Raw genomic sequence first — 136,967 nt, forward strand, 5'->3', positions numbered from 1 at the left:
CCATTAGGTTTTATGATCATGTGATCAAAGAAAACAGTTATGGATTATTGATTAGCGCTAAATATAAAGTGCAATGTTGATGACATACCCACATTGTGATAGATCATGAAATCAGTGCTTATGGTCATCATGTTTGCTAATCAAAATCCCATATTTTCTTCATTTGATAGCAAATGGATATATGTTTTAATATTAAGTTGGACAGAATTGTTAAAGGGCAATATATTGATATAGTTATGCAATGTTACCATTTTACTGCATTCCAATAGTTTACAAATTAATTGCTACCTGTACAATTGTTGATATTGGCAGTTTGGAGACCTTTAGCAGAATTTAATGGTAATAGAGTAATGAAAACAATAAAAATACGATCTTTAGATATACTCTTACAGCGTGAAGTTAAGGTCTGTAGCGTGCTTCCAGAATACCACAAAATATCAAGTTAAACTTTATTCTCAGTATTGGTTCGTATCGGTTTCGTTGCATCTGAAACCTTACAATGTCCGAACCCCAAATTTGGTCCATGGAAAGCTCATTTGCTTCTTTAGATAAAGAGAAATTCCAAAGGTTAAGTCGGCGTATCGTACACCTTTCGGCAGTGGACATATTTTAGCATTTGCTCTGGCGGAAAATAGGCGCTATGCTTTTACATCTCTCCGACGTGAGTATTGATTTTGGATTTAATGATGCCATAGTGGAAGCTTGGCCCTTCTTAGGAACGCGCAAGCCAGTGGGGACAGAGTAACTAGGAAGTTTGGATGCAAGATAACAAACCAGCGTTCCATTGCTGCCGCAAGTGACTTAGAACCAATGCTGCGACAGACACTCGCCGTGAGATGGTGGCGTGTAGTTGTGTCAGTGGCAGATACCTATACCGGGAACAACGGATGGAAGATATGCACCGACTTGGCAGACGGGAGCTGGGAAATATAGTTTCCCGTTGCAGTAGTAACCTGAGATCCCAATGACCCCAGTTCTATGTTTACCCGTGACTTGCTCCTGATGATAATGCAGAAGAAACTGGTGTCGACGTGTGCATGCTCATTGCTGTGCTGCATGTGTGGCATGAACTAACCATGGCGTGTATTGGATGCGTACTGCACAGGTGGGGAAATTAACATCTTGTGGTGATATATTGTGCAAGTGGTAATTATTGCACATTCTATCAAATTCACAAAGAACTCTCTGGAAAATATTTAGCAAAGCTGAAGCGATTATCGGATTACCCCTTCAGTACCTGGAGTGAATACCGCCAGTTCTTGTTGGAGGATATATGCAAACAGTTGACACACTCTTCTGGACATTTTGATTCTATAGATAAACAGCAATTAGCCAAGGCTCTAAGCACAGCATAGTATGGTAAGTATGATTGGTGTAACATTCATCCATGCAAAGACTGAATTATTGTTGAGTTAACTGATTGCATCCAGGATTCTATTAGACACCCAGGGTGAATGGAACTGTTCAGAGATCGATTTTTGTTCTCGCATCTAGTCTCAAATATATTGATTCAATCTGCAACTTTTGTCCAGTCAATGGATAATGTATCCATGTGCTTTGGTCCCCTGGTCGTATCGGCTATTGGAATATTTGTTTTGGCGAATGAACACCTAATTATTGTCAGTCATGCTCCTTTCGTTACCACCATGACATTGTATATCTCGTTAGTCCTTATCAATCATTTGTTTTGGCCTCGTCGTTGATGTGCGAATGGATCGTAGGCCGACTCACACCGAAGGCCATACACCCAAATGCTTAGACCCCCCTGCTCTGGATATGACGTTAATCAGACATGAAGATATTCACCTATGTTGCCTGGATGTATTAGAATGCATCGCTTGTCAGGTTTTCATCATGTTATATGGGCCGAATAGCGGGCACCAATAGACCTTTAAATTTGATTTGTATCTTAAAGGTTTGTATTAAAAGAGGTGATGTCTATAACAAATGGAACATTAGCTGATATTTTAAATTAATCACTCTTTTTAGTAATTCACTGATATTTTCAGCCATATACCTAGGTATCTATATATTTCATAATGACAAGGGGCGATGGGGTAGCCTAGTGGTTAAGGCGTTCGCTCGACACGCCGAAGACGGGGCCTTGATTCCACCATGGGCTCAATGTCCCTCGTCGTGATATTGCTGCAATACTGCTAAAAGCGGCGTAAAACTAAACTCACTCACTCATAATGACAAGGTTTCCACGTGTACTATACGAAGTTGAAATCAATAGGGTTCGCCTCGACATCAACAGTATGTACGTTAACAAGGTATAGGGTATAAGGTAATGTGTACGTTAACAAGATATAGGGTATAAGGTCATGTGTACGTTAACAAGATATAGGGTATAAGGAGTGAGTGAGTGAGTTAATACTTAACGTCACATCGGCAATATTTCCGCCATATCGTAACGAGAACATTTGATTAGGGTATAAGGTAATGTGTACGTTAACAAGGTATAGGGTATAAGGTAATGTGTACGTTAATTATATAGGTCATATGTACGTTAACAAGGTATATGGTAGAAGGTTATAAGGTAATAAGTAGGTTAACAAGGTATATGGTAGAAGGTTACGGTAATATGTACTTTAACAAGGTATATTGTAGAGGGTATAAGGTAATGTGTACGTTAACAAGATATAGGGTATAAGGTCATGTGTACGTTAACAAGGTATAGGGTATAAGGTAAAATGTCTACGTTAACAAGATATAGGGTATAAGGTTATAGGTTATATATACGTTAACAATGTATATGGTAGAATGTTATAAGGTAATAAGTACGTTAACAAGGTATATGGTAGACGGTAATAAGGTCATATGTACGTTAACAAGGTATATGGTAGACGGTAATAAGGTCATATGTACGTTAACAAGGTATATGGTAGAAGGTTATAAGGTCATATATACTTTAACAAGGTATATGGTATATGGTCATATGCACGTTAATAAGATATATAGAAGAAGGTTAAAAGGTAATATGTATGTTGGCAAGATATATGGTACAAGTTAATATGCACGTTAACAAGGTACATTGTATATGGTATTAGTTTATAAGGTAATATGCACGTTAACAAGGTACATTGTATATGGTATTAGTTTATAAGGTAATATGCACGTTAACAAGGTACATTGTATATGGTATTAGTTTATAAAGTAATATGCACGTTAACAAGGTACATTGTATATGGTATTAGTTTATAAAGTAATATGCACGTTAACAAGGTACATTGTATATGGTATTAGTTTATAAGGTAATATGCACGTTAACAAGGTACATTGTATATGGTATTAGTTTATAAGGTAATATGCACGTTAACAAGGTACATTGTATATGGTATTAGTTTATAAGGTCATGTGTCCCTTGGCATGAATGTCATATGTACACCGAATTAGCTCTTACTGTCCACAAAGCTATCGTTCAGATATATGCATACTGACTGTTGCAAGTAAATCTTTGGTTAGAAATACAGTGGCTGCTGACAGTGATATGCTAGCACGAGCTCAGGCAAAGCCGCAACCTTGCAAATAAATCAGGTAACTAGTGCGTCACGAAAATAAACGAAAGCCGATCCATAGTTTGAAAATACGTGGTGAAATAAATGCCAGAAGCCTTAACATCTGTCTAAAACGATATCTCATTAATCGGCACCGGGAAAGTTGAATAACCTGATATAGTATATGTAATAGTATTAACTATTCAACTGAACAACACTGTACTTTTCTCCAGATTGAAATGTTATCCAAGCTCCTTTAAATGAATGACGAGAAATGCCAAGTAAAGCATAATCACGTAAGATAGGTCAACAGATGTTTTAATGACTGCAAGAACTGTTTCAAGAGCTTATGATCTTTTTCTAATGATTAAGCAATGTGATATAGACATTAGGCATCAGTAAGTATTGTGTTACACAACTGGACATTTTCACCACGCGAGTAAGCAGTATTTTCCCAATCATCATGCCTGATATTATCTGACAAGGCTGTCAGGAATGAGACTCCGCTATCCACATTTGGCAGCTGTCATAGCTATTCGATCAACTTGTTTGAACAAACCGTGCCCCAACTTGACACGTTACTTAGGGGAAAACATCGTTTATGAAGACCATTGCTAAATTATAATTGCCCTCGTTTCATATTTCATATTCCAATACGTACGACGTTGCCTGATAACGATGTTAGTACCTACACCGAAATGTCGCACTCATTGCAAAAACGTAGTTGACTATCCATAGAACTTGCTTTTCCTTTGACTGTATCGCGGACAAAATATATAGTTCCATGAGTGTGTGCATGTTCATGTACTTCTACAGTAAAAGATATGATTATTTGTCCTTGTAACCAAACTAAAACCTATGAGTGAGTGAGCGAGTGAGTAAAAATTTAAAGTCACATCGGCAATATTTCACCCATATCGTGACTAAAACAAGTTTGTAACTTCATCATAAATACATGTAAATCACTAAAAGCCTGTCAACGAAGGACAATAAAACCAACTAGAATATCACAGACACAAAAAATAAAACTAGTATCTATCTCTAAAACTTGATTTCAAATTTGGACAGTACAATATAGAAAACGGGCTATAAATCGTCATCAACCGAAGGTAGATCACCATATTTGGGACCAGTGGGACTTACAATGCCTTTGCTACCTGCATGGACCTCAGCTGGATTTATACCATCCCTTCAGCCGCTGGCGATTGTAGGAAAGTGAAGCCATAGTTTAAATCACACAAATGCTACATTTAAAAATTCTGGTAGGTTGAAATGTACTTTGAAGGGTTGGGGACTTACTTATCCTCGCAGGACGACAATAATGTTACAGTACTTTAACCCCCTTTGAGGATACAGCCACTAACAATCTCAGTTGATAGTCTCAAATATCAATAATAAAACATTGATCTATTTACAAAACATATTTCAAAACTTATGCAACAATTCTATTACTAAAACCTATATCTTCATCAGCTATCTGAATTAAGAAAAGAACAATCAGAAGTTAGTAACAGTAACAGTCACAGTCACAGCGACAGTGACAGTAACAGCAACAGCAACAGCAACAGCGACAGCACAGTGACAGTGACAGTGGCAGTGACAGTAAGCGAATAACAGTGACAGTAACAGTAACAGTGGCAGTGACAGTAACAGTAACAGCAACAGTGACAGTGACAGTGACAGTGACAGTGACAGTTAGTGACAGTGACATGACAGTGACAGTGACAGTAGTAACAGTGACGAGTGACAGTAACAGTGACAGTAACAGTGACAGTAACAGTGACAGTGACAGTGACAGTGACAGTGACAGTGACAGCAACAGTGACAGTGACAGTGACAGTGACAGTGACAGTGACAGTGACAGTGACAGTGACAGTGACAGCAACAGTGACAGTGACAGTGACAGTGACAGTGACAGTGACAGTGACAGTAACAGTGACAGTGACAGTGACAGTAACAGTAACAGTGACAGTGACAGTGACAGTGACAGTGACAGTAACAGTGACAGTGACAGTGACAGTAACAGTGACAGTGACAGTGACAGTAACAGTAACAGTGACAGTGACAGTAACAGTAACAGTGACAGTGACAGTAACAGTAACAGTGACAGTGACAGTGACAGTGACAGTGACAGTGACAGTGACAGTGACAGTGACAGTAACAGTGACAGTAACAGTGACAGTGACAGTAACAGTGACAGTGAGTGACAGTAACAGTGACAGTGACAGTGACAGTAACAGTGACAGTAACAGTGACAGTGACAGTGACAGTAACAGCGACAGTGACAGTGACAGTGACAGTGACAGTGACAGTGACAGTGACAGTGACAGTAACAGTGACAGTGACAGTGACAGTGACAGTGACAGTGACAGTGACAGTGACAGTGACAGTAACAGTACAGTGACAGTGACAGTAACAGTAACAGTGACAGTGACAGTAACAGTAACAGTGACAGTGACAGTAACAGTGACAGTGACAGTAACAGCAACAGTGACAGTGACAGTAACAGTGACAGTGACAGTGACAGTGACAGTAACAGTGACAGTGACAGCAACAGTGACAGTGACAGTGACAGTGACAGTGACAGTAACAGTAACAGTGACAGTGACAGTGACAGCAACAGTGACAGTGACAGTAACGGCGACAGTAACAGTGACAGTGACAGTGACAGTAACAGTGACAGTGACAGTAAACAGTGACAGTGACAGTGACAGTGACAGTGACAGTAACAGTGAACAGTGACAGTGACAGTGACAAGTAACAGTAACAGTGACAGTGAACAGACAGTGACAGTAACAGTGACACAGTGACGGTAACAGTGACAGTGACAGTGACAGTAACAGTGACAGTAACAGTGACAGTGACAGTAACAGTGACAGTGACAATAATAAGTGAACAGTGACAGTGACAGCGACAAAGTGACAGTGACAGTGACAGTGACAGTGACAGTGACGGTGACGAGTAACAGCAACAGTGACAGTGACGGTGACAGTGACAGTGACAGTAACAGTGACAGTGACAGTGACAGTGACAGTAACAGTGACAGTGACAGTAACAGTGAACAGTGACAGTAACAATAACAGTGACAGTAACAGTGACAGTGACAGTGACAGTGAACAGTGACAGTAACAGTGAACAGTGACAGTGACAGTGACAGTGAACGGTGACAGTAACAGTAACAGTGACAGTAACAGTAGACAGTGACAGTGACAGTGACAGTGACGGTGACACGGTGACAGTAACAGTGACAGTGACGGTGACAGTGACAGTGACAGTGACAGTGACAGTAACAGTGACAGTGACGGTGACGGTGACAGTGACAGTAACAGTAATAATGAGCAGTAACAATGACGACGACGGTAACAGTAACAGTGACGGTAACAGTGACGGTGACGGTGACAGTGACGGTAACAGTGACAGTAACGGTAACGGTGACAGTAACAGTAACAGTGACGGTGACAGTGACGGTAACAGTAATAGTGACGGTGACGGTAACAATGACGGTGACGGTAACAATGGACAGTGACGGTGACAGTAACAGTGACGGTGACGGTAACAATAGACGGTGACAGTGACATCGGTACCAGACAGTGACATTGACAGTAATAATAACGGTGACGGTAACAATAACAGTGACGGTAACAGTGAACGGTGACGGTAACGGTGACAGTGACGGTGACGGTGACGGTTAACAGTAACAATGACGGTGACGGTAACAACGTGACAGTGACAGTAACAGTAACAGTGACAGTAACGGTGACGGTAACAGTAACGGTGACGGTGACAGTAACAGTAACAGTAACAGTGACAGTGAAACGGTGACAGTGACGGTAACGACGGTAACAGTGACGGTGACGGTAACAGTAACGGTGACAGGTGACAGTAACAGTGGCGGTGACAGTAACAATAGTGGGTGACGGTAACAATAACGGTGACAGTGACGGTGACGGTAACAGTAACAGTGAACAGTAACAGTGACAGTGACAGTAACAATGAACAGTGACGAAGTGACAGTAACCTGTGACGGTAACACATAATGACGGTGACAGTGACGGTGACGGTGACGGTAACAAGTGACGAGTGACAGTAACAGTGGTGACAGTGACAGTAACAGTAACAGTAACAGTGACAGTAACAGTAATTGACAGTGGCAGTGACAGTGACAATGTAACAAACAGTAACAGTGACGGTGACAGTGACGGCATAACAGTGACAGTGACAGTGACAGTAACAGTGACGGTAACAGTAACAATAACAGTGACAACAGTGAACAGTGACAGTGACGGTGACAGTAACAATAACAGTGACGGTGATAGTGACGGTGACAGTAACAGGTGACAGTAACGAGTGACGGTAATAGTGACGGTGACGGTAACAGTGACAGTTACAGTGACGGTGACGGTGACGGTAACAGTACGGTGACGGTAACGGTGACAGTAACAATGGCGGTGACAACACTGACAGTAACAGTGACAGTGACGGTGACAATGAACGGTGACAGTAACAATACCCTGACGGAACACTACTAGACGGTGACGGTAAGGTAACGGTAACAACAGTGACAGTAATAATGTAACAATGACGGTGACGTAACAGTGACGGTGACGGTAACAAAGAGACGGTGAACGGTAACAGTAACAGTGACGGTGACGGTAATAATGACGGTGACGGTAACAGTGACGGTGACGGTGACGACAGTGAACAGTGACAGTGACAGTAACAGACAGTGACGGTGACGTGACAGTAACAGCGACAGTGACGGTGACAGTAACAATAGACGGTGACGGTGACAATGAGCAAGTGACGGAACAGTAACAGTGACGGTGACAGTAACAGTGACAGTAACGGTGACAAAGTGACAGTGACAGTAACAGTGACAGTGACAGTGACAGTGACAGTAACAGTGACAGTGACAGTAACAGTGAACAGTAACAGTAACAGCAACAGTGACAGTAACAGTGACAGTGACAGTAACAGTGACAGTGACAGTGACAGTGACAGTGACAGTGACAGTAACAGTGACAGTGACAGTAACAGTGACAGTGACAGTGACAGTGACAGTGACAGTGACAGTGACAGTGACAGTAACAGTAACAGCAACAGTGACAGTGACAGTGACAGTGACAGTAACAGTGACAGTGACAGTAACAGTAACAGTGACAGTGACAGTAACAGTGACAGAGACAGTGACAGTGACAGTGACAGTAACAGTGACAGTGACAGTGACAGTGACAGTGACAATGACAGTAACAGTGACAGTGACAGTGACAGTAACAGTGACAGTAACAGTAACAGTGACAGTGACAGTGACAATGACAGTAACAGTGACAGTGACAGTAACAGTAACAATAACAGTGACAGTAACAGTGACAGTGACAGTGACAGTGACAGTAACAGTGACAGTGACAGTGACAGTAACAGTGACAGTAACAGTAACAGTGACAGTGACAGTAACAGTAACAGTGACAGTGACAGTAACAGTAACAGTAGTGACAGTACGAGTGACAGTAACAGTGACAGTGACAGTGACAGTAACAGTAACAGTAACAGTAACAGTGAACAGTGACAGTGACAGTGACAGTGACAGTGACGATAACAATAATGACAGTGACAGTGACAGTAACAGTGACAGTGACAGTAACAGTGACAGTAACAGTGACAGTGACAGTGACAGTAACAGTGACAGTAACAGTAACAGTAACAGTAACAGTGACAGTGACAGTAACAGTGACAGTAACAGTGACAGTGACAGTAACAGTAACAGTAACAGTGACAGTGACAGTGACAGTAACAGTGACAGTGACAGTGACAGTGACAGTAACAGTGACAGTAACAGTGACAGTGACAGTGACAGTAACAGTGACAGTGACAGTAACAGTGACAGTGACAGTGACAGTAACAGTGACAGTGACAGTACAGTGACAGTGACAGTGACAGTGACAGTGACAGTAACAGTGACAGTGACAGTGACAGTGACAGTGACAGTGACAGTGACAGTAACAGTAACAGTGACAGTAACAGTGACAGTGACAGTGACAGTAACAGTAACAGTAACAGTGACAGTGAACAGTGACAGTAACAGTGACAGTGACAGTAACAGTGACAGTGACAGTGACAGTGACAGTGACAGTAACAGTGACAGTGACAGTAACAGTGACAGTGACAGTGACAGTAACAGTGACAGTGACAGTGACAGTAACAGTGACAGTAACAGTTACAGTCACAGTGCATCTTAATAGATTTCACGGCATCTTCCGACGTCAAAATGGCCGACGACACGATCAATATCATGGGGATTTCCGAAATTATCAATGAGCCTCCGGGGATGAGGTGTTAGTCATCATTGATCTACTGGCCAATCATTCAGAGGTGATTATATAGATGTGTAGGACAGATGCTGAAGTAGATACATTGATTGCTAAAGACTGCTGGTGACTGTCACTTCCAGTTATTGCATTGTTCGAGTCTTGAGTATAACTGTGCACGTCATCTGTTCACATTTCTCAAGTTGGACCGCAGCGAGAACATTCGTTAACAGGCATTCCAGACGAACAATCTGGTTTTTTTCAATGTATACAAAAAGAATGAAGTTTCTAAATAATCAGAAACATCAATTCTGTGTTTTCATGCTTGGAATTTCCCAGGGGTTTCCCCAAACCAATAGTAGCAGTCTGTGAGTTTTGACTTCATTTCACGTCTCGTGAAAAACGTTTGAACGTCAATATGTGTCCTTAATTCGGTTATGAACGCCCGTTTCGCGATCATGTGACTAGCTACACGTACAAACCAACGTAGATTGGGTAAACGTAGCATTAAACATTATCAATATAGAAACAAAACTGAACTTAAGAAAAGGTTGTTTGAATTGAAACATTAGAAAGTGCACCAAGTACAATTGTATATTCGGCACCAACTTTCATTCTTATTGATAATTGACAAGTAAGGACATGCACATACAAAACACATACAAAAAAACCTTTTCCATATACCTAATGTGCTCGCGTGCATTTTTATTCGGTCGAAATTTAAAATTCTAAATCTCAGGTGTTGCCTTTATGTAGGTAAGTGGAAACGCATGCACTGATTTTGTCTACGGTGGTGCATACTTGATGTGCAGGAGTATATCTTGGAAGTACTTTCTAATTGTGTAGGTGATATATGGTGAGTTGAATAAAGTTAATTGTAGCCATGGAATTCTGAATGTGCCGGTAAGAAGATTCTTTATGTGTCGATGAATCCTTTTAGTCCCTGTAAGTGAATCAATAACGTGTGTAAACGAATTGATGTGGCCGTGTAGATGACACATGGCTGCGTAATAAGACACATGGGACACGTTTATGTGAATACAAATTACCTGTGTAGGAGATGTTACGTGCTGAGTGCAAAGTTGAAACTGAACCGAATCGGTCCGTTGAAGAATTCGGTGTGAAACCAACAAATAACAAAAGTAAAGTGATATGATTAACAATTTTATTCCAGAATAAGATAACAGTGAAAACATTAAATGCACTCCGGAAAACTTTGTGCCTGTGGAAGTGAAGGTATATCCTTGGTTGGAGTGAATACTCACATGAATACAGTACACTTGAAGACACAATGTGTAGGAAAATAGTTTATAGCTGGGTGAATACACCTTTCCTGTATGAATGTGTGTTATTGTGGAAATGAATGACGTGTATTTCAAAGCATATGCACAAAAAGGGGCCAGAAGAGAGGTGTAACCATTTGAATGCATTCCTGTGCGTTGTCGTTAGTTGAACTCACAAACTGAAAAGTGGAATTGCAATTAACGCATTTCGTCCAAGCCAGCTCGCATAAAATATCGGACCGTTTCAGCAAACTATTTGGTGTTAAGCGAGGTACCAAACGATGCCAAATATACAATCAGCATGTTATGTGAGCAACAGATCTGCAAAACCCATGCATCAGTACTTCCAGCTTTTGACTTGGCTCTAAAACCTGAAGACCTGTCCATACTTGTTTTATAAATGATTCCAAAGCTACATAAATTATTAACAGGCATATACTGTTGTGTCCGGCAAATACACCGTCATTTTTACCATGTACTAAGACACAAATCATACCCAATCACTCATTCACTGATTCACTTACATCTCCACCCACCCACCAACACACACTCACTCACTCAATCACTTTAGATGACAAACCTCTCCTCGTCAAAACTGCAAATATTACGTTTCGGAAATCTTAACACTGTCATGAATGTTCACGTTTAGTCCAACACTTACCGTACACCGACGTAAGACACAGTGCCACATTGAACTATACACATATGTAGGGTCTCAGAATGTATCGTACTCTTTTGATATGTGATAATCAAGAACTTCGATTCTCCTGTTTCAACACTACATATCCTTCGTTAGCTGGCTATTTGGGACACTAAGTGCACTCCAATCTTCTGATTGGAGGGTGAGTTATACTTCAGCACCAGCGTCTCCTAGCAACGGCCTATTATAGCTTTTGAAGAAAAAGTACGTACATACGAGCAGTAAGATATGATTAGTGGGCATAGCAGGTGAGACTTCTTTTGCCACGTGCTTAGTTTGACAGATTGTTTACCATCCTCGTAAAGTGGTTTTACGTGCATTGTGCATCATAATGAATTACAATGGTTCAGATTCCAAAAGCATCAACTAGACCATCCCTCGGGATATTACAGAGGAGAAGAAATAACACAACATGGTTTTTGCATTGATGGAGAGTTCGGAATAACTTTCGGAGTACCGTTGTCACGATACCGTTCTTCTATAGGGTGAGAGGGGGATCGTTTTGCTGTCTACGTTAAGCCGCCGACAAACATTCTTGAATGTGTGTTTTTGGATAGGCCGATAGTCGTCACAAATTTGTTATCAGACTGCAAATTTCTTGATAAGATGGGTTTCTATACAGATTGCTGTGCCCATATGGCAGTTTCCGCCTGTATGCATTATGTTGTGATCCGCGGAACCTTGTTATTCCGTAGTAACACGGATAAAGTGTTTGCTAGGAAAGCGGAATGTTGATGGTTCCTGACCGCGTCATAAAACATTATGTATGTGAGACGTTACTTGATGGTACCCTGCCTCGAGTTTGGCGTTATCGGGATACAACAAGAACTTGTATGCTTAGAGTCAGTGTACTTTGTCATGATCAAAGTGAAATATCCATGATAAACGTCATGTCGGTAGCATTATACAACCGGCTCGCCTGTTACATGCCCACACCCTGTTACATGCCCACAGCCACACAGGTGCATGTCGCTTTATAAAGGCCATATTATTGAACGCAAGTAAAAACACATTTTCCACCTCAAATCGTGGTTCAGATCTTTTACAGCTAGTCAAATGCGTCATTACAAAGAATATCCAGTCTTGACTCAACTCAAAAACAGCGTGCAGGGCCAAAACTGTATGAATGGAATACCTGAAATCATCGACACCAGGTGTTCGCGAAAAAGGTAAGCCCGGGGCATGTCCTGCCCTTCCGGTAGCACCCTCCTTCCAGACAATTTGCATAAGAAACATGGTATTTACAGTCCGATGCCGCACAACAGTACACAGATACAACGGCCTTCGGGTAATTGCTTTCATGAACGTTTCCATATAGAGTCTGTACCCATATTTGTTTCTCCAGTTACTGTTAATTCACTTGATTTTCATCCAAATAAACAGCGAAGAACTGTTCATGTACACGAGTGCATGAAACAACTTTATAATATTGAAATGCCATTGATAAGTCAACTTTACATCACTGTTATGGTTATATGAATAGTGAGTTAAAATGTAAAGTCACATCGGCAGTATTTCAGCCATATCGTGTCTAAGAAAGTTGTACAATTTATAAATGAATAAAAAAAAGTTAGCTAATATACTTACCTGTCTGCAAAGGACAGAAAAACAGCTAGATTATCAAAGAAATACATTTAAAACTAGTAATCAAATCTAAAATATTTCAACTATAAATGACAATACAATATAAAAACAGGCTATAGTTTGCCAACAACTGAAGCTAGATCACCATACTAGGGACCATGGGGACTTGCAGTACATTTGCTTCCTGCATGGACACAAGCTGGATTTACACCATTCCTTCACCCGTTAGACAATCTATCCATAAATTATAATAACATATATTCTACAGTTAAAGACAGTGGTATGTATAAAATTGACTTTGAAAGTTTTGGGACTTACGTACCCTCTCAAGAGGGCTTATATGAAGAGAGTAAAATGCAGTCGAACTTTAACAATATACACAAATAAAACAAATACCTTCACGAATATAAACGTAAATGTATCTGTGCTGAATTTGTACACCGGGAAGAGAAATGTCTGCGATCATCTGCATAAACACAACGCAACCATTTCCCAAATTGTTAGAATTCTGATACTGTATGATCCCGATTGTGCCATGAGCCTGTTTATGTACTCACACTGAGACTGGTGTGTTCATCTTGACCATCGGTGGCTTCGTCACAAACACATGCACAGGCAAGTTTAGCATCATTTCGAGCAAACACGAGAACATAGTACACATTAATTCCTAGCGACATTAGTTTTGTGAGTCCTCTTCCACAGGTTTTCGATAACATATCTCGAAGTGTCACTGAGTCCTTGTACTTTGATAAAACAACATTAATTTAAACAAGCGACGAATTAAATATCCGGAAACAGACTTTAGCCGCAGTTTTGTTGCCATTTGATGTCCGGATGGAAACTGGCAGATCTAATCGATAGCCATGTAAGTTTTTTCTCTAACCTTTTCTTTATTACACTCAGTGAGTTACATAATTAAAGTACATTCAAAATAAGATACAGTGTCAGTCGGAACAGAGAAAATCCAAGCTGATGAATCGGCTCTTATATCAAGATAAACACTGACATTGGTAGTAACAGCTGACCAAACATATAGAGACGGCAATAGAGGTGAACGCTAATATATGGGCAAAATAGTTAAGGCATGTTTTGTAGTACATTCCATTTTCTGTTGAATAGACTGATTCTATCATTTTTAATAGCAATGTATTTTTCTACTGTGAAGACATCTTTTAGGGTAACTTTAAAAGAATTAATGCATGGTTTAACCCTTTGATGTTCATTACAAATATATGTCGTTTGGCCAGAATGATCACATGAGTTAATAAACTATCAACACAAGTAGAAAAAAGAATGTCAGTAATTTCAATATGTTTTCCGACTATTTTATTAACATAGCTGTTAAAATCGTCCCAGAAGGATTTGACATATGGACATTTTATGGACATTTTATGTACACATGGTCGATATTTTCGCCTTCTGTCCCACAGAAAGCACACAAATATCGGAATCAACCACTTTCATTTTTGATAGTTCTTGTTTGGTATAAATTATTCTATGCAAGAATTTGTAGTGAAATTCTAATAGTTTTCTATCACTTATGGCTTTTCTATATCTTGAAAAAATACATTTCCAGTCAATAGATGTATCAACTTCTCTTTCCCATTTATTACAAACGTTCGGGAAGCTGGTAGCTGAGATGAGTTTATCATAGAGAAGTCTAGATCCTTTACGGGGATTATTAATATCGTTCCAAGTGCATACAGTTTTAATGTGAACAAAATTTATTGCAGTCTTGTTCTCCATACATTTGGGATGTTAAGTAATAAACGATTGTATTCAAGTATGGTACCCTTTATATTGAATGATGCTTTTGGGTTTATGAATGGAATTAATCCGTTTTCATCACAGAGATCTTTTACATACACTATACCTTTGTTAAACCAGTTTTTTATAATAAAGTTAGAGTCACGAAAGTGGTGGTTTAACCACAGCAGTTGCATTAAAATGTCGTTGATATCCTCAGTATTAATAGAATGGATCTTTACATATTTACTCCACGCCTTTAGAACATCATTCCAGAAGGGGTTTTTAATTTTCAAGTAAAACGGGATATTTGCACCGAAATGGAAGATATAGTCTAATCTAAAACCGGAGAGGTCATATTGTTTCTGTTTAGAGATGTATCTTTTTAGACATGAAATTTTAAGTGATTCAATGAATGTTTTAATATCAATCATTCTTAGACCTCCATCTTCATATTTCCGCATAAGATTGATTCGTTTTATTTTGTCCTTTTTTGTCGTTCCATATAAACTTGAAAATGAGAGTGTTCAATTCTGCGATAAAATCGGGTGGTGGGTTTGGAAGGGAGGTAAAAATATGAACTATGGTTGATAAGGCCAACGTTTTAATTACGGTAATTTTGCCAATCAAAGTCAAATTACCTTTACGCCATTTTGAAAGAATTTTTTGATGTTGTCTAGTCTTTTACTTGTGTTGATGACCCACAGGTTTTGCAAAGAAGCGTTCAGTGTTATTCCCAATACGTCGAAGTTTCCTACATGCCAGTCTAGATTAAGGTCGAGGGTTAGTTTTATCTTACTTCCAGCGATTGATCCAAGCCATACTGCCTTAGTTTTATCAACGTTTATTTTCAGTCCAGACATTATAAAAGCTTGATAGAGTATCTATTGCTTCCTTAAAGGAGAATACGAACGAAAACAAAACTTTTGATATATTGTAAAGGATATTCTAAAAGTCACATTCCGTGATTAAAATTGAACAAAAAGTTTGTAAACTAGCAATAAAAAACAAAAAAAACGTAGTCGTATTTCCGCCTATTACGGAAACACCCGACAGTTAATGAGCAGAGGGGGACATGACGTCATAAGTGCCTGTTACTGATGGCTTCCTCTTTGATTTTACCTCACAACTTAAGAGTGTCCGTGGATTCTGAAGCAGTAAAAGATGTTCCTGATGTCATTTCTGAATGGATGTTAGACCGTATCAATACGATCCGATTTTACATCTTGCAAGACAATCTTCCACTGAAGATGAAGAAGAAGAATCAAGCGAAACGGAGGCACCGCTTGAGGTCAAAATAAATTTAAAAATAGACCATATCATTTAACAAGATTACTATTTGTCAGCAAAATGTCATACAGTTCCAGCCAGCAAACTCTCCCCTATACATATATGACCAGTCACTAAGAATTATTTAAAAAGAAATGTGATTACATTTCATTTTGTGTCAAATGGCTGACTGTAGGGTGTCTGGGATTTAAAAACAAAATAATTATGCTTCAGACGAGGGAAAATAAAAATTATCTGCTTCAAATATTACACTGGAATTATTTTGTTGAAAAAAATTAGGATCCTTGTTCTCATTAATAACGTTTCAAGTCTCGATACAAGATCCCAGCCTGGTCGAGCAGAGATAATATTCGCGACGTAGATAAGTTATTCTCCGAAAACTGGTCAATTATAAAATACTAGTCAGGACAACGTATGTTTCCCCATTGTTTGGTTATGGAAAAAGTTATGGTACTCGGTAATAGCCTTAAAATGACATCCTGTCAGCCAATGAGAATACAGAACAATTTTCACGGCACACACTACTGACAAATAGCGAGTCTGATGCCGACGTGCGTAATTGGACAAAATGGAAAACAATGAAAGCCACAAGTACTTCATGATTTGCCGTTGTATTCGGCAATGTTTCGAGTTGACTGCATCATTTAGGTTTCCAAACCGAAAAGAACGTTATAGCGAAACATTTTCAAGCTCATGTGAAATCTCTTATTGATTTTGATAATATATATCTCATGTGTACCAGTCGAACTGCCCCAGCTACAAAATGCCCCAGCAAATTTGGTCATTCATTCTAATTTGTTCAAATTTATTTATAATGATTGAATATATGCCGTAAATGCATAGTTTTTGACAACTTATTATGATATTATGTTCTTCATATAAAGGTTATTAGGAAGTAATATTTCTGATAAATGTTTCATCAGTAAACTCATAACTATATATATACTTATATATGAAGAACATAATATCAAAGTTGACAAAACTATGCATTTATGGACTATATTTATTCATTTAAAATAAATTGGGGCATTTTGACTACCACAATTTGACCAAATTTGCTGGGTCATTTTGTAGCGGGGGCAATTCGACTGGCAATTGGACTTGATTTAATTTATGTTAAAAATACCACTGACAGTAAGTTGTTACAGGGTATGATGGAGTATAATTAATGAATCTCGTGGTTACTTTTTCCTTCTTCAGCCTAGCTTGGGGATGTCAATACCCCATGCGTGCATGTCTCTTTCATATGCGTCCGACTCGGAATGATCGGCGCATTTCTCCTACCGAAATCTGTCATTTCACTTGGAAAACGGAAGGAATGGTGGTTCTTTCCCATGTTCGATGATGCCGTGCATCCCCAGGCAACGCAATACACCATCGTACCATTTAAAAAAACGACAGAAACAACACGATTTGTACTACTGTAGCGATTGGTCTTTGGCAATATGGCGGACTCAAGGCACATTTTACGTCACGAGCGGAAAGGTCACGTGGGTTCCAGCGAAATATGCATAATGGCCGAAGCTGAGATTTACAGAAACTGTTTTCGCGATTAAAACATAATTATACATAAGTTTTAATTGAAAATTTTCTGATGACTTTATCTTTCACCCATCAAATTATTGCAGTTCACTCGTATTCTCCTTTAAGAGAGGTCTCTGATCCATCTAAAAATAATTCTGTATCATCTGCATATTGACCTATAATGTATTCGATATCATTTAAGGTGACACCTTTTATTTCGACATTATTACGAATCATAACCCCTAGTATTTCTGCAACGAACAAAAACAAATACGGTGAAATTGGGTCTCCTTGTCTGCAACCTCTTTCATTTTGGAACAAAGTAGATAAATGTCCCTTTTGTACAATACAAGAAGTTGCATTTGACATGAGGATACTTACCCATTTCTGTAATTTGTTCCCAAAGCCAAATTTATTCAGGACCATCATAATAAACACTTTGGAAACCGTGTCAAATGCTTTTTCAAAATCAATCAGTATTAATAAAGCTTTTATATTTAATCTCTTAGTTTCAAACATAATATCGTAGAGAAGTCTTATGTTATCTGATATGCATCGTCCTGGAATAAAACCCGTTTGATTTTCATTGATGAGTATATTTAATGTCTTCTTTAGCCTATTTGTGATACAAGTGCTAACGATTTGTATAGAACGTTTAAGAGAGAAATAGGTCGCCAGTTCTTAAGGAATCTTCGGTCTTTGTTAAATTTAGGGATACAAGTGATCACTCCTCTATTCATTGTTGTACTAAGAAAATTGTTATTCCCTAATTGAATATTTCCTTAATATAAAGGAGAACCCATGTTTTGATATCTTTCCAAAAAAACTTGAAAAATTCTAAAGGAAAACCGTCTAGGCCCGGACTCTTATTATTTTTCATTGACTTTATGGCAACAGCAATTTCATTTATGGTTATGTCTGCATCTAATTCCTCGGAGAAATCTTTATCTAAACATGGTGTAACAAGATGGAAAAATACCCTTTTGCTTTTTGGGTTTACTTCACATGCCGCTTTATAAAGATTTTCGTAGAATAATTTCGGTTCTTTAATTCTTTAATGCTTCTCCATCAGTTATTTCTATGCCATGATCGTTTACGACCGTGTTAATGAGTTTATTAGCATAGTTTCTATTTTCTAAGAGGCAGAAGTAATTTGTCGGTTTCTCGCCTTCTTCGTACCATTGGATTCTATTTCGTACTTGGGTTCCTCTTATTTCTTCTTCTTTTAATTTTTCGAGTTCAATTTTGGTCTCGGATAGTTAAGCAAAGGTCAGTTCTCTGGCATTTTGAAAATCGTTTCTTATTTCGTCTTCTAAAATGGCAATACTCTCTTCTAAACGCTTAATATTTTTTGTCTGTCTTTCTTCAGGAACGAAGCAAACGATATAGATTTTCCTCTGACTTTCATTAAAAATGTTTCTAAAAACAGTTGATCACTGATTGTGAGATTAATATTTTTTCATCATTGATATCTCTTATCTCCGCGGCTGTGTATTTAGTGTCTGCGTATTCAAGTTTCGTTTTCTCCTATAAGTCTGACTCTACTTCAATGTAATCTTCGTTTCTTAATAAAGAGGTATTCAATTTCCAATATCCACGGCCCATTTCTTTGTTTTTACATGTAGACAACGAAAGGGTAATAGCGGAATGGTCTGATTCATAGCCCGGTTGGATAGTGGCTTTTGAAGTAATGTTAAATAAGTTTTCTGTAATTAAGAAAAAGTCCAGTCTAGCCTGTTGTCGTGGATTTCTTTTCAACCAAGTGTATTCTTTAAATCTGGGTTTAGTTCTCTCCAAGCATCCATAAGATTCAATTCTTCAATTTTGTCTAATACTATGTTAGGGGCTTGAGGGTTGTTAGTGTGCTTATAATTTTCAAGGTCTATTGATGGATCAAGTACAAGATTCCAGTCGCTGCATATTGCAGCGGACTGACTGACTGAGTTTGCTTTTACGCCGCTTTTAGCAATATTCCAGCAATATCACGACGGGGGACACCAGATTGGGCTTCACTCATTGTACCCATGTGGGGATTCGAACCCGGGTCTTCGGCGTGACGAGCCAACGCTTTAACCACTAGGCTACCCCGCCGCCCACTAATACTGACACCAACATAGACGCCAGTGTAGCAATATAATGAAGTCACGTGTTAGGGACGTGCACACTGTCTGTCCACGCGTTGATATGCTATCTCTGCTAAGGAAGGTGCGTGCGTACACGTGCTCTCGCGTCAACGATAGAGGTTACAGGGTACAGCTACTTTTATATATTGGTTAATGTTAACTCGTCTGGAGTCAACTACAGCAATGAAATGATGTGAAGTAGTTCAACAACATTTTGCCTTTTCGGAGGTTAATAACGAATATTTTGATAGGAATAAGACAGCACAGAGTTGGATAATAAAAAATGCTGGGACGACTTATGTGATGGATCGTCCAGGTTATAGCATCAATCGAGATGTAAACAAATGTTCAATGTACAGGCACATCGGTTTATTGATTGTCAAATCTGACCCATGGAGATCCCGGTTTCTTTGGACCCCGTGTCTCCAGTAGAACCTCCGTAGCAACCACCCTGACCCGTGTCCGGATTCCAGAGTTCTGTCTGAGAGAAGCAGCTTTTCTACTCAAGATAGCTCGTTTCTATTTCAAGAAAGGGGGTAGGTCAGTCTGGATGTTGATACCTGGTTGTCTGAGTAGTTTTCTGGCGTCAAAGACAGCTTCACGATCGGGCATATAAGTAAACGTTGCAATGATACTGCGTGGAGCGTCTGGTTTGTGCTTCTTCTGATACTCTGATACTGGGAGTCTGTGAACTACCTTGAAAAATATGTCGTCTGCTCTTTGCTCAGAAAAGTTTAGTTTGGTGAACAAAAACTCACGCAGAATCTTCACTGTGTTCTCCTGGGGAGCTTCCGGAATTCCGTAAAAGAGCAAATTAGGGCGTCGGTCATGTATATCCTTCAGAATGTACTGTCGCTCAAGTTGAACTCGTTGTTCCTTTTCGGAGGCCAGTTCATCCTGTAGATTTTAAATGATAGAATCTTGGTTACTTTTTTCGAACTCAATTGCACTCACTTTTGTCTTCAAGTCCTTTAGATCATTTTTCACAGAGTCTATTGAGTCTTGCAGTTCACATTTAGTGGGTTTGATGAGATCTGCTAGCCTCTTCTCTGATGCAAGGACGATGTCCTCGAGTCCAGAAATTGTTCGAGTGACACGCGTCTCCGCCATTGCTCGTCAGTAGGATGTAGACACTTCGTCAAAAGTATAAATTCCAACTTGATGATGGTGCAATACTTCAGAAAAAGCAACTTTAAGCACTCGGGATTCGTAGGTATGTTGCTTTATCACAGTTGAATCATCACATTAGTAGATGTTGAGGGATTCATCCACGGGTAAGCGAGAGCCAGGAAAACACGTCTACCCGTAAGCCATGCGCAACCGGAAGTCGATAGCCATGTAAATTGGTCCAAATCAGGTAGATGAAAGGTCGCATCATATAGCGTGTAATATGTATCTTCATATGGCACATATTACATTTAGTATCAGGCAGGTTAAAGATCATACAATAAAGGCTAAAATACGATAGGTCAGGCTGGCATTTGATTCTGAAATGACGACTCATGTATGTTGTTGAAATTTGATGGATCTGTATCCGAAGTATATCTGGACCTAAAACTGGTTAAAGACACAAGAAACGATCCACAGTAATACTGCTGTACCAACCCATACACATTGTATGGATCCACGGTCGATCATTATGTTTACCACACCCAGGGGGAGTGATGTTTTATTTTATTTACACTGAACACATGTGAGGCACATGTGGAACTGAATGCATATTGTACACGAAAAATTGATGACATCCTTGGAAACAGATAGACTTAGTATTTGAAAACATATACATATAAACGAGGCAAGATTGGAAAGAATTAATTTGGTCTGGATCCACTTGCACAAAGCGACGTTAGTTCTACGATGATCGTAAGCTTATGTTAAAGTATGAGAGTTACGACCGTTACGACCGTCGTGGACAGTGCTAAGTCTATCGCCTTGTCACGCCGACCCGGGTTCGAATCCCCATTGAGTGACCCTGGTGTCCCCGCCGTGATATTGCTGGAATATTGCACGCGGCGTACCAAAACATATCTTCCTGTAACGTATCAACACATATCTTCATGTAACGTAGCGTGCAAATAGGCAAGTATGTGCATTGGATGGGACTTGACAATGAACGTAAATTCGAGTTCATGATATCAGAGCGCACTAGCTCCAAGCTGGAGAAGTGAAACAGGTAGTAGGCACTTAATCTACGATCATGACAGTGTAATTATCAGCAACATGGCATCACATAGCGCCTTACATTTACATGCTACACAGACCTTTTCACATATGATCATTGGTATGAGTACATGGATAGCTTACCATACTTGCATCGAAACAAAGAAAAAGCTTGTACATGCATGTGCCAATTTCCATGTTTATTGCCTCTTCCAGTATTAGCTGTCCATCTTCAATAACTGATAGTGATGTTACTTTCTTGGCGCAATTTATGTTTTATTGACATTGCGTACGTTTACACGCTGAACTGTTAGCCCAACGGCAGGCAGTTGGAATTGTCAGTCTCCAGAGGTCTCCGGCCGGAGTGTTGTCACGGGTAATACAAAACAATAACAGTATGGTCAGGTTGTACATTAGTTGGATGGTAACGATGCGGGATTCTGATTGAATCGGGTGGCCACATGTTGTCTTGGAATAACTGTACCAATTGGATATGGGATAGATTGCTTTTGTGAGATGGATGCCATTGTTTCTTTTGTATTCAACCAAGGACGTTAATGTGCATAATATCCCGTCACTGCTGGTGTCGCTGCCCGATATCTTGCAAAATGTGATACTAACCTATGTTAACTATTAGCAAGGTAGACAACCTGTGCTTTGCATAAAGGGATATAAATAAAACGAAAATATAGCATAACACATGCATCGCCTTCTAGTGTTTGAGCTTTCTTGCTTTTCATGTCACCTAAAAATAATCTTTCCTAAAGAAAACCACTCTCCACTTCCCGATCAAAGGAGTGCCAGTGGTACATGTCCTTTGAGGCCTCAAATAAGAACTGACATTGAGCTGTTTGGAGAAATAGAACATAAAGCGGAAAAAACGACTTCATATTTTGCCGTGTTTACCCCCATGTATTACATGGACACCTTAAGCGACGAGGCAGCAACATTTAACACATGGCAACAGATGCTGGAAAAAGTCGTTGTCGGGTTTAATTAGTTGATCGATACTCTGAACCTGCTCTCGGGAACTTCGCAATGATTTGACAAATAGCTGTCTAATTTTCAGGACGCCATGTTTTACGATAGCTTTCGCTTAAATGCAGTGTTACCAGAAATAGCCTGAAAATATTGATCTTTTATTCTTTCAGAACCCAGAACCCATATCATTATCAGAAGAACAGATATCTGGTAAGTGTTGTAGTTTGAAGGTACATTTATGTTCTTTTTCATTACATTTAAATGTTTGGCTTCCTTTTAAAACCGAGATGACATCGAAAATATTCACCCGATAATGATTTGTCTTCACGATAAGCATCGCCTTAAGCAGTGATGTTAGGACCTTGGCAATGACGTAAATGCCATAGCTGCTGTCACATTACCCAGCTAATGTCATAATAGAATGTGTCGCTCTTGCAAGTTTCTTATTTAATTTTAAATTCCAGTTACATGACCATTGGTGGAAACTACATATGCCAGTTCAGCTACATACAGAATTATTATATATTTATCTGTGATGTATGGCTGATGTTTCGTTTTAGATCACTGTAGATATAGCCTTTCTGTTTATTCGATTAGCTTACACAGACACGCTCGTGCTCACCCCGTGCTGGAGAGTCCTTGTTTTCTCTCCTTCATGACTCGCGCCAGGCTAGCTAATCACGCGTTCACATTTCTTCACAAATGTTCAATTGACATCTGATTCTGCGTCGACTTTAACTAGTTACCGTCAAACACCGTTGTGTTGAGGTGACACCAACCAATGTAAATACTCTGCTTTATCAAAGATTCGACTGGACCGACAAATGATGAAGTAAAGGGAACACGCAATGACAAACCTTTTGCTTCGAGACAACCGTATGTTCGACGCATCAAAATTCGACACAAGTCTGGGTATATCTGTTTGATAATTGGATGCATTTACTCGACTGCACCCATTACAGCTTACAGAGAACCTTCTTATTGCATAAGACCAATACAAGCCAAGTACGTATGTGTGTGTGTTTGTTTGTGTGTGTTCGTGAGTGTTCGTGAGTGTTCGTGTGTGTGCGTAGGTATGTATAGGTATGATATTTTCACACAAATACATTAATCCGACATATTTCTCTGCAACCCCAAGTGTCGGATTAACGAGAGTTGACTGTATGTGTGTATGTTGGTAGGAAATATGTATGTATGTATGTATGTATGTATGTATGTATGTATGTGTGTATGTGTGTGTGTGTGTGTGTGTGTGTGTATGTATGTGTGTGTGTATGTGTGTGTGTGTGTGTGTGTAGGTAGTATGTATGTGTGTGTGTACGAAGGCTGATTGATAAGTTCAGAGCCCCATATAGAAGAAATTATTAATTCTAGCGAAATGTTTCGTTGTGGACATTGCATGAAGTCAAAGTATAGCCACATGAGTCAAATGCCAAGTACTACTGCTTGTCAGTAAGTATTTCCGAACGGAGTACATTCCATTATCACACTAACTATGAATCGAAGTACCAGCTCGCATGGTTTCAAACTACCGACATTTGATAAAAACAAAGGCCCAACATATCTCGTGTACAAAGAACAATCAAAGCTGTGGAAGCATTTGACATTTACACAACCCTAGAAGGTAAAATTTGTCCCATCAGTGTGAAGGGTTACTGCTTCCCTGTGCCGGGATACCATGATCGTGGTGTCCGTATTCGATAAAAGCCCCGGCAATAGACGGAACATATTATGCTGGCCTTTTGAGTCAAATTGCGAGATGGAATTAAGAGTATGAGACTTGGAAGACTGGCAAGCACCAGCAATTTGCCATGCCGTGTCTTTGAAATCTTTCATCTCTGAACATGTTCTTCCATAAGACTCAGGACGGAAGCCATTTCTACTCGAATAATGACGCCATAACAGCTGTTGAGGACGTTGTGGAAAGCGAAGAGAACAAAACTGGGGAAAATCCCTCATTGATATTGAAAAAGTGTATCGGTTTGGAAGGAGATTATTTTGAAAAAAATACAAAAAAGTCGTTTTTCTATGTGAGGATTCCAATTTATCAATAAACCATCGTATGTGTGATAACCATGTAAATTGTAATTCTTCAGAGTGGATTTATGCCTTAAATACACGAGGATTCCGTTTTCATATTGGACATAGTACCTCATACGCATCGTGAGAGTCGACATGCATGGGGTGATGAGGTTTGATGATCAGCGGTACACTAAAAGCCAAGATCTAAGTGAAATACAAATGCGAATATATTCCCGAAATACTTCTTCACAAATATGTGAAGCTCGTGTATTGTATTCCTATCTAGAATTTCAGTCATTGCAATCCGTCCTATCAGACCACCCAATTGTCTTAAACGTACGTATATATATATGCATATATTCATATTTATAATGTTGATAAATCGTGATTGCGTTTCTAAATGTGTTACGTTCCATGTTCCCGAAATACTTCTTCACAAATATCTGAAGCTCATGCATTGTATTCCCATTCAGAATTTCAGTCATTGCAATCCGTCCTATCAGACCACCCAATTGTTTTAAACGTATGTATATATATGTGTGTAGATGCACATTTAAAATGTTGATAAATGGTGATTGCGTTTCTAAATATGTTACGTTCCATGTTTCACTTAAGAAATCAGTGGTAAAGTGTTTAACCCAATTACTTCCCCCTGCATTGAGACGCAGGAACCACATCTAAAATATGCAAGCCAGCAGTTATTTATCTTAAAAAATGCTTTAAAAGTCAACCGTTTCTTTCTTAGGACTACAACAGGACTTTCCAAAGGCAACTGCACTGGCGCCTAAACTACATAATATATCTTGGAATACATGCGTGTCAAGGGTTGAGGGTTGTTGGATAAGAAGACGCATTCAGTGTAAGCCTATCCCTGGCATAGAGGGTCAAGCAATGATTGGACATTATTGACACATGCGGTCAGTCCCCTAATACTCAGTGTTCTGACGGCTAATGGTGGTTTCACCGTCCCTCCCACGTTAAACTGTGACTGACATGTCGGATATGACTGAAATAGTGTTCAAAATGGTCTTTAACTCACCATCGGAATGCATAATTGAATATAACCAAGAAATGAATGTGTAAACGAGTAAGCACTGAGTTTCTTGTTCTGCTTTTAGGTTTATTCTACCCATCACAACGTGAACACGACTCTTGGCTCCAAACATTGTGCAATTGTGGAGAATTGACCCCAGGGTCTTCAAATGGACATTTCAACTCTTTAACCACTATTGTATCTCGACCTGTTAACTGATCCATGCTGACCTGAATTTCTTTGGTGTTGTCTTATCTTTCGTTATGAATGAGTGGCTATGAATTCTATTCAAAGAAAAGCAATTGTATTTTGCTCTTCCCTTAAACAAATTATCAGCCGATGAGACCTTCAACTTTTTCCTCCCCCTTTTAGTAAATATAAATGAACCACGCATGCATTTGGCTATCGACGAAGAATCATGCACAGAAAGAGTTAAACACAACAGGTATTCATGTGCTATTCTTGTCCATTGCTGATTAAATGGAATCCGTTGAGTGTCATATCTGTGGAATGCATACCGAGCTATCCCGGAAGGCGCCTTTTTCTTTATTACAAATTAGATTTGGTTTGCGTTTATGTATTTGACATTTATTTCTTAACCTGATCGTTTCGAAACGAGTCCTGTGGAGGCAATGTTTATTTGGAGGATGTGTATTCAAAGGATTTTCTCTATGTACTAGAGGCGGTGGGGTAGCCTAGTGGTTGAAGCGTTCGCTCGTCACGCCGAAGATCCGGGTTCGATTCCCCACATGGGCACAATATGTGAAGCCCATTTCTGGTGTCCCCGCCGTGATATTGCTGGAATATTGCTAAAAGCTGCGTTAAACCATACTCACTCACTCTATGTACTAATGTGAGGCATTTGTAACGTACACAACTTGTTAATAAAATATCGAAGGAATCTGGCATTCGATTTCACATAGAATGGAAAGTGAACAGACAAAGAGTTGCAATTGTTGAAATGTGTTATATATAATTTTTATAACACTGACTGTACTGAATTGCATTTCAATTGAAACTCGTATTCACCCACTGTTTAAGCGACTGTTCAATGATAACACATGACCTATGTTTCTGTTAATGTTTAACATTCCAGGACGGACAAATATCATATGATTATGTTACAAGGCTGCCGTTATGGATATATTCGGACTTTTCTAATCGATTTGATATCCAACCTCATGATGTAGAAATGATGGGGAAATATCAGCTACGCAGAAGTCATAAGTTATGTATGACAATGCATTGCATTTCCTACAAATCATGCTTATAAGTTTATGTTATGTTTTAATATTAGTGATGAAGACAGTGTTCAGACCCACAGAAGGAGACGCATTGGTTAGTGTCTGGGTCAGGTTGACATCAGGTAACATGAGGAGCTGTCGCAGTGGATCAGATTGCCAATTACAGTTCGCCACTACATTAATGATCACAAAGGAGCTGGCAGTTATTGTTTTTAGGGATTAGGTTTCTATTCTGGGTCCAAGGGACTGCCAGTTCAGAGAAAATGATTGAGTGAGAAATTAATTAAACTCGAAGCCTTTCACTTGCTGATACGCGTTCACATTTCTTCACAAAGGTTCAATTGATATCTAATTTTGCGCGGACTTTAACTAGTGAACGCTAGCATCGTTGACCCGAAGCTGCAGCAACCTACGTAAATACTTCGAGTTATCTAAAATTCGACTTGACAGCAAAATGACGCCCGAATAAAGAATACTAAATGACAAAGCTTTTCATGTATGTATGCATTTATGCATGCTATACAATGCAATGCACTCAGACATGTTGCAGCTACGGCGGCTTGTAGTTAATCGCGGCTGTACCAGACTGTCGGGCAACGTCGACACGACATCAGCCACGCCACCGTGCCTGGCCACCCATCCATTAAATCGTCCCATTCACGGGCTGCTAATATCAAATCCTATCCTGAAATCTATACGATCGAAATGATAGTAATGATGTCACCGAGCAGGTCCAAAATGTTCAAACTCATCTAACGAGAATCAAGTCAATGGAGATATCCTATTCGCATTTCTAGCTATTTTTTCAAAGCGCGTCGTGTCTTTGAATGGTTAGTAATATTTATGACTTTGAGATGCGTCCAAATTTATCAATACATTGCCATGATCATATTTTTAAAATGTAGATAAAATCTATATGAATAAAAAATGCTTTACAGCACATGTAATAAGATAACTACCATAATGACACTGCTCCCATAACTCTACATTCAAAGGACAAATACCTTGCTGTCAGTACTTCACTGCACACGTATATACTTGCTACATGTTATACATTACCTTACAGCTAACCTATTCTGTGAAATAGACTTTAAAAAAGACAAGCTATATCATAGATACCTACAAGCTTAAGATGATATATGGAATGTATTGAAAATGCATTTATGTCCCTCAACGTACATAAACATTCATACATCCTTACATGTTTGTGTTTATTTTCATTGAATCCATACATATACTGTTGTCATGCGAGGTGAAAGTACGCAGATAATGTCTCTACGGAACATTTGATCATTACTGTGATGCCCGTGTATAAACGTGCTCTGTAATTACAGAAACTGTATTTTGTAGGTCCAACCAAGTCTAATCATTTAACCGGATTAAACCTTTTCCCTCCTTTTTGTGAAACATGACGAATATATGATATTGTTTGATTTGGATAAATTTAATTAAACTTCTTATGTTGAGTACCACTGACAATAGTCCCTTTTAAATCTGAATACGCCTTAGATTATGTTTGGTGCTGGTACATGTTTTCGAGGTATGATGTAACCTAGATGACCTTCATCTCGGTGAACCTGCAGCTCCTAATATGATAAAGGAATATTGAGAGATGTATCGAAATGGCTCCAGTCAGTCTGTTAAAGCCTAATCGATTCTGATGCTGGTTGTCTAACAGAAGGGCAGACGTATGAGGACCGTGTCCCAAATGTCTTTGTACAGAGATATATAATTGCTTTTGCGCCTTTGAGTGCGGAAGCCAATCAAAAGTGCTACATTAGATTATTCCCGATTTGAGATTGTCTGGCCGTCTTTTTCAACCATTGGCACTTTTTCGATGAAGAACACACACTGGAATCGAATATGATTCTTTTTGCAGCTACGTTTGTTTGTGTGTGTGGGAATAAATGCCCATTACTATATTGGTAAACGTACAACGTTTTAAAAAAGCAGCCATCATGTAAATTCCCTTTGAATGTTTCAGAAAGTAGAACATGTTGTAGGTCTGGACGTTCTTGCACGATGCTACCCGTGAAGATCCGGGTAGGAATTGATCTTTGGAAACCCATGCTTGTCGTAAGAGGCGACAAACGGGATCGGGGGTCAGGCTCGCTGACTTGGTTGTCACATGTCATCGTATCCCAATTGCGTAGATTGATGCTCATGCTGTTGATCACTGGATTGTCTGGTCCAGACTTGATTATTTACATACCGCCGCAGTATAGCATTGCTGAGTGCGGCGTAAAACTAAACTCACCCACTCACTTGCACGATGCAATGTTAGCGCTAGATCTGTGTTTAAGTGTGATAGATAGGGGCGGTGGGGTAGCCTAGTGGTTAAAGCGTTGGCTCGTCACGCCGAAGACCCGGATTCGAATCCCCACATGGGTAAATGAGTGAAGCCCAGTTCTGGTGTCCCCGCCGTTGATATTGCTGGAATATTGCTAAAGCGGCGTAAAACCAAACTCAGTCAGTCAGTTAAATATGATAGTTACAATAGTAGTTCGTTTTCAACAGGGAAGGCCAGGTGTACTTATTTAATGAGAGATTCGGAGCAGGATGAGGATATTCCTTAGATAATAATCCCCAGCTAGGATATATATTTATATATGTGTCTTACATCATAAGAAATAGTGAAGTGCAGTATATATGTTCCCGTATTCTAATCTAAAAGGAGAAATGCATAATTATCCATGCATTCACGTATTCATTGTAGCGTTCATCTTATCGACGACGATATGAGCATCTTGTCGACTGAGCAATAATCCATCATTCAACTTGAGTATACTACCAAAAAAAGAAACGCATAGGACAGAAATCGTTGCGAAAATGTTGTATTTTCAAACGTGTATAACTCGTCCACAAATGGCCTTTAGTACATGAGTTTTTACACCAGTTTAGAAAAAGGTAATGTCTATACAACCAAGTGGATACTTTTAGATAACGGAGACGTTGAGCGCGATGGTTACGACGTAGCACGGGTCCCGACGTCGGGTCTCCTGGCTCTCAGACCAATCTCTTTAAACCTGTTCCGTACAGTTTGACCGGATATCCTCCGAATTCCAGGCACCCTGGCTGCTGTGCTCTCACCCGTGGCAGTACGATCACGCAAATGTAGTACCCGGATGTACCGATCTTGGGCTGCAGTAGTGACTCGAGGTCTGCCTGTACGGGGATGGTCATTTGTTATACCTGTTTGGTTGTAAAGAGCTGCAAGCCGTGATATCGTGCGACTAACATTTAGACGCCTGACAACAGAAGATTGGTAATCTCCAGCGTGAATTCTTTCAATGGCGATGTTCCGTGTCGCAGCGTCAAGACGTGGCGCAGTAATTTGACCTTGAAACTCCTTAAAAACGAATGCCAATTTCCGAAAGTAATCTGGATTTTTATAGCCAGACAGTGCATGCTCTTTGCTGTACAATTTAAACTGGAAGGTGATTTCTGATGCGTTGAGGCGATGCCTTTTTAATCCTTGTAAGAAATCTCATCAAAATAAACATTTTCAGGTAAAGTCGATTTTTTTACTTGTGCAATTGTGTAAAATCATGTTATCAACACTTTTGTTACATATTTTGACGATTGTTTGAACACAATAGGTAATTAAGAGATTTAAAAATACAAATTGCCTATGCGTTTCTTTTGGGGATAGTATATTTATCACACAAACCTATGGCATGAAAACGTGTATGTAAAACCCAGTGACATAAGTAAACAAACTGACAAACGGAAATTGTGTATATTGTGTATCTAGACTTTATACTATATATACTATACTCTCCCCAAAGAAACGCATATAGGAATTTCAACTGTATTTTTATGTTTATTTTGAAACATCTTGTAGGCTTTATGAGTCAATGAAATATAGCGAAATTGCACACTGGGAATGCAGACTTATTCGTCTTTGGCATCAACTCGAGGAAAGTCAGTTTGAGTGTCACATGGAGATGTGTGGTGGCGCTGAAGTCAATACCTCGTGTGACCACCGTGGGCATCGAGAACTGCACGGCATCGCCTCGGCATCGAATGAATAAGTCTCAGAATCTCGTGTTGCCCAATCGCAGCCCAATCTGCCTGTAGTGCCTGTGCGAGTTGCTGAAGTGTCTGGGGCTGAGGGTTACGGCGTCGCACCCGTCTGTCCAGGGCATCCCACAGATGTTCGATCGGGTTTAAGTCCGGTGATCTTGAGGGCCAGGGGAGCACATTGATGTTGTGGTTCTGGAGGAAGTCTCTAGTGTGACGTGCTGTGTGGGGCCTGGCATTGTCCTGTTGAAACAACTCCCTCTGGCGATCAATGATTGGAAGGAGGTGTGGACGTAGAATTTCGTCACAGTACCGTTGAGCTGTCAGGTTGCCCTGGATCATCACCAAATCACTTCTCCTACGGCAGGTGATCGTTCCCCACATCATAACACTTCCCCGGCCGAATCTGTCCACCTTGGGAACGCAAGCGTCGGCGAAACGTTCACGTCGACGTCTGTACACCCGCATTCTTCCATCGCGTCGTTCCAATAGAAATCGTGATTCATCACTGAACCAGATTCTACGCCAATTCGGTAGGTTCCAGGCCTGAACGTTGGTGCACCACTGAACTCGATGTTGAAGATATTGTTGTCGAAGCACAGGGCCAAAATAAGGTCTTCTCGCACGTAAACCAGCCTCTCTCAACCTGTTCCTGCCGGTCTGTGCAGAAAGCCTCCTCAATCCGGGTATTTGTCGAGCGGTACTGGTCGCCGTAGCTGTTCGATGACACGGGTGATGTACCCGGATGTAGCGATCCTGCGCCGCAGTGGTCGCTCGAGGTCGCCCACTACGAGGGGCATCTGCTACTGCATTCTGCCGGCGATATCTCTCCCAGAGCCGTGAAATGGTGCTTTGGTGAACATTCATGCGTCGGGCAACTGCACGTTGAGACTGGCCAGCTTCAAGCAAACCAATGGCGATATGACGGTTGGCTTCACTTAGACGTGGCATTTTGCGTTTGTCAACAATATTCCAAATGCAGTGAATAATCGACAGACAGCGATCAACCTTTTATACCCATCATTGAGACTATCTGATCCCCAACTTTCACATGCATTGCATGTGAATTGTGTATTCTGTGACACTACACGCCGAAATTGAAAAGCATGCTGTTAAATACGGGTATTTTACGGATGGTGCGTTTTGTTGTGATGTTTCAAAACATAAACACCATAGGACTCATAAACAGAGCAAAACCTTTTGTAAAATGAATCACGTTTTAATTCATTGCTACATGAAATTGCTATTTCCATGATGCGTTTCTGTTTTGGGAGAGTATATATATAACGTCAGTGCCAACGAATACCAAGTCTTGACTCTTAACAGACTCTCTTTGATGTTAGGGGAAAATAACTATGAAAATTATATGAATGCATCACTAAAAACAGTGATGACACCAGGTGTTCGCGAACGGTAAACATGCCTTGCTCTAATGATAGCAAACGAGGGATTCACTGACTACTTGGATCATTCTGATGTTGTTAGTGATACAATGTTAGTGGTCTATAGGGATACCAGATGGTTACATATTGATGGTGCTGATGTTGTTAGTGATACAGTGTTAATGGTATTGTCTATAGGGATACCAAGTGGTTACATATTGATGGTGCTTATGTTGAAGGTGACTGGTACATATACCTCTGTAAATAACATGATCAAATTCTTTTCGAACTAGACTAATTCGGCATACTCATTAGGTCTGCCGAATATTTGCAAACATACGTTTATCAAAAATCCCCGAGAGAAAGTCAAACCATCCATTGTCATAATAATGCATTCAGGCATATTTGTTGTGGATTTCATAAATATATGCATGCACACACGCATTCGAGTAAATACACACAAATGTGAAACACGTATGTTGTCTTTTCTTTTTGAAATAGAAAACACCGACTTCTTCTGATAATCGGTAGTTTGCCTTACCAACAAAGCCAAAAATTCCACCAGCGGGGTTGATGAGCAATACAAAGAACCAACGAGTTGATATACTTGACACAGCATGATGGCAAGTCCATAAACACTACGGATCTATTTGAACAAAATGATTCCTTAGGATTGCAACGAACATTGCTAACTTCTGGATGAAGGGTTCTGTATTCAAACATTTTGCAAACTTGACCATGTTTGCCGAATCCTAACAGTATGTGTCAATTCATTCATTATATAACCCTTATTGGTAAGCGATTTGCAACGGAACATGTAGTAAGAGTTGTCACCTCGTTTACGTGTACCACCTAATGTACAAAGACAGCTTTCAAGAGGTATCCAAGTACCTTCCCTTCCATCCATTTATACTGACAATTCATAGTTACAAGAGCTGAAGAAAAGTGAAGTTTGGGAAATATTCGAGGCAGTAATAATTAATTTGTCAAATGAATAGGGAATCTATTAATCTTTTAAAATACTTTTGTAATTTCTTTTTGAAGATTTCACGACACTATCTCTCCATTGCTGGAGATACGGAAGATATCGGAAATTCTCTGTCACGTACCGGGACAGTCCATTGTGATGAATCCTCTGTTGTATCTGTCCTGAAACATATGGTCCATGATTCAGTTATTCATGCATCTCATGTAGTGATAGATGATAGAAGCGATTCAGAATCTCCTGATCTTTCATTCGAGGACTCTTTGTTGATGTTTCAGGCATATGGATGGATATTCTTTAGGTTTGAATTCTTTACAAGTCCATACATTGTTCCATACATTGCAGTTGTGTACGTACCCACAGATATGTTGTACTATCGGCGTCGAGGTAATGGTGGCCGAAATATATGCGAGGGTCAGAAAATTGTGACTTTTATCAGCAACAAAAGCATATCATAGGTACATTTCCGAAAAAGGTAAGAAAGGAAGTTCAGCAAATTCTTAAACACAAACTACATCTATGTGATCGACTTTATATCATAATATAAAGTTATAAAATATATAAAAATCACAAAATAAAGTTTAAAAGCAAGAAGAAATACAATGTCCGAAATCCCTTTGATGTTTGTGATGTGGATGTTTGGAACAAATATAGAATATTGGTGGATGTTTATTGCTATTTGACTTGATTACATCTGTTGTTATTGGAGAAAGATATATAAAACTGGCGATTTCTTCAGATTTGCAAATGCAGCATTAAGAAACTATTTAGATCTAGTTTTCCTCTCATATATCAAATGCCAATATCTCTGTCTATTTGCAATCTTTGAATTGTCAATGATGAGGGAATTAACACCTGAATAAACCTCCAGCATTTTACATTTCACTGACTTCAAGTGTCTACATCCTGTTTACATTGACAATGATCACATGATTACAATAGATATTAAATGTCATTAGATCGTATATCCAGTATGTTTTGGGTTAATATCTCGAATCTAAAATGTCAAATCCACTCAGACAAATCAATAATGCTATTCTTTTTCCTCCAGTGATATCTTCATTGCACAATGTCATAATATTATAACTAATAAGTTTACTTGTTGTTTTTGTAAAGAGTTGTGCATACATTTCCTTACACATGGGTGACTTTTAAGCAATCATTATCGGCATAATTTGTAAATATTTTAGAACACAACATGTAAATATATCTAACTAATAGTGTTTCAGTTGCCTTGATGTCATGAGAAATATTATGTGAATGTAACAATATATTAATGAGCACTTTTTAGATCAAAGTTGCAACATCCCGACTAAATAATAGTCTCAATACGACGTCTTGAAGTCTGTTTTAACAAAACTAGCAGGATACTGAAAGGGTTAAAAGGTAACCAGACACCATAGACATGTCACTAATACAAGGAGAACTACACATGTGAAATACAGTTAGTCTGTGAACGTAGGAAACACAATGTCATGGTCATTAGAAGTTGTTTCATGTATGCTTGTATATATGTGTTCAAGTTTCTACCATATTTTTTCAGGGCCCCAATATCAAAACATTGTCAATAATAGATCAATCAATGATGCTAAAATGTGTTACCCAGTTTATAAAAGGAACACGGCGACATAATGTGAGTTTTCATTATGTCAGTGATGTGATTTTACTTACTGAATGTTATTTTCTGGCGTAGAATTCCCTGGCCATACATAGGTTTTCGTGACGTTTTTCTAAACGCCTTCCTTTGTGTCAGTTCATGGTATAGCTGCTGACAGAAGATATGGTGTTTTTCTAAACGAAAAATCACTTATGTGCTTATCTATGTTAATTAGCAGAAATAAATCATTGGGGTTTTGCATTGAAACATGCATCTACGAATAGTTTTAACGTGGCTCTAAGTGCACATGGCCATACCGGACCGGCTGCAACACGTTGGAGCGCTGCTTATGTCATTTCAAAAGCGTTATAACAATAGGAAATTATACAACCAACGTTGATACTGATGGAGATGCTTTTTATGGCGACTTTTGATTTCGCAATTCTGAAAAGAATTTAGTTCTTTTAGTTCCCATGTATGATATGTACATGTATGTGATTTCAATTAAGGTGGATGAGGAATATGAGAAAATATGTTATTGTGTCCCTTGTTTGTAAGCACCTTCAGCTGTCAGATCTACTGTCATCGCATCATATTCCGGCTACTACACATTTACATTGCGTAATCCCACATGACGTATTTGATAACCTTTATTAACCTGTCTAGCTCCAATTTTACATACATACGTCATGCGTGTGTTTGGCCTACTTTGATAAAGAGGCAGAAATTACGAACGTTTTACGTTGTATGACATTATATGTATCTTTGTAGAGCATTGCTTATTTAGTTTATTTAGTTGTCGAATTATTGATCCTACATGCATGTTGGGTAAACCTTTATGAAACATCACATCATATAATCATGGCAAAATGGACATACCGCCCAAGGCCTCAGTAATGAGTTTCGTTACTACTAAATACCTTTTCATAACGTCAAATTATTGGCTTCATTTCCAAGATGGGGCTACTTGCCACTGATTACTGGAATGAAGCATGTCATCAGATATCTCCTGTATGTCATTCAAACATATTAAAAACCTGTCTGTACCCAGTTTTGTCTGTGCTTTGTCACCAAATGACACATAGGTGCATGAAAAGCGTTTATTTAGAATATCATTTTAAAAGCATAAAACGGTTCAAAACGAAATATTCTGTCAATGTGTAATTGCAAAGTTTGGTTCTTGTTCAAATCTAATGCTAGTAAAGACATTATAAAAATATGATGAGCAAGAAATGCATAAAAAATTTTGTAATATGCTTATAATTATTTATATATTGTGATGCGGAAGTCACCTACACTCATACAGTATAAACCTGATAAGTAAAATTTCAAGGGACTCGCCAAAATTGTTTACTTATCAGGTATTTTACTTATCCAAACTTATCAAAACCCGGAAATGACAACCATATGCATGTACAATGTACATGTATATGTATTCAGCAGAACAACAGACAACATTTGTAAGTAATATGACATGTTTTATTCCCTAACATTTCATTGCGTTAAGTAATACATTTATAATACAAAGTAATAAAAATCAAACATAATGAAACAAAATATTTTAGCCTAACAGTCTAACTTTTTACTCCACAAAAGATGTCATGAGGGATTGTCTCTTTGTGAAACATTTCTTCATTTCCTTCTCTGTAACGTAGTTGGCCACCATGTTGTATCCTGTCATTACACTGTCTATGTGATGTGGTTTTAGGTCTTCTGTAATAGGTTGCACTCTTTGGCGATTTGTCATCATATACTGGCATAATTGACAATCCTCATCGAATGGACATTGACACTGAGATACATATCACTGACAGGAAGGGTGAGACATTCAGTTTCATCTTACCTACTTTAAATCAGGAAATATACATAAGTGGAATACATAAGAAAAGCAAGATTTATGGATGTCAACTTCTTTATTGTGAATAACACGACGTTTTGGAGTATATGCTTGCTCCTCCATCACCTGATGAAGGAGCAAGCATATATTCCGAAACGTTACAATAAAGAAGTTGACATCCATAGATCTTGCTTTTCTTATCTACTTTAATTTCATTGGTCAATGACGCTTAACAAGTTTCTGTGTCACCCTTCCCAGGAGGGTGACAACTGGGAAAATATTACCCGCTGCCATGGTAACCGCCAAACTCTCCGCCGAGAAGCTGTATCGCTAACAATCGTATGACGTTTTAATATGAAGCATGCAGTGCATGGAGTTCGAAAACCGTTCGATTAGCTGTTTTCGAGTTCACTATGTACACCTTATTTTACCGACTTTCACTGTTTTATTTATACTATTTTATACATTGAATCGTTTGGACACTCAACATAAACATAATTAACCATTTTTATCGCAGTTTTAAGCTTGTCAGAATATGTTTCACTGATTTCACAAATCCAGTCGAGAAACAGACGCCATTTTGTTTACATGTCATAAAGTCGGTAGCGATCTTTAAAATAAAATTAAATGATATTTTGTACATTTAACATGGCGGTAAGATAAATACGTTGTATGCTTCTCCCTCGGGTAATAGGGTCTGAAGTAGGCTTTTTTGTAGCAGTGTCATCCCTCGCCTCCCGGCTCGGGTGACGCTGCTACAAAGAGGCGTACATCAGACCGTATTACCCTCGAGAGAACAAATAAACTTATGGTGTAAGCCGTGGATAGAATAGAATAGAATAGAATAGAATAGAATAGAATAGAATAGAATAGAATAGAATAGAATAGAATAGAATAGAATAGAATAGAATAGAATAGAATAGAATAGAATAATACTTTAATGCCTTTTCAGGAATTTGTGTTACATCAGCAGAGCTACTGACACATTAGAGAGATACCAAACACATTTACATAAATTCTTTGGTTTAGGTATCTTCACATTTGTTTAAGAGAGATATGGTACTTGGAATAAAGGATGTACGGGCTCTCTTAGTTTTCACAATTGGAACTTTGTAGCGGCGGCCTGAAGGGAGGAGGTTGTATTCCGAATTTAAGTAGTGAGTACGGTCAAATATGATTTTGACAGCTTGATTCACGATTTGCCGCTCATATATTGATGATAAACATTCAAATTTGACTCCAGCGATTTTACTTGCAGTGTTAACAATTTTGTCTTTTTTAGATTTGAGATGAACTGAGAGAGACCCGTACCAACAATGGAAGGAAAATGTTAAGATACTCTGAATAAATGCTGCATAAAAAGATGACATCACAGATGGGTTAACATTAAAAGATCTCAGTTTACGCATGAGATGAAGACGTTGTTGACACTTTTTGTATAGGGCTTCAGTGTTAGAGTTCCAGTTCAGCTTAGAGTCAATGAAGGTTCCCAGATACTTATACTCCGACACTGTGTCAACACATTCACCGTTGATTATCACTGGAAGCATTTCTGTGGGTTTACTCCGAGAGTCAGTTATCAGTTCCAGTGGTTTTCTGCACACAAATCGTAAAATGATTAATGTCCTCTTTACACAGTTCTTCAGAATCAGTGTCGTTCAGTTTGCCGACAATTGCTGCATCATCTGCGAACTTTACAGTTGAACAGGTTGAATTCGAGCTTGCACAATCATTAGTGTAGAGGGTGAAAAGAACAGGAGATATTACACAGCCTTGTGGTGCACCAGTGTTGGTGGTCCGTTTACTCGATACAGCCCTGTTAACTTTCACGTACTGCTGTCTGTCCACAAGAAAGTTTTCGATCCACTTGATGAGGTATGAGTTAACGCCCATGTCTAACAGTTTCTGTATCATGATATGTGGCTGGATAGTGTTGAACGCAGATGAAAAGTCAACGAAGAGGATCCTGATGTATGACTTAGGTGTACATAAGATAAGATAAGAGGTTGTGAAAACGTATCGACTACTAACAGTTCATAAGTTTATTTTTCTGTTGTTTAACGCCGCACTCAGCAATATCCGAGCCATATGGCGGCGGTATGTAAATAATCGAGTCTGGACCAGACAATCCAGTGATCAACAACATGTGCATCGATCTACACAATTGGGATAGGATTACTCGTGTCAAAAAGTCAGCGACCCTGACCACATCCACGCGATCCCGTTAGTCGCCTCTCACGACAAGCATGGGTTGCTAAAGACCAATTCTAACCAGGATCTTCACGGGTTTCATACGAAATATGTTGATACGTATCATTATGTAGGTGAAGGAAAGACTAATTAACATTTAAAAGCGTTTCATGAAACTTTCATAGTAGGATCACACTGTAGGTTTGAATATGTACATTCAATGCACTAATCAACAAGGTATCTTGATTAGCGTTCTGAATTAAGGGGATAAAACTATTAAAAGTATGATGTGTAGGAGTGGGATATCTCCATTAAAACGTCCGCTTTTACAGGCAGTCACACTCATGTCGCTATATTAGCGCAATAATCAAAGCAATGTTTATCTCCATTTCACCTCAGTTTAATATATACTATTCACACTTTGCTAAGGATCAAATCATGGATTCAACAGAAAACTATGATGTGGGAACAAATTCGGTTTAAATATCTACAATAGTAAGCTTATTGTAAGCATGGATCCTAGTTTTCAGTATGTCACTGCACCTTGTGGATCCCATACCTGCTATTGACAGGTGTTGTTAATTTCTCAATGACCCGTTCCATGATTTGCAAAATGGTTGATTGGTGCATGAAAACCACTTTTATAGTTACTCATGTATCAAGTGCTTAAGGTTAGATTAAAGTGACTGTTTGCCTAAAGAGGGGTTACCATATTATTATTTACCCAGTTTTAAATGTATACAATTTCAAATTATAAATCTACGTTTAAATAAAGTTGTGAATATTTTGTGATCCTTAACAAAGTGTGAGTAGGTTCATGTGCATAGTTTCAAACCTAAAGGTCTGCTTCATGTGCAGTGATCTTGAGTAGTATAGTTCTAAATGATTCATGCGGATGATTTTTACCAGTTTTGATAGCCATAAGAGGGATATAATGCTAACAAATCGTAACCAAGTAAATCGCCAATAAATAGGGTGATCACCGGATCCTGACACATCCACTGGAAGCAACTCCGGCACTGAGCGAACCGTGCACCCTGTATCCTTTCAATGAGTCACACCGGTATGATACTTAGTTTGATGTACCCAAACAGAAGTATTTACAGGTGGTAATAATAAACGGCTGTACCATGTAAGGAAGGATACAATCAGGTGATGGTTCAAACCTGGAGATTACCTGGGACTGGGATTACCTTTCGCAGAAATTATATTATCATTCTTGTAAACGAGTGATCGATTTTAACACTTACCAAACCCGCATTGGAATTATTGCATGTATTCATGGCTATCGTTCACAGAAGAGATACATGAAACACTTATGATAACCAAGAATCCTAATATTATTATCGTTAATGCTTTGCCACATTCACGTTTAGCTGCTTAATATCAGTACCGTTTAATACCCCCGTGAAGTTGTATAAATATCAGGAAAACGCTAAACTTTTCCCAGCTTCAGATGGGATGCCATTAATATGATAACTATTGACAATTTAACCCGGCATATTAGAATAATGAACGTTGCACGTTAGTTCAATGTCTAATTAGGTCATGGCAACGTCACAAACAATAAAAAATGATAGGACATGGGGCCGGAAGCGGCACTAAATATGGTTTCTTTATTGACACGGAACTGAACATTGGACCAGACATAAACTGACAGAGGAAGGTAGGGTAGTCCAGTGGGTAAATCGTTCGCTCATCACACCGATCGTCCGGGTTCGATTCCCCACATGGTAACAATGTGTGAAGCCCATTTCTGGTGTCCCCAGCCATGATATTGCCAGAATATTGCTAAATTCGGTGGTAACTTTAACTCAGTTACTCACTCATGTTGGAGCAAGACGTAGAACTAAAACGTCTTGATAAAACAACAAAATAGTGACGTTGTTATCGATGAAACGTTTCATATCTTCACGTAAAGGAGTATGTTTAATACAGCAGTCGTCATAACGAAGCCTCCCTGGGTGTCTGTGTTATGTCAGCATTAACAGCTCGGCATCCTCATCGTCAATGCAGGATTAAACGTCATCCAGTTTTGATTGATGAAACGTGCCAACCCTATTTTATACTGCGCGGCCTTAATTCCAGCTGAACGATGGTCAACCCACGTTATACATACGTCCTCCAAATACACCGTCCTGCAATAATTAATTGCAAAACGCATATACCATAATGATATATCTGTATATTTCGAGATAAGAAATATGATAATATTACTCCCTTTTAAGAACCTTGACGTGTGTCGTAGATCCATGTATGGTATAACCAGTGTTTAACCTTATACAGATATAAACCTGAGATAGAAGTGGAGTTGTGTCTTTTATTGTACACGCCAATGAAACGCTAAATTTATTGCGCTGCTGGGAAGGAATTGTGTCGTTCCTGCTCCGTTTCAGCGCTTGGAGATTACGGCTGATGAGGTTGACCTTTATCCAAGGAAACATTGGATGAATTTAACGTATTAGCGTCAGACTATGCGAACAGTTTTAGTCCTTTTATAAGGATATAATGTCAAGATTTTATTTGACAAATGGTCATGCAATTCCACGAATAGAGTCCCGAGTTAATCCGAACATAAATCGAATTTCAGCGTCTTATCTCTATCACTTGTTTCACATATTTGCAAAGACAGCTGTTTATGGAGTTGTGTCGTGGTTGGCCAAATGCTAAGAAACCAAGAGAGGGATTTTAAGAAGAGCTTTTTTTTATAAATGTATAAAAAGGCTGAAATGTGAATACAAGTATGAACAAATTGGCATGTGTCTAGTTACTAACAGCGTCACGACATGACATCTTTTAGCTCCCATGGTATACGTAGTATACCAGTATTCACTGACAAATAACAATTTCTTCATATATATCTAATCAATTCCGTTTCTACGAATTCCGCATATATACAGCCGCGATGGATGTGTTCTTAAAGTCAAATCAAATGACAGGGTCATGGAGAGTCATCAATCTAGAGCTGTCGTTTCGTGAGATGTTACTTCAATTCATGTCTCTAAAATTATTTTTGAACATCAGTCTTCATTGATGACTTTCGTACGGACGTCAACCAATCGGATTTTCAGCTAACGAGAAAGAATGGGTTCTTTTTAAAGAGTAATGTGAAATTGATATTTTCCGATTTCGTTATGAAAGCACAGACAGTAAATCAGATTATCTGACGTTATATTGCAGTCTCGCGGGCGCACTGTGGCTGATTGAGCGGAGAATTTAATCACTCCTCTTCAGTTATACGTCCTTCGCCAGGAAAGGACAATCGTTAGACTACCATTGAAATTCAATTAATCACACACTGACAATAAGTTTGCACTGAATAAAAACATACTTGTCAGAAAGCCGTTTAACGAGGACGGGACAATAGAAACTGTAAATACTTTAACTGCTGTTGGGTGTTGAGTGAATGTGGTTTTACGTCGCCTCTAGCAATGTTCCAGCAATATGACTGCTGGGGACACCAGAAATGTGCTTCAGTCAATGAACCCATGCTGGGACTCGAACGCGTTACAGACCAGGCTACATCACCACCCTTTACAGACATAACCTCTTTTATAGGTTGTTTCCCCCCACCTAACCTAAAAGTGAAGGAGGCCACAGAAACCGGCTCATTAAGATACATCCTTAAAGATTCCGAGTGACAAAAGTTGGGTAGATATCCTAACGACACACATTGATATCGGAGGTACTGTCGACTTGTACCATCTTGCCGATTTTAAGATAAGTAATTACCATTGTATGTATCTGATGCCACCCGTGGAGATGGATACGGAAGAGTGTCTAAAATACAACAGTAGAGACATGTTTTGGTATGTTCTTCACACACACTCGACTTTTGAAATCATAATGTTATAACACTACCTCATAAAGTGTTTTTTTCTGTACTTGATCACGAAACATTGATTTGTATGTCAACAAGATAATTCAATTTGTAAGTCATTTGTAAATTGTTCTGTTGTTTTTTAAAATAATAATTGTGCAACATATACCTGTCCACAATACACAGTAACTTTATTATTGATATCGTTCAGCTGGATGGAATAGTTCTAAACAATTAATATCGTCACTAATTGATAGCAACTGATAGACTCGTCTCATAGACTCTTTTTATCTGCGATTTCTTATGACTGTGGAAAAGTTTCCAACGACGTTTTGCATTGAAACACCAACTCTCTTCAAGACTAGCTAATGTGAATGAAAGCTCCTGAGAGTCGTCTTTGTGTTTTGACACTACCAGAAACAATGTCATTGACGCAATGGTGATGCCTGATTCTTTTCAGAATTTAAAGAGGCGTTTTCTCTGTTTGACAAAGACGGGGATGGCACTATATCCCACAAGGAGCTCGGTGTTGTCATGCGGTCACTGGGCCAGAACCCCACAGAAGAGGAGCTGCAGGAGATGATCAATGAGGTGGATGCTGATGGTAGGAATTTCAATCAGTTCAATTTCTATTTAATGTGGCACCTGTTCAGTTGTCTAAGGTGCCACAGCACCTTGTGCAGAGTTGCATCAAATAAGCATGTCAGAAATTTGTCTTATTAATATGGCACATACTCAGCTCTCCTTGTTGCAACAGAGTTGCATCAAATAAACATGTCAGACTTCTATCCATCTCATTAATGAAGCATCTGCTAAGTTGTCTGAAGGTGCCACGATGCATTGTGCATTGTTGCGTCAAATTAATATGCCCAAATCAATCTGTCTAATAACGTAGCATCTGCTCAATTGTCTTTGGTGCCACAATACATTTTACAGAGTAAAATAAGCACGTCAGAAATCTTTCGTAGGTTCGAGTCCGAGGTGTGTTCTGATTACGTTTCTTAGCTCATCAGCACTATTACCCTTCCCGTATAGGTTTCACTAATTTAGGCTGTCCCCTGACATATCAAGCTGACCCTGCGCTGTGATATGACTAAAGCACACTCCAGTTAAGGTCGACACATTAAAATTGGTATCGACATATTTGTAGCTCGTATCATGGGTGAATCTGAAAAATTGTCTGTGTGCATTTTAGTGCAACTGATAACAATGTGCTTGAGTAAACAATGACTTGTTAAAATGCCGACCCGTTCAAGCTGACAAATGAATCACCTTCGAAGACTCTACGTACATCATAGAAAGTAATTATTATCTTTATCAATAATACAGCAATTTAAGGTGGAGGAATATTTGTGATTTTGTTTTCGTTGTTGGTGGTGTAAATTAATTTTCAACATCAGTCACAGACATGGGTCCACAAGCCTCTGCAAAGTTATGGATGCTGGTGTGCCTGGATCTCTCAAATGTTCATCACAGCAGAAATGACAATATCATTTGCATAATGTCAGACAGTTCCTTCTTTAAGGGTGAAAATACGAGAAAATCTGACGGTACCAAATCTGGTGAATACAGAGGTTGTTCATAAACACATGCTCATGCTGAAGTCGGATATAGTTTATTTGTACAATCGACTCTTTTAGAACTGATTTATCATGGATATCGGAAGGTTTTGTCACTTTTACTTCATTGAGTTCATTGGTAGCAATGGCGATAAGATACTTGTGCACAGGTTGTCTGTCCTTGTTGAACGCTACATCTATTGAGATATTGGCACAAATCTGACCTTTCGAGAGGTAGTGGACCTGTGACATTCCTTTGGAAAGGAAACAAATCTCACCTTAGCAACTGCTGGGAGACACTTTGAGGAGACATAAGATGTTTCTATTACTTTGACTGCAGTTCCATTGTTTCTGGCTAAAGGGCGAAACCAAGAATCAAGGAATGAGAGATCAAGCGCCTGGAGGTTTTGGAACCGAGTGTGCTGGAATCTTTGTCATTGTTCATTCAACCGAATATCCCCATCTCTTTCATGAGAGATGCCTATTGTATTGGTTATATGGCCATCGACGTTGTATATGAGTTGTATATCAGCCATCAGCATCAGCCAGCAGCACATTACGTACGGTATCAACATTGTCTTTTGCGGTGGTGTTTGAAGGTCTTTGATCAACATCGAGGGTCACTCTTCCCCTCTTGAATCCCGCTGCAGAAGTCTTTACAGTGGCAAAGGAAGGCACATAACCCTATAGTAGACACCAAGCCCACATGGATGGCTATTGTTGTCAGCCCCTCCAGTTTGATGATAGCTTGGTAGCCAGTTTTCTTCCATTTTCATCAACAGAGAATACCAGTCACTTTCATGTCTGCAGAAATAAGCTGTCTACTTGTGGTTTGGGTCCAATGCAATTTGTGAGCATGGAAAGTATTTTAGTTCTTTATACATGTGCAATCCTCCGTAGTTCGACCCAGAACGTTTCAAACAGTCCTCGTATATATTTGGTTCAGTATATTTCCAAGCCCTCCTTATTGTCTTGAAATATCTCAGTTACAACATATAACCTGGGACTTAATAGTATTACCATAATACGTGTCCACAAAATATACATTTACAGGGGAGATGGTGAATAATGCGGTATATTTTAAGAGGATTGCTGAAAGCTTCTCAGACTGGTTGAGTGAGTTTTCATTTAATTAATGCACTACAGACGTACCCAGTTTGTGTCCTACGGCATCTTATAGTTTGGCATGAAATGCATGTAGACCCGGTTTTTTGTAAATATCTCTTCATCCAACGATCCAATCGATCTCAAACTGTGCAAGTGGATGTTTTGTCAGACAACCTAATCACATTGTAAATCACCGATTTTATGCATTTGTATTAAAGAATCTGTCTATGTAACTGTCAACAAAATAAACAGCAGAATGCAGAATGCTTGCAGAGGGAGGGAGCCAATGACCTGTAACAGCGGCAGTGTTGGGTCATAAAGGTCAATGCACGTGCAGTTCATGATAGTTACCTGTGCACTGCACAGTGATAGACCGTTTGGATCATTCACATTGACTACTTCTAGCTGTCATCATGAAAGCTTATTCAGATGATGCTTAACGTTTAATTAGAAATGTGTTGAATTTTTTTTTTAAAAAGAGAGCAAACGCAGCAAACCGCGCCGATTTATAAGGTGTCGGATTACATGAAACGTACAACTTTTGCTTTTGGCATGAAAAAGAACATCGTGCTAAAAATTGTGAAAAATAAACCAACAACCAATAAACAAAACCTTGTACAAAAAGGTAGGCATCCAAAGTTAGATTCTTTTGACATCAGGGTCATCAGAGATGTCATTCGCTGGCTATTTGCAAAATTTAAAGATGTTAACCTACAGAATAATTCTCACTAATGGGTTTTGTGGTTAATGTTGAACAACTCAGAGAAACAAACTCCGTATGATGGTTAACAGTGGTCACCCACCTTACCCTATTCACGACCTGTGACACCTCTTCATACCTGTCACGTGCATAGCTGACCTACATTGACGAACGTTGACCTTTATGACCCAACACTGCCGCTGTTACAGGTCATTGGCTCCCTCCCTCTGCAAGCATTCTGCCTTCTGCTGTTTATTTTGTTGACAGTTACATAGACAGATTCTTTAATACAAATGCATAAAATCGGTGATTTACAATGTGATTAGGTTGTCTGACAAAACATCCACTTGCACAGTTTGAGATCGATTGGGTCATTGGATGAAGAGATATTTACAAAAAAACGGGTCCACATGCATTTTAATTTCATGCCAAACTATAGGTGCTGGCGATCTAGTAGTAATCGAGTAGTAATATTTTAAGGTTAGATGATAGTCATAAATTATATATCTGTGATACTCTGGTTTATTTACTCTCCTTTAATGACAGGTGTTATATATTAGAATATGTACTAATGTTACAGTCACAATATGGCTGAAATATTGCCAACGTGACTTGAAAGTTTAATTCCCTCACTCCTTCACGTTGTTTAAGTCTCCAAATGGCGATACGAGTGAGACTCGTTCCTCTGTCAGCGCCCTCTCAGGTTGACATTGGCTTGACGTCATTTCGAGGTCGCCGATCTGACTATTTGTAAGGGCAACACCATCTGGCAGCTGGGCAGATGAGCTGCTTTTAGAATATTCCTGATCGCTTGACTCGTGATTCGTACTCCATTAGCCTAATGAAAGTTGCAGCAATTTGTTACGCCGTTGAGCTCGATTTTGCAGAGCCGGTTTTCGGATTAATCGATTATATACGTTTGTCTTTGACTAAATGTCGACCTTCCTTGAAAGCGTCAAAATCAGAAATGACACATACCTCAAGTACGTGTGTTGTGCTACTGCGTGCGGCACGTAGAAACTATCTGTTTATGTATTGGCGTTACGTATTCCGGACATAAACGTTCTCGCATCGGATTTTTGTCGTCAACAGATGTAATTCTAATACCTTGTATTATTAATGTCTATATTTCGTGATGTCCCATCTTTTTTTAATAGTATATGTTATTGGACTTGGATAGATCCATCATAGCTTATTCCCATTTCCTAAATCATAAATGTAGTTAGGAAAAAACACCCTTCCCGAGTGCACTGAATATGTGGGTGTCTTTGCTTTGATATTTGATTCAGATTAAAACTGTAGTCCATTAAATTGCATTCGTAAGCATTTTCCATGTGGAATATCAGATGCTGCTCTAAACTAATATTGGATGTTCTTTTTGTAAGTTTGACGTCATAAATAATGTCTTTTCCATTGGCAATCAGTTGAAACATGTTCAGTTAAATGTCATCGTCGTAAGTTGATCCGAATTATGTGCATAATAAACACTTTGTCAAATCTGCTGTCATTCCGTTAGAATTGTGTCACATTTGCCCGTGTAATCGGATGGGAAATCGCATGAAACCAAAACGTATCCTCTTCCCATCACATTTCCACAGGTAATGGCACCATCGACTTTGAGGAATTTCTCCAAATGATGGCGAAGAAGATGAAGGAGACAGATAATGATGAGGAGTTACGGGAGGCGTTCCGTGTGTTCGATCGAGATGGAAATGGTTTCATCAGCGCTGCTGAGTTGCGGCACGTCATGACAAATCTGGGAGAAAAGTTAACCGATGAAGAAGTTGATGAAATGATTAAAGAGGCTGACGTTGACGGCGATGGAATTATCAGCTTCGACGGTAACTGCATCCATTGTTATCATCTTCGACCCATACATAGTTCCATATTCACTGTTTGGTAATTCATGTCATTATTGACCAAAAGCGTGATCGTTATTTTCCACTCCCGCTGAGAGTGCCAAAGCGTTGTATTTACTGATCGGTATCAAATTGTTAATTATATAATGGTGTGGTATTTGTCTGAATTGCACATTGTGATCTATTTCCATGAAGTCATGATAAAAGCATTGCATTTGCAATGAAGATTTTAAATGCCCTGCAGGCCGGGTTGTCATTCATGTGCACCGGAAAAAGAGACAATTGAATAACAGATTTAGTAGCGAAAGAAGAGAATAACGTAATCGATGCAAGCTACCTAAACGAAGACGGCCCCCATGAACTAATGATTAATATTTAACACACAACTTTTATAAACCCATTTTACACTGATTTAAAATCGTTTTCTGGAATATCCCAGCAATTCCAATCAGCATGTAACTATTCGAGTCTGGGCCAGTGGGCCAGGCAAATATGTGGTTGACAACGCAAGCAACAATCAAATCAGTCGGGGCACGGTGACATATTACCAGTCAGGTCACATGTATAGACCACCCAATTCTCGATTTGGTTGCCACTTGTACAACGTATGTATGAAAACTCGAATACGTCGTATTTGCAGACATGTTTCTTAATGGTTTATTTAAGGTGCTTTGGGAATTATATGTTTCACCTGTCAAAATAAAGTTATGCATTTCTTGATAGTCAAACGTGACAGCATAGTAAAAGGCATAAACATGTATTTTTTTTGTAATTGGATTTTTAAAAAAACAACAGTTACAGAAATTGTTATTATACAACCCGAGCTGTATATAAAAGTTACGTAAAGACCAGGACCTTTCCACAATGATTCACGAGAGTTGTTAAAATCTGAATGTCTGCATTTCGTATGGCTTGGGAAAGGGTTTTGTTGCTCCTTTTTATTTAGGAACAGTATTGGTGTGAATACAACCACCAAGTGGATAGCAGTGTGCGAAATGGCCACTGGCCAGCTATCTCGCATGGCTAGTAAAAATCCAGTCGGAACAGTAAATCTCCACAGTCACTGGCCCGACTTTCTAGTGAATTTTTGATGGGGTCATTTTGTAAATCACTCTCTCCGACTTGATAAGTTATAATACATTTTTAAATCATTCAAAATTATGTCATGATGAAAATGGTCATCATATTATCAGTTTAATGATGTAACCCGTGTCCATATTCACATTTCGGGCTAGTGAATCATTCTGTGGGCTAGTTACTTTCAGGCATAGCTATCCCGAATGGCATGCAAAATTTGGAAACTATTTCGCACACTGGTGGATAGGCCATTTGTCTGGAGAGAGCGTTGGTATTAACCCTGGGGATTGCAAAGGTAAGTATATGCGGTGTGGATCTCGCCTTTTGAATATTGGTGTTTTAATGAAGTAACACCCAGTGAAAGTAATATCTTATTATTTCTGTATTACTTTGTTTGGGTTTAGTTGTCTAACGCCGCACTCAGCAATAGTCCAGCTATATGGCGGCGGTCTGTAAGTAAGTAATCGAGTCTGAACCAGATAATCAAGTGATCAACAGCATGGGAATCGATTTACACAATGGGGATACGATGACTTGTGTCAGTCATGACAAGTCAGCTTGCGTGACCAACCAATCCCGTTAGACGCCTTTTACAACAAGCATGGTTCTCTGAAGACCAGTTCTAACCTGGATCTTCACGGGTGTGTATTACGATATGGCAACGTCGAGTCAATAATGAATTCCACTTTGTGTGTATTTGTGACGGGTGCCCTGATGGATAAGAATCAGTATACTAAATCTTGAGCACCTGGTGTCATAACTAATGCCTATGGTATATCTGTTTACAGTCACATTAACGACCCAATGTACCTCGTGGAAGATATCTCCTCAAAATATGCCACAGCGCATGCGCAAATTGCCCCATAGCAACTCCCGATGTCCTCAGGTTAAAACAAGCACATATGAAAACCATCGTCAGTGGATGAGCGATTTGTGTTCTGAGCTACTGAAGTACGTCATTGACAGTGAGAGTGTCGACTTGGAGTATGTGAAAAACTCGCCGACACGGACTCCGGAACGCTGTCACAGAGCGTGTGTTGAAGCCGTACCTCATCATGCCAATAGTATCATGGAGAGGCCAATCCTTATTGGTGATTAGGTGGAATTGGGTGATTAGGTCGAGGAGTGCTTAGGTGAAATCAGAGCGTACTTTAGAAAGTGCCTGTCAGTTGTACGGAGTAGATAATTTCCTGCGACACTGTCTTCATCTCGTTCGTTGTTAGCACTGTGAAGATACTCTATCAATGGACAGAAAGTAAAACATTTTATTCCGAAGGTGTGTTCATTCAATAAAAAAAGCAGAAAATTCAGGAGAAAAAGAAAGGTTAAAACGATTCAAACATGTATTTGGTTTATTGTTCCTTCCAGGCGACATGTGCTCAGATTGTCTGACACTTACCTGATGTTGTCACGGACTCTAGTATAGCAATTTGAATCGAACCGTATATGATTGGGGCCCAATGTTGCAGCAATGGAAAATGTATCACTTTTCTCAAGCCCAATGCGTCTGAGATTATGTCTCATGTTAATATAATGGTGACATTCCAATACACAATGCTGAACTGTTTCAGGCGTGATATCACTACATCGGACACATAGAGGCGATGCTTCCCTATTAACACTTATGCAGACATTTACTGCACAGTCTTCTTAAAATAATTGCATCTCGACAAAAGTGTAACATACTGAGCTGTTGTCGAAAACGTCTTCTGTCTACACAGTGGCATATTTTCCTACCCTCCTGAACGTACACAGATGATGCATACTTGACGCCAGAGGGCTAATGATGATATGTATGATGACGACGACCACGTGCTCTCGTTATTGGCTGAGAGCTCTCTCACCGCAGCCATTAACACAATAAGAACCTTGATGTAATCTTACGGTAGATCCTAATTGCATTTGGTCATGGCATATACAGGGCTTAGGTTGTGTGATGCCTTACGCGTCAAGCAAATAACGCTGTAGAGATATCTAATTTTTCATTTACCATATACTAAAATGACACATTGTTACACATACGCACATTCAGTGGCCGATGCACAACCTTCATGCTTTCATTTTGATTTGAACCTAATAATATTTATAGAAAATACATATGTATCAGTCTGAGGGTTGCCATGGCCTAGAGAGATGAATGTTATTATATAATACTCTGAAAGTAAGTCAATGATGTTGTCACGTCAGCCTTATGGTATTATTTCCAGAAATGACAGTGGTTGATTGTGTTAAAAGCGACCAGGTACTTGGGTGAGGGTGAAGGGATTCTGATATTCATGAGATACGGCAACTTGGAAACTAATCATCTCAGGAATAATTAATAATATAGCAATATATAGGTATCATATGTCTTTTCAAGAGATGATACTTCAAAAACAACCGTCAGACTGTTAACATGAAAATCAAAGTGCTCAAAACAAACTTCTGTAAGCCTCGGCAAAGATTCATCAACTGCATTTCAGTACCTCTGGAATAGTCCGAAAAATCACGATTATTTATTAGTTGGTTTTAGTCAATATTTCGTATCGACAAACGATAAGGCAATTCTTTAATACGATCTTGTTTGCCACTTCAGAGCACGGGCAGCTCTCAGAAACTCACGTATTCTCCTTTACACAAATCAACTGTGGTATTATCGTTCAGTTTTATCTTTGGTCGATTCACTGATGGGAACAGGCGACTGATGAATGTCCCTTAATGAAAAGGCACATTACGGCGTTAGAAACTCGGCAGTTAAACCACTGATGAGAGTCATCAATATATTGTGTATTTGACACCCTGAGACATTGAAATCACGGTAAAGGAGCACGTAATTCAAGAATTAAAATTCTTCATGAAAATAAATTAAACTGTGACTGGAAATAAATATGACTGGAGTTTAAATTTTTTTTTTACTTCAACTCATGACAGTAATAGAATACTTTAAAATGATTGTTAGCGGGATGGAACTTCAAACATCCTCCAAGGGATAATGATCAGTATCTGTAGTTGCTCCATGTTCGGATCATTAATGTATTTGGCTATGTCAATACTCCCAAAGAATAGTGCTGATAGGTGAGGTAACGTGACGTGTTTAAGAATATTGCACTCACATAGCGATGTTCACATCGCTACGAAAACGCGCGTTTGTGTTTGTGTGCATGTGTGTGTGTGTGCGTGTGTGGTGTTATAGTGCTAGCGTCCTCAGATAACATGAATACCTCACTGAGACACAGTACATTAAATCTGAGCTGACGTTTTATCTCCTTAACGCCAAACACAAGACAGGGTATAAACAATTAGCATCTTTAAACATGCATTGGTTTGTACCGGGGATCGAAACTCCGGACTTCCGCTCTCCGGGCAGACCACTAGTGTTCATAGTTCACACGTACGGGAAGATGGCCTTTGTGTTGATATGAGATATTTCAGTATGGTTTTGCAATGAAGTATTTGTAGCTATTTACTGAGTGAGTTGACAATATCTCTGGTAATGGAACCTTTCGAGACCTTCATGAATTAAGGTCTTGCTGGTTGGAGATTTACATTCCCGAATTGAATATTCAATACGAGATGAATGTTTTGTGGACACTCGATGGTTACATTATGTTTTGTAGTTGCCTCCAATATTCCAGCTATATGGATATTCCCCAAGGCCGTTGGTTATTATTCAATCATGTCAGGCCATAGCATTCTGTGGAGCCTGGGAATTTTACTCTATGAGCGTGGTTACATTTCAGAACGTTTGAGGTACAACCGACCATGCTCATTCGACGATTTGCCATTTGCTTAGAGGGTGTTTGATCAAGGTTTCAATATTCAAGGTTTAGCAAAATCTTTCAACAGATGTCATCGTCGTTGCGATGTTCCCGTGTATCATTCAAAGACCCAGTCTCTGGCGTTTGCATGTCTTTATGAGGGGTGCCCTATGTTGGGTTTGATAGGCTCAACTTTTAGTGAACACCTTGTGACATCTTAGGGGATAGTTGTTGACACGGGAATGGATGTTGACGCTTTTGAGTTTTATGACGACAATAGTAAGGTCCAAATTAAGTGTAGTTGATCCACAAGTAATATTTATACTAGTCATCCCAGAGCAGAGCAAACGCGTCGTTTTAGTTCCATTGTCATATGAAAAGAAAAAAGAGACTTACTTTTGAGGTATTCATGTATTATTTATTTTCCAGATTTCATGACCTTCGCCAACCAGCTATTGTTTTCATATGGGCCGTTTTGATGTCGGAAACAAGGTTTTAAAAATAGCCCCAAGTTCCTGTCCGGACTGAGACTGTACCCAGCTCCTCGATGACGAATTACAGTGTGCATCTCCAAGAGACTCAGGGGCTAAGAGTACAGTAGAGTCATACGACCCATATGCAAAAAAAAATGATTATGCCCGGGACTGTGTGAGGACTGGCACTTTGATGCCATGGGTATCAGTTACTTTGGGATATGTGCCAGCCACTTGTTCTCCTGCGGAAGTTCCTGCAGGCCACCATCGTCGCCTGCAGCAGTGCTCCCATTCCATGTTGTACTCACTACCACCTGGAGTCTTTGCTTTGGTGCACACAGTAGGTTGTAGTTGCATATCGTCTCACCATGAAGTTGGTGTGCGCCATGTATGTGTGGTAAAAATGTAAGTGACGCCAGAATATCGGTGTAGACATAGCCGTGTGAACTATTCATGGCTTTGCCTTCAAGCCAGATTCACGTATGAACGAATTCGTGCATGTAATTAAAACGATGTTCTATTTTTAAAAAGACAAGATACCCGTGCCCTTAGTCCACTATATGTGTATATTTTAAGATGTAAGTAAAGTTTTCAAATCGGTAAGTTTGTCAAATATTTTATCAGGAGCATGCTATTTGAGTACGAACAAGCCTTTGACCAAAGTAATTATGCTCTGAAGACAGATCGGTAACTTGAAAGTTAAACTAATAGTTATTGTTCAAGGTTATCACAATGAGTCTAAGCAAGCTCTTTTGACCCGAGTATCTAAGACATGTTCTTGTAAATACAGTACAGATCTGTAAGTTTACATTTTAACTAAAGATTAATTTTTCAAGGTTTTCCCGAGAAGCGGAAGCTAAACTTTGACCAGGGTAATTATGACATGTTGTAAAATAATCACAGACGTATGTTGACAATCCACCTTGGATGTGGTGGTAGTATTGGTTCGCAGAAGGTCACATTGGTCGAAAGAAGTGACGGGTATGGGTCGGATGATCAGGTTCTGTGACTCGGATGACAGTGTGTCACCCTACCCTGGTTGTGCTAATTGTTGCTAATTTTTGCCCGATCCAGACAAACATATTTAATGTTTTACACACAGTGACATAGCTTAAGATAGTATTCCACAACAAACACTAGTTTTACGAACTTTCGAAATCATTTACAACCAGTTTCTTACCATTAAACTCCTCTATATACTAGTATTTGATCATCTAAAAATATTCGATATTTTTTCCGAGACTGAAACAGTGGACAGTTTATTGTCGAGCAAATAGCGTTAGGAGCACAAACTCATATGTCGATATTTAGGCACAAGTGTCGTAAACATAGTATGATATGGGCACGAATAAAGTATTCTGTTTATTACCGAGTTCGTCAATTTGAGGAAAATAAACCCAAATCTACTTTCAAACATAGGCTGGCTACCCGCCGTCGCCGCATGTAGAACACAAGAACACAGAAGAAACGTGATGTCATAGCATTGTTCATGACGTCACGTCACCATGATAAAGTAATATTCAGTGCAGTCCATGTTGAAAAAACACAACTGTCACAAAGGAATGGAATTCTTTGTTTGTAACCCGTTTAGATTATTGAAACATATTTTTTGTTGGATTGTTATTGTCAAACGAATTTATATTCATTAGGTGGTCAGTCATGTAATGTGTATTGAGCTTCACGAACGCAGTTCTCAATATTCCAAAATGATAACTCTATAATTCAATAACATATATTCACATGTTATACCTATCACATTAGTCGGGGATACGGGTGGGACAATCGGCTAATCGTGCCCTCAGCTTTCGCAAAACTGGTAGATGTTTAAGACTCCTTCCGTTGGGGCTTCCCCCCCACAAGCTGACAAACCGCAATATGACTTCATAATGCAGTAGATATGACTCACTCCATAATGCAGTAGATGTGACTCACTCCATAATGCAGTAGATATGACTCACTCCATAATGCAGTAGATATGACTCACTCCATAATACATTAGATATGTCTCACTCCATAATGCAGTAAAGATATGACTCACTCCATAACGCAGTAGATATGACTCACTCCATAATACATTAGATATGACTCACTTCAGAATTCAATAGATATGACTCACTCCATAATGCAGTAAAGATATGACTCACTCCATAATGCAGGAAAGATATGACTCACTCCATAATGCAGTAAAGATATGACTCACTCCATAATGCAGTAATATGACTCACTCCATAATGCAGTTAAGATATGACCACTCCATAATGCAGGAAAGATATGACTCACTCCATAAAGCAGTAGATATGACTCACTCCATAATGCAGGAAAGATATGACTCACTCCATACTGCAGGAAAGATATGACTCACTCCACACTGCAGGAAAGATATGACTCACTCCATACTGCAAGAAAGATATGACTCATTCCAGAATACTCTGTCTGATACGGTAGACAGTATCACCTTGGTTACAGATTAACCTTGTGACTTAGAAAAGGTTATTTGCTGTCTTCTGTTGTTAATAAGACATAAATGCAATTGACAGATCCTTCAACCAAGACACTGTGTCGGGTGATGTGACAATAACGTCCAATCGCTACTTTATCTCTCTGAGAGGCCACCCAAGCCAAACGTTTTGGAATTTCGCTGAATTCGTAATGGTTGCATCTATGTAGACTCTAAAATGTTTCATTTTCCGACCCAAGACTCTTGATATTCTTGCTGTGGTGGTAATGGTTTCTCAGTCAACAAATAATCGATTTGTTTTGGAATAGCTCTGGTTAACATATATATGTTAACAGGTGCTAATGTAATTCTGGTTAGGTATCAAACTGTCTCAATTCCCAATACAGAAAACACACTGTGGCACTTTCAACATTATATGCGTAGAAATTTATTTTGTTTGCGAAATATTGGAAGAAACCATAAACGAATATCGTAAGGCAAACATCATTCTTTGATTGTTGTCATGTAATAGTTTTTTGAGACTAGGAAATGAATTCAAACAAATATTAGTGATATTGTATTCCTTTAATCGTTTTGATGGAGTATAACATGCACACCTTATGGACATGCATATATTTTCTATGGATAAACATACCCTTTTATTTTAGGACGCATATAAATATATGTACATACAGCCTACATATCATGTATTTGTGTATGCGAAAAGTTGTTATATTTACCTGTTTGTACCCAGTTGATTGTTGTTTGTACATTTATAGCAAATTTATGATCCTATTTTATCAAATGTAAATATTGTTATCAAGTTGATTTATTTGTATGAAAACAACGCTACATTTACGCTTGACAGGCTGGATGTAGTTGTGGTACACAGTTAATGAACACTGAAGTCATTACAATGACAAAGTATTGATATACTTTCAGAAGGACGTGTTATAGTTTAATGTGACTGACAGAATATATCCTAAGACTGATCATGAGCGACCAGCGTTAGTACAGAAAACTAATTCAAATGGTATTGTAAATGGTATTGTAATTTGAAGCGTCCCGCTGCACTGTACCACAGGCCATTGTGTCGATGCTTAAAACTTTTCGGATACAATTAAAATCAGGAGTGTAAGATATGCACTATCCCAGATATCTTTACACAAACCAAATTACTCTGCATATGGGATATATGGGATAGCAGGTATGAATATATGGGATACCATACTTCTGACAGTAAAGTTAAGTTACTTGGGAATTTTAAGCAACTACACAAAGGCTTGTCATCTCGACGACGAACGTGGTTTAACCATCGCAGTCCTTATGTGATGCGTCAATGATTAAATATTTGAAAATGTGATCACGATTGGTTGAATTCCACAGCATTTTGCGTACCTGTCTGGTTCACTTGCCCTGGGAGAATCATTCATCGTATCATGACGATCTTGCAATGTTGTTTCAGGTCATGTAGAAGAGGATTCGTATTGACTAGTACGTTTTGTATTACAGTGCTGATAAACTTCATGAATCAAATGGTTTATCAATGCATTTTGTGTAAGGACTGACAGAGTGCATACCCTCATGGCATGGGTCATTAATGAAAGCGAACAATACATCATGTTGCAGTCACATAAACACTAAATATCAATATCAATACAGTTCAATAAAGTGTGAGTGATGTGTTTAGCATGGGCTTAATAAAAGGCAATGTTCATGCAATTGACATTTGTAAGTTCACGAAAAGGTTTCGACCTTGAGATTCTAAATATCAATAAAGAATACCTAACCTCCTTGTTGTCTTTCCATATGTTGTATATATCTGCATTTAGGGTTACCGTTTTTAAACAACATTCATGCTGTCATATGAACGTGTCCACATGTGACAGTCTCGATACAGTGGAGTAACGAGGATATAATCTATGTCACATCACAGTAGACGCCATCGAGTACTGAGAGACCACCTTCTATTCCCTGTATGCTGTTATTGAAGACAGTTATACTAAGGTAGTGACCATATACCACGATCCTAACTCCAAACCTCTGTATGAATCCACAATATACATGGATACTACATGAATCCACAATATATAGAGGATATTATATGAGTGCCCGTGTCATACTATGTTTACGACATGAGTGCCTAAATGTTGGTATTTCCCGAGCGAGAGCGAGTGTCGTAAACATAGTATGATATGGGCATGAATATAATATTCTGTTTATTACCGAGGTCGTCAAATTGAGGAAAATAAACCCAAATCTACTTTCAAACATATGCTGGCCACCCGCCGTCGCCGAATGTAGAAGGCAACGTCACAGAAGAAACGTGACGTCATAGCATTGTTCATGACGTCACGTCACCATGGTAAAGTGATATGTTGCCCTGGGGCATCGTATGAAAAATATGAACCCCGATATTTTCGCCCTGGTAGGTAATAAATAGAGAATACTACACGAGGTCTCATTACATACGAATTATGCGAAACGAGTGTCCTTCCTTTGGTATCTGACCGAGCGAAAGCGAGGTCAGATAACATAGGAAGGTCACGAGTTTCGTATAATTCGTATGTAATGAGACCGAGTGTGGTATTTTATTTATTACCCACGTCTTACATGCATTTAAATTGACAAAATAGCGTATTTTTGTTATGTTTTTGGTTTCAAACCGAAACCGGTTTCATAAAGAGGTTGCGGAAGAGTTTTGTACTGTAGTACAATATTTGCATGACGTCATACTAATGACGTCACTGCCATGGTAACCGACGTCACGATGCATGTCAGTTGTCATCGCCTCGTACAGCCTCCTACAGTAAACTACTCCGTTGCACCTCGTTTCTTGGTTTCCAGTTGCTTCATTCGGTTAACATCACTGGTGGAAACATTGCGTTTATGTTTTTCGACAGATATAATGTCTCAGTTCGACTCACAATTAAACAGCGACACGGCAACGTTCGCAATGTTTACATTCCCACAATGCATTTAAGTTGTAGAATGAATGAATTCACGTGTTTGTTATGAATGAAAAATAGTTACGTCAGAATGTGATCTAATTGAGAGGTCATCGGTTATCCAATCAAATCGTTAGAATTTCAGGTCAAGTCGTTACGACACAGGTCAACGCGATACGACACTCGTGTGACGTACGAGATTAATATGCAACTACCCATACGTTGACCACGTGGGTAATAAACATGGATACTACATGAAGGCACAATATACATGAATCCTACAGGAAACTGATAAGTGCAAGAGACTTAGACCAACCAGAGTTGGAGGCTTCCAGAATGTCTTTACACAAATTCTGGCTGACCGTACAAATAACCGCATTAACCCAGTTTACGTTGACGTTCCAAGCTTACTTGACAGTATCCAACAACAATTCCCCAAGCTTAAAATATCAATTTAACGACAGCATAAAACCTCTAAAGTAATAACAGTTAAATACATACATACACGATGACTTATGTGGGATCTAGACAAGATCAAAGAAGAGAATAACTCTACTATTCCCAAGACTAAAACCACAAAGCATATGTAGGATGTAAATTAGAGATATATTTGAATGCATTCCGTCGTGTTTTAAATAACTGACTAAACTGACGATCAAAAGAAAGTTGTCACCTTAAAATTGCGAATAGTCCCAAAACGGGCGAGAACACATGTTAGTGACTTATGGAAACACTGCATGCGAACACAATCCACCCATTTGCAAAGAACCCAGCTCATGCACACGTCAATGCACGTGCTGCGACCCTAAAACCAAAAGTACGTTTTTCGTTTTTCCATGGAATCTCCATGCAGATACCAGTCTATATATTTCAATCCAAATGGTCACACACTGTCATATCAACCCAAAAAAATCAGAGCGATGCCAAGTTTAAGTGCAGAAGAGAGGGAGAGAGACATTGGCATGGCCATGACGGGGACGCCAAAGACACGTATTGCATGAACCTTTGGATGCTCACGTCAGACCATCACTAAGTTGTTCCAGCGACTGGCAGAACCTGTGACAGACCTCGGAGTGGCAGACCACGCGTCACAACACCCCGGAGAAGATAGATATCTACGCACATTACATCTACGCAATCGGTTCGTGACAGTGACGGAATCTGCAGCAACGACATTGGGTCATCGGGTAAGCCGACACACAGTGAGGAGACGACTGCGTCATGTCGGTATCAGGGCCTACCGACTCTTCCGTGGGATGGCGCTGACCGCCCAACATCGCCTCGCCAGACTACAATGGGCCCGACGTGTACGACGTTGGCAGCTGCGAGAATGGCACCGTATTCTGTTCACTGATGAAAGTAGAATAAATATGTTCCATGCAGACGGGAGAGTTCGGGTGTACCGTTGTAGAAACGAAAGATTAGCTCCAAATTGTGTCGAAAACGTCCATCCCCAAGGAGGCGGTGGTCTCATGGTGTGGGTTGCGATTTGTGATGACCAGAAGACGCAACTCGTTGTTATCCGTGGCAACCTGAATGCACAACGGTATATTGACGAAGTCCTGAGACCGGTAGCAGTGCCATTCTTGCAGCAACAACCATGTGGGACCCTTCTGCAACAAGACAATGCACGTCACCACACAGCAAGGATCACTCAGAACTTTCTTAACAACGTCAATATAGCCGTCTTGCCATGGCCCTCACGTTCCCCCGACAAGTCTCCCATAGAACACCTATGGGATCATCTTGGTAGAGAGTTGAGGGACCAGCCAAACCAGCCAAATAATCTTCAGGACCTGGAGAATGCCTTAAACGATACGTGGCAACACATACCGGCATACGTCATCCGACGGTTGATGTCATCCATGAGAAGGCGTTGTGAAGCATGCATTCTTGCCAGAGGAGGTCACACGAGGTATTGATGCCGTCTCTCAAGTCCCTAGTCACAAGGTTCACAATTATTGGCCACAGTTGCTGTTCCAGGTTGTGTGAAAAAACGACATTTTGTACCCCCAGTGTTTTACATTAACTGCTTACTAATGATTTTATGAGTCCATCACCTCGATATTGTGCAAGATGGATAACACATTAATGAAATATAAATATTTGTTTACATCAACATAACTGGAGTGTTTGTTTTTATTTTATAGTCCACAAAGCATGTGACAACTTTCCTTTGATCGTCAGTTTAGTTTCTACAGATGATATGATTTCTGCAGTTAAAAACTCAAACACTAATTGATGGACCGTGACGTTTAATACGATTAGAGTTGTCTTATTTAATTGAAATAGGTATATTCATATGAAAAATGAAATTGGTCAGCAGTGTTCTGACTATTACAGTTGGAGCATTTTCTATCCACTAAGAGAATAATGTTCCATCTTCTACACTGGATGGTTAAGAGAAGAGAAGATGTTCTGAACCACAACAATAATACACATAATTGCATGGATAACTTATATTAAACTTCAGTTTTATCGTTTATGTCGGGTAAGGTAAATGCCACCCACATGCAAATATGTAACCGAGGGAATATCTACAACTTATGGTCTTGTATTAATAAATGTGTACACGAGTCATTGGCGTGTACTGATCTAGACGGTCGTGTGTATCCCTCCAAATTCATTTTGTAGAAGATCATTCAGCTCATGACACCTCGTAATGTAGCAAGTAACTGAAACAAATAACTGAAGTGTTGGTAAACACATTCATAAATAACAAAGTAACATTTGTACGCTGTTTTAGTTTAGAAATGTTCAATTTGTAGAAAATAGATAGACATCAACCAAACGGTGGTATTCGTGTCAGTTTCAGATATATGACTGACAAAGGTAGAGAAAGGATCGGTAGATTCATTGCACGAATACGCTAACATGCTTGGGCAATACTTACTGATTGATAGGCAGTCATACAGGGCTCCTTGAATAGCAATGTCCAGTCGACAAATAGGTGAGAACGTTCTGGCCTAGGAAATGCTTGATATCACCCCCTTGACATATAATTTACTCTAACGTTTGGCTGAAATGTTCAGGTGAGGCTATCTAGTTGACCTATTAATATACATGATCACAGAAGTACACGTATATTCATATCAACACCCCTGGACGCTTCGTAATAGTATAGGACCGCCTCCGTGGTGTAGTGGTTAGAGCGTCCGCCCGGAGAGTGGAAGGTCGCGGGTTCGATCCCCGACCGCGTCATACCAAAACACGTTAAAATATGGTACTTGTTGGTCCCTGCCTGGCGCTCGGCATTAATGGGTACAACAAGGACTGGTCGGCTCGGAGTCAGAATAATGTGTCTGAGTGGGGTATTCATGCTTCACTGCGGCATGGTATCTCAGTGGGCTAGCACTATAAAACCAGCTTCAGTCTGGGCTAGTACAAGCAGCCGCACATACACATACACACGCATGCACGTCGTCATATGAGCCAAATATTCTCAAGTACGACGTTAAACCCAATTTCAGCTCACCTCGTCACAGTATAGAGGTAATTTACGTTATGTTTCCGCATGTGTACTTAGCACTAAATGAGCAGGGCGCCCGAGGGAAATTAAAGTACTGTCGGAAATAGAAAAAACCCTGTTATTTCACATTTACACCTACAAAATTTATGTAGATAATATATGAAAGTGTGACATATTTGTTAAACTAAGTTCGGCCTAACTATAGTCTCAGTGATAGGGAGATAGGAAACGAAAAAAATTGGACTTTACTCAGGAGAAATTAGTGCACAAATGAGCAATGCGTTTTTTTCTAGTCCAAATCGACTTATTTGGAACAGACCATGGCTTTATGCAAATTAGAGGGCGATGATATTGTATTACAAAGGACACTTTTTAAATACCCATTTTGAAATTAGACTATAAACGATAGCTAACGTAAAAACATAATAACTTTAATACTGAAACTATTAAGGATGTAGCTACCATGGAGTCTCACTATCACTATACAAAGAAACAGGTTGGAGGGGTCGTCTCAAAAGCAATACAAGGACGGGTGTCGGAGACGGTGGTTTGGGGTCGGGCTGGGGTATAGAGATATCAGCTAAGATAAGATAATCCTTCAGGGGAATTAAACTGGGGAAGTAAACGGCATGTCACAACAATTTACAAATAATATCCAGTCCTGTCGATCATCGGGTGGTCATGCCACCTATATATTTTGAGACATTAAATACGATGACTGATTATGCTTTTCTACGGGTATTATACTCTTTTACATATCTGCACATAAACTTTATGAAAGAAATACACGTAATATGTTAATCATCAGATGCGACATATTCAACACACAAGAAAAGGCATCAAGTTTCTTTGAGATGACCCCTTGTGCCTGTAGGCAGCACGTGCATTTCATGTCAGGTGAGTCGATGGTCCGTCGTCATATCTGGCTGAGCGACCTAATTGCCATCTATAGTCTGATCTATTATTTTCAGCAGCTATTCGTATTTTTTCTTCAAAGTTTTGCCTGATTTTACGAGTAAACATGCTTTTCTGGATATCCTATTACGCATCCCACTGAACGCCCAGTTAGGCCGATGTGGGTTATTTCGACATATGCTATTTGCAATTGTGTAAATTTTAGGGATACAGAGTAACAGCCTAAAAACAGTTTTATTCTATTACTCACACGCATAAGAAACGCAAGTTTTTTTTATCTAAATAGGAAACAAACTCGGACCCTAAATTGATATGGGTTTTTGGCATATAGTGAAGTCTGATGGTGTTTTCAATAATTTTTGTTGCGTTTTGGAAGGCCCAAGAAAAAACCCACATCATTAGAAGGAATCACCAAAACGCACCATACCAATGAACATGTGGGTATCATGCACATACTTCTCGTGAAATCCAACATGCACGAATTATCACCACCATTAGTGGGTATAAGACTGCACAAAAATTAGGTCTATTACTCCTTGTTCAACAATGCCAAGCTTAACTCAAATTGAAAGAAACCAGGCTATCAGACGTTCGGAAGCTGGAGTGTCTGCCCAAAATGGTGCCCGTCATTTCGACGTAAACATAACCACTATTTACTGTCTCCAGCATCGATACAACGCCACAAAGACCACAGATGACCTTCCTCGGATCGGTCGTCCAGGCACATTACCCATAAACACCAGCGAGATCTGCTCTTGTCAACCCCTTTACCTTTCGAAAACCTAATGATGTCATCAGTCTTAGTAGCCAATGAAATGTCTTCACTCAATTTTTTTGTCTATCTGAACCTGTTTGCATTTCTTGTGTTTCATATTGAAAATTACATACATATCTGCTTTATACTTGACTTGCGTTACTTTTGTGTGTGAGTATATTGCCGACAGTACTTTAATCAATCACATGTTCTCGTGTAGCAGAGACAAATTAGTAAGCTGTGAGTTATCTGTTCAACCCAGAATAACATAACAGCTAGGTATCTAATAGGTTGTTTTCCTGACCGTTGGACTGCTTGGAGGTGTTTGGTGACGGATACCACAATTTAATATAGGGGATTGGACTGTCGGTCCGTAAAATCATACCTGAGCGTGGGACATGTGTTTGGAATATTTCAAAGTGAAACCGAGTTCATGTCAAATGAGAGGATTCTGCATGTATCAGTTATGCCACTCTCCTGATCACGGCAGTTGTAAAATCTCTTATCTTGTGGGTCAATCACTGGCCTGAATACCGGCTCCTGTCACCTGCCCACAGAACCGAGAAACCTGTGGATAAGGCTTTCTACTATGACCTAGGCGTAACATCTCGTGGCCCTGGTTGACGCTGAAATAAACGTCTGTCCAGCTCGTCTCTCGGATGATAAATTGCTTGGTAGTGCTGTGACCTTGACCGATATTATTTTTGCTTTAAACTCACAAGCTTTCTGGGGACTATCATTCTCATGCTGACACATGACGACAGGACAACCCGAGGACTTTTGACTACGTCACGAAAACGCACGAAATGTTCAGATGCCCTTTACTCTTTCTCGGCCCAGATCATGACCAACATCATTACAGTTCCTCCATCGTCTTCTCATTCAGTCGCCGATGTACACAAGTATTTCCATCTTTTCTGTAAAGAGGGAAGAGTCACTCCATCAATGAAACCAAGCCGAACGGTACTTGCTCCAAGTCCGTTGTGTATATGCAGTGTCTCTGTGATGCCAAACACCAACTCGGCCATCTCATCAAACCACTGGACCCTTCCCCATGACGTCAAATTCCACATTAAGCTAGTTGTGCTGCTTTGTGCTCTGAGGATAACAGTGAACGTTTGATAAGTCGACTGATTCTCTACCCAGACAGATTTAGGCGATGCCGGACAGTTCGGCTGGTTAAACGAAGACATGGAAAATCTCTTTATAACACATCACTTGAAATGAACATTTGTAAGTTGAGGAGGCCCCATATTTGCTTATCAACAATGAAATCAATTGATTTTCCAAGTTATCGAGCTGTTAAAACAGTTTATTGAAACTTGATATTCGCGTAATGAAGGTTGCTCCAGCTGCTCGCCTTTGATCGTAGCAAGGGCTATCAACGTATGGCGATACATACTGAGTATCTGAGGCATACAAACAAACATCATTTTGACGTGAATATACATGGCTACGTGGGAGGTAAAATTCATAGGTGTTGCGATTCACTTGTCCATACGTTAGGTGATTTGTGAAAACGATATATTTCATAAACTAGTAAACGTGGAAATTGCTTTTCAGTTTCCTAAGAAAATACATCATGCCAATGTCAACGCGATATTATCTTTAACAAGACAATAAAAACAGATTTGTTAAACTTCATCCGAACCTAAGATGATGCAGACTATGTATTTTTTACATCACTTGAACATGGAATAATTTCCATCCTCAAAAGATAGTTTTAAAAAAGTATAAAAATATAGGCATATGTTGTGAGACTTTATTATATTCTGTGACATTTGGCAGTTACCTTTATATTTCAGTGAAGCAGTATGAAACCTCATCTCATTTCTTTGGACATTTCAACATTTTATAATAATTAACATATCCTAACAGTTTATATTTAACCTTCTGTTGCAAACTAATGATGCAGCAAGCAGGAATATGATCCGGGATATGGCTTCCAACATGAGATTGGTAACCAGTGTGCCCTTGGGATTTTTGCATTGCTTCACGATGAAGTGTCAGATTGGGTAGCTGAAATGAACACACATCTGTTAATTTGGTGATATTAATATCTCAACATCACCGTCTCGGTCCGTGGGATATTAAATGGAAATGGTGTCAGGTACGAAACAGTTACTGTTACAGAAAACGTTTCTTTCTGTTGATCACACTTAGTGCTACTTTATACATTACACTACTTGAAAATGGTACGCAGACAAGACACTATAGATACTACCAGAATACCGATTGGAAAGATACTTGCATGGACAGACAGTCAATACGGAGTTTTCTCCCTTTTTCCAGAAACGTAGAGATTTCCAAGCAGCTATTCGGAAACATTTGTTGAACATCATATACACGACCGGGTTCACTGCGCTCGAGGAATAGGCCATGTATAACGCAATGTACTTAAAAGCAAATATTCCATTTGGTTTCTGAAAACGAAAAACAAAGTATTCCAATATGTATGCATGCAGCATGGAACTCCACGTAACCTTGTACACCAGCACGTTCACGTATCAGATTGTAGAGGGAATGAAAATCTTGGTCTATTTCTTAACCGTTTTTCGTGTGATTATATATTTACCTCTTTAAGCAGTCAATTGAGGAGACACAGGCACTCACGCATCTACACCTTTAAGGGGACACCGATACACAGGCACACACGTATCTACACCTTAGAGAGGAGGCCGACACACAGACACACACGTATCTACACCTTTGAGGGGAGGCCGACACACAGACACACACGTATCTACACCTTAGAGGGGACATCGACACACAGACACACACGTATCTACAGCTTAGAGAGGAGGCCGACACACAGACACACACGTATCTACACCTTAGAGGGGACGCCGACACACAGACACACACGTACCTACACCTTAGAGAGGAGGCCGACACACACGTATCTACACCTTAGAGGGGACGCCGACACACAGACACACGTATCTACACCTAAGAGGGGACGCCGACACACAGACACACACGTATCTACACCTTTGAGGGGACGCCGACACACAGCAGACACACACGTATCTACACCTTAGAGGGGAGGCCGACACACAGACACACACGTATCTACACCTTTGAGGGGACACCAACACACAGACACACACGTACCTACACCTTAGAGAGGAGGCCGACACACACGAATCTACACCTTAGAGGGGACGCCGACACACAGACACACGTATCTACACCTAAGAGGGGACGCCGACACACAGACACACACGTATCTACACCTTTGAGGGGACGCCGACACACAGACACACACGTATCTACACCTTAGAGGGGAGGCCGACACACAGACACACACGTATCTACACCTTTGAGGGGACACCAACACACAGACACACACGTATCTACACCTTAGAGGGGAGGGACACAGACACACACACCTTTTAAGGGAGACACACACGTATCTACATCTTAGAGTTGACACCAACACACAGACACACACGTATCTACACCTTTTAGAGGACGTCGACACATACGGGGACCTTAGCGGGAACGCCGACACACAGACACACACGTATCAACACCTTAAAGGGGACACCGAGACACAGGCACACACGTATCTACACCTTAGAGAGGAGGCCGACAAACAGACAAACACGTATCTACACCTTAGAGGGGACGCCGACACACAGACACACACGTATCAACACCTTAAAGGGGACACCGAGACACAGGCACACACGTATCTACACCTTAGAGAGGAGGCCGACAAACAGACACACACGTATCTACACCTTAGAGGGGAGGCCGACACACAGACACACACGTATCTACACCTTTGAGGGGACACCAACACACAGACACACACGTATCTACACCTTAGAGAGGAGGCCAACACACAGACACACACGTATCTACACCTTAGAGAGGAGGCCGACACACAGACACACACGTATCTACACCTTTGAGGGGAGGCCGACACACAGACACACACGTATCTACACCTTTTAGAGGGGCATCGACACACAGACACACACGTATCTACAGCTTAGAGAGGAGGCCGACACACAGACACACACACACGTATCTACACCTTAGAGGACGCCGACACACAGACACACACGTACCTACACCTTAGAGAGGAGGCCGACACACGTATCTACACCTTAGAGGGGACGCCGACACACAGACACACGTATCTACACCTTAGAGGGACGCCGACACACAGACACACACGTATCTACACCTTTGAGGGGACGCCGACACACAGGACACACGTATCTACACTTAGAGGGAGGCCGACACACAGACACACACGTATCTACACCTTTGAGGGGACACTAACACACAGACACACACGTACCTACACCTTAGAGAGGAGGTCGACACACACGAATCTACACCTGAGAGGGGACGCCGACACACAGACACACGTATCTACACCTTAGAGGGGAGGCCGACACACAGACACACACGTATCTACACCTTTGAGGGGACACCAACACACAGACACACACGTATCTACACCTTAGAGGGGAGGCCGACACACAGACACACACGTATCTACACCTTTTAGGGGACGCCGACACACAGACACACACGTATCTACATCTTAGAGGGGACACCAACACACAGACACACACGTATCTACACCTTTTAGAGGACGTCGACACATACGGGGACCTTAGCGGGAACGCCGACACACAGACACACACGTATCAACACCTTAAAGGGGACACCGAGACACAGGCACACACGTATCTACACCTTAGAGGAGGCCGACAAACAGACACACACGTATCTACACCTTAGAGGGGAGGCCGACACACAGACACACGTACGTCTACACCTTAAAGGGGACACCGAGACACAGGCACACACGTATCTACACCTTAGAGGAGGCCGACAAACAGACACACACACGTATCTACACCTTAGAGGGAGGCCAACACACACACACACGTATCTACACCTTTGAGGGGACACCAACACACAGACACACACGTATCTACACCTTAGAGAGGGAGGCCAACACACAGACACACACGTATCTACACCTTAGAGGGGAGGCCGACACACAGACACACACGTATCTACACTTTTGAGGGGACGCCGACACACAGACACACACGTATCTACACTTTAGAGGGGACGCCGATACACAGACACACACGTATCTACAGCTTAGAGAGGAGGCCAACACACAGACACACACGTATCTACACCTTTGAGGGGACGCCGACACAGACACACATGCATCTACACCTTAGAGGGGAGGCCGACACACAGACACACACGTATCTACACCTTAGAAAGGAGGCCAACACACAGACACACACGTATCTACACCTAAGAGGGGACGCCGAAACACAGACACACACGTATCTACATCTTTGAGGTGACGCCGACACACAGACACACATGTATCTACACCTTAGAGGGGAGGCCGACACACAGACACACACGTATCTACATCTTTGAGGGGACGCCGACACACAGAAGACACACACGTATTTACACCATTGAGGGGACGCCGACACACTGACACACACGTATCTACACCTTTGAGGTGACGCCGATACACAGGCACACACGTATCTACACCTTAGAGGGACGCCAACATACAGACACACACGTATCTACACCTATGTGAGGACGTCGACACATACGTATCTACACCTTTGTGAGGACGTCGACACATACGTATCTACACCTTTTAGAGGACGTCGACACATACGTATCTACACCTTTGAGAGGACACAGACACACACGTCTTTCCACCTTTCCACACAGCAACACAAGTTCCACTGCATATTTTGTATCACCTCTTTGTGCCGATCCCGATAAATATCCCACAACAAAGTAGTTTGCTGGGGTGTCCAGCAGATGAAAAACACCACAAGAAGCGTCAATGTCATATTCACTGCCTGAAATCCAAGAGACAACGAGCCGTAAATACAATATCAGTGGTGATTCCGCAACACGATAATTCATAGTAAATATCACCCATGAACGTCCAAGTGCATTTCATACAGGTTCAGGTGACCATTTGACTTGCATTGTATGTATTTGTGACCTTGTCACTTGGTGGTATCACTATTTGATAATGATTCATAAAGATATGCTATGTAGTCGAAATACAAGTCATTTTGAATTTTCATTCTGAAACATATTTTAAGATGTACTGATAAATTTGTTCCTGTTGACTAAATGAAAAACACATATGAAAAAAGACATGTTTGCCATTACTTTCATTAGCAGCATCAGCTGCTTTGTTATTTGAGAAACATACGCAATCTGTACCAAATGACGACTTACGTTTTGTCTCATATTTTGTGTTTGGGGTAGACCCATGTTGAGACTTATCCTTCTGTCATGTACCTGGTCAGAAGTCCTTGCCATAGAAACCTGGTGCTCATTTGCAGATTCAGTCCCTGGGAAACTGTTTTCACTCAGCCTTCTGTCATGTACCTGGTCAGAAGTCCTTGTCATAGAAACCTGGTGCTCATTCGCAGCTTCAGTCCCTGGGAAGCTGTGTTCACTGGTCCTTCTGTCATGCACCTGGTCAGAAGTCCTTGTCATAGAAACCTGGTGCTCATTCGCAGCTTCAGTCCCTGGGAAACTGTGTTCATTGACCCGACTCGGCTTCCTTGGAGTGTTCAAAATCGCAAACAATAGTGCAAACATAGCACACAGTGGTATCATGTACATGACCACTGCAAACAAAGTAGTGTAAACCTTTTTGAATTCCTGGGAAGGAAACACATCTTCACAGGCAATTCCAAGTCCAGTAGCCCAGTGGAATTCTACTTGTTTGACATACAAAGCCCACGGGATGGCCACCAACACCGCAGCAGTCCAGATGGCGAGAATCATCCCGCTCTGACATTTCTGAGTGTATTGTAGAAGTCATGGATGTTTGGAAGCAAAGTATCGGTCAACCACGGTTACAGTCAAGGTGAGAATGCTGGCTGATTCGACCGTTACTGAAAAACAAGATTTCTTTTTTTCATTGTTCAGGCATGTCAAACTGATCACTGATTAACTAGGAAACCTTTGTGAATTATTTTGCTAATCAGAATTCAGAGTATTAAACGTATTTGAGCTTGTTTCTAAGAGTAATCTATTAAGTAATCTATTACATTTAATCTGACCTTTCCATTAAAAAAGGGATGGACTATACCTCTTCATTGTATGTACCGCAACCTTCAACAACAACAACAACAACAACAACAACAACAACACACACACACACTTATTCGCTATACACAGCTTCATATAGACCTTATTACTAAAAGTGTATGTGTGTATGTGTTGCTTAACTGCACTCGGGGTTATTCCAGCTGTACGTAAATAATCGAGTTTGGACAAATCACTGATGTGATATTGCCAGCGACAATCCACACCAACTGGCTACGTTGACGCCCCATCACCCAACTCACCGAACTTGAACACCTGAACCACTAAGCCACTATTAACCAACTGTTTATCTCCTGATAACATAACACGGAAATGTGAAGTTTTTACCTTGCACAAAGGCATTTGCTGTACACATAAACGATCCGAGAATCCATTGTTGTTTCAGGTCGCTGACAAGGTGAATCCATGAACAAAACATTATGACAAGGACATCCGCAACAGCAAGGTTAACGACGTAGAAGTTAAATTTTGTTCGGAGGCTATTCGTCCCAGATATCACTACAACGATTAATCCATTTGCACAAAATCCAACTACTATAGTTATAGTGTAGAAACATATCTTTGTGACTTGTTCAAATACAGACTTCTCGTCACTTGGATGAAACAGCAATTCGCTCAGATTTTGATTATTTGTGAGATTTTGTAAAATCAACTCCACATCATCTTCGGTCATTCTGACATTAAGAGAAATGGAATGTTACACAATGAAGTAGAGGTGCATCCCAAACCTGAACGATGTGTGTGAGGTAAATAAAAATACCAACTGGAGGTCCATGAGAACAAGCCTAAGGTGGTCTGATTTAACGATATATCACACCTTCGAATGTCCGAATGTTTTTATCTTAGCTACATACTTGTTATCCTTATCTGTTCTAAATCAGCCAACGTATAATAATACTCCAGCACTGCTAAATATAGTTGCCACATCTGGATTAAGCTTAATCAGTGTATGCCAGTACTGATTGTGACATGGCAGTACTTGGATGTTGTGTTTTTTACAACATTGAGACATAGGTTATGACGACTGGCGTCATCCGGCATTCCTTGATCAGCTGGAAGGCCGGAGTGTATGTAGCTTCTGACGAACACTGAGAAGGCATCTGACATTAACTTGTGCATTCGCCATAGTGATGTAAATATGGACATAGCTACAAAGATACATACTAGTTGGAGAAGGAAAAATAATTATATACACTTCTTTTAAATACTCCTCCTGTAATAAAAGATCTAATGTTATTAAGATTAACAGTATGTGCTTGAATCGACCCAACGTGAATGTTTTCACAGTAGACAACACTCATTACTTAATTAACAGAGTAATTCCCGTCCACTGATTAGTTTCCTCTCCCACTCTTGTTTCAGGAAACAATTACCTCGTTAATTATGTTATGTGGGCAGATCTTAATTAGGTTTGTGGGTTTTATCAGGTGTGGATTTTAGACAAGGTAGGCTGTAACCAAATACCTACGGCGCGGAGGTGGATCCCCACTGTCTGGGCTGAAATCCCACCCAGCCTGTAGCGGTGGCCGTGACGAGTCATGTAAATGTCGAACCTGTATGAGGTGAGGTGAAATTGGGTTTAACGTCGTGCTTGAGAATATTTCGCTCATATGACGACGTGCGTGCGTGTGTATGTGTATGTGCGGCTGCTTGTACGAGCCCAGACTTAAGCTGGTTTTATAGTGCTAGCCCACTGGGATACAGTACAACCAGAAATTATTGAGAATTTAATGATTGTATTTTTTTATATATTTTTCACTCATTACTCACGTATTTAAATGTGAATATTAGCAGAACATAACTCCAGATTCAAAGACAGGTGAACAGGTAGTTTTTGTCAAGTCACCATCGGCAGCAATGCAGGCTTCAATACGGAGGGGCATACTACTGATCAAAGAAGTTAGAAAGTCGTGGTCCATGCTGTCCCAATATCGGACCACCTCTTCTTTCATTTCAGCAATATTTGTCAGATTTTTCTTGTTGACACTTTCCTTCATAAGTTCCCAAACATTTTCTATTGGATATTGGTCAGGGCTATAGCTTGGCCAATCTAATAATGTCATATTTTGGCTCCGAAACCAGGCCTGTTAATGCTTTGAACGATGTTTTAGGTCGTTGTCCTGCTGGAAAATCCAAACATTTCATAGAACACGTGAGCAGATTGAAGTAAATGTCCCTCGAGAATATCTGTGTACCGCACACTGTTCATATTCCCTTCAAATACACAGAGGGGCGTTGCCCCTAACACAGATATGCCACCCCGGACGTTAAATTTCGGACTGTACTTTGAGCGCTGATACACAGGTTTTTCAGTTTGTTTGGTCCAGAATTTCAGTGTATAAGGAAACAGCCACACGGAACTTTAATCTGAGAAAATCACATTGTCCCAGTTAAAATGTCTATGCTTTAAGCACCAGTTCAACCTTCGCTCCTTTTCTTCAGGTTTCATGATCGGTGATGGAATTCCTCGACTTTTCTGCCAACCCATTGCATGCAGTTCAATTCTAATTGTCTCCTTACAGACAACCACAGTTCCTCTATCAATCATGTCCAGCCTTACGTTTTCTAAACTCCTTTGTTTGTTTTTAGAAACAAGTATATCAAGCCGCCTGCTGTCACCGATAGTCAATTTTCTGGGCCTACCTGGGCCTACCTGGGCCTCCCTGGTGCTCAATGCCATATCCATTTGCAATATTTTTCAAAACACGATAAACAGTGGACAAAGGGATATCTGTTCTACTTGAAATCACTTTAACTGATCTGATGTCCTTGTTATAATACTCTAAAAACAACTTTCTCTTCTCTAAATCATCCATACTGAGGATCACTGAAAATGTCGTCTGCTAGCAAGTAAACAAAGTGGGGATTACTATTCACAAATTAATGAAAAAGGATTAACGGAGTTGTCTCTCTTGAATGAAACCAAGCACTTGATAGCTGGTCAAGGTTGTTTATACTAGAAATCTAATTAAACATATTCCTAAAATTCTCAATAATTTCTGGTCATACTATACCATGCCGCAGTGAAGCACGAATACCCCACTCAGACACATTATACTGACTCCGAGCCGACCAGTCCTTGTTGTACCGATTAATGCCAAACGCCAGGCAGAGTGCAACAAGTACCATATTTCAAGGTCTTTTGGTATGACGCGGTTGGGGATCGAATCCGCGACCTTCCGCTCTCCGGGCGGACGCTCTAACCACTACACCACAGAGGCGGTCGAACCTATCCAGCGCTGCAAAGGTGACACGTGGTTGACCAGATCTTGGTAGGTCACATGTTGGCCCCTGCGATTGATAACGTGAGTGAGTTTAGTTTTACGCCGCATTCAGCAATATTCCAGCTATAGGGTCCGCAAGTCTCGCGAGGCGCTACTTCCGCTACTAGATTTCCGGTGACAAGCGAATACGGAAGACCCAGTTGTGGTGCCAAATTGCGCGACCGCCTAATATGACCTTACTAGACCGGACCAAGTGTACTACCATGCTTGGCTGTCACAGCTGGTGACAGTCGTAATAATTGGATCATTTGGGAACGATAAGACGGAAAAATTATTATTCCTTCAAGGATTATCGGTTCCTTACTGACAACCGACAACCATGAGTCAATTCGAAAACATATGAGTACCTTTCTTCAGCTATTATATATTTTTGTCAACCAGTGCAGTTCTATCGCTAAACGTGTTTGTCACAAAACATAGTTCGGGAATCAATGACATGGTTAACGTAAAATGCATTTGAGTAATCTGTATTTATATTGAATTAATAAAACTATTAATTAATATACATGTACTGCTATTCATAAAACAGCAATGTGTTACCAACTTTATCAAGTTAATGTTCTATTCATAATTGGCCACATTGACTCTGTCATTTCCCTTTTCAATTAAAGTATGTAATTCCAAATTAGAATATTTTTGTTCGTTTAATTTGTTATTTATTTTCCAAATACATTTGTTATGCTGCAGCCATATTTTGTAACTATTCCAAATAACTATTTTTTACATATTCAATATATTTATATTTGTTAGGAACTATTTTGAGATCAAATAGTTTCTAACAAATATCAATAGTGATATGTAAAAAATAGTTTTTTAATTTGGAATAGTTACAAAATATTCAATAGAAACAATTAGCTTTATGCAATGTAAAATGCATGTGTATAAATACTTGAGGTACTAATATATATACTTTGTACACTAGTTGGTAGGCTTAATAATTTTACTCTCTTCCAAGTCCAAGGGATGACTGTATGCAAGTTCAGGTGACAGAATGACTCCAAGATGCAAGAAATAAATTGTTTGTTGTTTTGCAAATGTGAAAGAAAATGCATTATAAATTTTACTTTGGATAGATGACAGGGATCTGCATGTGTCAAATTGTTTCTTTGCCATGCTGTAAATATACTGATAATGATATATTGAACGCAGGGATTGGGATGGAGACCTTCGACAATTTCAGGATTATTAGCCATTTTCTGAATTTAGAATGGGCAACTGCCCTTGTATCAATAGTAAACTTCAAAATTTTAATAGGGCATTTTTATTCTAATGTGCAAAATGGCCCCAGTCTTTCCCAATGCCTGGAATAAATTGCAGTTCTTGTGACATTATAATTTTTGTTATAAATATATGAACCTTTCCATTTATGGTGACGTTTTTATTCACACAAGGAGTCATAGTGTCACAAATCAATCAACAGCTCGACAAAATAACCTTGATGGCATGGTTACAATTATTTCGGTTACTACTGTCAGATATTCAAAACAAAAATGTGAAAACCCTCAGCCATATGAATATTCATCATGAAACAATTATTTATCAAATTATGTAAACATTATTTTAGAGGTGATATATAAAAACTGGTTGTTGGACAATATTTATTACACTTTGTACTAGATGTCTTGGAGTGAGTGAACTACGTACTATGATGTAAAGTACATGAGTGTTACTTAGTTCTTGGTTATGCAGGGGTGATGTTCTGCTATGCTGTAAGCAAAATATGAAGCAGCACACAGCACCTTCAAGTCACAATTGGCAAAAATGCAAGACCAAATACACTCAAAATATGGAGTAATCACTCAAAGACATTTCCTGTATTGAAAAATATACTGATCAATACATGGGGAAACTAAATGTGCATATATACTATGTCATGACTGTAGATTCTGCAGACACAGGCTGATAGCAGCATTAGTATGATTACTTGTCATGTAATATAGTGTTTTTCACCCATTTTTTGTAACTTATATATTCAATATATTCTGCCAATGAGGCCAAGGTTGGTAACTGGCATTCCATATTTTCCACTATACAGTGAGACCAATATGTTTTAAAATAATGGAAAAGAATAATGTGTACTGGTTATTGTGCTATGAACCAGTGTTGTAATCTTACAGCAATAAAAACAAAGAATTTCATATTTCAACAAAATTCCATGTCATGTAGAATCACATGCCTATGCCATTGATGAAGTTTAACTTTTCATTGGTAAGCATGTTTTTTCATGGAAACTGGAGTAGTAGGGTAACCTAGTGGTTAAACGGTTGACACTTGTCACACTGAAGGCCCGGGTTTGATTCCCCACATGTGTGCAATGTGTGAAGCCCATTGCTGCTCTCCCCAGCATGATGTTGCTGGAACATTGCTAAAAGCGGTGTAAAACCCAACTCTCTCACTTGGAAACCTTTGCTATATACAATGTACACTGAAAATCTAATCTCCTGCATCCATCTTTGTATATTTACTGTCCAATCAATATCATGGCTAAAAGCAGAAATCTTCCAAACCATTCAATTGTTGCTTGCTTTATCCACACTTAAAAAAACAATAAACAAGTTTTAGAACTATTCTGCAATTTTATTCCAAAGACATAATTACTCATAACATATCAAACATTCTTTGCATTTCCCAGATGCTAAACCTGAAAAAATACTGTAACAGTATCATCTGGAATACAAATGTTCTTTCATGGTTACTCATCTAAATTCTCACTGAATTATCTGAGAGTCCCAAGATGTCACAACACTTTCCACAACACTTTGCTGGTTACAAGCATTTCCTGTTCCAGCAAGTGTCCAAAGGATGATGTGTAGGGCTTTAATATGTTTTATAACTGCACATACAACACTTCAATGACTTGCTGTTTCTTCATTTGCAATGTATATTGCTTGACCACCAGATGTTAAAAGAAATCTGAAGATCTGTTTCAGTTTGTGTTGCTCTTGATGTCAATGGTAATTGTGGTGATAAAGAAATCTATTCCTCATTCTTTCTCCTCTTAAAGATGTGCATCTGTTCCAACTGAAAAAAATACATAACACACGTGAGACCAAGTATGATATACTTAATAAAATGTAAACAGTTCCTTACAATGTTGACATCAAAATATTACTGATAAATTAAGCATGTGGATGTTATGTTTAACTGAACATGCTGCACCATAACCAAATGCTAAATGGGGTTGTAATAATATATTAATCAAGCTCATATTACAGAATACATTTGTGAGAGACACCTATTCAGAGCTATTGGTATCAATCAAAGTGTGGATATAATCATCATTGTTTACGCGCTATTAAAATATTATTTAATTCATTACATTTATTTTTTTAGAATTACACCTAGATTTTCATTGCACATTAAGTTATCTTCTGGATAATTCCAACTGCAAGATACTTTATTTATTAACACAGTTGTTTGGGTACACATGCGTTATACCGGATACCTGCCTGTCATATTTTATTAGGTACCCTCTCCGGGGGACAATAAAATCCCACTGTAAGATATCAAATGCAATCAAACGATTCACCAATCTGCACACATGTCAACTCCACCCTGACTGTGCGTGCCATGCTTAAACAATACCAGCCTTTAAATGAAAACAAAGAAATCCATGTAACAAACTTACCTCGACTAATGAATGGGCCAGCCTGAAGACGACGCTGTGACAACTCTGCATCTGTTTGGCAAATATTCACGTGCAACAGTTACCCCATGTAACAGTGTTATCGCAATTGCCGAAAAGCGTTGTTTGTCACCGGAAGTACTAAATAACGTGATCTCTCTCGCGAAGTGCCGTGACCTACTTACGGGCCCTATATGGCGGCGGTCTGTAAATAATCGAGTCTGGGACCAGACAATCCAGTGATCAACAGCATGAGCATCGATCTACGCAATTGGGATACGATGACATGTATCAACCATGTATCAACCGAGTTTGATCACCTGATCCCGTTAGTCACCTCTTACAATGTGTGTGATAACGGCTGTTCGAACCATGGTCTTGGCGATACGCGGAAAGAAACGCTCGCAGCCGAGACGCCTGTATGCAGTCGACTGATGATGTTAAGCTTCTGTCAGTCGGGGCATGTTTTCACTTATCACTTGCTATATAATTGTGATAACAGGCAAATGAAAACCCGTTATTTCCATAGCCCAACAATTCATGTTGAACGTTCAATTCATGATGATGTATTCGGCCGTCCCACTTCCACATAGTTGTGATTCTTGTGTTTCCCCACTTTCCGCTGTTATTTTTACCCTACTTTATTCATGCAAACATAAGAAATTCATATTTGGTATCCATATTGTATAAATACCAACAAAATAACGTCACATATTTCTAATTACTCTTTTACGCGTTTCTTTTTTTTTTGCAGAATACATTTGGTAAATTGTGAATTAAGATATAATACTAAGAGCATGAGATGTTCCCTCATTTTCGAACGGAGAAAATGAAAATTTGTCAAAACATTGCCGGTTTGCTGGAACTATTTAATCAAAGCTAAATAGCAAAGATACCGGATACCGGGATGATGCACAGTCATGAACATGTTCCTTGGAATATACCGCAAGGACAAGACATGAATACATTGTATCTGCAGATGTACGTGAGCGGAATAGATTCATAAATATAATTTCATGCCCCAAATAACAACCAATCGGAAAAAAAGCTCAGTTGACTAGTGGAACTCTGCAAACCCCAGGACATGCACCTAGTTATATCCTTTTCAGGTTAATACATTGTATTTACAAAATTCCAAAGAATACATTGAATCGTAAGATGAGTGAGTGAGTTTTAAATCATAAGGTGGATGTATTCGTGAGCCGTACAGTTAAGCAAATTATGCACGATGTAAGTTAAACAATATTGAAGTACACCGTATTCGTTTGTATTAACAGCGCTGTCATGATCAAGATCAGCACGTTTGTGTCCAGCAGTGTTTCATGTAGCTGGTGATGAGGATGGAGTGATACTATTTTGTTTCTATTCCTCTACTTAGAGTTGAGTTTTGCGCCGCTTTAAGTAAAATTCCAGCAAACCCACGGCGGGGGACACCAGAACATTGTAACCCTGTGGGGAATCGAACCCGGGTCTTCCGCGTGACGAGCGGCCCTTTAACCACGAGGCTGCCCCCCCGCCTCGAATCGTAAGATGATCAGATACTCATTAATAGTTCTTGTACAATTTAAAAGAAGTTTTTAAGAACAAAAATAGGCTCTTCTAATTAAGAAGGGGCTTATGTATTGTGATCCTTTACTTTTCAAATCAAACAGTCGTTCGGAAAAGGTTTGGGGGTTTGGGAAGAAATCATATGTCGCTTACGGAATCACTGATAAAAAGTAATTCGGCTTTCGAAACTTAGATTCTGCTCGCAGTCAGGAATATACCCTTATGAGTCATCTTCATTACCGCCATGTCAGGTGAGCTTTGATTTTTTTATTCCAAATTTTATGCTGTATATATAAGGAGAAAGACTGGTGATCAAGGTAGAGTTTCATCCGTGTAGGTTCCTATTGCATTTGTCGGCCAGACATCAGAAAGTTAACTTTGAACAATGTCACAGGCGATGACGCTTCACTACGATTTCATTCGTTTTGTTCTGTGTGACATTAACGGTACATCACGGGGACAACTTGTTCCCATCCGGAATGCAACGCAATATTTTCAACATGGAATTGGAATATACCAAGGTACGATACTTTCCATATGACTGTGGTTAAACACGTAAACATACCTCTCAAACCGTTCAAGTCAGGTTCAATTGATAGCTATAAAAACATGATTAAATCCTCAGAATATGTGGGAACAAGTGTTTAGCGACATGTCAGTTAGTCCGATGACAGCAGGGTTAATGTTTCTTGAATGATCTGAAATGGATAAAAAGATTAAATATCTACCCCCGAAAATAGTTTTGGAATAATATAAACATATTTTGTTAGGGAAACTGGTCGCACCTTAAAGCGTTTGGTATCCAGAATTAAATGTTGACGTGTGTATATAATATTTCTCCTTGAAGTCGCAGTCCTTTGTTAAGATACTTGTCATAATAATGGTGAACTAGTCAGGTTAACTACACGTGTGTCTAATGATACAAGTCAAATTGAGGAATCTGACAGGGTTTGAATTTGTTGCATTAAGAAATGCTGCATGAAGATAAATTTGAAAGAAAACTGCCATCAAATAATACTACACATTTATAAAATTAATGATATTGGTAAATTTTGATCTAGCATCTTGTTGAACAAAGGTAGAGAGTCCCGAAAAGGTTTGCAGCAAAATAGACCAGGGCAGGTTTACTATATTGGCTCTAACAATTCGTCGTCTGTTCGACATGTTGTTCTAAATGGTACCAAGTGTGTCAACGCTGTCTTCAACACTTTGTCCCCTACACTACCGCCTGATGATATAGTTCAAACGTCTTTTAAGTCATTTCATCGGGGTGTCTGACAGACTCCCTTGAATAATTTCCGTAAGATTGATATCATGCTTCCTTTCTCCTAAGTCGGTCGTGATCGTACACTATGTGTATTACTTTTGCCGTGCTCACTTTCGCGTGAGCAATCCAGTATATGGCTTTGATGCATTAAACCTCTTTCTCATTGTCACCAGGTATTCTCCGTGCCGTACCTTCAGGTAGAATTGTACCTCTATCCTCTAAGTATCCCCAGACGTTGGGAAATATACAGCTGAAGCCTTCACAAGAAACGTTGCACCCTGTCACATGGATGGGCGGGCAAGACCATAGAATTGGACAGGTGATATGCGAGACAACCTGGGATCTAGATGCTTCTCCCCAAACCGCATGCCCCAGGTATGTTGCCAGAAAACAAATTGAACGTCTTAATGAGATGGGGTATGACATCCTCTCGGGGGTGGAAGTGGAGTTTATGCTTTTTGATCAAGTTACAAAGAAGCCAATTTATGAAAGAAGCGGATACTGCAGCAATAACATACTGAATAAATTCAACCATTTCTTCATGGATCTAGACGTTAAAATGCAAGCTGCAGGTGTCGATATCGATCGGTTTCATGTTGAGAACAGCCCAGGAAAATTTGAGGCAGTTTTAAAACCCAAGAATGGCATACACAGCCCTGACATGGTTTTTAAGTTTAAGGAAGGTCTTCTGGAAATAGCTGATCAGAGGGGCTATGACGTTTCATTCATGCGGAAAACAGAATTAGGAATTGGTGCATCGGCGCATTTTAATTTTTCCATCTTAAAGAAAGATTCAGGTGAGAATGTTTTCTACGATGATCACCAAGAAAACGGTCTATCAGACTTCGCCAGGTACTGGATAGCGGGTTTGCAAGAACATCGAAATGCAGTGTGTGCAGTTTCATGTCCAGATGTTACATCCTATCGGGTTCTTCACAACCATGTATTCGCACCGTCCTCAGCTGATTGGAAAATTGACGGCCGAGGGGCTATGCTTCGAGTAAAGAAAAACGGAAATCACCCATATATAGAAAATAGGCTTCCACCATCATGTAGCAACCCATATCTCATTTTGGCAATGATGATAGCCGCTGGATTGGATGGTGTTATAAATAAGTTAGACTGCCATTCTGAAAGAACAGCTTCTGGAGATACAGACCTCCCCAAAACGTTATCGGAAGCATTAGTCGGACTTGAATCTGATTCTGCTATCGTTGAAGCTCTTGGTGAAGAAGCAGTAGCATGGTTTGTGGAGGTGAAAAGAGAAGGGGAGCTGAAACTGTTTAAAGGAATAACCGATGAAGATGTTGCATTACAAACAGAGAAATATTTGTATTTTTGATTTTTGAACATGTCACTGGATTTCGAGTCTACATGTATACAGAATACGTTATGGGGTCGCCATACTGCTCGCAGCAGCCTCTCCACTTGTTCTGAATGTTTATACACCAGAATACTGAAAGCAATTGGAAACTGCCTTTCTCCGGGAGTCATGGTGCTGTTTATGAAACCCCGTGTTCTCTTATACTCTTCACGGTCATTTGTCAGGGCAGGGTAAATTTCAGGTAAATAGCTTGAACGAAACTCCTTGGTCATAATTAGGGCTCCTTGCCACAAGGCAGGAGACCTATTGGAATCGTTAATGTTTTTATTATTTATTATTCCGCCGTATTTTGTACCAGTCCTACAAAAAGCACCGCTGGACAGAATCGCTTGAAAAAAATCACCATGGTGCCGACAGTGCTGAAGTTGTTTCTGCAAAAATCTCAAGGCTCTAGGCCCAATAGCAAAGGGGAGATAATTCAAAATTAATTCAAAATTTTCAATTTCCAAAGCAATAATCTCCGAAACTACAAGTCCGATGACTACCAAATTTCTGGAGCAGGTCTGGAATCCGATTACCTTCAATTTCAACTGCATGGGGCTACGAGGCACCGTTTGGCCGCCATATTGGATTTAAGGAAATTTCACGTTTTTGACGGGTAGGCATTTCTGCAATCCATAACTCTGAATGTATGATGTCAAGAACTTTGCACAATTGCACATATAGAGTATATACCTCAAATATGAACATCCTCGAGCTACGTTGCGATATCTTGATTAGTTACGGATATCTAGATTTTTGGTTTTGTTGTTTATTTTTTTACTAAACTGTATCTTTAAAGAATCGCAGCGTCATTACTATTTCAACTACGCGGCTAGAATCTGGCAGCATGCAATATCTTGATGCGCTGAACAGGTTTTGTTCTTTGGTGCATATCAAAATGTGAATCGTTTGGCGGCCATATTGGATTTCGGCCCATTCTGGTGACACTACTCTAGAAACAGCTTAGAAACAAAAGACATGAAAATTGGTACAATGCATAAGCGTACAATGTTTAACATTTTGCGTTCTTAGATGCTTATCAAAAACTGCGTCGTTTGGCGGCCATATTGGATTGAATCTTACACACATGGATTTACAAAAACAATCACAGCGTCATTACTATTTCACCTACGCAGCTAGAATCTGGCAGCATGCAGTAACTTCATGTGCTGAACATTTTCTGTTCTTTGGTGCATGTCAAAAGTCACTGCAAGCGCTACGGCGTTCAACATCATCCGTGTGAATACAACGTATGGGAGGTAAAAGGAAAAAATACTGTTTGAGACGAGCCCCAAATGAAAGAAAAAGAGTGTAAAGCAAACTGACCGAAAACTCGAGGCACACCACACCAGAAATCACTAAAACAGACTATTAACATCGTACCAGTCATCATGAATGATACTTACACTCAAAACCCCAAAGTTTGGACAGATTTAATGAAATAGGGACTTCTTTATATCACCGACTGCCCAGGGATACATTGCCGAATGTGTCATAAGTTTCATCGACATTTACAGCACAGCAGATTACCCGTGCAAAGCATGCGACAGTCTGAAGGAAAGCGCAAGGACGATATCTCCTATAAAGAGACTACCACTGCAAAGCGTGGTCCACGTGCAGATATGGGAGACGATGTCAATTTCAATTGACAATGACGAGAGCTGTCCAGCGTGAGCGGGTTAAACACAAGCTAAACGATACTGAAGTAACAAATAGTATGTCTAAGTGTATTTTCAAAGACAACAGACGGACAAGTGAAATTCTATTTTCCTCACTGTATAGTTTCTATCTTTATTGGTTCTCTAGAGAGCGCAATGAAACTTTGCAGTATGTATCTCAAACGTTTGCTGATCATTTTCTGTTCATGATGAGAGCATAAACATGTGATTCTTTCCGTCGAATGGCACAGGTGTTATGTGCCAAAAACCCAGAGCGTTACACAAAATTAAAATACAGTGCAGTAGAGGTGTTATATCTTCATTGAAATTCAGTCTTTTGTAAGGGGTATGTGTTTAGACAGCTTTTAAAGACTGTCAATGAATGAGCGTTCCTGGTCATAGTAAAAGTTGTAGCTGTGGTCTAAGAGGGGTAACTCTGGTCTAGCTGAAGGAAGCGCTAGTAAAATATTTCCACACCCATCACTCGCCGGCTTTGCATGGATTTTAAAACTTCATATGTGACCTTTATTAAGCTGTTAGGTGTATTTCCAGTATATATACCTGCTCTCGATTCACTATTCATTTGCAACAGTCCGATTGTAACAGTGTAATGGATACTGATACAAAACTACTGAAGTACCTTAACTGCTGTGTAATCACAAGTTCACTTGCGTGAGCGTGAGTGTGAGTGAGTGAGTGAGTTTAGTTTTACGCCACACTCAGCGATATTCAAGCTGTATGTCCGCGGTCTGTAAATAATCGAGTCTGGACCAGACAATCCAGTGATTATCAGCATGAGCATTGATCTGTGCAATTGGGAACCGATGACATGTGTCAACTAAGCTCAGCGTGAGAGAAACAGTGTTGTGGATATTGGTACATGCTACACAAATACAGAGTACGGGCGCTTTGTGTCCCATTTCAACTTGGCTGTTGTTGATATTTTAATTGAAATTGTATCTACACTCACCCAAAAATAAACACCATAAACAACCACATTTTCAGTAAAAAGAAAAAAATTATTAGCAATTGAACGTGCATTATTCTTTTTCCTTCGAATCTCTAATCAAGCCAACAGCTGTTTCCAAAGCCATAAGTGCAATTACCCATACCATACAACACAATCCTTTGTTTCTAATCCTAAAAAACATAAGAATTCAAGGTTTACTACTGAAGTATTTCTCATTACTAACAGTGATATGATCCATATCAGCTATAGCCTTTACTGCTTTCGACATCTGCATGACAGGTACCAAATGGCTAGAAATTATCCAATCCAAGGAGCCCTCAATGTTGCTCGCAACTTTAATTACGTTTGCTCTTTTTATTTCGTCAGCATCTCCCACCACGATCTTCTTACAGTAAATACCGTGTGTGCCCCGTGTTTGACTATACGCCGAGAAGTAGGCGGTGCAAGGCAATGAAAGGTTTGGTTTGTGAAATGTAAAGCAGATTTAGGCTAGTGCACGTGCATTGCATGACGATGAAATTGATTCCGCGCGTAGCTGCACACGCCTTGCTGATAAGACTCTCACGTCGGTGTAGCAAGTCGCACTACACTTGATCGCGGACAACCTGGGACCCCTTCGCTAACAATGGCAACGGCACTCATACATACTAATACGGGTCAGTTGTCAGATCGGTGCTCAACTTATCCTTGTTTGCCAGTATGATTGTATCGTTTTGTTAACATCCAGATTGACATTAGTATGTTTTCTGATGAAACAGCCTATCGCCCAAACGCACCTAAAGAAACAGACGTAATAAAAGGTTCCATATGACATTCGTGAAAATGAAACTGCACATGCATATTGTGACAACCCAACCATTGAAAGCGAGTCCCAAACTCGCCTGAAAACATTCTTGTTTTGACACAGTCGCAGGCCCGTAACACCGATGTTAGAAGCGGGCCGGGGTGGGTGGGTGGTGCATTTTGGTAGCTCAGGGTGTGGTGTGGGGTTGAGGGGGAGAGAGAAAGAGATAGTATTAAAGTAAACTTTAGTGTCAGAAAATACTACTATTTTAAACTATGGGTTAGCATGTTTTTTCAGATTCATTCATACATCAAACATCAGAATTATCCAAATGTGAACAACCTGTATTCACTTCTTCTCACAAAGTCATTTGCTATATCTCTCAGGTTGAGGTTGTCTGTTTTGTCCCTGTGCACATGAAGGACCATCAAGTTGTTCAGACGCCTTTGGGCCATGGTCGAAATCAGATATGTCTTCAATCTCCTAAAGCTATTGAAGGACCATTCACTCGTTGCCTTTGTTGAGGGCATTACTTGGATGAGCTTTATAACAGTGACAACTTCAGTGAAGATACTGACACATGTCGCCTTCACGTGGGCCGTCACATCTGAGACATCAAACTCTTTGCTTTTCGACATATTCACTGACAAAATATTCAGCTGTGTTTCAAAAGCGGAGCTATTAATATCTGATCCTTAGAATTTGGAAACAAAGTCAAATGCGTTTGTGTAGTCATTTCCTGCAGCAGCATTAAGGAGTATAGGTTCAGGTAGAGCATATAGCCAGGTTGATTAAACCTGTCTCTGATGCAGCTGGTGAGCAAATCTAGAGCCGTAAAATATACTTGTCTGTAATACTCCTCTACTGTCTGAGGTACATGGGGATGTGCTCCATCACCTATTCTCTTGGGGGGCCTTTTCGTCCTTGGTAGAACTGGCCCAGGCACATCAAGTTGTGTGGCTTTGATGTTCTGGTTTCGAAAGAAGAGAGAGAAGTGTTCATCGTTTCTGATGAGGCTTTCTAAGACAGCTAAGGTTGCAGAAGCCATCTGCTGTGCAGCTGATATGTTTCCCTGGAGAGATTTGCTGAGATTGTCATTGTTTCTCAAAATGCGGACGGCTAAGTTTGCACCAAAGAGGAAATTGAGATGCATTTAGAAGTTGATGAATATATAAGACGAGTATATGGATGACAACTTCTTCTTTATTGTATAACACGACGTTTCTGGGCTACTTCTTGCCCCTTCTTCAGGTGATATAAAGACATACTATACACAAAACATACTATATATACCAGAATTTACAGGAAGCCACAGAAGTACATGTATATACAATGAATCAGAGAGGACCGGTGAAAAGCAGTATAAAAACAATGATAATAGGGATAAAGTAAAGCCAGTTGACACAAACAATGAGGATAAGGAGATGTGAATACAGCTAATGAAGTGATAATTAGATTTACAGGAAGCCAGAGATGTACATCTATATACAACCAATCAATGACGACAAATCAATTAGAAGTTATAAAAACAATGTTGATAAGGAGATGTGTACACAACAGGGATGGGGCGGTGGGGTAGCCTAGTGGTTAAAGCGTTCGCTCGTCAAGCCGAAGACCCGGGTTCGAATCCCCACATGGGTACACTGTGTGAAGCCCATTTCTGGTGTCCCCCGCCGTGATGTTGCTGGAATATTGCTAAAAGCGGCGTAAAACCAAACTCAGTCAGTCACAACAGTGATATACAGCTAATTAAATGACAATAGAGGCGGCTGTTGTGATGTTCCAGGCATTAGGGAGGTATACACCTTGATCTCTATTAATCTCTGGGGTTAATCTCCTGATGTTGATGGCTTGGTTGGTAGCCAAGATGCTAGTCTGTTGCCAGTCAATGGAGTGGGTGGGGTTGTTATTTATATGCTCTGAAAGGACTGATTTGTTTTCGGCCTTTTCAACAGATGTTTTGTATTCTTTGAGTCGTATATTAAAGGGGCGTGATGTCTCTCCAATGTAGCTACTGCCACATTTGCAGTTTAGTTGGTATATGCAGCCTCGGGGTTTGTGCGTAGTCTGGTTGCTGGTACCTCGTCCATTTGCCTTTAGGATGGTCTTCTAAGTTTTGTCCGAATAAAATGTCACGTCTATGCTTGTAGTTTTTCTGAGAAGTCGGCTGATGTGATGACTAATCTGGCCTTGGATCCTGATTGGCGATGGTACATTTTTGGGTCGGCGTTGGTTCTGCTGGTTGAGAGTTTTAGCTATGGTCTGCTCAACAAGGTTTTGGGATTGCCATTTAGGGTGATGAAAGTTCTCTTGAGGTGATGTATCTCAGTGCCTAGTTTGACGGGGTCACAGATGTATTTGGCTCTTCGTGTTAGAGTTGATATTATGGCGCGTTTAATCTGGGAGTGATGATTGGACAGGTAATGGATGGATATGGTTTTAGCTTCAATGTTTGCAACCTCGTAGAATCCAACAAATTCTTCATGTCCCTCAAAGTTCTCATTAATCGATCTGATGCTGACTACAAGTTTCTCTTTATAAGACACATCAGCACATCCATCTGCCATTACTGAAAAGAAAGTACTTTCTTGACAGGTTGTATCTGCTCTCGCAAGACTGTTTTTGGCATAATATCAAGAAGGAGATTTTGTATCTCAGGCGAAGTATACCTATCTGTTTTTCTTTTCAACCAATTACTCAGAATTACTCACCTATGGCTTGGAAGACAAGTAACTGAAGAAAGTTTGAATCAGTCTCAGTTTTGTCATTTCTGAGAGCTAGTCCTTGACGAACAAGAAACTGTAGATATGACAGGATTTTCAGAAGACATTGTCTGTTCTCCTTTCTAGTTTCATCAAACTCTGTTGACAGCAAGTAACCAATGTCTTTTGCATGCAGAGGCAATACAATTACTCTTTCAACTGCTTCTTGATGACTTTTACTCTTTTCATGTTTCTCAAATTTCTCAGTAGCCTTCATTCAGTATCCGTCAAAAATGAAAGCTTTCTCTGTGCAAGGGTTAGAGGTAATTTTCTTTGATTGCTTTTATGCAAATGAAACAAAAGACACTATCTGAGTGTTCATGATAATGAAGCCACTTCCATTTATGGAACCACCCAGTCTGGCATGTTCACTTGTGAGTACCAATCTTATGTTTAGGAAATAGTTTTTGTGGTTGATGTGGTTGGTTACCAACATCTGGAATGTTTGTTTCCTTTGCATCAACATGCTTGGACTTTTAAATTCGTCACTTTTGATTGATTCCCTTGAGTCTTCACTGACATTGAAATCAGAAACAGATGGTGTACATGTGTTTTCATTCATTGATTCATTTTTACTATCTTTTCCTTGCTGAGCAGTTGAATGTTTCTTGACACCTCGTTGAAAATTGTCAAAAATGCTTTTCTTTCTCTTGTCCTCAACATGTTGTTCATCTACTTTACAGCTGCGTTTATCTTGTACTTGCAATTGTAAGCATATGAACAAGGGTACAAAATGATTTGGCTGTCTGCTGTCAAACATGCTGTCTCGAGTCCATAAAATGTACAGACTACGAGGTTCTGAACACATTACAGTTCCATTCAAAACTGACCTCATTGCATATTGGACATCAGGGTATATACACAATCTCACAGTACTCCTTCAGCACCTCTCCTAATGCACACATATGCAGAAATGAGCACCATGCTTGTCACGGCAGTTCTTTTGAGCTTCAAATAATATTGCTCTCTCAAAATCCTTTGATTCATCAAATATTCTCAAACTCTCATCTGAAAGCAGCAAGTTTATGTCAAATCGATGTTACTCTACTTGCACTGCACTACGAAAGTGATGTTAAATGGATATGTGACACCTCGGTGCCAACATATTCAGCTGTAGTACAGACGCCGGCTACGTTCACTGTCTATAAATAGCTATTTTTTCATAATTAACGAAATTATTATTACTTTCTTATTTTGCACCAACACATCGTTATAAAGAATCAAGTTTTGTTTCATTTCATCTCATTTGCACAATCTACTGACTGCAGGAGTGGTATAAGGCCTCTTTCAGCATCCAAGACCGTCCACGCAGTGGACGACCTTCAGTAACATCGCAACGTTAAGACCGACAGATTGTGAGCAACCATCTGCAGGATTGCTTCACCAGAGCGACGGAAACAGCACGCCAGACTAATATTGAGACTTACTAGCGCCGATACAGTGCTTCGACGTTTGCGCGGAAGAAACCTCTGATGTCACAGACAATATCGTGGTCCTGCTCTCACCGCTTGTCACCGCCCAAACCGACTGCAATTGGTCTGAACCACAGAGAGGTGGCACTGTGGTGTTCGCGAATCTTGGTCTAGCTACTCGTTGTATTGACCAAGTCATACGACCCCACGTTGTACCACATTTTGGACGTCATAGAAATCACATCTTCCAACAAGACAACGCTCGTGCCCACACTGCCAGAGCAACATTGGGTTTCCTAAGACAACATGGCATCCAACCCCTAAAAGTACTTGCACACAGTCCCGATTTAAGTCCAATAGAACACCTTTGGGACGAGATTCAAAGAATACTGAATGACCTCCAACCAAGGCCGACAACTGCGGCTGGACTCGATCAGGCATTTCCCAGAGTATGGACTCAAGTGCCTATGGCCTTTATCAACCGGCTAATTCATTCCATGTACAGACGACGCAACGCCGCCATCGATGCCCATGGACATTACACACGATACTGACTTTAAAGTATCCTAATGGTACAATTTTTGGTGATTGTGTTTATGTGAACTCTAAATGTGATTTCCAAAAGTCACGAGATTCAAATAAGACTGAATCAAGGCCGACAACTGCGGCTGGACCTGATCAGGCATTACGCAGAGTATGGACTCAAGTGCCTATGGCCTTCATCAACCGGCTAATTCAATCCATGTACAGACGATGCAACGCCGTCATCGATGCCCATGGCCGTTACACACGATACTGACTTTAAAGTATCCTAATGGTACCATTTTTGGTGATTGTGTTTGTGTGAACTCTAAATGTGATTTCCAAGAGTGTCCTTATGCCGCAGTCTGTCAAGTTTGAACTCAATCCCCCATGCCTTTTTGATTGTTAATTAAAGCAAATTAAAGTGTGTGCTGTTAAACAAAACCCTCTATCACGTGGCGTTTTTTCTTTTGCGGTATATATGTGCAAGTTGATACTTAAGTACCAACAAGTAATGGTAAACTGTCCTTTAAAATTATATTTCCAACAATTCACCCTTTGTGTTCATGGATGTTTATTGAAATATCGATGTAATAATACACTCTCAAACTGACACGGTTTATTTAAAATGAAGAACAACAGACAACAACAGAACAACATCATGTGTTCGATTTTCAGTTGAATGTTTTGTGTACGTTAGCGGTATCTCAATATAACAGAACTGTAGAGGCGCTGAACACAACTCAGATGGTTCCACGTGGTTTTAGTTTTTATAATACTGTTTGACTTAAACATACATCGCAAAACACAAACTGCTGATGGGTGCCTCGAACATCTTATCTTGTTCTAACCAATATGTTAGACAGCAGGGGCGGTGGGGTAGCCTAGTGGTTAAAGCGTTGGCTCGTCACGCCGAAGACCCGGGTTCAAAACCCCACATGGGTACAATGTGTGAAGCCCATTTCTGATGTTGCTGGAAGATTGCTAAAAGCGGCGTAAAACCAAACTCAGTCAGTCAGGTGTTTTCTGACAAAGTCGTTGCCTACAAGGTAAATTGTTAAATGGAAGAGCTGATAATAATAATAATAATAATACTTTATTGCCCGACAAAGGAATTCCTTTTACAACAGTGAGACATAAAGCATGGTTAAAACAAATTAAGCAAAGGACAAAACGATCACCTTAAACACACAAATAAACAGGATGAGAAGGATAACCAGTGTATACTGTAAGAGACTAGTAGTCAAATACATATAAAATTGTGGCTGGGTCTAACATTCATTTAAAAGTCTAATGCTAACAGGTATAAAAGACCATACATTAGACAACTGTTGTGAAATCAAATATTCAACTTGCAGTTGCCTTTTTATGGCATTTGTTTGGGTTTCGTGCGTGTGTTCTAAGCAGGATAAATGTTTATTTTCTGACTACCACAGAAGTAGAGAATGAAGTGACATATGTTTTGTTTGTTCCATAAGCTCCCGTTTTTTCTGGTGACTTGATTTTGCATGTGTTTGTAACAGGTACTAAAGGTCGGGAAATATGTGCTAACCTTTTCCGAAAAAACACTTCAAAGGAACGGGGCGTCTTCTTGATATCTTATTGGTGAAATGCCACACAACTACATTCTAATCCCTATATTTAATCCTGGTCAATTTTGTATAATGTTTGCACTATAAACAGATCAACATTTATTTATGATATTGATTACCTGCTTGATTCTATGGAATATGGAAGGTTAACCCAAGAACATTGTATGCACGATGTGTAACAAGACAACACTGTGTATAACAACACTCTGTGTAAGCATAGGCGGATCCAGGAATTTTCAAAGAAAAAAAAGGGGTGGGGTGGGGTAGAGAGAGAGAGAGGGGGTGGTGGTGGTGGTGCGTTTTGCTGAGACAGACCCTCGTTGGTATGAACCTTGATTTCAAAGGCTTCAGCACAGGTGAATGACACAACGTGAACCCAGTTCTTCTGTGACCATTTTCTGTTAGTACTGATAGCTTAAGCAGATCATCAAAGGTGACAGTGATACGCTGTGGAATATCAATCTGAATGTGCCTGCTAAATCTTTGAAAGGTATTTTGATTATTTCGGAAGAAGAATTTACGTCATTTCGAAAGACAACGAGTCGTATTGGAACCCTTGATAAAGATAGTAGAAGTGAGTGAGTGAGTTAACATTTATCGTCATATCGGCAATATTTCAGCCAAACCGTGGCGAGAACAATCAATTATCATAGTAAACATCACTAAATTTAGAAATTAAAAACCTGTTGACGATGAACAGTAAAAATACTAGAGTATCACAGAGAAGGTAAAACTAGCATGTAATTATAAAACAGGCTATGGATCACCAGCAACCATACTAGGACCCATGAGGACTTACATTACTTTTGCTACCTGCATGTACCCTAGCTGGATTTACATCATACCTTCAGGTGTTGGTGATAGTTTAGCAAAATAGCCATACATTAAATGAACAAATATGCTACCATTTCAATTCAGAAGAAGAAAAATACTTTGAATGAAAAGGGACTTACGTACCCTCTCAGGGGGACATTTATTTTACGCTACTTCAATCCCCCTTTGAAGGTACAGCCACTAACAATCATAGTTATTTATTCCTTCTACCAAATCAAAATCATTTACTAATGACAATACATTTGAAAAAGTATCAATTAACTGATAGTAGAAGTGATTATCGAGGGTGTACCTGATCAGATATAAAGTCAAGGCATGAGGGCCTACCAACAGTGGGATGACGATCGACTTCACGGTGGCGGTCAAAGGATTGAAAATGGAAGCGGGGATATTACTATTCAAATCCAGAGGATCAACATGGTTGTTAACAGATACCTCCGACTAAGGAGCATTGGCTTTTGTTGTTTCAAGTCAACAGAAGACCAGCATTGTGTGAATAGTTGAGTATAAGTCCAGCTTTCAACCATTCTAGCAATTGTCTAGAAGTGATGTTTGACCACCCATCTGTTGCTATAGACTGTTGTGTTGAAGTCAAGACGTCTTTGCAGCTCTTGTGCGACCTTGTTCTGATGCCAGGCCTCAAGGCAGTCGTAAGCAAGGTGGTGATAGTCGTAGAAGAATTTATTTGCAAATAAGAAGGGAGAGGACGTCATTCGCACTAGGTCCCCTACAGAAAAGATACATATGCTGCGAGTAAGCTTCCCGGAACATTTAGTACGTTCGCCCCAGATCTTGTAGCGGACCATCGCTTGGTGGAGCCCATCGTCCACATCTCCTGCATGTGCAAATACACAAGTCAGAATACAGACACACAGACAGCTTCACAAAAAGACAGTCAAGGAACAGGAAACAATTCTGGAGAATTTTGGAATCGTATGTTTCACATATTCAGTAATAACCTTATTTCTTCCTGCAAATACGTTAATTAACATATATTTTTTAGAAGAGTGTGCGTGGAGGGGATACTACTATATGGACCCAAATTACCCTCTAATTTGTTTTTTTACATTTATAGCTTAACGAAAAGCCACGTTAAAATGAGAAGTGTATGTAACTGCAAGAAAAACTATATGTTGAATGGCTGTTTAATCCTTTTACATCCTTGAAATCCAGAAAGTGTAAGAGAATAATAATAGATAATAAGGACATTTGTAATGCGCTGAATTCCGCACCACGGAGGACCACGCACAAAGCGCTACAGTCTGAATATTATAACCCCGTATAAACCAAGTTGCCTGTGAGGGGCTAGAAGGTTAAATAGTCACATGACTTATCCCACCGGGTACCCATTTTCTGCTGGGTGAACAGAGGCAAGTTTAGGCATGTGAGACCACATGTATCACATGTGCTTCATTGTGGAGCAGGACTGTGAAGTCCTAAACACTCTCAGGAGTCAGGCTGCCAAACACGGTTAAAAAAGATTTGTAGACGCCGTTAGGCATTTGAGACATTCACAAACATATAGACGTACCTTTATAAGACCCCGGGACTTTGAGGTGTGGGTTGTAGTTCAGGGTGGCGAAGTAGGTTTCATCAGGGACACCTGTCTTCTTGACCCACTCCAATAAGTCATGTGACACATTGTTGTGGAGTAGGTAGTCGACATACCCCCGGGTGGCAGCGATGTGAACGCCCCCTTTTCGTGGTCGGATTTTGTGCGGAGGGTCTCCACGGCCCTTCCATCTCCCAAGATTAGCCCTGTAAAATAAGGGGCTTAAATGTAACAACGTATGATATGGATTTACAACTTCTTAAATATTTACAACACGACTACTTCTTGCCCCTTCATCAGGTGAATGACAGAATATAATTACGAGCAACATATGGTATGACCAGAAATTATTGAGAATTTTAGGAATGTGTTTAATTGGATTTCTAGTATAAACAACCTTGACCAGCTATCAAGTACTTAGTTTCATTCAAGAGAGACAACTCCATTAATCCTTTTTCATTAGTTTGTGAAGAGTTATCCCCCTTTGTTTACTTGCTAGCAGACGACATTTTCAGTGATCCTCAGTATGGATGATTTAGAGAAGAGAAAGTTGATTTTAGAGTATTATAACAAGGACATCAGATCAGCTAAAGTGATTTCAAGTAGAACAGGCATCCCTTTGTCCACTGTTTATCGTGTTTTAAAAAATATTGCAAATGGATATGGCATTGAGCACCAGGGAGGCCCAGGTAGGCCCAGAAAATTGACGGTCGGTGACAGCAGGCGGCTTGGTATTCTTGTTTCTAAAAATAAACGAAGGAGTTTAGAAAACGTAAGGCTGGATATGATTGATAGAGGAACTGTGGCTGTCTGTAAGGAGACCATTAGAACTGAGCTGCATGCAATGGGTTGGCAAAAAAAGTCGAGGAATTTCATCACCGATCATGAAACCTGAAGAAAAGGAGCGAAGGTTGAACTGGTGCTTACAGCATAGACATTTTAACTGGGACAATGTGATTTTCTCAGATGAAAGTTCTGTGTGGCTGTTTCCTAATACAATGAAATTCTGGACCAAACAAACTGAAAAACCTTTGTATCAGCGCTCAAAGTACCGTCCGAAATTTAACGTGTGGGATGGCATATCTGTGTTAGGGGCAACCCCCCCACTGTGTATTTGAAGGGGAATATGAACAGTGAGCGGTACACAGATATTCTCGAGGGACATTTACTTCAATCTGCTCACGTGTTCTATTGGATTTTCCAGCAGGACAACGACCCAAAACATCGTTCAAAGCATTCACAGGCCTGGTTTCGGACCCAAAATATGATATTATTAGATTGGCCAAGCTATAGCCCTGACCTAAATCCAATAGAAAATCTTTGGGGACTTATGAAGGAAAGTGTCAATAAGAAAAATCTGACAAATATTGCTGAAATGAAAGAAGAGGTGGTCCGATATTGGGACAGCATGGACCACGACTTTCTAACGTTTTTGATCAGTAGCATGCCCCGCCGCATTGAAGCCTGCACTGCTGCCGATTGTGACTTGACAAAATACTACCTGTTCACTTGTCTTTGAATCTGGAGTTATGTTCTGCTAATATTCACATTTAATACGTCAGTTATGAGTGAAAAGAAAACAACAATCTTTAACTTCTCAATAATGTCTAGTTGTACTGTACATACGCCAGAGGCTTTGTGCTCTTTCATACGAGTACATATAGGACTGTATGTACTCGTATCAAAGAGCACAAAACATCGGTGAAAGACTCGGATACCATATGTTGTTATTTTAACTTCCAACTTCTAAAGGTCCATCAAGCATCTGACTTAAATGTATTTACTCGATTACTAGATTACTGGTAAACTTTCACAGACCACATGGTGGACAGTAACGGTTTTGGTCAAGGCCACAATTTTGCATCTGAGGAAAACCTTTGAATTAGTTGTACAAACGTGTACTGGTAGTGTGCCTTGCACTAGTGCCAGTTTCGTACATTCTAGCTTATCACATGATGGTGTGGTCTGGCTTCTGGCTGACGTGTTCAGAAATGGCAGTTTTCTGATGTTGTTTGTTGATAAATGTCGGATATGTAAGACGAGTACAGTGATGAGCCATAATTATGCCATAAAACGGCCGCCATGTTTAGGGGCAAAACTTATAGAGGGTCACTGAGTAAAGTAGAAATTAAAGCTTACTTACCCCTAAAATAAACTTTGGATGACTAATACTTTGTGATGTGACCTTTATTTATTCTCACAGCTCTTATTCTTCTTGGAACAGATGAGTATAGCACCTGAATATGATGCAAAAGTATTGACTGCCAAATCCTGATAATCTGGCTAGCTATTCTCGAAACGTTCGTAACCCTACGAACTTCTTAAGCCCATTCTTAACACATTGGCTACGATCAAAGTTAAGAATTCTTAGGGCTACGAACGTTTCGAGAATAAGGGCCCTGATGAAAAAGTCCCCCTTTGATTTGATGGTGTGTGAAATTCTCTGTAGCCTGATTTTGATCAGCAACCAGAGATTTTCAATGATGTTCAAGTCTGGTGATTGTGATGGCCGTGATAAACATTTGATTTCATTCGTAGTTTTCCAATCTTTTGTAAAACGAGACTCATGGCATGGGGCTTTGTCATCTTGGAAAAGATAATCACCATTTGTGAAGTGTTTGGCAATGACAGGAAACAGATTTTCGTCCAAAATAGATGCATACTTCTCACTGTTAATATGACCATGAACTTGGACCAGTGTACCAGCTCCATGGTAGGAAATGCACCCCCAAATCATCACAGACAGTCCTCCCCTTTGCTGAAAATCAGGGCACCTGCTGCCAACACAATATGGTCTGTACTCCTCACCAGACATTTTCCAAACAGAAATGTTGTTATTTTTCCCAAGAACAATTTGACTCTTATCACCAAATATCATTTTTGACCAATTAGTTTGAGTTTTCCAATGAAAATGTGTCCTACACCATGACATTCTCTTGTATCTGTTTATAGCACTTACTGTCAATTTCTTCCTCACTAATATTTTCCTGTAATTCAGCTTGTGGAGATGTCTTTGAACAGTCCTCTTACTTACTTTAGTTGGTAATGCCTCATTTACAATACATGTAATATCCCCAAGTGATCTTCAAAAGTGTCCTGTCTCCGCTCTCTGCCAAAACTGGAGGCCTACCACGTCTGGGCATGTTCTCATCATTATTTTCCACTTGAACTCTCTTTAAACTTTGGAAATGGTGCTTTGATCTCTCTGGACAGCATCTACAATGTCTGCCTGTTTAAATCCAACTAAATTCATCTCAGGAATGATTTTCCTGACCTCCTCTGACAAGCTTTTACTTCTCTACCCCATTTTGATTATTTGACCTTGAACTTGTTTACATGAAGCAGACGACGTGAAATTTGATCCCCCATCATTTTGTTGCTTGAGCGCACCAAGCATTTTAACTTGACCCCCACGTATTACTCACTGCTGCATGGCGGCCATTTTATGACATAATTATGGCACATCACTGTATATGGATGACAACTTCTTGTTTATTGTATAACACAACGTTTCTGTCCTACTTCTTGTCCCTTCTTCAGGTGTTTGATTCTTCCATCACCTGAAGAAGGGGCAAGAAGTAGCCTAGAAGTAGCCAAAGTTAAAGTTCATATTCACCAACTTCTAAATGCCTCTCAAGAATCTAAATGTCGGATGTTCTTTGAGTCTGATGTTGAAGGGTCTGGGTGTATTGGTGGCAAACTCTCAGACTCTAGGAACACCATACGGAGTTACCCTTTTCATTTTACGTCCGTTTGACACAAAGAGTGAGTGAGTTGAGATTTTAAGTCATGTGGGCAATTTTCAAACCATAACACAAGTTATAATTTCATAATAAATCAGGTTAATTATGAAAACCTGTCGGTGAAGGAAAGTAAAAAGAACTAGAATATCACAAATATAATTGTAAACCTAGTATGAAAACCTAAACTATGTTAACTGTGGAAGACAATACGATATAAAAACGTGCTACAGGTTATGCCGCTGTGCTACTAATCATTACTTAGATGTACTTAGATGTACCCGTGACTACAGGTAGCCTGGTCGACAGGTATTATTCCATTTTAAAAGTTCATTTATTGACAGAGTAGAAGTCTAAAGTAGAGTGGTCATTTAACATGGATGAATAGACTACTAATTATTAACATTATTTAACCCTTTGCGAGAATTGTCAAATAAAGCAATCAGTCTTTACAATATTTTGGAAAATCCAGGAATAATTATAACCATAGATGCAGATGTCTAATTTCGTCCATTCTTTTTAGCCCAAGGTAACATTGTTTAGGGTATCTATTTTCTTCCATACTGAATAATTTACCACCAATAGTTAGTTCATCTTATAATTGAATCAGGGTAGATATCATAACGACCACATTCAGTCAAGGCAGCAACATTTGTTGTATGAACACCAACACCCCGGACTTATTTACTAAATTGTATATGGAATCTTTCTAGGGTTACCCATTGATGGTAACCCCATATCTCTGACACCAAGTTGCGGGTATAGTACTTAACGTGCAGTATCATTGGACAAAATAATTTGACTATGTGTCCCAGTTCACCCAGCTGCACATGGGTACCTTGTGAGGATGAGACTGTGTGATAACCCGCTGCGCCTAGCAGGCTGCATGAGTTGAATACTCACCAGGGAGTTGAATTGGTTATAAGAATGCCAGGAAAAGAGACATCCGTTGATCAAGGGAACACTCAAGCGCCTTGAGCATGTACTGGTTGCGTGGATATGTACGCTATATAAATGTCCTATTATGTTATCGTCATCAGGAGCAGTGGACAATGTTTGGTGTTTTCTGAACAGTTTATAAAGGGTAATTGAACAGTTTATTTGAAAATAAAATACCTAAATATATAGCTAAGGTAGGTTGAAGTGTATAATCACAGACGATTTAATATCCATATTTCAGTCTTCTTCATTTCTACCCCCATTGCAGAAAACAAGTATCTCTGTTTTTTGTAAAATTTACCTTTAATCCCCACTTTGTACAACGTTTTGATAATACATATATTTACTTCTGTAAACCTATAACCGCATTAGATGACAGAATCATCAGCGAAAGGGCGTAAAAACAACTCAAAAAGGTCTGCTCCAATAAGAATACATCTTCAATCATACAACAGTAAATCTTCTTCGAACTTGATATACAAACATACTGAATACTATGGATTTAGGATACAGCCTTGTCAAAGTCCCCTTGGGGAGTTAAAATATATGTTAAATAATTTTACAGCTGAAATTGGTTTAATACATATCACGCACTATCGAAAGCATTTTACCAAGAATATTATTTTGAGCAAGAAACTCTATTTACACAATCCAATGCTTTATGGAAACCGTAAAATAAGCAATAGAATCGACAGTTTGACTTTGTCACATGTTTCTGGATTTGTGACTGTAGGATAAATACACTGTCAACAGTTGAATATCCAGCCCGAAAGTCAGCCTGACATTGTGGGTTCAACTTAAATAAATATTTCAAAATACTTGTTTACCTTTTACCTACTTAATCAATGCGGTTTTAATGATATAATTTTGTAACAAACGTCTACTTGCTCAAGGTAATTTTATAATTATAGTATTCAAAGATAAAGCAGATTGTTTACATTTTGTACATAACATGTAATTAAAGATGGGTTTCAGTTTGAGATTTTAGTCCTTACTACACTGATTTGAGGACAACATATCTACCGCAATATAACATATCGTAATGCCCGTAAATTTAAATTTAAGGAAGACTAATTATGCAGCTAAAAAAATGGTATGTGTATCCTCCATGTTTTTGTGTTCAGAAATATTGTATGATTGTATGCCATTATTGTTTTCTGACTTTGTACCAGGCCTGAGGGGTAGTACTGGAATAAAAAGACAGGGAAAAAAGATTGACTTACCCTTTATAACCTCCGTTAATATCGTTGGTGCCATTATAAGCTTCCAGTGCCCTGTATAATTCATAGTTAGTTTTCAATGGAAATTCCTGGCCTGTTAGGTTGATGAAATATTTCCAAAAAGTTTTATGTTTCCACAAAGCTTCCATACAAAGTAGCTCTGGTTCCAGCACTGTATATGTTCCCCACCGGACACTGACTTGCTTAGGGGGAAATAAGATATTGTCAAAGCATTTTCTTATTGAGTTTATTGCAGCTTTGAACATGTTACTAGATTTCGAATCTACATGTATACAGTATACGTTATGGGGTCGCCATACTGCTCGCAGCAGCCTCTCCACTTGTTCTGCATGTTTATACACCAGAATACTGAAGGCAATGGGAAACTGCCTTTCTCCGGGCGTCATGGTGCTGTTTATGAAACCCCGTGTTCTCTTATACTGTTCACAATCATTTGTCAGGGCAGGGTAAATTTCAGGTAAATAGCTTGAACGAAACTCCTTGGTCATAATTGCGTTTGCTTTTTTTATTTCGTCAGCATCACCAGCCACAAGCTTCTTACAGGAAATACCGTGTGTGCCCCGTGTTTGCCAATCAGCTGTTTGGTGTTGTAGGCGACCTATTCCGTTCAGTAACCAGTTTGAAATGTTGGAATGGTATCCGTGAAAGAAGAAATCAACATGTGAGCTCATCTGAATAATAGCAATCATCCCGACACCAAGCAGAATGAAAAATATCCGCTTCATCCAGATTTTGTTACAGTAGTCCTCCATGTCACTCTGTATTTCTCTGTCCAGTCACACCTAAATAATATGGAAGGTGAGATGGGGTTATATACAAGAATAGTATGTAGCACGGCACGAAAGACCCGGATTTTCTTAAATTTAATTGTGATAAGAAATATACGTATCATCCCAGTCCCATCTGACAAATGAAAAACGACTTGGGTATCCACTTTACTATACTTTACCCGTAAAGGCTGTGCATTTGTTAACCTAGATTTCATCAACGCAGTGCATTAAATATCCGATTATTAATGGCGTTTTGGGAAAGGATAATGTAAAGGTATTTAATATGACGTGAGACATAGACCGATGTTAAACGTCCGAGAATATCATTTCTACCCACTGGAAAACGTCGTTTGGGTGAGGTAAAAAACCCCAGCTCAACGTTGGTACTTGCAAAAGGGAAAGGCATTTTTAAAATATATTTGCAACAATGCAATTCATTTCATATAATGAAATCAACAACATCCTCTAATTATTCAGGCAAATAAATATAATACAACAATTACTGATTCCCTTCTTCACGTTTTATGGCATGACTATCCACACTGTGTACTGGTGATCATTCATGACATTTTACTGTGATAGTTAGCATTAGAAGCTGTTAGATATATTAATTTTCATTAATGTTTTATTTAAATATCCATATACTGATAAGCCCTCAAACTGATACGGTTTATTTAAAATGAATAACATCAGAAACATTACGTTTGAGATGATTTCATCATGTGTTCGATTTTCAATTGAAAGTATATTACCTAACATGTACGTTAGCTATATGACAATATAACTGAACTGTACAGGCGCTTAACACAACTCAGATAATGGTTCCACGTGGTTTTAGTTTATATAGGATCGTTTGACTTAAACGTAAATCGCAAAACACACACTGCTGATGGGTGCCTCGAACATCTTATCTTGTTCTAACCAATATGTTAGGCTTCGTAGTCGTCACGTTCAACGTCGTCACCTACAGGGTAAATTGTTGAATGGAACAGCTGATAACAACAAAAACGTGGAAAACCTACTTTTTGTAAATAAGAAAGTACAAAGTGCGATTTACTCTCCGATTATGAGCATGGCTATGTTATCGGTTATTTTATGAGAGTAATCATGCAGTTCTTGATCACATAAATGTCAATATACAAAGGGAATATAAATGGATCGAAGCTGAGAAACAGTAATGTATTGAAGCGCTCCGGATTTCCAAGATATAATCTGAACTCTGTAATAGCATTTTGGGTCAACCAGACACATTCACATCCATTCTGGAATAGCGGGAAAGGCACCTACTATTGGTTTATGTGGCTAACACTAAAGCTACGTAAGATATATGACTCACCAGAAACCTGTGCGAACTACATACGGTTGATACAAAGAACATGTATGTCACAGTCTCAGTTCACAGTTAAGAAAGGCGTTTAGGGCGATACGCAGCGCTGATGTTCTATGGTTGACTGTCATAAAGCAGAAATTCGAAAGATTACTCGCTGAGGAGTTAGTGACACTGAGCAAAACAAATACAAAGCATTCTGAAAAAAAACCATTCGAAAAGCTAATCTGGAAATTGTGATCTTGTGGAATATTTCTGTGATTTAGCAAACCCGAGTGATATAACAGATGTAGGTGAGGTGAGGTGAAATTGGGTTTTACGTCGTGCTTGAGAATATTTCGCTCATATGACGACGTGCATGCGTGTGTATGTGTATGTGCGGCTGCTTGTACTTGCCCAGACTTTTTAGTGCTAGCCCACTGAGATACCATGCCGCAGTGAAGCATAAATACCCCACTCAGACACATTATACTGACTCCGAGCCAACCAGTCCTTATTGTACCCATTAATGCCGAGCGCCAGACAGGGACCAACAAGTACCATATTTTAACGTCTTTTTGGTATGACGCGGTCGGGGATCCAACCCGCGACCTTCCACTCACCGGGCGGACGCTCTAACGACTACACCACGGAGGCGGTCTATAACAGATGTAGATGACAAGATGAAAGGTGATATGGGTAGTTCACACAAAGATAATATTATCCAATACTAGACAAAGAACTAGACTATAATATTACATTGCACCAATCAATCGTGTCATTAAATGTAGTAAAACTCCTGGGTACAATAATGTCATTAATGGTTTTCTTACTGAAGGTAACCATGAAGGGTGATCCGGGTTAGAATTGATCATCAGTAACCCATGCTTGTCGTAAAAAGGCGACTAACGGATCGGGTGGTCAGGCTAGCTGAATTGGTTGACACATGTCATCGTATCCCAATTGCGCAGATCGATGCTCTTGCTGTTGATCACTCGATTGTCTGATCTAGACTCGATTATTTACAGACCGCCGCCATATAGCTGGACTATTGCTGAGTGCGGCGTAAAACTAAACTCACTCACTCTAACTAATGGTATTGGTTTCTTTCTTTTTTTATTAGTGCTACGTAATTGCATATTATCAACAGGTTATTTCCAAGTGTCATATTTGTCATTCACCAGAAAGGCTCAAAATAAATTGACTATATTTATTGAAATACGTGCTATTGATCTGCACAAGGTTTTCGATTATATCAACGGGGGTTGGAGCATTATGGTGAAAGCTTGATAATATGGGTGTCCAAAACTATTGATGTTACTAATATCATATCATGTAATAGCATATGTATGGCGGTAGTAAGTCATGTGTAAAGAATTTAGATGGTATTTAAGGAAAGATTTTCTGTCGTTCCATGGCTGTCACCTATAATATTTCCTTCTGATGGTTACAGGAATGATCAATATGTGAAAATCTAGGTGTCGTGATAGATAATAATTGTATATTACTCATACTAGTTGTAGACCATGTAGTACTTACAAAATAATCCATTCAGGTACTCAGCAAAGAAAGAAAAATGATTGTACAATGGAGGTATCTTGTGTCCTCATATAAATATCTAGGGAGTTTGTTTTCTCCAAGCGCTGTGACTCCACAGTGGGTTGTGACTATTTAAGTCTCCAAAGAGCAAGAGAGACAAGATTACCGAGACCGTTGAAGCATGTGGAATATGCAAACACAATAGGGGTTTCACAAGTAAATTTATACGGTCAGTAGCGAGTGTCTATTGATGCAAACTTGTCACATTCGCCTCATTGATGCCACTAAACGTCGATGAAAGTCCGTGGTAGGATCAATCCATATCTGAGGAAGGATTCGGCCGAGTTCCTGCAGTGTTGTTAAAGGGTTCGGATGACAACGTAAACGTCACTCAGTTTCATCTCAGACGTGTTCAGTGAAAGACAAATTTGGAAATCGTGCGGGCCAGGGTAACGCATGAACATTGTTCTGATTAAAATGCTGCTGCATAACTCGAGCAACATGTGATCTGGCGTTATCTTGTTGAAACGTCACCCCAGAGCCGTTCTGTTGCAAAGCGGCCATTTGCAAACTCTCGCCTCAGTACCCAAGTATACAAAATGAAATTTCAACTGTCTCCTTCTTGGACCGGGGATCTGCTGTTCAAGTTTCTCGAACAAAAGAAAAATATTGTGTTTAGGGCATTTCGTCCTTGCCATTAGCTTCATCCATAGGGGCGTGGCTCGCTTAGAAACAGCGTTAGAAGTACATATAGGTATATAGACCTATGAAGTAATAGGGTAAGGTCTATGTACATATATGCCTTTCTAACGCTGTTTCTAAGCGAGACACGCCCCTATGATCTCATGTCTCCTCAAGAGAAGGAGAAAACTACGTCAGAGATAAAATCAGGAACATACACCACAGTCACGTGGAAATATAAATATGCATAAAATTTGTTCCACATCCCCTGATTGTCTTGTCAAAATTCGGTTGCTGCGCGGCGAATTCAATTGGGCAAGTGGCACTACCTGAGGAACAGGAGGTGGGGTCATTATTTCAGTGATCTATTCACATAATGTTCACCGGTACTCTGTCTTTGACGCCCAGTGGAATAAATTTTGGGAGATAATTATTCACATTCTCTGGCATTAACGTTTGACATTACCCTCACTGGAAACATTATATCTCGAACACGAATAGGTTTCACGCTGTACTACGGTTGGGCATAAGAACGGCGTATTCGTTGTGACGAGCCAACACGAATTCAACCCACTTGGTTTCCCCACTGCCGTTTCCCTGCTGCCCTATTGTATTCATGTTTATACAATAAACACTAAAAGCAATTATTCGAAACTATGTTTTTTCTTTGTTCGCAACTTACTTACTTCCCTCGGAAGCTTTACAACAACGTTTTTCTACACCCGTATTAAATTACATTTGTGACGTCATTCCATTGTCTGTTCGCTCCATTACTTTTCAGGAATGGAGCGATGTGTACCAGTTTCAAAATAAAACCTTCATTTTGTCATTTTGACATTTAATTTTGATAACAGAAATATTCCCAATACTTCGAATGTAATTTAAGTAGGGTAATATCTTCGTAACTCTCCATTCCTTAAAAATAATGTGCCTCGAGAGTTACTCGGACATTACCCTCTACATATTAGAGCAGTTTACTAATGGCATGATGACCACATGTGAGTTAATGGCGATTTGATAATGTTACAGAAATCCCATGAGCAAAAAAACATACATAATTTGATTACCTTGAGAAGTACGATGTAGAATGTTAATAAGTATCCTTCTATCAGTGACTGCTCCGAGAGTTGTTATGGCTACGAAGCCTGTTGTATCAATTATTAATACGTCGGGTAGAAATATGATCCGTTTCAAAACTGGCTTTGCAGTCGTGCACATCGATATGTAAAATGTTAGTTTAACTGTTAGTGATTGTCAACGGATCATGAATTCATGATGAGGTTGATATATAATGATAAAAGTAAAATGTAACAAACCTTACACCCATGCACACACGATGTTCATCTTTCGCCACACAATAGACGACAGGGTGTACTGAAATAGCATCAAGCAAGGGAATACATTTCCACGACTGGAAATATAAGATGATGTACTGACGATGTTCACCTTTCGCCACACAATAGACGACAGGGTGTACTGAAATAGCATCAAGCAAGGGCATATATTTCCACGACTGGAAATATAAGGTGATGTACTGACTTTGAACAACGCAGCATGAATAACTGATGTGATCAATGTCGTGACGGAATTAAGGTACAAAAGCGTTGTATAGCTAACACACCATACGTCCAGGGACAAATGTGGCACTCAAAGAGTCACTTTCAAAAATCACTGCAGTGTTAGTTGTTCCACAGACATTTCAGTACAGTTCTTCGTGGTTTCTTTGTTCATCATCGGTTGTGCTTTGCACAGAGCACGGCGGTTTTAGGTGATGGATGGTATCTGGGGCTGATGTGCGGTCCTATATTTATGATACATAAACATTTATACATGCGTGCAGCCTAGTAATTATCTCTGTATGTTGTACTGTATCATCTATGGTTCTATATTTGTTTCAACCTACTGCTGACAGTTAAGATGGTATATTTAGGTGATAATTGTACTGTGTTTGACGAATTGGGGACGTATACCGTTGGTTATATATCCGCAAATTTAGTTATATCGCGGAAGACAATACTGACGTCATAAATCTTGTTCTATAATCTAACAGTGTTGGTCAACAGCCCGTTGCGAGTTGTTTGTAGTAAACTTACAATTAAATTATAATACTGTTTCGACTTTTGTAGCACAAAGTCCATCCATTTTGCTATAATAGGGGAGTTAATTGAAGATCTAGGGCTTCTGCAAATGATATTGCCCAGAAAAACAGCGTTACCCCTTTCGTGTAGGGATACATTCAAAGGTGTTGGTGAATCGGTTTTCAAATTACGACCGTTTATGCTGATTATACGGTCGGAAATATATAGCATTGTCCAATCAGAAATTGTGTTACACACTAAGTTGAATTAGGATGTCCTTTAGCCTTGGTTTGATACTTGCTCTATCTTTGTCAACGAATTTAATCAATAATGTGAAAACGTATGCTTTAGCATATCATCGAAACCAGTGGTTGTACGAAGATCATATTTTCACTCTGGATATCGAGGTTACTTCCTAAACTTGACCACTGTTGCCGCTTTGTGAATATTATTGTCACTGCCCTAAATGTCATTACCGCTGCCTTTTTATTTTATTCTACCATTATATACAATTAATAATGAAGGGGATAGTCAATAAAAAGATGAAACTATACATACATACATACATACATACATACATACATACATACATACATACATACATACATACATACATACATACATACATACATACATACATACATACATACATACATACATACATACAATGTCAAAAAGGTAACCCCTCTATGAGTGAAGTAAACATGTTATTCTTCATATCATAAATTTGAAAGGTGTCTTTCTTTCAGTCATGGGGCGGTTGGGTAGCCTAGTGGTTAAAGTGTTCGCACGCCACGCCGAAGACCGGGGTTCGATTCCCCACACGGGTACAATGTGTGGTGCCCTTTTCTGCTGTCTCCGCCGAGACATTGCTGGAATATTGCTAAAAGCGCGTGAAACCAAGCGCGGGTATTTACAATCGCCCTTCAACGAAAACGTATGCGTTACTCCATTCTGCAGGCTTTTATGTGGAAATCATCAAGGGTTGAAACAAAAACAAATACTCGATGCAAGGTATTGTATCAATACAGTAAACATGCATAAAACAATGTCAAAACATATTTGCATGTGAGGAAGTAACATTAAAATCAAATGATTATTCTGTCTGAAATATTGATAGACTGCTCTAAGTTTTCCTTCTCATGATTTATTGAAATCATTAAACGTCAAGCGATAACACTTCAGGTCTCATAAAACATGAAAGATTTACTATAAGTACTATCTAAATATAAAGCTTTGCAACCTATCGGGCTTACACCAAAAGATTGACTTGCTACGCGCCTGACTCTGCATACCGATTGTTTTGAATATTTTCTTAGAAAAGCGGGGTTGGAATATAATTCCATTTCCAATTCGAATGAAACTATTACTACCCATCAAAAGTTTAGACTCACTAGTGTAAATGTAGCCACTTACTTGTCCACTGTTCTAAACTAGCTTTTTTGCAAAATATTCCATACTGTTTAAAGGTACTGTTTAGTTATGAACTGGTGTATTGTAAAACATATTCGTAACATTGAAAAGATTATTGTCATGAGTTCAGTAAATGATTAAAATCTGTGAAAATTGGCGAATTCTTAACAAAACTTTACACCAAAACGCATCTGTTCACATGCACGACATTTGCTCATGCCTTTCGCAATTTGAAGCATCATCCTTGTGCAATTCATCTGCATAAGGTTTTCAGTTGGTTCCCCCCAAGTTGGTGGAGAAATTCATCTTCGATGTAACCACATACATATACATAACATATAGTGAGTGCTTTAAGTGAGTCTAAACTTTTGATGGGTAGTATATAATGCAGATTTAAGGAAATATTTATTTAAACTTTGTTTGTACTTATGTTGTAGATTGTTTGAAAATAACTACATATTTTGACCAAAGGTGGGGTAAAATCACAGTACTGAAGAAATGGTTTATACATTCATACTTGTTATAAATTATATAACATCTGCTTGTTAAAAGTTCTTTTTGTGGGTCCATATGAAAAGCAATTAACCATGACATATGTGTATTTTAGACGTATAACTAATGGGCCGTAAGACAAATGTGTACCACACACACACACACACACACACGCGCGTGCGGAGCACCTTTAGAATACAGCACCACAACTTCTCGTGAGGACGATCTCTGCCGTAGGTCACATGTCATTAAGACAAGCAACCAGTTTGTGAGAACCCGTCGGACGCGAACCCGCGACCTTCGGATTGTTAGCTCGACAGCTAACCGACTGAGCTACGTCCACACTCTTGCACAATGTGCAAATTTATCGAGTCCTTCCTGTGACGTCTCGGAAATGAACGGAAAGAGTCGAATAGGTCACGGACAATTACGAATGCTACGGGTAGACTTGGTGTCTCGTGATTTTATTCTCCGGACAATTGCCGAATGGATCCGATGCCATTTGGCACACTCGTCCCATTCCGTAATCTACAAATTAACGTGTGGCGTGGAATGAGCCGATATGCCTCAAACTGAAAAGGGTTGTTGACGTCAGGCGTCAGACGTAGATTTCACGGTGCATGCATGAATGACGCGCATTTATATAAATCGGTGATTTTGTGACAGAAAAGTGATGTAGGGAACACTGTAAGGATAATGTGGATCGCACTAAGGAACGATGGAGACATGAGCATGTGTAGTGACGGCACGAGGGTGAGTTAGCCTTCGAATCATTACTGAACAAAATTTATGTTGCGTGTGAAAGAGGCTTGAGTGCAAATTCCAGGCCAATTTCCATTAGCCCAAAATTTCAACATTAACCCATTTCATAATGTACTTTCGACGTTTTTTGGTTTCCCGTTTTTGTGTGAAAAAAAGTATTAAAATGCAAAAAGGAAAAACAACAATGGTACTCACGTATTACACCGGACATGTACCTGCTATATTGGATTAGGTCCCTAACCCTAACACTGGAAAAAAATACCACATTTACAAGCTTGGAAATGTCTTGGAAAGATGATGTTTCCAAGACATTTCCAATTTGGGAAAGATGATGTTTCCAAGACATTTCCAATTTTGGAAAGATGATGTTTCCAAAAATTCCAAATTTTGGAAATGTGAGATTTCCAAGTTTGGAAATATCCGCAAGGGGGAGATAACTGGTGGGTGATGGTAAATTATTGTTCTGCATGGGCTAATTGCTATAGTGGCATGGGGGCGGCATGAGTGTTTCATGGGGGGCGTTATGGCGACTGACGGTAGTCTTTGATGTTTGGTGTTGTTTTAGTAATTAGTGTTTAAGGGATTAACGAAAGGATTATCGACTTGACTAGTCGAAATTGCAGTGGTGAACACATTTTAAATGTTCAATGTTTTGGGTGAAAAGTGAATTTTGTCACGTTTAGTTTAAGTATGTGTCATCGTAAGCATATATCTAGTGAGTGAGAGTTAATTTCGTACAAGGGCCACCGACCCGTTATACAATTATAAAGATGACAATACAATCCAGCGCCATATATAATATTAAGCTGTATGCTAACATGTACAATGTCTCATTTAATCTTATACTCTATATTCAAAAACTTCGCTCTTTTTGTCAATGCAAGAAATATAAACTTAGCAAGATTGTTAACAGTTGTAGAATTGCAAGACAATAACAAGTTGATAAATTTAGTTTCACATGGATTATTTATGTAGTATTGTGGGAGCAGGCTGTTTCTCAGATCACAGTAAAATGAACATTCAATAAAGAATTGGTACTCTGATTCAATGGTAAGTACAATACACAGAGGGCAGAATCGCTCATGTTGTTTTATATTTACTTTTCGCCCATATTCCAACATTAAAGGATGGTCTGAACAACGAAACTTACTCAAAGCAAAACGAATCGTTGCGTTGCCCTCCTAGGGGGTCGAGTGATGGTGTCACCATGCACTAATTTCCACCGGACCCCGTAGTTCGTGCTAACTGGGTTATGTTTGTGAGTGCGAAGCGAGCGTTGTGGAAGCTTGGAACGATATCTTAAATGTGTTCAGATCGCTTCGCGGAAGTTAAAGAATCAAAACTACTTACTAGTTGTAGTATAATAAATATATGATTGATAAACATTTTCCATGACACAACTTGAAGCATAACGATTTCTTTCTCGGAAGCGAGGTTGTGGTGGAAGTGACAATAATATTGTAAGTAGTGTTATGTTATAAGATATGTCATGCAAAATCCTATTGGCCATCAATCAAATACACATTTTACTACCAGTAGAAAGTAGTGTTGATTTTGTAACTCGGTGAAAACAAACCTAAATAGCATTTATTCTCAGACTGGCGGATGTTCACGACAGGGCGCTGCCATTTTTAATAATCGTAACATCACGGGCTAAAGTCTGTTAATGAGATTATGGTTTGTTTTCATTAAGTTAGAAAATCAAAACTACTTTCTACTCGTAGTTAAATATGTATTTGAATCATAGCCAACAGGATTTTGCATGACACAACTTGTAACATAACGATTTCTTCCTCGGAAGCGAGGTGGGGGTCGAAGTGACAATACTGCGCAATAAATTTCTTGCTACATTCACGTGGTTAACGTCCACTCACCAGTATGTAGATACTAGTCAACGTGCGTCTTTATATTTGGTCTTATAATCCTAATTAGTTTATTATCATACTTGTATGCATTTTGAAACTAAATAAAAATCAGGCGATCTGCCTATACTTATAACTTGAATATCTAGACATTTTATAGTTTGCCAATGTAAATCATAATTCGCACACACGCCCTAGTGTATGTTGTCTGTCTCATTACTTCACGACGAAAATAATGATTCTGTTGAATGTCACGACAAATGAATAAAAACAAAATGCAATTATTAAAATTAAAACAGATAAGAGTTATAAGAACAATGTCAGGCTATTACTTTGTTCGAGGAATGTATCCATCAATATCCACGAAAACGAGTGATATGCCATTCACCTGCAGCTGTTCCAAATGATACATCTAATACATGTTTACGAAAAGTGATATATCGTTTCAGGTATTTCACATTGGTCACCCAAGATAGCATACCTGGGAACTAATCGCATAATGTCCACCATTCTTTTCAAAAAAGTAATTTAGTTAGCCAATAATGAGCAATCAATCAATGTCTTGGCGGTTAATCCTTTGAAAGAAGGAAGTTGTTTTACGCAGACACCGACACGACAGAGTCTATTCAGTATAGATTAGTAAATAGTAAATCTACATACATGAACACTACCTTTTGACAAATCTTCTGTGTAAGATAAAAGTAGTTAATCAATCAGCGTGTTATCGGTTAATCCTTTGATCGATGTTTATAATGTTGAGTATTTACTCCAGACACAAGAAATGAAAAATGGGAACCTTTGTCGGGTTATCCAAGTGGTGTTACCACTGTTTTAAATTCATTAACCGACCATCAAGTAATTGATGACAATTAACATGTGTAGGTTTATACCACCTAACACGGGTTACAACAAGGGAGTATTAATTGCTGTATTGAAAACCTATGGGCCGACACTATTTTGAGAATACGGACAGAACTTCATTGTTGCATAAGAAATACATATAAGCATTTGCTGTGTGCTAAAACTGTATGTACCTATTCACCTAAGTAAATTTTCAGAGTCTTCTAGCAATGGCAAAGTGGGGTTGTTTAGTTTACGGATTCAAATAGACCAAATGTCATTTTTTAATATTATACGACATATTTTTAAATGACGTAAATAAATATCGAGGTAAAAAAACCACAGAAATGGGATCAATTATGATCAGTCTTTATACCATCCAGGCATTAGAAAACCTGCAAAAGCCCACACTGCTTTGATACTTTAATACAATCAGACAAGAACTACAGGGGAAATTTTCAAATAACGGCATCTGATGGGCATCCACCCTTCCTAATGTCGCACTGTTTAGATGCGCGAGATGAGCGAGGCTGATCTTAGATTTCACTATCACTAGCGGCTGGCTCAAACCAATAAGGCCCAGCGACACCAGTGGTCTAGAAGCCAGACCCCCAAAATGGTGAAAATGTGGTGCAGTTCTGGCGACCAAACGGGATGTGATTTTTCACAATCAGGAATGATTTAGCTTTGATCTAAAGCCGGTTGTCATCAGCTCCCACGCGTGACTACCGTGCAGGGACCTTTTTAAGGTGCAACATGTCATGTCAGTTATTGCAATATTTTAACCGATAACTGGATGGTTTAATTTAATAACTCTGGTTTGGTTTGACCGATTTTCATAAAAATAGTAGTTTTAGAATGCTCAGACGATGATTTACATTTGTGGACAATAATATTACATATATGCTCATCGCAAAAAGTATTTTGGTAAGGTTAAAGGTAAAATGTTTATAGAAAGGGCATTTGATGACAAAATATGAGTTGAACTTTACAAATTAAAGGTAAATTTTCCAAAATTATGTTTTTCTGATTCAGCTATATCACTTGAAGATCATATATACCGTTGGTTGGCATTGTATTCATGAAAAACCATTACAAGGAAACAAAGGTTGGTACTTTGTATTTAGATCAGCAAAATATTACACAATGTCTGTTCAACAGTAACAGCTCCATGCTTTACATAGTCAACGATACTAAATATGTCAAAGATACTGTTGGACTATCATTAAAATCACACAACATAACAGAAAGCTCTCAAATGTATAATTCAATTATTCAAGATGTCTTTCTTTATTCATCAAAGAATGATGAGTCTGTCATGTCATCATAGCACAAGCAACATTGCCTTTATATCAGTTCGTATTTATTGTTCATAATAGTCATAGTGTATTCCCAGTTGACATGTTAGCTAATGTCAACATTGTCAAGATCACGGGAACATGTTTCAAGTCTACATCCACATGCCGAAATACACAACAGGTTCATCCTCTTGCAGCTACAGCTTCCTGTACATTGACGTTTACATGCACAGATATGTTGAAGAAGGTCCACGGAAACATTTTAGTCTTAACTTATTTGCAACTTTATCACAGAGCAACAGAGGAATATTTGATGAAGATCTTTTACGACAGAAACGTACTGCTTTAAATACAAAACATTAAGTGCTTGCTTTTATGGACAACTCAAAGGAATTCCTAGACAATATTCATTTAAACATCTTGCTTCTACTGTAACTTTCATAAAAAATATGCATACCTCGGATTTAGTAATATATAATGATATACACAAAGGAGTTACACATAGCATGGTCATGACACTATGAGCATCGATCTTCACAAGTGGGATACGATGGCGTGCATCAAACAAGTAAGTGAGAACGACCACCAAGTCATATTAGTTCGCTCTTACAACACGGGTTGCTGAACATTAATTTTGGCCCAACAAATTTGTAAACCTGTGAGAATGGTTAATGAATAAATGCATAGTCAGTCTCATGATATATGTTGTAGATCATTCCAAATGCTATTATTGAATGTATGTCGCCAATATCTTTTCTGGTCAGGCTATGCTGTCAAAACATGCTTAGTGATTCAAACAGGTTACCGTATTTAACAAAACAAGACATGTTTCCTCATAATTTTATTCAGATCACAACATATTTTATTTCTATAATTAGCACAATATAATATACTAACATTACATATAATATTATCACATTATAATAAAAAATCTTAATCTGTAAAAACATAATAATAATGATAATGGTTTAGTTTGTTGCCATGTGTACATTTCTCATGAAAACTTTCTGCTGCATTGTGATGCGTGGACGTCCACTTCTTGGTCAATCTACGGTGACCCCAGTCTGTCTGTAGCGCTGAATAAGTCTTTTAACCGTGATATGGTGGCATCCGAGGGCGTTTGCAACAGCATTGTATGTCGACCCCATCTGTAACATCCCAATGGCTCTTTCCCTCTCTTCCGCTGTTACTCGTGGCACATTTCTCGTGCTTGTGTATCATATCATGCATTCTTGGCTCTCTTTATACCCTATAGAATCATTTTACACGTGAAATTGATGCAAATACTGCTTGAATATTGCTACGTTTTGGCGATTGATATTGCTGTGTGTGTAAATGTTACTTTTCAAGCAAAACTGTTAACAAGGATCATTTTCAGTGTTCCTAAACACTTTTGCAGAATATAAAAGACACGGTTTTTTTGTTTTCACTATTGCAAATAAGCAGAAAATGTTTTAAAAGACTGAATTCATAGGAATGATCCTTTTACAATTTTTACACACTCTACAACAGGTGTTACTTGTTTTAAAAATTGAAAAGTGGTGACTTAAATTGGTTTATTTCTGTCTTAAGCAGAATTTTATTTCAACCTTTCTTTTGGACGTCTATTTTAAATAACTGTTATTGGTTTATTTCGGCATGGTCGAAAATAGGACAATTTAATCTTCTGAAAAAGATGCAGTTCGCCTAAATATGAATGCGTTTGAGAATTTGATTCGTGATTTGCATAAAGCTGGGTTGTTAAGTTGGGATTTTTTTACAGCTAATACCCTCTAACATATATTTTTATTAACGTAATTCATAGATGGTAGGAGGGTAACGTTTCTTTTGGCGTTTAGCGTAGGAAGTCTTTTACCGGTTACGGTAATCCATTAATTATTTAATCTATTAGAAATGTGGCTTTACCGGCTACAGCCATGTAATTGAAATGTGGCTTTCCCGGCCTGACACCGGTCGCTGGGACCTTACACATGCCAGTAGTCTCATACTCCAAACTTTCGGCCCAACCCCTTCTGTAATGCAATAGTCCAAAGTGAAGCCTGTCTAGACCCCCACTGGTTCTGAACCTCCGAGCTCACCACTGGGGCTAATTAACCATAAAGGGAGTTATATACTGCTATCCAAATTTCCTATTTTCAGAAATTTGTAAAATTGATAAAGTTGCAAATAAGTTAAGGCTAAATCGTTTCCGCGGACCTTCTTAAACTTCATATCTGTGTATGTAAAAATCAATGTACAGTAAGGTGTTGCTCCAAGAGGTTGAACCTGTTGTGTACATGAGCATGTGGATGTGGACTTGAAACAAACATGTCAACATTGACTAACATTGACTAACATGTCAACTGGGAATACACTATGACTATTAGGAACAATAGACACGAATATTGTCTAGGAATTCCTTTGCGTTGTCCATAAAAGCAGGCACTTACTGTTTTGTATTTAAAGCAGTGCGTTTCTGTCGTAAAAGATCTTCATCAAATATTCCTCTGTTTCTCTGTGATAAAGTTGCAAATTATATTGTTTCCGTGGACCTTCTTCAACATATCTGTGCATGTAAACGTCAATGTACAGGAAGCTGTAGCTGCAAGAGGTTGAACCTGTTGTGTATTTCGGCATGTGGATGTAGACTTGAAACATGTTCCCGTGATCTTGACAATGTTGACATTAGCTAACATGTCAACTGGGAATACACTATGACTATTAAGAACAATAAATACGAATTGATATGAAGGCAATGTTTCATTAGAATGTTATATTATTATCCATCAGTTTTAAGGGTTCCACGGCATGTCAGTGCAACCTGTTGTGTATTTCGGCATGTGGATGTAGACTTGAAACATGTTCCCGTGATCTTGACAATGTTGACATTAGCTAACATGTCAACTGGGAATACACTATGACTATTAAGAACAATAAATACGAATTGATATGAAGGCAATGTTTCATTAGAATGTTATATTATTATCCATCAGTTTTAAGGGTTCCACGGCATGTCAGTGCAACCTGTTGTGTATTTCGGCATGTGGATGTAGACTTGAAACATGTTCCCGTGATCTTGACAATGTTGACATTAGCTAACATGTCAACTGGGAATACACTATGACTATTAAGAACAATAAATACGAATTGATATAAAGGCAATGTTTCATTAGGATGTCATATTATTATCCATCAGTTTTAAGGGTTTCACGACATGTCAGTGCAATACTGACACTTATCAAAATATATCTCCTTCTGACATCAGCTGAATTGTTGTTTCTGCCAGAAGGTCAATAAACACAAATATGTATGACAGTTCAACAGTATCTTTGATTTATATAGTATTGTTGATACTTTGTAAAGCATGGAGCTTAAATTATCTTTTATTTTGCTGATCTAAATACAAAGTACCAACCTTTGTTTCCTTGTAATGGTTTTTCATGAATACAATGCCAACCAACGGTATATATGATCTTCAAGTGATATAGCTGAATCAGAAAAACATAATTTTGGAAAAATTATCTTTAATTTGTAAAGTTCAACTCATATTTTGTCATCAAATGCCCTTTCTATTAAAATTGACCTTTAACCTTACCAAAATACTTTTTGCGATGAGCATATATGTAATATTATTGTCCACAAATGTAAATCATCGTCTGAGCATTCCCAAAATATGTTTTTTATGAAAATCGGTCAAACCAAACCAGAGTTATTAAATTAAACCATCCAGTTATCGGTTAAAATATTGCAATAACTGACATGACATGTTGCACCTTAAAAGGGCCCCTGCACGGTAGTCACGCACGGTAGCTGATGACAACCGGCTTCAAATCAAAGCTAAATCATTCCTAATTGTGAAAAATCACATCCCGTTTGGTCGCCAGAACTGCACTACATTTTCACCATTTTAGGGGTCTGGCTTCTAGACCACAGGCAATTACGACAGAATCGTCTATGAAAACAAGTTGTAACTCGGAAGGGGAGCACGACAAAAGCCACCCGGACAAATGCCACCCAGTTATTTTACCATTACAGAGAGGACAATTACCACCCATATTGATTTTAATGTTGATTTTGTTGTAAAATTACGTAGACTTTGATGAATAATTTGGGTTCTTAAAAAAATATATTCACTTTGATGAAAAAGTTGATTTTCATGTAAAATTTGATTTCATAGTAATGTTGACTTTTTAAAAATATTTTACTGTGTTGGTGGTTTTTATTTTTATTTGGGTGGCATTTGACCTAGGTGGCATTTGTCCTACGTGGCATTTGTCCGTGTTGCTTTTGTCCGGGTGGCATTTGTCCTAGGCCCATTCTGATCCTGCTGAGCTGTAGGCTCGTTCGATATCTCGCGATGTCATTATCGCGATAATGCACCTAGGAGATCATCAAAGGAGTGGGGGGCGGTGGGGTAGCCTAATGGTTAAAGCGTTGGCTCGTCACGCCGAAGACCCGGGTTCGAATCCCCACATGGGTACAATGTGTGAAGCCCATTTCTGGTGTTCCCCGCCGTGATGTTGCTGGAATATTGCTAAAAGCGGCGTAAAACCAAACTCAGTCAGTCAGTCAGTCAAAGGAGTGGATTGCTTAAAGGTCACATGCAACCAAAAAATCAAACATAATTAAAACACAGTTATCACTTATTTATGGCATATAATATACATTGCTGATTATGAAAAAAACATATAAACAAAATTAAAAGCGTACAATCGCAAATCAAAAGTGCAATATTTTGTACTTGGGTTTACTTCCCTAGAAACGAAGCAGCCGGGATACCGAACCCAGTCAGAGCGGGTGGGTGTGCACTCAAGTGTAACGGCTGGTTCATTTGCCGACACCCTCACGGCTCATTGTGTGTGTATATATAGATATGTTAGGTATTGTAAATACGGTGTCGTAGGGGAAGGCTAAAATGTATTTTTCAGATGTCCCGGGAAGGCTAAAATGTATATTTCGGATTTCCCGGGAGAGCTAATTAGGGGAGTACCGCCAAAGCTAAAGATATGGTGCCGGGAAGCATAATCCATGCCGGGAGTAGATACATTTCTTTTCAAAACATTTTTATAATAGAGTATTTATCAGAACAGAATAGAACATAGAATTTATTAAGACTTGAACCAGTCTTCTATTCGATTAAGATTTAAAGATAAACAATGGACACATATTATTTCTTCCCTAGGTACATTATGGTATCTTCCAACTTCAATATGTAGCAGGCATCTTTATCTTCTTCGCTTGTTTAGACCTGTATTTAAGTGGCGTTTTTATTTCAGATGTAGTTAATTCGAAAAACATTGCTATAATATTTAAGTTGCAAACTGACACCGAACTATCGTACACATATTCGTGATGGCAGGTGCGCAGGTTAGAGGCAACTTAATCCTGAAGGGCCTTGTGAACAACATCATCGGGGACATCGCCTACACAGACCACGTGTCTGAACTTCTCAAATTGTCTTAAGCTCGACGTAGATTGACAGAAATGTGATTTACTATGGATAATGACAATTTAATGTCGAATTCAAGAAAATGTATACTGAAAATGAAAACATATAGCTGTATCAATATTTTTGTATGTGCCCAAATTAAAGAGCGTCCACGTTAATCCTGTTTTCTTTGTAATTTGTCAGAGCCTCCGTGTTCATTTAACCATAACATTACAGACAGACAGATATTTTATTTCAGTCTCACCTCACATAAAATACATATATAAATATATTTATAAAAGATAGCATATAAGTCAGCCACCCTTTAAGGGTTATGAGAGACTAATGTATTAGTACATTATAAATACTAAATACTAAATAATTATATAGGTACATACAGTATAAAATCTATCCGTATAAAATATGTTTTCTTCTTTGCAAGATATAAAAGCAGGTTTTGGCACTGAAATATACATGGTGTTTAAAAAGTAAAACTAATTTATCATCATCACAAAGATCTAAGAAGTTGGGATAGCTAAAACAGACATTTTCATATAAACTTTCACGCAAATCATCATACATAGGGCAATACAACAGAACGTGTCTTTCATCCTCAACACTCTCACTGCACTGAAAACATACCCTCTCATTCACATTCACATTTGTATATCTGTATATCTAAAACATTAAAAAAAAATAGCTCACACCAAAACCTTCACCGAGTATTCACCGGACAACCCGCTGCGCGAACCTATTTCACTGCGCATGCGCTATGAGCGCAGCCCAGCTGTTGAAACCACTTTTCCCCCAAGCACTGGGGAAAATTAGTGAATCTTTTGAACTCCGACTTCGCGCGTTTTTTTTCATCGCGTTATTTTTCAACTTTATAAGTTGAATTTGCATTTTTGATGATTTGTTTCGGTAAGTCCATACCGAAAGGTATAATAATCTGCAAAGTTGTGTTTTACGTTGCATGTGACCTAACATAACGTTAGGAATACTTCTTACCTTTTTTTAAAAAATATTCCTCATTTTGTTACAATCTATTTGAGATTTGATTTTCCTTGACTTCGTTGTGTACTGGTCCGTGGCTGTGGTCTCCAGGGGCCCGTTTAACAAAGCCCTCTTACCGGTACGACCTCGTAAAGCAGGTCGTAGACCACCTCTTACTTTTTTACCCTGTTTCACAAAGACCTCGTATATTTACACTGTGTCGTAAACAGCCCAAAATTTAGGATCCCGATAGACCTGTCGTAAATGCTTTAGGAGGTCGTAAAAACTACAAAGATGGCGTCAACGATTATGGCACTGCAAGTGATTAAAACGCGCTAACAAAGAAGACCTGAGAAATTTTGAGACAGGTCGAACGTGCTCGACACTCATGTTGTTTTCTAACTGTGCAGAAAGTTAGAGCCTCAACTGAACAAGGCGTTCACATGCTATTCCGACCTCCCTGCAAGTGTTGTGTACACAGAGGTATTTGGCAAAAGGGATTTTCCTCAGTGAAATCAGGGATCTCCATGGAGTATCCCGAGCTAGTGTGTTAAGAATACTCCGCGACACCGCTAGTGCTCTGGCCGTGTATCTAGACTTGATTAAAAACCCCTGGGTGCCACAGGGACATATGTCCTTCCTCTTCAACCCTCACTTTGAAGTCCAATAAAATTCTAAATATATCAGGCACACAAATATACTTCACAGTTTTGACAAAGCTAAAAGACAAAGCTAAAGTGCTTAAATAACCTTTCAAAATAGGCTTCATCGTAAATGTCGCCATTTTATACACAATACGAAATCACGATTCACAGCATTATTTGCTGTACAGTGTAGACAGTATGTTTTCAAATGTGAAAATCGGATAATTACTGGGAGTACTGAATTTAAAAAATAACATATTAATGATAACTGAAATCAGTTTTTCGTGATATCACTAATGATAATCTGAAACGTTGCCGGATGGTTTGGATGTTTACGAAAATATACTTACACGAACGCCGAAGTGCGCTTTCCGCCTTATTGGATAGTGTTTACAAAATCACGTCTCGCAAAGGCCGGTATTGAGACGCCTATTACATCACGTATGCGACAAATGCATCAATGAATTCCCCATACATTTTAAAATCAAATCACAGTTGGTCTTTGTTACCAATACCAACTGGATATTGGGTGTGAAAACAAACGCTGTGCTCGGAAGACTGCGCTACTGTAGTTTGAAATGTAAACAAAGAAAAGATTCGATTTATACTGCGTAGCAGCCGGCTATTCATTGCTTGCAATGGCTCAATACCTTTAGAATATGTATGGAAAGAGTATCATAGCAAGAAAGAGGAAATTAAAAATAGATACAATGCAATGATTTGATTTGAAACTTCATAAGAAATTGTCAAAGTTTCCGTGCAGCGTGACGCCATAACAGACGCAAAATCACGCAGAACGACAACGGTAATTATCAGCATTTCTGGCTTCTTCTCTTACTTACAAAGAAAACATATAACAATACACAGATAGTCAGAGTCACTCTGATTACTTACATTTCATATTTATGTACAAACGATCCCTGAAGCAAGGGAAGAGTCCTCGCAAAATCTGTGTACCCTTGTCAGCGAAGCCGCCATTTTGTAAGAAATCGATCATCGGTTGTGATGTCACACGTCAACATTGTTGTAGTACTACATATTAGGCAATATCTTTGAGGTGAAGGTCGGATGAAAAAAAAGTAAACGCAATCGTCCTATCCTTCTGATTACATTTTCAGTACTATGATGTATATTTTGCGCATCATTCAGATATTTTTTTTCATGAAACCAATTTCAGTAGATTCTACCTACATTTAGCCTTGTTCAATATCATATCATACGTGGATACAGGGTATACGTTTTTATTCTGTGAAAGTTTTTGATTGTTTGAATAAAAGTTACAAAAGAAATTGACACATTTAGAGTATCACACCACATTTTAAACCTTTACACAAGTGTTAGTAGATCAAGCGTAGCCATAACTGCAACATTGACTTTAGGTCCTATAGTGTGCAATATTCAATACTTTGGGACTAATATTGCAGTTTCATATGAACAAGTTAATGGACAGCGATTTAATTCAAACCTTATAAGTAAAACTGATAATATTAATGGAAATGATTTATACATTTTATCTTGTAATTTTCAATGAAATTTAGTGAGAGAATCCAAAATAATTCATTTATTGATATTTTTTTTACCATAAGATAACCTGTACATTGAATTAAAAACATAACATTTGCATTGTTATTCAAACTGTTTTTCTATTTTGAAATACTTTGGGAATAACAAGATAAGCAGGTGCCCGTTCGGTCTCGCTTTATGCGTTGCTATGCAACAAAGTACCTCTTATACAATGTACGACATGGATTTAGGACCGCGTCGTACGACATGGATATGACGTCTTTGTGAAACGGTCGTAAAGGAGGTCGGAAGAGGGTCGTAAACAAGGTCGTAGGGTCTACAACCTCCTAAATTTAGGAGGCTTTTGTGAAACGCGGGCCAGGAATTTTAGACATTATGTCGTTCAATGTTGAGACTGTTGCTCTGCAGTCTTTCTGACTGCATCTCCATGAGATCCATTCTCTCCTTCTCTCTTTGTTCAGAATGAACATATACCGGTAACCATTTACACATAGATATCTTCAACCACGAAAAGTAGGAAGAAACTTGTAGTCTAACTGTGCATTTACCATAACTGAATTTGTGGAAATAATGGTGAAAACTGTCATTTCCAAAATTTGAGCGGTGTGATAATTCAAGACATAGATAATCACAAGCATCTAGACTTGACCCTTCAAAATAACTGTAACTGGGATATTAACTTTAAGTCTATTGGCTGGCTTATTATGAAATTAATGTCTTGTCTAAACTGGAATCTTTCAAATGTATATTTGTCTCTGGAATCATCTGTGAGCTTGTGGGCTGATTTCTCTTGATCTATAATGAATGTTTTATTAAAACATTCTGTAACGTACTTCTTGTAAATGATCAAATTAATCTAGATACACTTATGATTCAGTAAAAAGAGAATTCAATTGAGTATTTGCTTCAATCCGCACATGTTTGGACAACATTAATTGAAATAGGTATATTCATATGAAAAATGAAATTGGTCAGCAGTGTTCTGACTATTACAGTTGGAGCATTTTCTATCCATAATGTTCCATCTTCTACACTCGATGGTTAAGAGAAGAGCAGATGTTCTGAACCACAACAATAATACACATAATTGCATGGATAACTTATATTAAACTTCAGTTTTATCGTCTATGTCGGGTAGGTAAATGCCACCCACATGTAACCGAGGGAATATCTACAACTTATGATCTTGTAGTAATAAATGTGTACACGAGTCATTGGCGTGTACTGATCTAGACGGTCGTGTGTATCCCTCCAAATTCATTTTGTAGAAGATCATTCAGCTCATGACACCCCGTAATGTAGCAAGTAACTGAAACAAATAACTGAAGTGTTGGTAAACACATTCATAAATAACAAAGTAACACTTGTACGCTGTTTTAGTTTAGAAATGTTCAATTTGTAGAAAATAGATAGACATCAACCAAACGGTGGTATTCGTGTCAGTTTCAGATATATGACTGACAAAGGTAGAGAAAGGATCGGTAGATTGCACGAATACGCTAACATGCTTGGGCAATACTTACTGATTGATAGGCAGTCATACAGGGCTCCTTGAATAGCAATGTCCAGTCGACAAATAGGTGAGAACGTTCTGGCCAAGCAAATGCGAGTGTCAAGGCTGATAAAACTTGATATCACCCCCTTGACATATAATTTACTCTAACGTTTGGCTGAAATGTTCAGGTGAGGATTTCTAGTTGACCTATTAATATACATGATCACAGAAGTACACGTATATTCATATTAACACCCCTGGACGCTTCGTAATAGTATAGGACCGCCTCCGTGGTGTAGTGGTTAGAGCGTCCGCCCGGAGAGCGGAAGGTCGCGGGTTCGATCCCCGACCGCGTCATACCAAAACACGTTAAAATATGGTACTTGTTGGTCCCTGCCTGGCGCTCGGCATTAATGGGTACAACAAGGACTGGTCGGCTCGGAGTCAGAATAATGTGTCTGAGTGGGGTATTCATGCTTCACTGCGGCATGGTATCTCAGTGGGCTAGCACTATAAAACCAGCTTCAGTCTGGGCTAGTACAGGCAGCCGCACATACACATACACACGCATGCACGTCATCATATGAGCCAAATATTCTCAAGTACGACGTTAAACCAAATTTCACCTCACCTCGTCACAGTATAGAGGTAATTTACGTTATGTTTCCGCATGTGTACTTAGCACTAAATGAGCAGGGCGCCCGAGGGAAATTAAAGTACTGTCGGAAATAGAAAAAAACTGTTATTTCACATTTACATCTACAAAATTTATGTAGATGATATGTGAAAGTGTGACATATTTGTTAAACTAAGTTCGGCCTAACTATAGTCTCAGTGATAGGGAGATAGGAAACGAAAAAAATTGGACTTTACTCAGGAGAGATTAGTGCACAAATGAGCAATGAGTTTTTTTCTAGTCCAAATCGACTTATTTGGAACAGACCATGGCTTTATGCAAATTAGAGGGCGATGATATTGTATTACAAAGGACACTTTTTAAATACCCATTTTGAAATTGGACTATAAACGATAGCTAACGTAAAAACATAATAACTTTAATACTGAAACTATTAAGGATGTAGCTACCATCGAGTCTCACTATCACTATACAAAGAAACAGGTTGGAGGGGTCGTCTCAAAAGCAATGCCACCTAAGCAAAAACCAGATTTGACAGAAATTAATGCAGATATGCAGGAATTTCGTCATCTTTTATCGGAAATGCCTACGAAAAATGACATAAAACAACTAATGAAGTCGGTGGTCGACGAATACTTTGACTCATTAAGAGAGCAGCTGAAAGACGAAATTACGGAAACTGTGATCTCCAAAGTGGGCATAGACGAGGTTAAAACTGATATGATGGTCTTAAAGAACGAAAACGAAAAGCTCCGAAAAGACTTAGAAAAAAAACAAACGCAAATGGATGAAATGGAATCGAAATTTGCTGAAGTAGCTTCTCGTGCAAACGAAGCTTTTAGACAGAGTAATCAAAACGAGCAATTCTCCAGAAAGAACAATATCAAAGTGTTCAATTTACCCGAATCTGAAGGTGAAGATGTGAGAAAAAAATTCACGGAATTGATGAAAAGTAAAGCAAACTTTGATGTAAACCAGGATGATATATTGGCTATTCATAGAATTGACCATGCCAACAAGTCAATTACAAAACCGGTGTTAATAAAATTCACATCTTCAGAGGCAAAAGCCCAAGTTATTCGCTTGAGGAAACAGATTCGGGAGAAGTCGGAGTCGAAGTTAGCCGATGATGTTACTAAAACTAACGTTGTCCTCATAAACAGACTCAAGAGTCACGCTGGGATTGAAAGTGCTTGGTATTTCAACGGGCGGGTTTACGTAACAACCACGACGGGCAAAAGGTTCAAGTTTAACCCCTGCGACGACATTGACAAGGTTATAAACCGAAAGTGATTGACTGTATCGTTTCATTTAACATAGTGGACATATACACCGGTGTTACGTAAGGATAACGTAACGGTTAAACGCGCCCCACGAACATTGCGCGCGAGGTCGAATTTAACGGATCTTTTCACTTGTGTTGTCGAATATAGCCTGAACTAAACTCCCTTTGTATTTTAGTTCTAGGGAATCTTTGCTTACATTGGACACTCATACTGCCCCACATGGACAGTGTAGGAAGAGACAGCTTATTGGCGGTATATAACCAAATGTGTTCCATGATCATCTGTTCATTCATTCCTGTGACGAGAATCAGTAACTGGTGATAGACTCAACAGACTTCAACGACAAAGTGTTAGATACCGTTCATTATCTTATTTGTGACTTTATTTTTACCACTAACATGAAGGTAGTTCATAATAAGTTACTGATATATACTGATTAAGATGTAAAAATATGTTGTGTAAATTGGGCAAAATACATTGTGTAAATTGGGCAAATGTCAAAGGGATTCCCAATCATTCTCATTTTATTTTTACTCCCTCTCTCCCTACTATCCCCTCTCTCTCTCCCTCCCTCTTTACTCCTCTCTGTCAAACTACCCCCTCCCCTCCTCTCTCTCTCTCTCTCTCTTACTCTCTCTCGCACACTCACTCAGTTCTACTCACTTATTAAAAATAAGACATGAGTAATTTGTGTATTTTATCTATGAATGCCAGGGGCCTCCAGTCGGACAGCATAAAACGTAGAGATATTTTTCATTTCGTACGAAATAGGAAATCATCTATAATATTTATTCAAGAATCTCATAGTATTTTAGAAAATGAACAGACATGGGCAGCCGAATGGGGCTACAGATGTTATTTCTCACATGGAACCAGTAATAGTGCAGGGGCATTAATACTGATTAAAAATAACTTTGAATATGAAGTGCATGAAATAATTTTGGACGAAAATGGACGTTTTATCATATTGGATATGACAATAGAAAGTATTCGGTTCTCAATTACAAATATCTATGGACCAAATAAGGATAATCCTGAATTCTTTCAAGATCTTGCCAATGAATTAGAACAATTACCTGGAGCGATTATTTGGGGCGGTGACTGGAATGTAGTTCAGGATTATAATTTGGACACTTATAATTTAAAACATAGAAATAATCCTGAAGCATATATGAAAATTGTCGACATGAAAACAAAACTAGGCTTAGTTGACCCGTGGAGAATTTTCAATCCTGATAAACAGCAGTACACATGGCGTCAAAGGAATGGAGTAAAACAGAGTAGGCTCGATTATTTCCTCGTCTCTGAAGAGCTTATGTCCCTAGTTAAACGTACCTCTATAGATGTAAGTTACAGATCAGATCATTCTATTATTTCCTTAGAACTTGCCCTTAGTCCAGTAAAACGTGGACCGGGTTACTGGAAGTTCAACCCATCTTTATTGTATGACAATGATTATGTAACACAAGTCAAGCAAACGATACGGGAAACAGTGGCCGAATATTGTATTACCGGAAACATCGACAATTTAGAAGGTATTGAATTATCAGTAAACGATCAAGTATTTTTCGAAATATTAAAAATGAAGATAAGAACTAAGACAACTGAATATTCAATTAAAATGAAAAAACAAACTGAAAAAGAAGAAAAGACGCTGGAACGTGAAATCTATGAAATGGAGGCTAGATCCCAAATATTAAGTAGTGATGATCATACAAAATTGTGTTTAAAAAAAGAAAGACTCGAAACTATTAGGACAGCAAAAATAAAAGGAATCATATTTAGGAGCAAGGCCAAATGGTATGAAGAGGGAGAGAAGAATACTGAATATTTTATGAACTTAGAAAAGAGAAACTATATAAATAAGAACATGAATGAAATAATAACAGAAAATGAAATTCTGACGGAAAAGGAAGACATATTGAGAGAATGTTCAGAATATTATTGCAATTTATACACAAGTAAACACGCAAAAGATTGGCAAGATTACCTGGATGTATTTACGAAAAATTATGACCAGAAATTATCAAATGATAAACGCGAATTTTGTGAAAATACACTTACGCTAGATGAATGTACACGAGCCTTAAATAGTATGAAGAATCGAAAGAGTCCTGGATCGGATGGTTTCACAGCAGAGTTTTATAAATTTTTCTGGAAAGACATAGGTGTATTTCTCTGGCGATCTAATACATATGCATACGAATCTGGAATGTTGTCAGACTTTCAACGACAAGGTATCATAACGTGTTTGCCTAAAGACTCTCGTGATAGGCGATACTTAACAAATTGGCGACCTATAACTCTTCTAAATGTAGATTACAAAATTGCATCTGGGGCCATAGCTTCACGACTGAAAGAAGTCCTTCCTGAGATAATAAGTGAAACTCAAACAGGCTTCTTAAAAAATAGATTTCTAGGAGAAAATACTCGAATATTATATGACTTAATGAATTATTGTGAAGAATATAAACTACCTGGTCTTTTAGTTGCAATAGATTTTGAGAAGGCATTCGATACTATCGAATGGGACTTTATTGACAAGGTACTGGAAGTATTTAATTTTGGCCCGGTACTTAGAAATTGGATTAAACTCTTTCAGCGTAATAGCTGTAGTGCCTCAATTTTATCGGGTTCGTTGTCGAACTTCTTTTCCTTAGGACGCGGATGTCGTCAAGGAGACCCAGTAGCGCCATATCTCTTTGTAACATGTGTCGAACTATTGGCTATAGCAATTAAATCTAATAAGCATATCAATGGTATTACTATAAAAGATATAGAATATCTCATCTTCCAATACGCAGACGATATGAATTTCACTTTAGATGGATCTGAACGAGGACTGTCAGAGCTAATTCATATTATTAAAACATTTGCAATAGTATCTGGTCTAAATTTAAACTGTGATAAAACTATAGCTGTCTGGATAGGGTCCAAACGAGACACAAATGAACAACTGTGCCCATATATACCTCTTCGCTGGTCCAAAGAACCATTTAAAATCCTGGGAATAATTTTTTCAACCAATTTAGAAGAAATGATTACATTAAATTTCGAACCGCAGTTTTCAAAAATTAGAAAAATATTATTCTCGTGGTCAAATAGATCATTAACTTTGATAGGCAGAATAACGATAATTAAAACTCAAATTATCCCCCTTTTTACACACTTGTTTATCGCCCTCCCTAATCCATCTAAACTCTTTTTCAAACGTTTGAATACTATACTTTTTACGTTTATTTGGGGTGGGAAGCGTGATAAAATCAAAAGGAAAATGTTGATAAACGACTACTGTAAGGGTGGCTTAAAAATGATCGATGTTATATCATTCTGCAAGTACATGAAAATCAAATGGATAAGGAGATTACTGACATCAATTGAGACATTTGAGACATTATCACCTTTTGGTGACATTAATCTATTCAGCTTTCAAGTGGAAAAAATACAATCCTACTCTAAAAATATTAAAAACTATTTTTGGAAAGATGTTGTTTCATGCTATGCATGTATCCATTCTAAAATTAGTGAAAGTGTTGAAGATTTTATGTGCTTGCCACTTCTTAATTTTGTACCTGTTACCGATATTGGGTTGTTCGTCTCATGGATAAAAAAGGCATGAAATATATGAAAGACATTGTCTCGAACAACGGTGAGTTCAAGTCCTATGATACGCTTAAAGAAGAATTTAACCTTAAAGAAACATATCTCCTTTATTTCAGATTTTTTAAATATATACCCAAACACTGGATCAAAGCCATCAGAGACACAAATCAAAAGATAGAATCAGTAAACACTCAGTGTAATACTCTCACACAAATACTCAAGTCAGCTAACTGTAAATTCATATATACTCAGCTATGTGAAAGTCAAGGAAGCTCTCTATAATCTTCAGCGGAAATGGGAAACCAAACTTAATATTACTCTAGCAGATGACTATCTTTGTGACTGTTTTGCACTGATAAATAAAATTACCATAGAAAATAAAGCCAGGAATTTTCAGTATAAACTGATTCATCGAATAGTTACAACTAAGTCATTTTTGTTTAAGATAGGTATCATTGATGATAATGCCTGTATCCTCTGCAACAAAGAAATAGAAACTTTAGAACATTTATTTTATTTCTGTGAAAAAACAAAACACCTTCTCACAACATTTGTTGAGTGGTATCGATACAAAACTAGCTGTAATATAAGTATAAATGTTAAACATTTCCTGCTAGGAGACCCGGAGGCACCTGTCCTTATTAACCATCTGTTTATCATTATCAAGAAATATATTAACAAAACAAGATATGACTTTACGGAATTAAATATCAACCAACTTATATATTTCATAAAATACCATTTCAAACTAGAAGAACATATTTTCGGAGAAAAGGATGAAAAATTTCGTATGAAATGGAATTCTTTGTTCCCTTGTGAGTAAAAAACCTTTCTGCACCCTGTGTCTATACCGCTATCCTTCTCTTTTCAAACTCCTCCCGTCTGAAAAAAAAGTACAAAATATTGCACTTTTGATTTGCGATTGTACGCTTATAATTTTGTTTATAGTTTTTTTTCATAACCAGCAATGTATATTATATGTCATGAATGAATAAAAAGTACTTATGGGTACTCAAAAAAAAAAAAAAAAAAAAAACAAGTTGGAGGGGTCGTCTCAAAAGCAATACAAGGACGGGTGTCGGAGACGGTGGTTTGGGGTCGGGCTGGGGTATAGAGATATCAGCTAAGATAAGATTATCCTTCAGGGGAATTAAACTGGGGAAGTAAACGGCATGTCACAACAATTTACAAATAATATCCAGTCCTGTCGATCATCGGGTGGTCATGCCACCTATATATTTTGAGACATTAAATACGATGACTGATTATGCTTTTCTACGGGTATTATACTCTTTTACATATCTGCACATAAACTTTATGAAAGAAATACACGTAATATGTTAATCATCAGATGCGACATATTCAACACACAAGAAAAGGCATCAAGTTTCTTTGAGATGACCCCTTGTGCCTGTAGGCATAGTCTGATCTATTATTTCTATTCGTATTTTTTCTTCAAAGTTTTGCCTGATTTTACGAGTAAACATGCTTTTCTGGATATCCTATTACGCATCCCACTGAACGCCAAGTTAGGCCGATGTGGGTTATTTCGACATATGCTATTTGCAATTGTGTAAATTTTAGGGATACAGAGTAACAGCCTAAAAACAGTTTTATTCTATTACTCACACGCATAAGAAACGCAAGTTTTTTTTTATCTAAATAGGAAACAAACTCGGACCCTAAATTGATATGGGTTTTTTGGCATATAGTGAAGTCTGATGGTGTTTTCAATAATTTTTGTTGCGTTTTGGAAGGCCCAAGAAAAAACCCACATCATTAGAAGGAATCACCAAAACGCACCATACCAATGAACATGTGGGTATCATGCACATACTTCTCGTGAAATCCAACATGCACGAATTATCACCACCATTAGTGGGTATAAGACTGCACAAAAATTAGGTCTATTACTCCTTGTTCAACAATGCCAAGCTTAACTTAAATTGAAAGAAACCAGGCTATCAGACGTTCGGAAGCTGGAGTGTCTGTCCAAAATGGTGCCCGTCATTTCGACGTAAACATAACCACTATTTACTGTCTCCAGCATCGATACAACGCCACAAAGACCACAGATGACCTTCCTCGGATCGGTCGTCAAGGCACATTACCCATAAACACCAGCGAGATCTGCTCTTGTCAACCCCTTTACCTTTCGAAAACCTAATGATGTCATCAGTCTTAGTAGCCAATGAAATGTCTTCACTCAATTTTTTTGTCTATCTGAACCTGTTTGCATTTCTTGTGTTTCATATTGAAAATTACATACATATCTGCTTTATACTTGACTTGCGTTACTTTTGTGTGTGAGTATATTGCCGACAGTACTTTAATCAATCACATGTTCTCGTGTAGCAGAGACAAATTAGTAAGCTGTGAGTTATCTGTTCAACCCAGAATAACATAACAGCTAGGTATCTAATAGGTTGTTTTCCTGACCGTTGGACTGCTTGGAGGTGTTTGGTGACGGATACCACAATTTAATATAGGGGATTGGACTGTCGGTCCGTAAAATCATACCTGAGCGTGGGACATGTGTTTGGAATATTTCAAAGTGAAACCGAGTTCATGTCAAATGAGAGGATTCTGCATGTATCAGTTATGCCACTCTCCTGATCACGGCAGTTGTAAAATCTCTTATCTTGTGGGTCAATCACTGGCCTGAATACCGGCTCCTGTCACCTGCCCACAGAACCGAGAAACCTGTGGATAAGGCTTTCTACTATGACCTAGGCGTAACATCTCGTGGCCCTGGTTGACGCTGAAATAAACGTCTGTCCAGCTCGTCTCTCGGATGCTAAATTGCTTGGTAGTGCTGTGACCTTGACCGATATTATTTTTGCTTTAAACTCACAAGCTTTCTGGGGACTATCATTCTCATGCTGACAAATGACGACAGGACAACCCGAGGACTTTTGACTACGTCACGAAAACGCACGAAATGTTCCTATGCCCTTTACTCTTTCTCGGCCCAGATCATGACCAACATCATTACAGTTCCTCCATCGTCTTCTCATTCAGTCGCCGATGTACACAAGTATTTCCATCTTTTCTGTAAAGAGGAAAGAGTCACTCCATCAATGAAACCAAGCCGAACGGTACTTGCTCCAAGTCCGTTGTGTATATGCAGTGTCTCTGTGACGCCAAACACCAACTCGGCCATCTCATCAAACCACTGGACCCTTCCCCATGACGTCAAATTCCACATTAAGCTAGTTGTGCTGCTTTGTGCTCTGAGGATAACAGTGAACGTTTGATAAGTCGACTGATTCTCTACCCAGACAGATTTAGGCGATGCCGGACAGTTCGGCTGGTTAAACGAAGACATGGAAAATCTCTTTATAACACATCACTTGAAATGAACATTTGTAAGTTGAGGAGGCCCCATATTTGCTTATCAACAATGAAATCAATTGATTTTCCAAGTTATCGAGCTGTTAAAACAGTTTATTGAAACTTGATATTCGCGTAATGAAGGTTGCTCCAGCTGCTCGCCTTTGATCGTAGCAAGGGCTATCAACGTATGGCGATACATACTGAGTATCTGAGGCATACAAACAAACATCATTTTGACGTGAATATACATGGCTACGTGGGAGGTAAAATTCATAGGTGTTGCGATTCACTTGTCCATACGTTAGGTGATTTGTGAAAACGATATATTTCATAAACTAGTAAACGTGGAAATTGCTTTTCAGTTTCCTAAGAAAATACATCATGCCAATGTCAACGCGATATTATCTTTAACAAGACAATAAAAACAGATTTGTTAAACTTCATCCGAACCTAAGATGATGCAGACTATGTATTTTTTACATCACTTGAACATGGAATAATTTCAATCCTCAAAAGATAGTTTTAAAAAAGTATAAAAATATAGGCATATGTTGTGAGACTTTATTATATTCTGTGACATTTGGCAGTTACCTTTATATTTCAGTGAAGCAGTATGAAACCTCATCTCATTTCTTTGGACATTTCAACATTTTATAATAATTAACATATCCTAACAGTTTATATTTAACCTTCTGTTGCAAACTAATGATGCAGCAAGCAGGAATATGATCCGGGATATGGCTTCCAACATGAGATTGGTAACCAGTGTGCCCTTGGGATTTTTGCATTGCTTCACGATGAAGTGTCAGATTGGGTAGCTGAAATGAACACACATCTGTTAATATTGGTGATATTAATATCTCAACATCACCGTCTCGGTCCGTGGGATATTAAATGGAAATGGTGTCAGGTACGAAACAGTTACTGTTACAGAAAACGTTTCTTTCTGTTGATCACACTTAGTGCTACTTTATACATTACACTACTTGAAAATGGTACGCAGACAAGACACTATAGATACTACCAGAATACCGATTGGAAAGATACTTGCATGGACAGACAGTCAATACGGAGTTTTCTCCCTTTTTCCAGAAACGTAGAGATTTCCAAGCAGCTATTCGGAAACATTTGTTGAACATCATATACACGACCGGGTTCACTGCGCTCGAGGAATAGGCCATGTATAACGCAATGTACTTAAAAGCAAATATTCCATTTGGTTTCTGAAAACGAAAAACAAAGTATTCCAATATGTATGCATGCAGCATGGAACTCCACGTAACCTTGTACACCAGCACGTTCACGTATCAGATTGTAGAGGGAATGAAAATCTTGGTCTATTTCCTAACCGTTTTTCGTGTGATTATATATTTACCTCTTTAAGCAGTCAATTGAGGAGACACAGGCACTCACGCATCTACACCTTTAAGGGGACACCGATACACAGGCACACACGTATCTACATCTTAGAGAGGAGGCCGACACACAGACACACACGTATCTACACCTTTGAGGGGAGGCCGACACACAGACACACACGTATCTACACCTTAGAGGGGACATCGACACACAGACACACACGTATCTACAGCTTAGAGAGGAGGCCGACACACAGACACACACGTATCTACACCTTAGAGGGGACGCCGACACACAGACACACACGTACCTACACCTTAGAGAGGAGGCCGACACACACGTATCTACACCTTAGAGGGGACGCCGACACACAGACACACGTATCTACACCTAAGAGGGGACACCGACACACAGACACACACGTATCTACACCTTTGAGGGGACGCCGACACACAGACACACATGTATCTACACCTTAGAGGGGAGGCCGACACACAGACACACACGTATCTACACCTTTGAGGGGACACCAACACACAGACACACACGTACCTACACCTTAGAGGGGAGGCCGACACACACGAATCTACACCTTAGAGGGGACGCCGACACACAGACACACGTATCTACACCTAAGAGGGGACGCCGACACACAGACACACACGTATCTACACCTTTGAGGGGACGCCGACACACAGACACACACGTATCTACACCTTAGAGGGGAGGCCGACACACAGACACACACGTATCTACACCTTTGAGGGGACACCAACACACAGACACACACGTATCTACACCTTAGAGGGGAGGCCGACACACAGACACACACGTATCTACACCTTTTAAGGGACGCCGACACACAGACACACACGTATCTACATCTTAGAGTTGACACCAACACACAGACACACACGTATCTACACCTTTTAGAGGACGTCGACACATACGGGGACCTTAGCGGGAACGCCGACACACAGACACACAAGTATCAACACCTTAAAGGGGACACCGAGACACAGGCACACACGTATCTACACCTTAGAGAGGAGGCCGACAAAAAGACAAACACGTATCTACACCTTAGAGGGGACGCCGACACACAGACACACACGTATCAACACCTTAAAGGGGACACCGAGACACAGGCACACACGTATCTACACCTTAGAGAGGAGGCCGACAAAGAGACACACACGTATCTACACCTTAGAGGGGAGGCCGAAACACAGACACACACGTATCTACACCTTTGAGGGGACACCAACACACAGACACACACGTATCTACACCTTAGAGAGGAGGCCGACACACAGACACACACGTATCTACACCTTTGAGGGAGGCCGACACACTTGAGGGGACACCAACACAACAGACACACACGTATCTACACCTTAGAGGGGAGGCCGACACACAGACACACACGTATCTACACCTTAGAGAGGAGGCCGACACACAGACACACACGTATCTACACCTTAGAGGGGACACCGACACACAGACACACACGTATCTACACTTTTGAGGGGACGCCGACACACAGACACACACGTATCTACACTTTAGAGGGGACGCCGATACACAGACACACACGTATCTACAGCTTAGAGAGGAGGCCAACACACAGACACACACGTATCTACACCTTTGAGGGGACGCCAACACACAGACACACACGTATCTACACCTTAGAGGGGACACCGACACACAGACACACACGTATCTACACCTTTGAGAGGAGGCCGACACATAGACACACACGTATCTACACCTTAGAGGGGACACCGACACACAGACACACACGTATCTACACTTTTGAGGGGACGCCGACACACAGACACACACGTATCTACACATTAGAGGGGACGCCGATACACTGACACACACGTATCTACAGCTTAGAGAGGAGGCCAACACACAGACAAACACGTATCTACACCTTTGAGGGGACGCCGACACACAGACACACACGTATCTACACCTTAGAGGGGAGGCCGACACACAGACACACACGTATCTACACCTTAGAAAGGAGGCCAACACACAGACACACACGTATCTACACCTAAGAGGGGACGCCGAAACACAGACACACACGTATCTACATCTTTGAGGTGACGCCGACACACAGACACACATGTATCTACACCTTAGAGGGGAGGCCGACACACAGACACACACGTATCTACATCTTTGAGGGGACGCCGACACACAGAAGACACACACGTATTTACACCATTGAGGGGACGCCGACACACTGACACACACGTATCTACACCTTTGAGGTGACGCCGATACACAGGCACACACGTATCTACACCTTAGAGGGACGCCAACATACAGACACACACGTATCTACACCTATGTGAGGACGTCGACACATACGTATCTACACCTTTGTGAGGACGTCGACACATACGTATCTACACCTTTTAGAGGACGTCGACACATACGTATCTACACCTTTGAGAGGACACAGACACACGTCTTTCCACCTTTCCACACAGCAACACAAGTTCCACTGCATATTTTGTATCACCTCTTTGTGCCGATCCCGATAAATATCCCACAACAAAGTAGTTTGCTGGGGTGTCCAGCAGATGAAAAACACCACAAGAAGCGTCAATGTCATATTCACTGCCTGAAATCCAAGAGACAACGAGCCGTAAATACAATATCAGTGGTGATTCCGCAACACGATAATTCATAGTAAATATCACCCATGAACGTCCAAGTGCATTTCATACAGGTTCAGGTGACCATTTGACTTGCATTGTATGTATTTGTGACCTTGTCACTTGGTGGTATCACTATTTGATAATGATTCATAAAGATATGCTATGTAGTCGAAATACAAGTCATTTTGAATTTTCATTCTGAAACATATTTTAAGATGTACTGATAAATTTGTTCCTGTTGACTAAAATGAAAAACACATATGAAAAAGACATGTTTGCCATTACTTTCATTAGCAGCATCAGCTGCTTTGTTATTTGAGAAACATACGCAATCTGTACCAAATGACGATGA

General features: G+C 39.3%; 4 protein-coding genes across 4 annotated transcripts; 2 read left to right on the top strand and 2 right to left on the bottom strand.

The window, feature by feature from the left end:
• The first annotated feature begins 759 nt into the window (after positions 1-759).
• On the top strand, positions 760-55,239 carry LOC124286455 (calmodulin-A-like). Its single transcript, XM_046722832.1, has 5 exons — positions 760-1,359; positions 23,364-23,403; positions 43,787-43,930; positions 48,291-48,533; positions 53,795-55,239. Exons 1-5 carry the CDS (start codon positions 1,357-1,359, stop codon positions 53,842-53,844), a joined length of 480 nt encoding a protein of 159 aa, XP_046578788.1. The 5' UTR covers positions 760-1,356; the 3' UTR covers positions 53,845-55,239.
• A 9,978-nt stretch (positions 55,240-65,217) lies between these two features.
• On the bottom strand, positions 65,218-72,186 carry LOC124286437 (cholecystokinin receptor type A-like). Its single transcript, XM_046722813.1, has 6 exons — positions 71,841-72,186; positions 71,497-71,519; positions 70,695-71,204; positions 70,139-70,240; positions 66,594-66,784; positions 65,218-65,278 (listed from the first exon to the last, which is right to left on the bottom strand). The coding sequence occupies exons 1-6, from the start codon at positions 72,184-72,186 to the stop codon at positions 65,218-65,220; spliced, it is 1,233 nt and encodes a 410-aa protein (XP_046578769.1).
• Positions 72,187-80,313: 8,127 nt separating this feature from the next.
• LOC124286438 (glutamine synthetase-like) lies at positions 80,314-82,579 on the top strand. Its single transcript, XM_046722815.1, has 2 exons — positions 80,314-80,491; positions 81,411-82,579. Exons 1-2 carry the CDS (start codon positions 80,356-80,358, stop codon positions 82,577-82,579), a joined length of 1,305 nt encoding a protein of 434 aa, XP_046578771.1. The 5' UTR covers positions 80,314-80,355.
• An 11,097-nt stretch (positions 82,580-93,676) lies between these two features.
• LOC124286439 (beta-1,3-galactosyl-O-glycosyl-glycoprotein beta-1,6-N-acetylglucosaminyltransferase-like) lies at positions 93,677-101,395 on the bottom strand. Its single transcript, XM_046722816.1, has 3 exons — positions 100,592-101,395; positions 94,669-94,895; positions 93,677-93,972 (listed from the first exon to the last, which is right to left on the bottom strand). Exons 1-3 carry the CDS (start codon positions 101,359-101,361, stop codon positions 93,677-93,679), a joined length of 1,293 nt encoding a protein of 430 aa, XP_046578772.1. The 5' UTR covers positions 101,362-101,395.
• Between the last annotated feature and the right edge of the window lie 35,572 nt (positions 101,396-136,967).

The sequence above is a fragment of the Haliotis rubra genome, unplaced genomic scaffold, assembly GCF_003918875.1.
Source record: "Haliotis rubra isolate DU_JTF1 unplaced genomic scaffold, ASM391887v1 Scf383, whole genome shotgun sequence".
Classification (NCBI taxonomy): Eukaryota; Metazoa; Mollusca; class Gastropoda; order Lepetellida; family Haliotidae; genus Haliotis; species Haliotis rubra.

What these genes read in the sequence shown, in the direction of transcription:
- LOC124286439 (XM_046722816.1), bottom strand. Translation starts at nt 101,361, where the DNA reads ATGGAGGACTACTGTAACAAAATCTGGATGAAGCGGATATTTTTCATT. An exon ending in ATTAACGGAGGTTATAAAGG is followed by an intron (nt 94,896 to 100,591) that starts GTAAGTCAATCT and finishes CTTATTTTACAG; the next exon opens with GGCTAATCTTGGGAGATGGA. An exon ending in AGTCCCGGGGTCTTATAAAG is followed by an intron (nt 93,973 to 94,668) that starts GTACGTCTATAT and finishes TTGCACATGCAG; the next exon opens with GAGATGTGGACGATGGGCTC.
- LOC124286455 (XM_046722832.1), top strand. An exon ending in ATCAGAAGAACAGATATCTG is followed by an intron (nt 23,404 to 43,786) that starts GTAAGTGTTGTA and finishes GATTCTTTTCAG; the next exon opens with AATTTAAAGAGGCGTTTTCT. An exon ending in TGGAATTATCAGCTTCGACG is followed by an intron (nt 48,534 to 53,794) that starts GTAACTGCATCC and finishes TTTATTTTCCAG; the next exon opens with ATTTCATGACCTTCGCCAAC.
- LOC124286438 (XM_046722815.1), top strand. Translation starts at nt 80,356, where the DNA reads ATGTCACAGGCGATGACGCTTCACTACGATTTCATTCGTTTTGTTCTG. An exon ending in TGGAATTGGAATATACCAAG is followed by an intron (nt 80,492 to 81,410) that starts GTACGATACTTT and finishes CATTGTCACCAG; the next exon opens with GTATTCTCCGTGCCGTACCT.
- LOC124286437 (XM_046722813.1), bottom strand. Translation starts at nt 72,186, where the DNA reads ATGACCGAAGATGATGTGGAGTTGATTTTACAAAATCTCACAAATAAT. An exon ending in TGGCAAGGACTTCTGACCAG is followed by an intron (nt 70,241 to 70,694) that starts GTACATGACAGA and finishes CTTGGATTTCAG; the next exon opens with GCAGTGAATATGACATTGAC. An exon ending in ATCGGGATCGGCACAAAGAG is followed by an intron (nt 66,785 to 70,138) that starts GTGATACAAAAT and finishes TTTCGTTTTCAG; the next exon opens with AAACCAAATGGAATATTTGC.